Genomic DNA, 138987 nt, shown 5'->3' with positions numbered 1-138987 from the left:
CCTTAGAAAGAAAATGGCCATGAATCTCATTCTTCTTGCCCTTTTCTAACCGAATTTCTCTCACCATCTCTTATTTCAGTTGAAGTAATCCCCAGCTAGCATTGGGTGTTGACAGGGGGCAGGTTACTATGATCTTTAGTAGAAAGAAAAAAAGGCACTTGGTAACCAAATAGCTGCAGCGTATAGCATGGACTGTTATCTTCTTTGAAATTTGATATTACCGACTGATTGATTGAATGAGTCCATCCACTTCATAGGTTTAATGGAAGTAATTGTGTTGTAAAGCAAGTGCGTTTTGCGCCACACCAATCGCATCGCATTGCTGGTTGTATAGCTGAACTTGATGGGGATAAGAGAATATTATACAGTATTTTTGAATGCTTTGGCTATCAGTTTTTCTGTAGGTCCTGGATTCCTGAGAGGGTCTGAGAGAGAATGCTCATTGTATGGGAATGAATGAAGTACTCTTATCAAAGTCTTGCGAACGTTTTTGTCCCTCTGAAATCGAAAGCTGTTCTTGAGGTCTGTGCTGTTAGATTCACTTAATTGGCAGTGTCTACACGTTGCGTAAAAAAGCACTTCTTCACAATGTATCATGAGTAAGATCAGATGTTCAGTGTGTCCTTGGTATGATATTGCAGAGAAGGGGAAAAGTCGGTCATTGAGCAAAACTGTAAGCATTGAGCAAAACAATTGACTCTGCATTATCAGTATGCTGAATTATCAAAACCTAATAAGATCGTTCTTACAAACACACTTCAGTAATGATTATTGAGTATTGTGCAGAGACTGAACGGCTATTCCTTGCAAGCATGCGATATGGAACCGAAAGCTAAACTCCGCCCCTGATGTTCTGGATAATGAGTGCTGGGATCTGTGTAATTTAACTAAACGTAATGTTTTTTTTCCGTATAGTAATTGCCCTTTTCCATGTATTTGTGTAGTTAACCTCTGCGACTACACATTGCTAAATACTTTTTTTAAATTCTGTATTAAGTCGAAGGAATCGGTTCTTGCAATTTGTAATCTATGAAAGGTCAAATTTACAGCTGATCTAACTTAAGATCACTCTGAATGACATTCCCTGAGTGTGAGGCAACATATTGATAAGCAGTATTATCCAGTTCTGAATAGGCCCTTGGTATCTCCAGCACTGTCCAGTCTTGAGAGCGTGTTTGGTAACTGTTGTTTTTCCAAATTATTTACTCTGTTAGATAGTTAGGACATTTTTGCATGGCTGCTTTATATAAAAACATCAGCCAATGTCTTACCTTTCTAGATGTCAGATTTAAATGGTTCTTTCTTCAATAAATAAATCCTTTATTCAATACAAAATATGTTTCATGGATATTGGTATGGTTTTAAAAATAGCCCTTCAATTGCTTTTTCAGATTATTAGAAATAGTGTAGTTAATGAAATTGCCATAGCCAAACAATGTGAATCAAAAGAAATCAAATCGACCTATCTATCCTCTTTCTATTGTGAAGTGACTTTGGCTTGTGAGGTTTTGTTGAGGCTCAGCTGCATTGTTTGTTGTATTAAGAGCATAAAGGTATTCCCAGTATTCATATTGGAATGTACAACTCCAATATCTGAGATGATTTTATCGTGGTACTGCCACTCTTTATGGTCTATGAAGTCTTGGGGGAGGGGCACACTCTAGGCAGCTTGTAGAAGGTAATCAGTTTGACATGCCTCATGCTTGTTTTGACCTGCTCTGTGTGCACTTGTGTAAAGTTTTACTCCTATAAAGTAGAGAGATCAGGTACATTTGTATTGCATTGGTTAAACGTAGCACCTAAAGAGACACGTTCAGACCTAAAACATACCACAGCTCTTGGCTGGTGAACAGGGGTGATGTAGACCTTTAAAAAATAAACTTGTTTATCTTTACATAGCTCCAGGTAGCTGATGTTAATCTGAAATAATTGTAGGTGCCTGTGAAAATAAAAGTCCTAATGAAAAAGCTTAATAATTATACTGTACAGTTCTTGTGAAGAGAAAGCGTTTAAGAAAGCTTCTGGAATGTGAACTCCTAGAAATGTAAACAATAGACCCACTTAAAGGACAAAGCGTGTCCTTATCTAAGCAGGACACCTTCAGAAATTTTGTTTTAAGAAAAGTGGAAAGGCTAGACCTGAGTGAGTGAAGTAATCTTCTACACAGTAGAGTCTGCTTGTAAAGTTATGTTTAATCAATACAGCAGATTCTCTTTAGAACCCCACTCCATCCCCCACCCCCTGTATTCTGCTGTTTTATGAACTGCAGTCTTTTTGCGTCAGACGTCAGAGGAATTGCACCTAAACTTGTCTGAACACAAATAGCTTTGGTTTCACCATCTGTTTGGAGTGAGACCTGTCTATTTAATGCTTATGAGCCAGCTCCTGATTGCTGCTGGCTTTGGAACAGCCAGACAGACTCAGGGCGATATTTAGGATGGTTGCTGTCATAGAGTTGACACCCTACTTCAAAACAGAGACTCTGTCTGACTTCTTTTTAAGTCGTATACGTAACATATGGTGTAAGAAATCATTGGGAGTAAACCTCAAATTAACTCAGAACTAATTGTTGGAAAGCATTTAATTGATTTACACTCACCTAAAGGATTATTAGGAACACCATTCTAATACTGTGTTTGACCCCCTTTCACCTTCAGAACTGCCTTAATTCTACGTGGCATTGATTCAACAAGGTGCTGAAAGCATTCTTTAGAAATGTTGGCCCATATTGATAGGATAGCATCTTGCAGTTGATGGAGATTTGTGGGATGCACATCCAGGGCATGAAGCTCCCGTTCCACCACATCCCAAAGATGCTCTATTGGGTTGAGATCTGGTGACTGTGGGGGCCATTTCAGTACAGTGAACTCATTGTCATGTTCAAGAAACCAATTTGAAATGATTTGAGCTTTGTGACAAGGTGCATTATCCTGCTGGAAGTAGCCATCAGAGGATGGGTACATGGTGGTCATAAAGGGATGGACATGGTCAGAAACAATGCTCAGGTAGGCCGTATGGCATTTAAACGATGCCCAATTGGCACTAAGGGGCCTAAAGTGTGCCAAGAAAACATCCCATACACCATTACACCACCACCACCAGCCTGCACAATGGTAACAAGGCATGATGGATCCATGTTCTCATTCTGTTTACGCCAAATTCTGACTCTACCATCTGAATGTCTCAACAGAAATCGAGACTCATCAGACCAGGAAACATTCTTCCAGTCTTTAACTGTCCAATTTTTGTGAGCTTGTGCAAATTGTAGCCTCTTTTTCCTATTTGTAGTGGAGATGAGTGGTACCCGGTGGGGTCTTCTGCTGTTGTAGCCCATCCGCCTCAAGGTTGTGCGTGTTGTGGCTTCACAAATGCTTTGCTGCATACCTCGGTTGTAACGAGTGGTTATTAAAGTCAAAGTTGCTCTTCTATCAGCTTGAATCAGTTGGCCCATTCTCCTCTGACCTCTAGCATCAACAAGGCATTTTCGCCCACAGGACTGCCGCATACTGGATATTTTTCCCTTTTCACACCATTCTTTGTAAACCCTAGAAATGGTTGTGCGTGAAAGTCCCAGTAACTGAGCAGATTGTGAAATACTCAGACCAGCCCGTCTGGCACCAACAACCATGCCACTCTCAAAATTGCTTAAATCACCTTTCTTTCCCATTCTGACATTCATTTTGGAGTTCAGGAGATTGTCTTGACCAGGACCACACCCCTAAATTCATTGAAGCAACTGCCATGTGATTGGATGATTAGATAATTGCATTAATGAGAAATTGAACAGGTGTTCCTAATAATCCTTTAGGTGAGTGTATTCAGCAGTGCCATATTTTCAACTGTGAAAATAATTATGTCCGAACTATATCAAGGTTCTGTACAGATTCTATGAAAATGATAATGTAAACTGAGAACTCTATCTAGGAGTTTATTAATCCTTCTTGTAAAGCAAACAAGCCCTTGGCTTGCACAATCATTCCCATAGCATTTTAATTTACACGTACCACGCAAGACTGTGACCATCAATAGGGGGATAACTAAATGATGTGTGTGTACGGTGCACAGAAACTTGATACAGTTTCAAACCTCCGGTGGGACACATCGAAAATGTGGCTACCTCGGGAAGTGACGTTTCGAGCTATCGGTGGCTACAGAATGATCTAGTGTCTCGAGTCTTCTCCAAAATGTCTAGGAAAATGTATTATAAAGTACAAATTCTCTAAGTCTCTTCAAGATGAGAGACTGACTGGATCACCACTGGTCTTTGTGAGAGCCATTGACATGTCCGAAGCACCAAACTGTCCAATCAACTGTATTGAAAAAATGCCAACTCAGGGTGACTGGACTCTCACCCAAATATGGAGAAATCTGGGCTGAACTGTCCCTTTAACATACAAATCAGCTTAGCATACACATCCCACAACACATGGCACTGTCTCTTCATGGTCTCCAATTCCAGAAAGGAAGAAAGGAAACAAATAGTACTCTATAGAAGAATGACTAGAAGGAACTCTTTTCCACCTCATGTAACCCAAGTTAACCGTATAATCTGAAAAAACCCTGAACAAAACTCACCCACAACCCAAAAGGGACTGTGAAGAGACACACATAATCTAGCACACACTTTACAGACACACCACACCTTACTATTTCTTTAAGATATGCTGTTCCTTTAAATGTGTATATGTGTATGCCTTTAATTTGAGGTATTACATTATAGCTATGTGAAGTCTACATGTTAATGTTTTTAATGTGTTCACATTTGAACAACTTTCTGTCTGATTTCCCTTCCGTTATTTGACCCAGAAAGAATTGGAGTTGCCACAGTATAAAACCATGCTTCACTGTAAGCAGTCACTTATCTCCTCTCATTTTGAAATAGGAAATAGGAGTCTTGTTTAAAACCAGCAAACACACCTTTTTCTCTAAAGGCGGGTAAAAAACAGGAAGTGGTAGATTTTTTAAAACACCTCTTCAAAACACCTTTGCCCGCTAACACAAATCCTGCCATCTATGCCCAGAAACAGGTTTACTCAGAATTTTGAAAACAGGCACAAGAACTAAAATGGGTGAAACCCCCTGGATGCTCTTGGAGAAATACAGTATATATCTATTCAATTGGCACAGAGCCCAAGTTTAAGCCACACGAGCGGTTGAGAAACATAGTTTTATATTGTCTACGAGAAGGGTGTTTTTTTTCTTTCTGCATGTCCATGATAAATGCAACACTGCTTCAATTTCCTTTGTTCCTAACGGCTGAATTGTGGTTTGCTGTGCGCAATAGCAATATTTAGTCAGATCCTGGACATTGTAGGGACACATAATTCAAACAGACCTGCTACTCTTTTGAATTGTGCATGTAGGTCTAGCCTTTTTAACGTTATCTTGAATGTCTGTGCTTAACCAAATACTTCAGTTCTTTATAATGTTCTTCAGAAGATAACAGTTCTGATCATCAATGTCTAATTAGGGACTGGCGATTTAGCATATAATTCAATAGCTCCCCTTCAGTCTGATTGCTCCTCCTTCAGTGCAAATTTTTCAATGGGGAGCAAGAGAGCTCTTTGCAGCACCTATTCTTGACAGAAGGCACAGAATGGGATCACCACAGGCTGCCTTTTAATGTCTGAGACATCCATATGGCTTCAGTAGCTTTTAGAGAAGGAAGGCCCCATCCAACGATTTGACAGGTTAGCACTGCCCTGATCATCCTAGATAAGAGAAACAATGGTCCAGATGGCCACTAGATAATATCCATAGACAGTCTGAGGAGATTTTGAATTGGTGCATTGTTACACTTACTAAAAAAGACATATTTCAGATATAAAACATCTAAAACATCTGGCTCATAATTACCAACATTTTTACATTGAATTAACTTCAGATGTGGTAGGTCAAAAAATGATGTACATAATAATCATATAAACAACAACATACCTAATCATAACAGATTCAAATGCACGGAAGGCATATACAAGGTATTGTCAGTAACCAAACAATGTTCTATTAAAATACTATCCTTTCTTTTTTTTCTATGATATGAAGATATCAATACATGTAAGAGCTGTTGTGATTGTGGTACTAAAATAGTTATCTTTCAAGAGATGAGACCAGAGTATGTACCCATATTGGAAAACAGATTGTTTGACACTCAGCCATCTAAGTATATGCAGGTAGCATAAAAATATGAATATGTAAAATACACTCACCTATAGGATTATTAGGAACACCTGTTCAATTTCTCATTAATGCAATTTTCTAATCAACCAATCACATGGCAGTTGCTTCAATGCATTTATGGGTGTGGTCCTGGTCAAGACAATCTCCTGAACTCCAAACTGAATGTCAGAATGGGAAAGAAAGGTGATTTAAGCAATTTTGAGAGTGGCATGGTTGTTGGTGCCAGACGGGCCGGTCTGAGTATTTCACAATCTGCTCAGTTACTGGGACTTTCACGCACAACCATTTCTAGGGTTTACAAAGAATGGTGTGAAAAGGGAAAAACATCCAGTATGCGGCAGTCCTGTGGGTGAAAATGCCTTGTTGATGCTAGAGGTCAGAGGAGAATGGGCCGACTGATTCAAGCTGATAGAAGAGCAACTTTGACTGTAATAACCACTCGTTACAACCGAGGTATGCAGCAAAGCATTTGTGAAGCCACAACACGCACAACCTTGAGGCGGATGGGCTACAACAGCAGAAGACCCCACCGGGTACCACTCATCTCCACTACAAATAGGAAAAAGAGGCTACAATTTGCACAAGCTCACAAAAATTGGACAGTTAAAGACTGGAAGAATGTTTCCTGGTCTGATGAGTCTCGATTTCTGTTGAGACATTCAGATGGTAGAGTCAGAATTTGGCGTAAACAGAATGAGAACATGGATCCATCATGCCTTGTTACCACTGTGCAGGCTGGTAGTGGTGGTGTAATGGTGTGGGGGATGTTTTCTTGGCACACTTTAGGCTCCTTAGTGCCAATTGGGCATCGTTTAAATGCCATACGGCCTACCTGAGCATTGTTTCTGACCATGTCCATCCCTTTATGACCACCATGTACCCATCCTCTGATGGCTACTTCCAGCAGGATAATGCACCTTGTCACAAAGCTCAAATCATTTCAAATTGGTTTCTTGAACATGACAATGAGTTCACTGTACTGAAATGGCCCCCACAGTCACCAGATCTCAAACCAATAGAGCATCTTTGGGATGTGGTGGAACGGGAGCTTCGTGCCCTGGATGTGCATCCCACAAATCTCCATCAACTGCAAGATGCTATCCTATCAATATGGGCCAACATTTCTAAAGAATGCTTTCAGCACCTTGTTGAATCAATGGCACGTAGAATTAAGGCGAAAGGGGGTCAAACACAGTATTAGTATGGTGTTCCTAATAATACTTTAGATGAGTGTAAATATTTAACCAGATATTTAAAAAATTATTACAAAAAGATACGGGGTCAAATGTATTGTCTCTCCTGTTTTCAATCACTTAACTCCTTACCAGGACTACAACACTAAGGCATTTTTTAACACTTTCAAGTGTTCACTTTCCTTGGAGAACACTTCAAGATGGTTATTACTCCATACAGGAGCCTTGATATCCTTTTCTGCCCTTACAGACTGCCCTTTTATTTTTTTTCAAATGATAGATTTTCTGTGGGATTAACTGAAGTGGCCTTTACAAATTGTTTGCTGCAAGTTGATTTAGGTTTATGAAGCTTCTTTGTTTATTTGAATTAGTTATTTGGATTACCGAAAATCCACTTGTGGCCAAGTGTCAGCAACTCCTTGCAGAGGCAACCAGCTATTTCACAAAAATGACCTGGTACTTAGTAAAGTTCATGATGCCGTTGACCTTAACAAGGGCCCCAGGATGAGTGGAGTCAAAATAGCCCTATAATATCAAAGATCCACCACTATTTGTTTCTGTAGGTATGAAATAAGATCTGGCTATGCTTTTTTCCCCCAACACCAAACCCACAACTAGCTTGCATGGACTAAGAGCTCTGTTTTACTTTCATCTGACAGTACCATTACTTTGAGTAATAAATAGCATTTGTATTGACTTTTTTACCATAGCCGAATGACAGAAAGACGGCTTTATGTCCATGCACACATGTATCAGGTATGTATCTGGTTTAAATGGTAATCCTTCAGTTAGTACTAAAAATATTAATATATTTTAATATATTTTATTGCTTGTATTTTGGATAAAAAATCAAAAGCACCTTTAAAACCTCAGAATAATATGAATGGATTACCACACCATAAACCGCCTACAAGAGATACTCATTAGCAGTCTAAATGTAAGGTAGGTTGTTTTTTAACATCCTCTTTGCAAAAACACTTAAAGTCACATAAAATGTATTACCTCTGGCTCTTGCTTTTAGGCCTGATTTATAGCACCACTCAACCATCAGACTGACCCTATTATCTACTTAACTCTGATGGAAATACAATATATGATAATTTCTGTCAAGTCAGGATCTTTACAATAAGTAGACAGCTGAAATATACTATATCATTTCATGAGTCCATATCAAGAAGAACATGTCCCCAAATGCTAGATGGGAACCAAGTACAGATAAATGGTCCCACCAGAGGGGTACCTTTTATTACTCTAGAGCCTTGAAGTCTGAGAAATGATGCAAGGGGTCCTTTTTGCCTGAGGCTAGCACAAAACAAATAGTTGTTTCATTTTCATTTTCCCTGTGTCTCTAGGATAGGATAGGAACATAGAAAGTAATACAGGGACCTGTTAACGAGGTTTGTTATTGCTCAATTTCACAGTCAGTAAGTTATAAATGGGCTCCAAGTGAAACCGTGCTCCTAATTATAGAGCCCTCAGCTGTCTGGTGATTCAAAGGAGTGAGTGTAAATGTGGTCGCCAGTTAGGGTTTGTGTTGAGGTTGGAATAGGAATCAAAGCAGTTCCTCACATGGATTTGGTTTGAACCTTCCTTAATTGAAAGGATTTTGTGATGTGACGGTGGGAGCTTCAGGGAGATTCGGTGGACGATTAAGGTGGGCAAAGTTCAAACGAACAGAAATGCACAGAGATGGGATACATCCCTTTTTTGTTGTACTTTGGAGAAAATAAATTCTGATTAAGAGAGTTTCCCATGAGAATGATCATGTTGGTGGATTTGAAAGCAGAGTAAACAGTCCTCCATCCCCCAGTGGTAGAGTTTCCTCCTTGTGTATTCTCTGTGGACAGATCCGCAGGATCTCCCTCTGGGCCTGAGGGCTTTGTATTCTGCGGGCTTTTGGTTTATTTTCCCAGAGTTTGAGGTACAATTGAATTCTTTTCTTTCTAAAGTCCGCTGAAGACTTAAGATCCCTCTGCTGATATGGAGTGTTTCTTATTCTTGCTCCCCTGAATCCTGAAAGGGTTGTTTTTGTCTACATACAGACCTGTAGGAAAATAATATATTTGGGGTTACTGCTCATTTATCTGCATCCTGGCTACCTTGTTGATTATCTATTAGCTAGGTTAGGCCATTTCAAACAGGAGGTCAACTGTACTTTATGCTTGTTGAGCATCACAACTCTATGTGAAGCACACAAAGCTAATTGGTCAGAACACTTTGGTGTGGTTATTGGTTTTATGAGGTGTAGTTTGTGGAAAGCTTTGCTCGCTCAATAAGTATTATTGGCAATGCTCATGTGAATTGTATTTCTAAAGTAAGTCTATTTTGGCTCAATATATTCGAATCAGAATGACCTTTTGACATTCACACAGAAAATGTTAATTGGTAGTGTTGCTAGTGTTTTCTCTGCCTAATTAGACAGGAGTTAGACAATAGTTTTTACTGCAAGAGCTATTGGCCAGATTCAAACCCATGCTGCATAGAACTGCTTAGCCCGGCTAGATCACCAACAAAATGTTAAAAAGTTAACATACATTTCTTAACATATAATGTCCAATAGGAATGTACATAGACATTGCATGTGAGGGATTTTTTTTGAGTTTTGTCAGATTTAAACTATATTTCAATCTGAAGATGAACAAGGCTTTTCACAGAACATGTAAGCATTCACAGATAAACTGATCGCATCGACTGATTATCATCTGTCAAGGACCCGGATACTTGAATGTTTGCTGAGGGCTATAGGCGTCTAGGGCAGTGACTAATTTGCAGACCACAGGCTTATCAACAGTGTTAGCAGTAGACACTGGTCTATCAGCTTTATCTGCATTGCTCTAGGAGGTTGGCCCTTCAGTTTGGCCCTTCAGTTATCTTTCCCTAATTTGTCCACACTGGTCATGTGTTTACTTTGGTCCTGTAACAAGATAGGAATGGTCATTATATTATACAGTAATATAGCTATGACATGCAGTTTACTGTGAAGGAGTATCTTTTGCACAGTAGGAATGTTATGTATCACAAAATACTGCCAAAACATGTATGATTCTGTTATGAGGCAATTATCTAAAAAGATTGTGGCAGGCCAAGAATTGCACATTGTCCATAGATACAGCCACTTGTATTCTGTTGTTTTCTTCTGATTTATTTATAATCTCACACATATTTCTACAAAAGGTGATTGTTCTAGATGGGCTGCCTGCAGACTTCCATTTCCTCAGTAAAATCACTGGCCACTCATCATTCAATCATTGTTCACCTTTATTACAGAGGGCACAGATGTCTTCTTTCACTCTTCCTTCAAATCAAATCAATGTCTGATCCATCACGGAGGCCCATGGCCTCAGGGGATAGTTCCCAATCAATCTGCAGGGTGTTGTTTTGCAGGAAGGTGTCCGTCTAAAAGCTAGCTGCTTATATCTGGGACTGAGGCATGTGTGTCTGTTGGATTCAGACGCTAATTGAATTATAAGGGTTGCTCGCTCCCTTGAGACATTTCCATCTGGTTTTCAATGTATCTGTCAAGATTAGGTGACTTTAAGATCCATATATCAAAACAGTCTTCTGTGTCTTAATAGTGACGCTTCTCAGTGCATATGAAGGGTAGTAGAAGGTATTAATAAATGATGATTGCCATGGTGATGTTTTAGTTTATGTATTCCAAACAACAGTGTTGCTTTTGTCTTCTCCAGTGACCTCAAACGCCCCAGAATCAAGTATGTGTATCAGTCTTACTCACCTAACATTGTCACTGCTCCTTGAAAGAACTCCAAAAAGAGTTACTCAACTACAGAACTTTCCACCTTTACATTCTCCCCTAGACTACTGTCTCGGTTTCCAAATCATTTTTTTTTAAGCATGACTCATTAGAAATACTTCTTATACACAGGCAGCCTTCCTTACTGGCAAATACATTTTTTGTCTTTTTATTAAATCACATCTTTTCTCAGGCCAATTAACAGGACTGTGTTGGCATATTAGCAAGTTTATTACAATAAATCACATCATGAAATAAAAATCTATAAATGATCCGTTATATATTCCTAGGTCTCAGACAACATTTCTACTTTACAACTTCTGGTGGTACAGTTTGGTCGTTCATGAGTTCATCCAAACCAAAAGTCCATCAGGGTTTCAGAGATCATCCATAAATCCCATCCAGGACGAACACGTCCATTGAAAATGTCAACCAATAGAGACAAACAAATGTATTGTGTGTAGCATGCGATTCGGTGGGGGCATCAACCAGTGACTACCCTTTTATGCTACTTGCATTGCTATTTAGCGCTGGCCCGAACAAGCACATGTAGGGGGAGTTATGCGTCAAGATGGGGGCAGACATGCATTTATTTTTTTAAATCTTTTCCAATGTTCCCTTCACAATACCACCAACCAGTCAACACCTGTTAGCTCAACCACGGTGGTGTGCCACTGCCAGAAAACCTGAACTCTGACTGAACCTGTCCGGTTTGTTGTTGTTGTCTGTCGGCTTCATCATCTCAGATGCACCACAACTCTGCTTTGACTTCCCGTCTGGCTGTCTGTCTGCTGAATGACACATCCTCTAATAAATGAGCCATTCGCCGTGAGCCAAAGGGGCTGCATGTGAAATTAATAGGTTGACAGATTGATGAGTCTCTATAACAAGGACTCATCTGCCCTCGCTGTTAAACTTCCCTGAACTTGATTTGCATGAGAGGCAGAAGAACGAGTAGGACAACGTGCGTGCTCTTGTTTTGCACACCGCCAAGCTGACGCCACTGTCAAAACATTGTTCCTCATTTATTGCTGGAGACCATTTAGAATGAAAGGATCCCTCTTATCTGGCTAATCTCAGTAGGTTGCATTAAGGTCACAAATTATCAAGGAAACACTAGGAAGCTTGACCTTAAAAGACTACTACAGTGGAACTAATCATGTTGAAAGGAATGGTTTCACTTTTGGCAAATTACCTAAACCAACCAACCTCTATATTAACGGCGTTAAGCTTAGACAGAGACAATGTTTAAATATTTAATGCCTCTGAGTCCCCCTCATTAGAGCATACCAGTAATTTGGTCAATGTACATTTGCAGCACCCTCTTTAGGGCAGATGGCCTCTTCTCTTTGTTGAGGTGGGGGAGAAGGGGCCATGAAGTGTGCCTGGTCAGTAGTCAATGGCTAGTGCTCAACTCCACAGGCTACAGACACAAAGGCCAGAGGGATTAAGGCGGTGACAGCAACTGGCCACTGTGAAAGCCTACAAGTGGAGCCCAGTCAGGGTGCTTTGTGGCTTTGGAACAATGCAGGACGACACATCTGGAGCCGGGCCATACCCAGCTCAATGTGGCAACCCACCTACTGGGAAGCTTTTCACTGTTAGCTATTAATTGGGCAGAAAACTGGCGTTTCCAAATGGTTCAGGGAAATAAGTAATCTTTCATCACCTGAAATGAGCACTGAAAATGATTTATACATCGTTGAAAATGGACATAGCTCCAGGGAGTAAAAAAGACACTCAGAAAATAGTGTACAAGTATTCATTTTGGGCCTATCAGCTGACGCACGGCTCTGTGAGGGTTAGGGGAAGTTTACCCCGGCTGACCCCTTCAGAGGTTATTTGTTTGTTCACTGCATGTCACGTCATTAGAGGAACTAACAAGCTAGGTGGCTAACCCTAGCCCTAACCTAAATAAGCACATGACGTGACCCACAAATAACGTAATTAGAAGATTTGCAAATGTTAAGAACCATTAACTCATGGTAGTCCATCCATCCATGGCCTGAAAGGTTTTATGATTGAGTTATCAAAAACAGTGGATTTCAAAGCACCTCAGTCATTCAAAGACAATATTGCCATCTAATTTATAAAGTACACATATACCGCCAGGCCTCTGATTTTGCATTTAAAGTAATATAGGTTGTTAGGTTAACACCAATCCCAGTGAAGTCAGGCCCATTAAGTCTTGACAATAAGATCCACTGCAGTTTACACTGATATCTTCATTAAAAATGAAAATGCTATTTTTTTAATTTCAGAGATAATGATTTGATGCAGTTTCTGGGTTGTATTTCCTTATTAAAACAGTTAGGTGTCAAACCTGTCATTTTGGCTTCAGCTGAAGTGATCAGATGTCCCTATACATTCTAGTTTCGTTGTATTTGTTAGTAACCAAGGTTGTGAGCCTCCCTCTTAGGTCACTCTAGAGTAGGGCATATGACACAGTGACCATAAATCTCTGCCCCCATGACCCCTTGTCACTCTCTAATGCTTGTGATTGGATAACAAAGACAGATCAGGGTTAGCATTGGTTGTTTAGACTACAGTGATCCATTTACTCTGCTGGTTAAGAACTTTTTGTTAGAGTCACCCAAACATCCAAGCAACATTAGCAATACGAGTTAGTAGACAATCCAATTCTGTGGGAAATGTTGTGTTTTTGTTTTATCTATGAATCCACATACTTTGCGCTTTTTGAAGAGCTGTGCCAAATACTCAGAGAGACAGACTTAAAGGGGAATTTCCCTGTTTTAAACCATGATTGCTTTTTATTTAACATTACAATCTTTAGCTAACTTGAACTATCACCAGCTGAGAATCACTGGAAATAATCAGGGCATGTGAGCATGTTTTAAAAAATAATCTTGAAATCAACTCAATATTTGCTGTGATGCAGTGAACTGATGTGGTGGACTGACAGAAATAAAAATATACATGCTCACAGCTCCTAGTAACATTTATCCAAACAGTAGTTAGCTGGCTGATTAAATCAAATTGAAACATGGATGACTACTTTCAGGGTAAGGAACCATCTACCATCAAACTGACAAAAAGTTAAATTCCCCTTTAAAATCTTTTAGGGAAGACTACAGAGAACCAAAGTATCATAGTATTTTATGACATCTCAGTATCAGTATTAAAAATACTGTAAAATACTGTTAGTGCACACAAAAGCCTCCAGATGGTGATCAGCATGGTTTCTGCTTTGTTTTTTAAATCTCTATTTAATATATTGATAAGATATAACAATAACTGAATAATTAATTAGAATTCATTAGAATTCTGGAATTGTGCACCAAAAATCTCACCACACAAAGATGAGAATATTAGACAGTTGTCCTAACTGTAAACATGTTTCCTTAGCAGTGCTCTATTCCTCAAATTGGGCTCACGCTTCAAGGGAATCACAATGTTCTGAAAAGATCAGGAACTGGCAGCCAAGTGAAACAAAATCCCTGGTAATGTCCCCAGATTAAAGAACCCAAAACATAAAAAAAACACATGACAGCTAGCTAGCCAATGCGAACCAATCTAAATATATTTTACTTATCATTCAGTTAGGAATCGATATACTTTACCGAACCATGAATTACTATGAAGTACGAACTTGAATGTCTTGAAATGCTACCTAATTACATCATATTAGTGGAGATTTGGGTCCCAGTTTGTAAAATCCAAAGTGAAATGTAAGGAGCTCAAGCCCTGATGAAGGGGATCGAAGGCGGGGTCAAAGGAGCATTACACCCGGGAGTTAATGGACCCAGGGATCAATGAAGGCTACCACACCACACGGTACCTGCATGTTCTCTCCCACACCCACCCCTCCAGTTATTCTGTCCAGGGACTCCATGCTTTCTCCTGTTTCCTTGTGATGAATAATGGGACCCCTGCCCCTCTTATTTTATCCTCCTCTTCCCCCATAAATCAGGTGAGGAATAGCACTGCCATGGAGCTTCACTTATACCCTGCAGCCATAACAGGGGCTCTGCACTCTTGTGACACAGAGTATTCCCGTGTGTATGGGATGTATGGATCCCAGGGTAGAGGCTAAAAAAAGGAACAAAAGATGTCTTGTAATGTTGTGCCCAAGTGGCCCAAGGCTAATTAGTATGGGAAAAAAATTGACATTTTTCATTCATACAAGTGTATGTCAGGCCTTGGGATGCAACTCAATCAAAGCAATGAACAATGCCTTGACACGAACAAATGAATAAAATGTTCTCTTACAAACAACTTTATTAGTCTGTGCTTTTTATTCGTCAGTGAACAACACTTTGAGTCATTCAACAAGGTCCACTGAGTAAACAAGAGGTGATGAACCAGTGTGTGAATGGCAGAGAAGACGCTGTGGAATGATTTCATGATGACACTTCAACCGACTGAAAAAGGTGACACAGTCTGCTAAGCAAACCACTTCCTGAATTTGGTAGAACATATTGTACAGATTCGCCAGTTTGTATTTTGTTTTCCCCCGATAAGAGAGCACTTTTTGTCTCACTATATATGATGCTTCACTGCAGCTTTGTGACGTAGACAACATGAAACTATACACAACATAGGCTTCTATAGCATTCCTTTCAATTGGCATGTGTGGTGGCTAGGGTGAAGTCCCAATGAGCTTGTCAATGCAAATAAACAAATGTTTTGTAATGACTTGAGATTTTATGTGTTTCCAGATATACGCCTATCTAAGCTAAGCAATGCATTCCAAAATGCCAGAAAAAACTGGTGTATCAATACAAAAAATATATAGGCCATATTACAAATGCTTGTAACTTAATACAAAAAAAATCAACAAAAATCATTATATATATATACAGAAATCAACATCCCGGTTAATGTTTTACTTGGCGTAAGAGCCATCTAGTGGAAAGAATGATGTCATTACACAATGAGCGTTTTATCTTCTCTTCAGATATCTGGTTGTTTTCAGTCTAATGAATCTTTTCACAGCTGAAAGGGTAAACAAAACATTTTTGTGACACTTGGTAAATGTCTTTCAGAAACACAGAAAAACATTTTCATTTCCAAATAAGTGACATTATTAGGTTACCAACAGACATATTGGTATAAGGGTGTTGAAGCAGAATATTAGACGTCAGTCAAATAAATGTTGGTATTGAATAGCAGATTAAACTCAACTATCTGCTATTTGTATGAAAAAGCCAAACAGTAACTCAATAAATACGAAACATGCATACATAGTGAAGAGGTTTAGTTGTTGGTTGTCCAAACATTGTTGGTGCCAGACGAAGGGGTTCCAACATCTCAGAAACAGGTAACCTGGCATTTCATGCATTAGTCTCTAGAGTAGGGTTATTCAAATCTCACCCGAGGTCCAGAGCCTGCTGGTTTCATGTTCTACCGTGTTATTAATTGCTCCCACCTGGTGTCCCAGGCCAAAATATGTCCCTTATTTGGTTAAAAAAAAAATTCCCTTATTAGGTTAAAAAAAAAAAAGGGAATTTAGAATTTTGCAGGGGCATTCGAATCATAGTGTACAAATGTGAAATAAATCACATGAATCTATGGTGCTATATAAATGTGAATGCTGCTGGTAGTGGTATATTGGGGGAGGCAAGGGTATCTGGGTACACACTGGGCCCATTATTAGCAGATGAGCACCATTTGAATGCCACAGTGCACCTAAACATTGATGCTGACTATGTTCATCCCTTTATGGCCACAGTCTGCTGTCCACACAAGCTGATCTGAAGAGAGTCTACACGGGCTGATCTGAAGAGAGTCTACACAAGCTGATCTGAAGAGAGTCTACACGGGCTGATCTGAAGAGAGTCTACACAAGCTGATCTGAAGAGAGTCTACACGGGCTGATCTGAAGAGAGTCTACACGGGCTGATCTGAAGAGAGTCTACACGGGCTGATCTGAAGAGAGTCTACACAAGCTGATCTGAAGAGAGTCTACACAAGTTGATCTGAAGAGAGACTACACAAGTTGATCTGAAGAGAGTCTACACAAGCTGATCTGAAGAGAGTCTACACGGGCTGATCTGAAGAGAGTCTACACAAGCTGATCTGAAGAGAGTCTACACAAGCTGATCTGAAGAGAGTCTACACAAGTTGATCTGAAGAGAGTCTACACAAGCTGATCTGAAGAGAGTCTACACAAGCTGATCTGAAGAGAGTCTACACAAGCTGATCTGAAGAGAGTCTACACAAGTTGATCTGAAGAGAGTCTACACAAGCTGATCTGAAGAGAGACTACACAAGTTGATCTGAAGAGAGTCTACACAAGCTGATCTGAAGAGAGTCTACACGGGCTGATCTGAAGAGAGTCTACACGGGCTGATCTGAAGAGAGTCTACACGGGCTGATCTGAAGAGAGTCTACACAAGCTGTTCTGGAGAGAGTCTACACAAGCTGTTCTGGAGACAAAAGGGGTTTCTACCCAGTGATATACATCAATCAGCCATAACATTATGACCACCTGCCTAATATTGTGTAGGTCCCCCTTTTCCGCCATAACAGGCCTGACCTGTCGAGGCATGGACTCCACTAGACCTCTGAAGGTGTGCGGTGGTATCTGGCACTAAGACCTTAGCAGCAGATCCTTTAAGTCCTGTAAGTTGCGAGGTGGGGCCTCCATGGAGGTGGGGGCTCTATTGTCCAGAACATCCCACAGATGCTCGGTTGGATTGAGATTTGGGGAATTTGTAGGCCAATTCAACACCTTGAACTCGTTGTGTTATTCAAACCATTCCTGAACCAGTTTGGTGGCAGGGCGCATTATCCTGCTGAAAGAGGCCAATGCCATCAGGGAATACTGTTGCCATGAAAGGGTACACCTGGTCTGCAACAATGCTTAGGTAGGTGATACGTGTCAAAGTAACATCCACATGAATGGCAGGACCCAAGGTTTCCCAGCAGAACATTGCCAAAAGCATCACACAGCCTTCACCGGCTTGCCTACTTCCCATAGTGCATCCTGGTGCCATGTGTTCTCCAGGTAAGTGACACACACACACCTGGCCATCCACGTGATGTAAAAGGAAACATGATTCGTCAGACCAGGCCACCATCTTCCATTGCTTTGTGGTCCAGTTCTGATGCTCACGTGCCCATTGTTGACACTTTCAGCAGTGGACAGGGGTCAGCATGGGCACCCTGACTGATCTGTGGCTACGCAGCCCCATACACAACTAACTGCGATTGCATACATGGTACAGCCTTCGCTCCCCTCATACATCAATGAGACCTGGACGCCCATGACCCTGTCAACAGATAACTGCTTTTCCTTCCTTGGACCACTTTTGATAGGTACTGACCACTGAAGACCGGGGACACTCCACAAGGGCTGCAGTTTTGGAGATGCTCTGACCCAGTCGTCTAGCCATCACAATTTGTCTCCTTGTCAAAGTCACTCAGATCCTTACGCTAGCCTAATTTTTCCTGCTTCTAACACATCAACCTTGAGGACAGAATGTTCACTTGCTGTCTAATATATCCCACCCACTGACATGTGCCATGATAACAAGATTATCAATGTTAGTCACTTCATCTGGCAGTGATCATAAGGTTATGGCTGATCGGTATATGTACCTAATAAAGTGGTCACTGAATGTATCTTTATTGTCTGGAAATCCTGATTAAGGACTATAAGTGAAACACTATGCTAAATTTAGGATCCATGCTGATTGCAGAACATTCTTTTCCAACCTATGAGTGTTTGATATACTCTTGGTTGTATGTCCTTGATTTCTTGTATCCTATCTCCTTGCCCCTGTCTCACAAACTCTGGATTGGATGATTGAGGATTGGATTAAATTACAGGGCAAGGACCTTAATCTGACCATCTCATCCATTGGGTTTTGAGCAGAAGGCCAAGAGAGAGTACTGTACACAGGGAATCAAGGAAATTAAATTAAAACTCCACCCTTGGGCCTTCATTTGCACGTTCATGCACCTCTGCTATATGCACAAGTATCTTATAGCTCAGGGAGTGAAAATTATCAAGGGCGTAGGGGCTTATCAGATTCCCCAGTGGCCCCTTTGAGTTAAAGCATAACGATGCAACTGCCACGAGAACTGGATTCCCATACAGAATCACATAGTTTTTTAGCCTATCCAATTTGAAACAAAAGTATGGATGCCAAATTACAGTATGACACATACATTTCTTTAGGCTTCTATAAACAAAACAAAAAAACTCCTTAATGAAATGTTCCATTGTTAATGAGGTTTATTTTTTCTAAAACAGTCCAGAGGGATTTGTACAACTGAATCATGCTTGTTTTATTTGTTAAAAGTGGACCATGAACTGCATCAAAGTCACTAGTGTAAGAAATTGATACATTTCTTAAACCCTTAGCAACTATGTGGAAGTCACCCTCTAAGTGGCATCAGCAACGTGTGACCATGGAGGGCAGGACCCCCTACAGTGTAGGGCATAGGGGCTGGATTAGGTTCCAAAGTCAGTTTCCTTGTCTTTTTTGCTGTAGTTTCATCTGATGACTTCAGAGGGCAGGCTAACACAGATATAAATGTATAACGTGTTAGTGCCAAACATTATCCATGACCATGACAATTCAGAGAAGGGTCTACTTTTTTTCCACCACCACTTTGTTTAGACCAACATTATCTAAAGAGTATTAACAGTTCAGTCCAAAAAAATTCTGACAGATCATAGGTGAAGGATCCGTAGATGGAACATACAGTAGCAAGTAACTTATAGTGGGGCACTGAGGAATGGGTAGACCTCTTTTATCTGTGCCAGGATAAGATTATATGACCTTTTAAGGGCTCATCATTCATCAACATATTCACACAATCAGATTACCAAATACTGTTGGGAACAGGTGGGCTGTGGACTGAGTCTTTAGGCGGAATCCATCTACTGACCCTCAACTTATTATCTATCTCTTTCAAAGCTAGGATAGTTGGTTGAGTATGACACTTAAAATGCCTGGATTGTGGGATCAAATCCATAAGTGGCCAGTACCAAAAAAGTATAAAATTGTTTCACACAAAACCTTTGTTTGTCTGGATAAGAGCACATGCCGAATTACTTTATTGTAAATTAGTAAAGCTCATGTCCAGTATATAATTTTTTTATTCAGCAGTGAACTTCGTTACACTCAAAAGTTACTTTAACTTTTATTTTACTGTTCTAAAGATTTTAAATACGTTTTTAAGATTGTGTTATGTTACTAGCATAAATGACAAGAAGACTGCAAGGAATGTTTTAAGCTAATGTTTCAAATATGTTTTCTAAAAGATTGTTACAATGAGAAGTGTGGAGACAGATAAGTGTACAATAAGAGGAAAAAACTACAGTCCAAAAATTCTCCAGTGGCACTTATTATAAATTGTGTTTGGAATCTTGCAAAACATAGATAGGCACGACAACAATAAGCTGTTTGATTTTGAACATACTCGCAGTTGAATTGCAGCCTTCCCAACTAACACTAGTTTTACATATGTTCATGATGTCACAAACACAAAAGTTTTATCAACATGGGATTTTTTTTAGTTTTTCATCTAGGCAGTAATTGTTGTGTCATAAAAACATTACATAATATCACAACAAATAAACAATAATATAATTAAAGTAAAAAGTATTTGCCAAATATGGTTTTTATTTGAACAGCAAATCAGAAACTTACAAAGACAAATTGTAATTTATTTAGTGCATTCAATTACAGTGTATACAGTAAAAAATTGTCCTGTAGTTTGAGATAAGGCCTCCAGGGCCATACTAAAGCAAACAGTAATGTATAAGACTGTGGTATTCAAATGTCTGCCAATCCCATCAAAAACATCACAGAGAGGTGCTTACTACAGTGCCTTTGGAAAGTGTTCACACCCCTTCATGTTATCCACATTTTGTTGTGTTACAGATTACATTAAGAATTGATTACATTTTTGCTATCAATCCACAATCCCCCATAATGACAAACCAAAAACCTAGTTAATAAACGTTTATTGTACATTATATTTCCCATGTACATAAGTATTCTTCCTAGAGGTGGCCATTTGCCCAAACTTACGAAGTGGGCAAGAAGGTCAACAAGACAGGGTTACTGTGCTTGTAGATTGTGAAAATACTCTCCCTTTCTCCCTCTCCCTTTCTCCCTCTCCTGAGCTCCCTTTTTCTCCCTCTCTCTGTCTTTCTAGCCTTTTCTATCATTCTTTCTAGGGCATTTTAGGCCATCAACCTTTTCGCTGCCTACCTCTTTGATTAATGTGTAGATCAAGGTTTTCTTCATTATTATCTTTTAATAACTAATATTGCCTTGTTTCTGAGAACCAGGGGGGGGAAATGTTATTGCATATTTTAATTTTAATTTGGAATTATAACAACAGCTTATAAATGTGTTAATTGGTTAATATAGTACGTCCTCTGTTGAGGACGTCAGGATCCAGAACTTCAGAAATGTTGCCCATTTTAAAAGGATGTATAAAACAATTGTTAAGTAGCATTTCATTGCTACTGTGTTTGGATGAAATTTCATTTTTGACATAAATACCTAGCACAGCTAATAAAAAACATTCATAACATCCATTCTGCAACACCTCTACCCCACTGTATTTGTTCCATGTAATTTCACTTTAGACACTAAAAGCATCAGGTAACATGGCAGGTAAAACTCTTCATTTCTCATAACATCCATTTTAATATCCCTATTTAACAGTATACGTTTCCCCCTTAACTAGTAACATTGTAATAAACAATGAATTTTACAAATGGATCGTTGTAACTTTTAGCCTTTGACTGTGTATGTGCTTCCATGTGTCCATTAGTGTGATAGTTAGACCATTTCAAGAATGATACTCCAGAAAGCAGTTGTTTGTTTTATTAATGCAGAGGAACACATTTGACAAATCTGATGTATGTTTTCCCTGTACATCCATATCTTCTGCATTTTGATGTACTGGCTGCATCAACCATATCGGTCAGATGCCATACATCCTGATACTACCTCTGCCTCTGGAAATTCCTCATCTGAGTCACCCTTGGAGTCACCCTTACAATTTTCCTTTTTAAATAGGATGCAATAGTTGACATTCAAATGCTTTAGCAGCACAAAACTTATTTTTGTCTTAAGTACATTTGATCATTGTTGATCTGTGTACTTTGCCCTTCTTTTTTTTTTTTACTAATTTGTGGTTTGTACTAAGTCAACACATGGAGTTGTTTTAAAATGGAGATGCCCAAGATCATTTAACAATTGAATATGGAGTTTCCAAAAAGATATATACATTCAAAACTATTGGATAATACAGAAAAATTTACCTTTACTGCAACTGCAAGAAAAATTTAATATACCTAAACAGTTGGTCAATTTAAAAAACAATGTTTGAAGTGCTTATCTGACAAGGTAAAAGCATGTTTTCAGAGATTTGAGCCAATTTATTGAAAATGAAAGACTTAAGTATCTCATGTACTTACTGTATCTCATGTAATACTGTATAATACCAGAACATAGAGATTTCAAATGGGATAGGACAATACACACATTATTTGACAGTTATTAGGGAATTGTGTATAGTGTGCATCAGGAACGTGGCTAGGCCTGTTGTAGGGGGGCCTCAGCCCTAATAATCATCAGGAACACAGTTGCAAAACTGTGCGTGTTTCACAGATTCATGTTTGTTTGAGTTTGAAGTTAACGTATTGCAACATATTCTGTTCAGAGGAAAGGAGATCCGGTTGTTACATTTTTCTTTTTTAAATTATGATTAAAAAAATTATGACTTTATTCCAAGATGAACGGGCTAATGACAAAATCTGTTTTTGAAATGATTCAGAGAAATCTCGCTAAGAAGCTTTTGTAAGTTTGTCCACTGACAAAGAAATTATCAGTCTATAATTTTAATGGTAGGTTTATTTGAACAGTGAGAAAGAATAACAACAAATAAATCCAGAAAAACACATCAAAAATTGTAGGCAGCTGGGACCATAGTCACCAAGAAAACAATTGGTAACACACTACGACGTGAAGCACATGTACAGGCCCGTCTGAAATTTGCCAATGAACATCTGAATGATTCAGAGAAGAACTGGGTGAAAATACATGATGAAAATATTCCCCAGGATCTCCACCAAGAGATTGTATAGAAAAGGTGAATTGACAGTCTTCTTTCAATGATTCAGGCATGCCTATAACTCGTACCTTATTGTATCTGGAGTGGCCGCCCAAATCCAAAGCTTTAGTCAGGTCACTTGGATCTGTCATATCCTTGCATGGTCTCTTATATTTTGGCTACATGGATGTCACACAACTTTCCCATTCAGAATCCCAGGTGAAAACATGCATTTCTGCATGATTAACAGACCTGTTGACCCACCACCACAAGTTCCACCTCAACAATGTCTGAAATATACTTATAGTTGGACAACGCCCAGTTTGATTCTGCAAACATCATGGTGATGATTCTCTCCTGCAGGTTCAGGCTCTTAACAATCCAGTTGGAACTTGCATCCACTACCCTATCTTCAGGCAATATGTATGGAAATCATTTTTGGTACAGTAAGCTAGTTATGGTGTCATAGTATTGGTGTTAATTGTATCTCCATTCTCTTACGAAATAGCATTCATATATCCTTATAAATGCACTAGACGCCAACAGTAATTATGTTACGTAGCAATAAAGATGTGAAAACTACCCAGTGTGATTATATTTTATTTGTACAGTCAATGTGTTCGATGCCCCAACTAATAACTAAATACACCCCTGTAAACATTATGAATGAGCCACGGAAGGCGGGTCGAGGGAGGTGGCAATCCTTTAGGACAGCCCAACAACAGGACGAACAACATCATAAATCGAGTCGCTTGAAACGTGCAGTACAAGAGAAAAAAGGAAAAACTGCTCTGAATAACGTTCACATGACTTGTGTTCCTTGGATATTTATCAGACACCGCACCGAGTCCAAAGACACAGGTAGGCTTTCACAAACTAACTCTTCGGTCGTCAAAACGTATTTATCTGCATTCTCTCCAAAATGAAAGTAGGTAACAGCATTATAAAGCTGCTGTATAATTGGAATTGAACGTTGGACATACATGGCAGACGCTCACTAGTACACGAGGAAGCGCGACATTGCTGTTTTTGGTGTTGGAACAAGTTACATTATTAGAATTGTTATGTAAAATGGTAATAGAAACTCGAGTATACACTTTATAGTTTTATCATGTTTTTAAATATGACTGCCTGATAATAATTACTGTCAAATATGTGTAAATAATTTGGCTATTTTAATTAATTTGGGCTGTTGGCAATGTTCCGCAGCATGAGCCAATGGAAACAAATTCAACAGCTCGAGATCAAATACCTAGAGCAGGTGGACTACCTTTACGATGACAACTTCCCTATGGACATTCGGCAGGTGCTCTCCAGCTGGATTGAGAGTCAAGACTGGTGAGTTTGTGTGTGTTCGCTTGTTTGTGCAAGTGTGTTTCACCCATGTATTTGGTGTAAAACCACTGTCATAATAATAGGCACATCACGTTTCCGGAAAACATGTTCAGGAACTGAAATCCAGCACGTGGCTAACATTGAAAGGGTTTACATAAAGCATTTAATATAGCCGTGACATCTATATAAAATCAAATGGTATTTGTCACATGCTTCCTTAAGAATAGCGTGTGTATATTATAATAACACAATAATATATGCACATTATTCAGTGTCTTTATATGAACATTTGCAATATTTACACAGTTGCTGGAGTGCTGCATTAATTCGTCGTTTTAATTTACTTAACATGAAACTCATGTAGAGCATATAAGCCTATGTGCTTTCAAACGAGAGTGGGTGGGAAAAAATCTTCTTAGTTGACTTCTCAGACAATATTCACTTTCAAAAAGTTATATGTATTACTCGTCAGTGTTTGATTGAGCACCGGACCTTTTAAATCAGATACATGCTAAGCGAACGGGTGTGTGCCTTTTCAGGGATACTGCCGCAAACCATGAGTCCATGGCAACAGTTCTCCTCAACAATCTCCTATCTCAATTGGAAAGGCAATGTTCTCAGGAACAGAACTTCCTGCAAAGACACAACCTGAAGATCATCAACCAGCAGTTACAGGTGCCACAATAATCTCAGTTAAAATAGCCTACCATACACCAAACATGGTTAAAACCACACTGAATGTTGCGTAATTGCCGAACAGCCTGGATATTCAACATTGAAAACATCAAACATGCTGACACGCAACTTCCCGTAAATGTGTGTGTGTGTGTGTGTGTATTTATGTGTGTGTGGTGGGGTGTTGTTTAGTCTGTAGGCTATAGGGAACTGAAAGACCTGTTTATTAGTATGTTTAGCTTGGATGCGTGTAGATGCTCTTTGTGGATATTTGTGAGCATATTTTCACTTGTGATAATAGTTTTATGTCATTTTTTCATGAGGTCTCAGGCCAGTAAATGCTCTTCATTAATAGGAAATAGGTTATTTCGCAATATATTTGTGTTACTCTAACGGATATAGGAAAGACATACCTCAGCAGAAATGTGTGGTTTCCTCACCTCCATTTTGTGTGTGTCTTAGAGGAAATAGAATCATAAGTGAACATAGATAATTTTGGCTTTAGGTGGTGCTTAGTGACGTGAGGTTGTTATTCTTTAGGTGTGTTAAAAAATATTTTTTTCAAGCAATATTTTGTGCTGAGTCTACTTTGAACAAGAATCTTTGAGTTCCAATGTTTTTAACATCAGTCATTTTAAAATCAGTCATGGAAATGCATTTCTGCGAGGATTGCATTTTCATGGTGTTTAATTGACCCTGGCCTTTTATAAAATAAGGATGGCACTGAATGATAATAACATTCAACAAACTATGAAAAAGTGCAAATAGATGATTACTTAGTAACGGAAATGTTGATTGCAGGGCTTAATCGAAAGTTTGGAAAGATAGTGAGATTCTCTGAGGGGATTTCACTTGATCCGTTAACTACATTCAAAGGATGGTAGATTGTGGTTTTGCCGTCTTTCGGCATACAGTAGGACATATTGTTCAGCCTAACGAATGCTGTTTATTTGTGCTGCAGTCATCACTGAGATGGTATTAAAGAGCATTGCGTGGGTTTTCAGGATAGCACACTCAAATCTGTAGACATGACTATGACTAGAAGAGAAATAAGGTTTCCTATGATTACGTCAGAAATGTCCCTTATTACAGAGGAATTTACACTACAATTGTTTATTTAGATGAACAAGACTTGATTCCAGATTTGTGTTGGAGATACATTTTTCATGGTGTAAACAGATGAAAAACAGGAAACATGGGACACTTTTTTGACTGATACTCTCAGTAGCTACTGAGGTCTAAAGACAACGTAATGCTCAATGTATATTTAACTGGAATGATGGATGACGTACAAAGTCTGAGTCTGTAGCCAAAGTCCTAGCCATCTCCACAAAGAGAATCAGAAAAAAAAAGATTAAAAACTCAACAAAACATTTCTTCTATTAGCGTCAACAGCACTTGTTTGACCATGGTAGCATGTTATTTACCAGGTAAACTGCATTGTCGGTGGGTTTATACGCCTTCCAGGTGAGTGGTTTGGCCAAAGCACTGCAAGTGTATGTAGTGTATTTTTAACCTTATGTCTCAGCAAGAGTAACTTGTTGCTAGTTTGAATCCAAAACATTTTTTGTTGTGTATGGGGAGTGGTTGAGTAAAAATGACAACACAGTGAAGTTCAGATTCTTCAAGAAAGTACAGTGTCTCACAAAACTTCCACTTTCCAACATTCTAAGGTGACAGTAGCACAGACATAAGCCACCCTGTCTCTGCACATAATTTTTGCTTTGAAGCACCTCATTTAGAAACATACACTTTGTAAATTTATTTTAATTCACGTTTATTTTTTAAAAGTTGACCAATTACAAATATACTGTAAAAGTTATTTGGACAGTAACACTTTTGTTTTCCTGGCTGTAGCCCAACATTTGGATTTGAAAGACAAAGTGCGGGTTGATAGTTGTCATTTGAGTATTTACTACGTTCTGTCTTTAATCCTCACATTTTAAGGTGTCAAAATATTTGGACAGATTAAAATTTTGTGAATGTACACTACTGTTCAAAAGTTTAGGATCACTTAGACATTTCCTCATTTTCCATGAAAAACATAAAATGAGTTTGAATCGGAAATATAGCTAAATGAATGGGAAATATAGTAATTGGCAAGGTTAGAAATTAAGGTTGTTTATTGAAATGTGTCCTTAAAACATTGCTTTCGTCAAAGAATCTTCCATTTGCAGAAATTAGAGCCCTGCAGGCCATTGGCATTATAGTTGTCAATATGTTGAGGTAATCTGAAGAGATTTCACCACATGCTTCCTGAAGCACCTCCCGCAAATTGGATTGGCTTGATTGGCACTTTTTACATACCATCTGTCAATCTGCTCCCACAACAGCTCAATTGGGTTGAGACCCGGTGGCTGTGCTGGTCACTCCGTTATAGACAGAATACCTGCTGACTGCTTCTTCCCTCATTAGTTTTTGCATAGCTTGGAGCTGTGCTTTGGGTCATTGTATTGTTGTGGAAGGAAATTGGCTCCAATCAAACAAAGGCCACCTTCCTTCTTCAAGATCCCTTTTACCCTTTACAAATCTCCCATTTTGCCACCACCAAAGTACCCCCAGACCATAACATTGCCTCCAACATGTTTGACAGATAGCATCAAGCACTCCTCCAGCATTTTTAATTTGGTCTGCATCTCACAACTGTTCTTCTTTGTTATCCAAACACCTCAAACTATCCATAACACTTTTTTCCAATCTTCCACTTTCCACTGTCTGTGTTCTTTTGCCATCTTAATCTTTTCTTTTTGTTGGCCAGTCTGAGATGGGGCTTTTTCTTGCAACTCTGCCTAGTAGGCCAGCATCCCAAAAATTGCCTGTTTACTGTTGAAGTTGAGGATGTTGTTTTGCAAATACTATTTAATGAAACTGGATGTAATCAAACCCACAATTGCTGATGCTCCAGAACTAATCTAAAGAATTTCAGTTTTATTGCTTCTTTAATCAGCACAACAGTTTTCAGCTGTGCTAATATATTTCTAAAAGGGCTTTCTAATGATCAATTAGCCTTTTAAAATTATTAACATGGATTAGCAAACACAACGTGCCATTGGCACACTGGACTGATGGTTGCTGTTCCTGAAAACATTGCCTGTCCTCTCTATACCTGTGTAGATATTCAATTAAAATCAGCCGTTTCCAGCTAATGGCAATTTACAACATCAGTATTTCTGATCAATTTGATGTTATTTTTATGGACAAAAATATGCTTTTCTTTCAAAAACAAGGGCATTTCTAAATGACCCCAAACTCTGTATTGTATGTGTATCAGAACGCATGCATTTGTCTGTGGTTTCATATAGTATATCCATGTTCTTTTTTCAGCTGAAGTACAAAGCCAGTCCTCTGCACATGGCCGGGGTCATCGCCACCTGTCTCAGGGAGGAGCGTCGTATTATCTCTACTGCCAGCATTCAGGAACAGGTGTGTGTTACTAAGCATTGCACAATCAGGAAACTCCTGTGGTTTTCTTTTTGACTGTATTCTTTCAAATTCCTTAGGCACTCACAGGTAGTGTATAAAAGAAAGGAAAGCTGTGTGTGCAACATCCAGGTCTAACAATACCTATGGAATCCACAGTAAAACCTGACAAATCATTTCCCACATGAGTAAAGTCTGACTGTAGGGTTTAGGTTACATATTCATGTCTTGTGGTTTACTTCACCTGGATGTGTTCTTGACAGGGCCCATTGGAGAAGTCCATGCAGAATCCAGTGGCCTTTGAGAGACAAAAGAATTTGGATAACAGGGTGGCTGTGATCAGGAGTAGAGTGCAGATGATGGACCAGGCGGTTAAACATCTGGAGGACATGCAAGACGACTTTGACTTCCGCTACAAAACTCTTCAGTCTCGTGGTTAGTCATAGGTCAAACTATGATCCATATTCAGCCCCTACTCCTACGAAGTTCCTAGATGTTTTCATAACTGTAAATCATTATGTATATTCAACTAATTACAAATGTAGCTGTAGTTATTGGATAAATATTGATAACACCTAAAGCAGGTAGGTAAAGTGCACCAAGATTACCAGAAATTGAATCAGCACATCTGTGACCCAGTCAAAAAGAAAACTATATCACAAGCTTCACAATCCTGGAATTTGGCCAACATACCATTAGCTCTGGAAATATTTGGACGCTGACACAATTTCCATACTTTTTGCTCTATGTGGTGCCACCACAATGGATTTGAAATGAAACAACCAAGATGCAATTGAAGTGCAGACTTTCAGCTTTAATTCAACTGGTTGAACAAAATTATCATATGAAATATTTAGAAATTGCAACCATTTTCATACAGAGTCCCCTTATTTCAGGGCCTCAAATGTAAGTGGACAAATTAACACAATCATAAATAAAATGTTCATTTTTAATACTTTGTCAAGAATCCTTTGCAGGCAATGACTGTTTGAAGTCTGGTACACATGGACATCACGTGTGGCCATAAGCCTATTGGCCGGTTGAATTCGGGCCTTTTATAGAGTGTGTGGACATGTCCTAAACAAATGATTGACAGGAATTTAAAAAAAAATTAATTGACCTCAATCAAAAAGGCTTACAGCACCTGGTATTCCCAGGCGGTCTCCCATCCAAGTACTAACCGGGCCCGACCCTGCTTAGCTTACAAACGCTAGGTTTCCTCCTTTGTGATTCTTTGCCCGGGCAGCTGCCTTCAGTTGTTGTTTTTTCGTCGGTCTTTCTGCCTTAAGTTTTGTCTTCAGGCAAGTGAAATGCATGCTCGATCAGTTTGAGATCAGGTGATTGACTCAGCCAGTGCATAACATTCCACTTCTTTGCCTTAAAAAACTCCTTTTGCAGTATGTTTTGTGTCACTGTCCATCTGTAAAGTGAAGTGCCGTCCAATCAACTCCGCTGAATTTGGCTAAATCTGAGCAGACAGTACATCGGGGAGAACAAGTATTTGTTACACTGCCGATTTTGCAGGTTTTCCTACTTACAAAGCATGTAGAGGTCTGTAATATTTATCATAGGTACACTTCAACTGTGAGAGTTGAATAAAAATCCAGAAAATCTCATTGTATGATTTTTAATTAAATAATCCATTTAATTTTATTGCATGACATAAGCCTGCGCATGTCCATGTCCCTCATCCTTTTTAGGTCCTTGTTATTTGTCTATTGTTAAGTATTACCATTCTTTAGTCCATCACCTTTACAATCCCATTGTGTCTTTGTATAAACTCATCATTGCCTTGAATTACTAACCACCATGCATCTCCACTATGGTTCCTCAAACAACAAAACAGTCACCCAGTATGTTTTATTCCTTAAGAGTGAAGGGTGATCTAGAGTGCCCTACAGAATTATTGTTTAAAATAGGTTAGAAAAATTTCTTGTTCACTTTATTTTTTTAAATATACTTTCCAGAAGAAACCCTCTACTGTCTTGTTGGCAAGAATGGGGTGTCTTATTGTAGTTTTGGTGAATTCAGTTCAGCCAATGTCTGCAATTCTCCAACTGTGATCCTTAGACAATTGTGTGGGAGCGGAGTACACTTAGGTGCTCTTCCTTACAGGTTCATCACAGCTTTAGTTGCTTTAAACCTCATAATTATTGCACTAATATTGGAGATGGGTATTTTCAAGCATGTAGACCTTTTATATAGCCTAATTTAAGGGACTGAGAACTTGCAAGACTAATTAGGGAGGTTATAAGGAAACAAGACAAATATGAAGAGACTAAGGACACAAGTGAAATCAATGAAAATATGAAGGGATGAGAAACTGAACATAGAAACAGAATAACCACAATGTGAACACAACAAACATAGAAATATAGCAACCGGCAGGGCACAGGCCGTGCCAGGCTGTTTCATGTTTTTCTCTACTATGGTGCTATATTTGTTTGTGTCCCTCAGATCCGGCAGACAGGAACACCGACGTGATGAAACAGGAAGTGACTCGACTGCAGGAGATGCTCAACAACCTGGACTTTAAAAGGAAGGTGTGTGAACATGGTTACATACACTCACCTATAGGATTATTAGGAACACCTGTTCAATTTCTCATTAATGCAATTTTCTAATCAACCAATCACATGGCAGTTGCTTCAATGCATTTATGGGTGTGGTCCTGGTCAAGACAATCTCCTGAACTCCAAACTGAATGTCAGAATGGGAAGGAAAGGTGATTTAAGCAATTTTGAGCGTGGCATGGTTGTTGGTGCCAGACGGGCTGGTCTGAGTATTTCACAATCTGCTCAGTTACTGGGATTTTCACGCACAACCATTTCTAGGATTTACAAAGAATGGTGTGAAAAGGGAAAAACATACAGTATGCGGCAGTCCTGTGGGCGAAAATGCCTTGTTGATGCTAGAGGTCAGAGGAGAATGGGCCGACTGATTCAAGCTGATAGAAGAGCAACTTTGACTGTAATAACCACTCGTTACAACCGAGGTATGCAGCAAAGCATTTGTGAAGCCACAACCCGCACAACCTTGAGGCGGATGGGCTACAACAGCAGAAGACCCCACCGGGTACCACTCATCTCCACTACAAATAGGAAAAAGAGGCTACAATTTGCACGAGCTCACCAAAATTGGACAGTTAAAGACTGGAAGAATGTTGCCTGGTCTGATGAGTCTCGATTTCTGTTGAGACATTCAGATGGTAGAGTCAGACTTTGGCGTAAACAGAATGTTACCACTGTGCAGGCTGGTGGTGGTGGTGTAATGGTGTGGGGGATGTTTTCTTGGCACACTTTAGGCTCCTTAGTGCCAATTGGGCATCGTTTAAATGCCATACGGCCTACCTGAGCATTGTTTCTGACCATGTCCATCCCTTTATGACCACCATGTACCCATCCTCTGATGGCTACTTCCAGCAGGATAATGCACCATGTCACAAAGCTCGAATCATTTCAAATTGGTTTCTTGAACATGACAATGAGTTCACTGTACTGAAATGGCCCTCACAGTCACCAGATCTCAACCCAATAGAGCATCTTTGGGATGTGGTGGAACGGGAGCTTCGTGCCCTGGATGTGCATCCCACAAATCTCCATCAACTGCAAGATGCTATCCTATCAATATGGGCCAACATTTCTAAAGAATGCTTTCAGCACCTTGTTGAATCAATGCCACGTAGAATTAAGGCAGTTCTGAAGGCGAAAGGGGGTCAAACACAGTATTAGTATGGTGTTCCTAATAATCCTTTAGGTGTGTGTATATTTGATAAGCCAGCTACCAACTATTTATATCACTTGAACAACAGCTGTTACTTCATTCTACGTGTGCCATGTAAACAGAAGCCTCAATCTGAGCTGCTTTATCAGTGGGTTATCTAACTAGAGCCATGTTTTCTGCCCTGTGATTTATAACCCCTAGGTACATTTGCAGTCGCAAATCTAAAACTTTAGTTTGTTTGTTTATTTTGAAGCCGCCATTACTTATCCTGGGGAAACCAGAAAAACATGAATAACTAAAGAGACCACAGGTGAAGAGAACCCTGGTGGTATGCCTTGTGGGGTATGTTTAAGTATCTGAGCTTTATGTTATCTGATAATGTTGACAATTAGGATGGTTCATTACCGTGATCTTTTTCATAAAAACCCCGATCAGAAGCCTGACATACGAATTAGTAGTACAAGTGGAGTACCCTAACCTATAGGCGCGCTGACCGTGAGTACTTAACTTGTTCTCTGAAAATGCCATGATTGGACGGCTTAGTGCTCACAAAGGGTGCTTTATGATTGTTTATGTTTCATTAATGTCATTTTTTTTACTTTTACATTGACAAGTAATTTTGCACACTTCTGAGGTTTGCCATTTATCCTTTACCTATTCACTGAACTGATTGACAACAATAAAAGTATATATTAATATTCACTGTGAAAATGGGCTAGTTGAAACCTTTTCTTTTTTTGTGATGAACAATAGGATGATAAATGATTAAATGATACTTGCATCAGTCAGTGCATATAGTACATATTCATAGTCAACTAAGCCCCACAGGATCAACATTGAAAGTTTTTTTTCCTGCTTCACAGGACAGTCTGTCTAAGATGAGGGACGTGATAAAGGAGATTGATGCTCTGGTAGTCTCCCAGCTCAACCCAGAGCTAATGGAGTGGAAACGCAAGCAGCAGATTAACTGTATAGGCGGTCCGATGCTCACTGGATTGGAACAACTCCAGAACTGGTAACACATACTATAGATGCACAAACATATTGTTATCCACTGATGACTACCTTGCTCGAAAGCAACAACTTCTTGAAATGTAATCTGAACTGTAATTTTAAGACCAAGAAAATATATTTTAAAAAATAGCTTCTGAAGTTTCATAATTATTTTCCGGCTGTTTTTACACAGACAACAACAGCACATACAGTACACATGCATGCACACAAGAACTCAGCTATTCCTTTTTCTTTAAAGGTCATACTTTTTTTAAAGCAATTTATTTTATCATACATTGTACTACACATAACATAGACTTATTCAGAAGAACACAATAAAACCAACATAACTTAACGTCCAAGTTTAAATCCTTTTAAGTTATGCAAATCTCTCCTTCTAAGGTTTACTCTGACAGCCCAAAGCCTGTTCCAGATGAAACGTCAACTGGACAAAATGGGGGAGCTTATCCTGAAGGTGACCTATGAGAGCGACCCCATCCCCCTGCAGAGACCGCAGATGGAAGAGCAGGTTAAATACCTACTCTACCACCTCATCAGAAGGTAGGCTATACAACACCATCTACCACATACAAAAAGGTGGTTACTTACAGAAAACCACACAACTGTAGTAAAACCCCTTAAACCAATCAAGATCTTTTTACCTACACAGATAATATTATTCTGAGAAACTCTATAATATTGGAGCTACTTTCCTTAGAATTGTATGTTGGATATCCCTTTTTGCTGGCTTGCATATTTATGTGGCCCCGTATAGCTCCCCTGCAAGAGCATGGTACAGGGTTGTGGGCTAGATTCCCATAGGGACAAATACAAAACATGTAAGAAAATATATACACTCACTGCTATAAGTCACTGTTAAAGAGCATCTTTGAAATGAAAAGGAAATATGTGTCAGGTCCTTTGGAATCCAGCCACAATGAGGAAATTCAACAACTTTAAATTACCTAGTGCAACCTTGCATTGAGAATGACTGCCAGTGTAGGGATGATTGAATATTTTGAAAATCTAAATCAAACTTAAACAGCCATATAGGAAACTTTTGTAAATGTCCAAATAATAACATGTTGGATTCCCCTAGATTAATGAATTAAAATGTACATACAGAAAAATGAACTTGCATACATACAACTCACTGTGAGCAAACAGCAAACGCATTTGTTAAATGTCTTGGCCTTCTAGGTTTTACCCAACTGACTTCTGATAATTGGTGCAGTTAGCCTTTTTTTGTACAGTGTACACAATGATTGTCCAGAACATAAAGAATAAATGAAAAGGAATTGGACATCTTGTTGACTGTGAAATGGATTGGAGACTGTTAAGGTTCCTTAATGCAAATCTACTGTAGATGAACTGCTTTTTACGCTATTATACATCATTGTCAACTGTGGTGTGATGTTCACAGCTCCTTTGTGGTGGAAAAGCAGCCTTGTATGCCAACCCACCCCCAGAAGCCTCTCATTATCAAGACTGGAGTGCAGTTCACCACCAAAGTCAGGTATTAGTACTAAGATTCAACATTCACACACACACAGTTTTGTAGAGTTTATGTACATCCTAAATGTATTTCTGTCTCTACCCTTCTGCCTAGATTGCTAGTTAAACTCCCAGAAGTGGATTATCAACTGAAAGTGAAGACAATATTTGACAAGTGAGTTTTAGACATCCACAAAAGCATTTCAATCTCTGTCTCGAATCGGTTAAACTTTTGAGTGAACAAGTAGACACTTTTTGGAAGCCCTATTGCTTTTATTGACTTTCATAAGCAAGGTAACACTACATTGCTCTGTAATCTTGCTGTGTTTTATATTCTCTTCCATGTGTATAGGGACCTTCCCCCTGGCAGAGTGTAAGTACCAATCAATGTGGGCTTTTCTGTGGGATTTCCTGTTATTGTTATTTAGGCCAATATCAAAGCATTTCAAGTGGCATGTGGGTGGGAGTGAGGGAGAAATAGGACCAATATGAGAAGCCATGTTGTATTTTCCCTCCGATGACACCGTATACAATAAACCCCCTTTTCACTGACTGGAATTGTATTTTAAGTTGCTTCCACCTTTTCTTTACTTTATCATGCATGGTAAAGTCAGACGAGTAACTATGGCTTTGCCCCCATACTTTCCATTCAGAAATCGTCAGTTTTTCATCCTGACTACTAACACCAAAGTAATGGACGTGGAGGAATCATCCAATGGCTGTCTATCTGTGGAATTCAGACACTTGGTAACCTCTTAACTCACTGACCCTATGCTCACTAACACAATAACCTTTTAATAATAACTAAACCTCAGTCTGTTAATTCACAGGTTTGTTTAAACATTTTAGTGGTTGGCTCCATGTAATGGTGGTTACAAGGGGGCTTACTGAAAGATGTTGGACAGTGTATTTCAATGTTGGACAGCGTATTTCTTATGTACATTAATATCTGTTTTGTAATGGATATTTATTATTAATTACTATGAGTCTTCTTCAGCAGCTGAAAGAGAAGAAATATGTGAATGGAACCAAGGTGAACGAGGTGAGGGATTTGACAGTTAAATAATCCTTTCTGTTTTCATGTGAATGACGGATATAAAGAACTCTGCGATTGCTACATGTTTATTTTACACACATTTAAAGCAAGAAGACAGTACAAGCTCATAGGCATAAAAATATCCCCCACCTTTCCTTCACAGCATTCCCCGACGTGTGTTAAAGCTTGACCTTTAGAAAAGTTTCACCTTTAAAAACTTGACCTATCGCCGTTGTTAATCTTTAGAATTTCTTTGAGAAACTACAGACTGACGAATAGATGAATTCTGCTCAAATAGAGATTGTTTGATTAGATGTAATTAAATACTAAGAGGCTAACAATTTTTTTTAAATTATAATCTTTATAATAATATGTTTTTGATTAGGGGTAAATCTTTGGTTTTAGTTTGGTAATATATTTTATTTTAAGAACAAACCACAAAAGCGTCACCTTCCTAAAAAAAACAAGCATTTGCTTTCTTAAAACAGTAGAGGGCAACATGTTCAAGCATTTATCATAATTTTTCTCTCAATTTTAAGTTTTTCATATAAAAAACATCTGCAGGATAGGCAAACAAAATGAGTGAATCAAATGGCACTCAGGAAAAGAAAAAGCAAGAATTACACCTAGCAAGAATTACAAATACACCTCCCAAATAGAATGCTCCCTTGCCCCAAACTTGGCCCCCAGTGAGTCCCCCCCCCACATCATGCAGTCAAACAGACTTTTTGCCCCCCCCCACAAAATGTTGAGTGTTTTTTTTAGTATTTTTACAGATGGCACCATAATATCTCTTTCTTGTACAACAATAACATGTACTTCTTTTGAATAAGATATACAACAGAGATGTACTTTTCAATAACTTGTATTATATTATTCTAACTTCTTGTTAACTTGGCCCCCAAAAAACTCACATTACGTACAGATTACCTAATTCCTTCTTTGTATATAGTTCCCTTGGGGTTTTCCCATTCCTGTTATGAAATAATGCTATTTATTGCAAGATACGTGTTATGCAAAAAAAAAAAAAGGGTTAAGACAAAAAAACATTTTAGTAAAATATGTGTGTTGTGCTGGTCCCAGGGTCCTCTCTCCGTGACGGAGGAGCTCCACTCCCTCAGCTTCGAAGCCCAGTTCAACATACTGGGCATCAATATTGACCTGGAGGTCAGTCATTTTAGATACATTTACTCCCATATCCTTTAGATGACACACAAACCTATATTTTCTTACAATGCTTCACACACACTTCCTGGCAAACACGGTCAGAATGTATGGCATTGTATACTGTGTGTGTGTAAATGTATTTGTGTATGTGTCTATCTCTCTCTGCAGACATGCTCCTTTCCTCTTGTCGTGATATCCAATGTCAGCCAACTGCCTGGAGGATGGGCCTCTGTAATGTGGTACAATCTGCTAACGGATGAACCCAAGGTGTGATGGAAACAAGCCCTCACACGCGTACACATTTGCGGGCCCCATTCTTTTTTCCAGTTGTTTTACACTACCATCTTTTTAGTTGTTCTTGTTCAACCCTCTTACACTCTAGAACTTGGGCTTCTTTGCCAATCCCCCGCGAGCCAGTTGGGGCCAGCTCTCTGAGGTATTGAGTTGGCAGTTCTCCACCTTCGCTGGACGGGGCCTCAACAGAGAGCAGCTGCACATGTTGGGAGAGAAGCTATTGGGTATGGGGGCTCAGTGGATTACTTTTCATGAGAGTATTGGAACATTATTGCCATACAAACACCAGTTATTTAGACAGGTGATGAGGAAGAACACTCTCGCTAAAGTATTTTCCAAGTATTCCAAATTTGGAGGACGTTGGGGGAAAAGGAATAGTGGGAATGTTGAGTCTTGTTTTCTCAATGTCTGTGTGAAGTAATGTCATCTAGTTAGTTGATTAGTACCTTGTGACAATGGCTGATGGAAAAAGGGCTTTATAAATACATTTGATTGATTCAATTTGATTAATAAGTCTGCCTTCTGTAGGTCACCAAGCTTCCCACAGTGAATCTCAGGTGTCCTGGTCAAAGTTCTGCAAGGTTGGTCTTTAGTATGCGCTTCTGGCAGCATTTTCCTTCTTGGAATTGGACACACATGCACGCGCATGCACACGCACACACACACACTATATGTATTCATGTAAATCCTATATTTTGTCCCATTCGTTTGTATTTTTACAGGAAAACATACCTGGGAAGCCTTTCAGTTTCTGGATGTGGTTGGATTCCATCCTAGAGCTCATCAAGAAGCACCTGCTTCCCATCTGGAACGACAAGTGAGAGACTTAGGCCTGTACAGAAACAGCCCATATAAACTAGCACCTACAGCCAAGCCTATTCCCCACCCCCTAGATCTGAACACATTGGATACCTGCAAGCAATATCACTCCTGACAGATCTACTCAAGTGCCTAGGCAGGAGGATCTAGGACAGGGATAATTACTGTTTCCCTGCACCCCATTACAGACACTATTTGGTTTATTAGTTCAAGTTCACGTCATTTTGTTTAAATCAGGAAATTGCATCATTATGTTCAGGACCATTTGAATGGGTTTGAAGACTAAAGTGTAACAGGTGGTGTTTATCTTGTTCAGCTGCATCATGGGATTTGTAAGTAAGGAAACCGAGAGATCCCTGCTGAAGGATAGGGAGCCTGGGACCTTCCTGCTACGCTTCAGTGAGAGCCATCTTGGCGGGATCACGTTCACGTGGGTGGAGCAGTCAGAAAATGGTGAGGCCTTGCTTGTCTGTCTGATTATTTTACATAGGCTATATAGAACTTTCGCCTCTGCTCTTGAGCCAAAATTTATTTCATACAGAGACTTTTTCTAAACTTTGATGTAAACAATCTGCAAATATCTAACTCTGATTGGTTGTTTGGTTTTGTTTGTGTTAGCAGGAGAAGCCAAGTTAATCTCGGTGGAGCCATACACAAAATCCCGTCTCAGTGCCCTCCCATTCGCTGACATCATCCGTGACTACAAGGTTTTCGCAAATGGGGAAGCCCCGGAGAACCCCCTCAAGTTCCTCTACCCTGACATTCCCAAAAATGAGGCCTTTGGCCGGCATTACAACAGTCAGCAGAGCAAAGGCAAGATGTAACTGACAATAATAGAGTTGATCAACAGTTCCTAACCTGTTTAATACAGTAGGTCACCAAATCACTGTCAGAATCTCTTGAAGACCACCATCCATTCACAGATGTTTTTAACTGAAACTATTTTGCAGCTCAGATGTATTCTGCAGCTTCCATTTTTGTCATTAAAAGTAAAAGATAAAATCCCTAATAAACATATGTGGCAAAATGCATCAAATTAGACCATTAATACTTCCAACAGTTAAATAGGCCTATACCCAGCGACACAAAGAAGGGTTGATATTGTCAATAATTTGAGTGGTGGTTTATGAAAATGCTCATAATATTTTTTGGTTTATCTTCTTGTAGTCTTTCCATACATACCATCTATGCTGATCCCCATCTCTACTTTGCAGTGAGTATCACAGTTTGTATCAGTTACTGTCCGTGCACACCAGATGTTGAATCCTTCTAAGATGTGTGTCTTAAACGGACCCTTTCTAGTCTTTATTAGGCTGTGTTAGGCATCCGTTTCTATAGTCCAAACCATTGCCATGGCTTGGAAATGATACCATCTTATACCATCTTACTTTCTCTCTACTGCCGCCAGTGCCACACCTCCCCCCTGCTCCTCCCCAGAGCCTCCCATGTCCCCTGGGATGTTTGATATGCTCACCCAGCACCTTAGCCCCTTGGAGATTGAGACTGCTGTGAGTACAGTAAACCTAAACAGACACACTGCAGCTAGCCAAGATCCATACTGTAGACCTATCTACCAGGTTTTGGGGCAATAACATTTGATTTTGTTTTCATTCTGAAACTAAAGCAAACCCCAATTAAACATTTTGTAATTAAAAAACATTAGGATAATTGTAATTGCCATTTTAGTGTACTTCCTGGATGTACTGGAAATGAAATGTACCCCAACCCTGCTATCTACCATAGTACTAGTCAACTATATAATTTCAGAGACACAGTTGGCTCTCTCAGCTGGTAGGTGTCTCACAATTACAATAATGCTACAGTATACCAAAAGTATGCCATGATAAAAAGGAATTTCTACCTGTAGAATGCATCGCAATGGTATGAGTTGGCTGTATTGGGATACACTACAGCATGGCACTGAAACACATATGAACTAGGTTCAAAGCCTTAGCTGACTGAGCCTTTGCTCTGTTCTTTGTATTTAAAAAGCCTATTTAAATGATGTGCCTTTGTACTATTACAACTAGGGCCATAAGTCATTGTTAAATAAATCAGGTGCCAGGAAAACTCTTCGTTGTTCTCTTTTGAAATTGGACCGAACCGTCTGGAACTCCCTTTGTCTTTTTGATGCATTGTCTGACAAATATTTTCATTTTTTACAGATGAGTTCTCCATACTCTGAGTAGCACAAGATGACCTGCAGAATATGCAAAGTATCTCATTTCTCCTACAGTGTCAACTAAGGGTCCTCTAAACAGAAGAAATCTCTGATTACAATACACAGCTTTGACATGAATAGAAATGTATTATATAATGTAATAAGCTTAATGTAGACATTACAACTCGTACTGTATCATAAATTGGCATCTTAATTGTGACATGCTAACATCCAGACTGTTGCTTTCTGTTTGTGTCTAAGCACAAGTAATGTTAGTTTTGACATTAGACTATATTGTCTTAAGCCCCAATATCAAGAACCAAGTTTTGTATAAAGAATAAATGTTTATTATCACATTGTTGTATTTTCATTTGCCAATTCAACATTTCCACACAGTACCTTTCTCCATTATTAAAGTAATCTTAAGAGTATTTTACTAGTGAACTAAAGAAGTCTAGATTGAGTCTCTAAGCCTGCATGGTGAAATCTGTCTCCCTAAGGAATTTGTTTTCAGGTTTTTAATTCTGTATTTCTGTAGGCAGTCATGATTATGATCCATGGTCAACGAACACCCTGACATGTAAGATGTTGCACAGATCAATTAAGCACTTTATTTGTTTTGTCCTATTTGGAACTTATGTTGAATTAATCGTTAAACATTAAGTCCTCCCTGTTTCCAAAAAGGTTGGGAGGCTGTGAGGTTCTGTTTTCCGTTTTTGCCGTTGTCTCTGAATGTTCCCCGTTCTGTTTGGTTTTCGTCCTTTGTTCTTGATTGTAGCTTGTACTACTGTCGTTATTTTTTTTCACCTGTCTTGTTATCTCCTTATTTAGCCTGTCCCATTCAGCCCTTGTCGAGTCATTGAGAGTGTTTCAGCCTGCCTTATCTTCCTGTTGTTTTGTTGTTTTTTCGCCTGCCCTCGTCTTGTCATTAAACCCTCATTGTTCGTTGACTTCGCGCCTGGCGTCCTATGTTCCCTAATTGTGACAGACGCTGCGTAGAATGCAAATACAAGCCGAATCAGTATACTTGACTGAAAATACCCTGCTCAAAAAAGTTAAGGGAACACTTATATCACACATCGGATCTCGATGACCGAAATATATATAAAAGATCAGAATCGTTACTGTACTTGGTGCAATTCATTGAGAGCAAAATTATGTAACAATGGTCAATGGAAAACAAAATCGCCAACCGATTGAGGGCTGGATTCAGACTCACCCCGATAATCATAGTATAACTGGTATCACAGTTTCATCTTGCTTGAAATTCATCATGACAACTCATGAAGTGGATCAGTAGGGCAATGGCGGAGTGTAGCTTTCTCTCCTACAGGTGCTAACCTTAGCATACTCCTGATGAGTGGCGGATGGTGCCCTGGGGGATCTCCTCCCAGACCTGGAGAGCATGTGTCGCTACACGGTGTTGTCGGATGCACTGATACATAACATTCCAGAGGTTCTCAATTGTATTCAGGTCTGGGGAACTTGAGGGCCAGTCAATGTCACCAATGCCTTTGTCATCCAGGAACTGTCTACACACTCTGGACACATGAGCCCTGGCATTGTCCTGCACCAGGAGGAAACCAGGGCCCACTGCACCAGCACAAGGTCTGACAATAGGTCTGAGGATTCCATCCCGATACCTAACAGCAGTCGGGGCACTGTTGGCTTGCATGTGGAGGTCTTTGCGACCCTGCAAAGATATGCCTCCCAAGACTAACACTGACCCACTGCCAAACCGGTCATGCTGGATGATGTTGCAGGCAGCACAATGTTCACAATGGCGTCTCCAGACTCTTTCACGTCTGTCACGTGATCAGGGTGAACCTGCTCTCATCTTTGAAGAGAACAGGGTGCCAATGACAGATGTGGCAATTCTGGTGTTCTCTGGCAAATGCCAATCAAGCTGCATTGTGCTGGGCTGTAAGCACAGGTCCCACTAAAGGACATCGGACCCTCATGCCTGGGCAGAAACATGCAAACATTTTGTAGGGCTCTGGCAGTGCTCCTCCTGTTCCTCCTTGCACAAAGGAGCAGATACAAGTCCTGCTGCTGGGTTGATGCCCTTCTACGGCCCTGTCCAGCTCTCCTTGTGTAATGGCCCGTCTCCAGGAATCTCCTCCATGCTCTTGAGACTGTACTAGGAGATAAAGCAAACCTTCTAACATAAACTGGAGAAGAATCATTCAGGAAGGATATGGAGAGAGCAATTGTCTGTGGGCCACCAACCATTCCTTTGTAGGGGTTGTTTTGCTGTTGCTTCTCCAGTGCCCCTGTTGTCACTTTCATTTGTGTTCCCTTAATTTCTTTGAGCAGTGTAGTACAAAGACAACATATCAATTGTTGAAACCTAGAAATGTTATTGATTTTGGAAAAACAATTTGATTCCAGCAACACGTCTCAAAAAAGTTGTGACGGGCTTGTTTACCACTGTGTTGCATCACCTCTTTTAACAACACTCAGTAAGCATTTGGGAACTGAGGTAACCAACTGCTGTAGTGTTGAAGGTGAAATGTTTTCCCATTCTTGCTTGTTATAGGATTTCAGTTACTCAACATGTTGGGGTCTCTCCTTGGTCATATTTTTCAATTCATAATGCGCTAAATGTTTTCAATGCATGACTGGTCTGTCCCATTGCAGTGATGTCCACTACAGAATTGTGTCTGTTTTAAATGCAGTACCTCCTGAGGGCCCGAAGATCACGGCCATCCAATATTGGTTAATGACCTTGTCTCTTGCTTACTGAGATTTCTCCAGATCGGCTGAATCTTTTAATGGTATTATATACTGTAGGTGATTAGATCCCCAAACAACTTTGCAATTTTACATTGAGAAACATTATTCTTAAATTGCAGCAAAATTTGCCTATGCAGTCTTTCACAGAGTGCTGAACTCCTCCACATCCTCACTTCAGACAGATCCATCCTCAATAGAATGATCTTTTAATTCCCAATCTTGTTACTGACCGGTTGCTAACTGACCTAATCATTTCTGTGATATTCCACCAGGTTTAGTTTTTTAGCATTACACAACTTTTCCAGTATTTTGTAGCCTCTGTCTGAACTTTTCTGAAACTGTTGCTGGCATCAGGGACATCACTAGAAAATCATGGATGGAGGGGCTAAGCCACGTTTTGGGGGTTCTGGCCATACTCCCCAAAACATATTTTCATCATGTATTTTTATAGTAATACAGAAGAAGTAAAAAAAAAAGTGGGCCCCTCGTTTGAACGAGTTAGCCAAAAAAATAAAGTAGCCTAGGCAAAAAAAAAAGTTAATTACTTTTTTTCAATTATTTTTTTCATAATTTTTTTTTTACTAAGTTGTTCGAACGAAATACTAAGACGTTAAGTCAGTACAGTGAGCAATCGGCTTAATAGTAGCACGTTGGCATAAGTTGAGGACGCATCAAGTGTGCCATGACATTTTTCTCAAATTATATAACATTGTATGTAATACAAAACAGGATTGTCCAATAAATATTCAATCCTGGCAACATTACAAGGAATACAAGTTGTAGTCTTGTTTAAGTGCTTAAGTTGAACTTCCTGCATTGTAAAAAGAGAACGAGTTGTTCACTAGTTGTGACCAATAGCAGCTAGTATACTAATTCACAGCCTAACAACCCTCCTATTCAAAACGAACGTACCGCCGCTCTTATATAAACTGAGCTCACGTCTCTATAAAACAAATATTTTTTGGACCTTGATCGAAGAACCGGGACTAATATGGAAACACCGGGACAAACATTACTGAATCAAATAGGACGGTTATTTTACCCGGAGCCATTATGTATAACAATTGGAGTCTATCCATGTATTCTTTCGTATTTTTTCTATGTTTGTAGTCAAAGTAGCCCATCCATCATCACCAGATAATAGGCTGGTCTATGCAGATTAATAACCACTGTATTAGCCTAACACAAATCCCTATAAAAAATTTTTTGTAATGGCCATTTGATTGTTTTGTAGGCTAGTTCACAATAATCAGGAATGAACAGTGTCACTTGTGTACATGATAAACACGTTACTGTTAGGCCATCTATATGCATTTGCAAGGCTATAATTCGTCTTTTCTTTTCCAATAAATGTTTTTTTATTTAAATTACTTAGCAGAACTGAGCTTAGGCTAGGACTGGGCTATGGCGAATATTACATAACTGCCTGATCGCAATTATAAACGATAACGATCTTCTTGCACAATATTTTGATTCCAAAATCATGTTTCCAATCTGAATAAGGAATTTTAGTCAATTGTTAGATACGTCTCAACAAATAACACACAAATTATGTCCTTTCCACAGGAGGTCTACTTTTTGTGCTCTGCGCAAAGTTATGGGCTCTGATCATTTACTGAAACTCGTTTGATTTTTAATTTCAGTATGTATAAACCTAGAAGGCCTATATAATTGTTTTGCAATGCACCCTAATGTAGCCTAATTGGATTATTATTGGACACTTTTCAGTTGCTTATTTGTCGCATAAACTCCGATGAAACGAGAATAACAATCAGAGTGTCTAAAATATGTTTGGCTAAAATTGTCAGTCAAATTAAGTCATTTCCAACCATATTTTCTAATTAGATAATGCCCATTAAAATGTATGAATAGCATATAAATACATGTTGTCCCACTGCATATTACGTTTTGTTTAGTCACGCCACCAAACACTCAGTAAGGTCTTACTGTAAGAGCGAGCGGAGGCTCGCTTTTTTCTAAGCAACATAACATATAGGTCACACAATATTAGGCTATTTAATATGCTTTTAATCTATTTATTTATTTATTTGGCATATTGCCCACCGGACATTTTGGCCGTTGATATTTTGATTTGCAGGACAACAACACATGATACCGCTGTCATTTGCAGGCTAACGTAAACCCTGACACACACACATTCACATGCACACACACGCATTCTGACTAATCGATATTACCAAAACGTTGCGCCATCTGGTGGCAAAATAAGACATTTATTTGCGCCACCTGGTGACAGATTAAGAGGCTTACAGCTTTAAATAATAAAAAATGGCGAATAGTGGGTCTGGCAGAAACTCGGGCAGATTATCTTTAAATTCGCTTGTAATATCCACCAGAACTGTTTTATTTTAAGCTTCCTATTACGTACCTACATATGGTAATAGCCAGCGAAGTTTTTGTCTGTGCTGAACCTCAGGCATAATGTGTTCAGACTGTTACGGGTGTAGCCCGCGTCTCTAACCACTACGCTATTTAGAGAGGAGTCAGTCACTCAGGGACGGACTGATGTACTCACTCATTCATTAAGATATATTTTCTCTTCTAGGACGGCTCCGTTTACGCGGTCCGGCAAAAATGTTTTAACCTACATACATTTATACAAAAAATGTCGGTGGGCTAGCTGAAAGGTTATATGGATTAGCAAAACGCACTGTTGCTTTCCAGTGCTATTACATTTTGAACTTGAGAGGATTTACTTCTCCGACCACTAGAAACGTGATTTAGGTTCAAAGCATCAAACTCAACCGAACATGCTGCCAAATTAACACGATTCAATAGAATTTATATACAATTTGTAAGGAGTTTACAAAAAAAAATCACGTAGACAATATATTGACTGATATATTGATTTATTTAGGGGGGCTAATTCATATTTGGCTGGCATAAAATACAAAGTGGGCATATATTTTTCTAGAAACAATGAAAGTCTAGTTTCAACATTTGATATGTTGTCTTTGTACTATTTTCTATTGAATATGGGTTTAAATGAATGGCACAACATTACGTTTTGTTTTAATCTACATTTTATACAGCGTCCCACCTTTTTTGGAAACGGGGTTATAGTAAGGACTCATTTTCAGTTAAATGTTGCAATCTAAAGATTTATGGCAAACCAATAATTTTTTGGTCGTGGTCTTTGGAATGAGAACATTTCCTTTTTCAATTTCCTTTTTTTCAAGATTATTTCCTGAATAACGCAATTGTAGAATTGATTGGACGTACCCACTTTTGCATCATTCTCAGCATCAACCTACTACAGTGTTGTTTGTATTAACATCTTTACTAAAATTGTAGTGAAATATTTGTATATATATTGTATATATATTGTATATGTGGACTGTACATTATTATGTTACTGCATGTTTTGTTTTCCCTAAAAGGCGTAGAGGTTACATGTATGTTACCCCCGGCAGTGTTTGTGTCTAGTTTATAACAACCACTGGCTCAAAACAGCTGTTGAGCAGTTAAATAACTGCCTATACCCACGTTTCTGGCACAAATGTGCACATACTTGAATTCAATTTAAATCTCGACATTCCAGCGTATGAATATTGTCATGTGGGTATACTACGGTAGGTTAACATTAGAAAATACTAAATATAATAATATAAGCCCAATAAGCACACTTAGGATGTACGTGGCGGGTAGGTTCCTGAAATATTATGACTAGGAATTGTAACAGTTTCGTTTTTGTCGCACTGTGGAGCATGCTTTCTCTTTCTCCGAAACCACGTGGTTTCTACACGGCCGTTCCATCCTAGTCGCTCCCTCCCGATGCGGACAGAGAACCTGAAGCGTTGTTTCCAAATAAACATTACAAATCATGCACAATCATAACAACGTTCCAACATCATTTAAATAGTCTGTTTAAGGGCCTGAAAATAAAACTTTCGCGTTTCTATGATTATTGACTTTTCTCATAATTCAGGCACTGATTTGCCCCTGGCTACTTCATTACGATATTCATTTAAAGCTTAATTATTCAGTCCTATGTTAAGTTTCTATTTACAATCAAATAACATATTTATTCTATGTTAAGTTTCGGAGGTTGTACAACCGAAAAAAAAAGCGCATTGGATTTTCATTGGTTCTTCACTGTGAACTGTGTGCCAAAGCTTTGCCATGATAGGTTATATAGAATATGGGACGTGCTGTTAGAACAGCTGTTGAAATGAAAGCCTCTGCAGAATTGCTGAAACAGAACCTGCATGTCCGTATTTTATGTTATCTGAGGCACTTGGCTGGTGTAGTGGAGGGACCTTTTCCATCTATCTTGATTTAGACTTTGCAGATCCTTCTTAACGTCAATTAAGGTAAGTGCATCATCGTTTCTCTATTAAACTCACCTGTTCGTCAGTACACCAGTACGTTAGTCTATACTGCAATCAATACATTTACAATTGTGCATGCAAATAAAAAAGTAATGAATACATGTCAAAGAAAAGAGACCTATAAGTATCCTTCGCCGATTTTTCCGTGTTGATTGTAAAGGAAAAAAAGAGTCTTACAACCCTGTTTTCTCAATACTTTGTTTTGAGACATTATTATAGTGAAGTGTTATAGGAGCTCTTATACACAATTACTTAAAGGACAGCAGGCAGTTATAGCATCTGAACAGTAACCAAAAAGATGTTAGATAAAATCCCTTAGCTGACAAGGTGAAAAATGTGTAGCTCTGTCCTTAATCCTTAAGCAGTTAATCCTAATTGCTCATGGCACCTCTCCATTTCAGAGGGATTGGCAAAAATACAGAAACAAACTGTTGGACACACATTACCTTTATATGAGTTGCCTTGCTCTAGGGGACAAAGACAGATTTTGGTGTATTTTAGGTTTACAGCTAAGGGTTTTGAATCATCAAACATTTCGTTACTGACCATACGCTCTTGACCACTAGGTGATATGCCACCCGTAACATGATGCTGCCAACACAGTATATGACAATGCAAAACTGCTTGCTTGATGATAGATAGCATGGCTCTGGTTGCCTACAATAGGTCCGTGATGATCTTCATGTTCTGGAGTGCTGGCAGTGTTCCTCAGGAGGGCGTTCTCTAACGTCTCCTGAAGCAGGTTTAAAAAAAATTGTATACCTGGATTTTATCGCACTCCACTCTCCCCATTCTCTACACTAGTGTCAGAATTGGGATGCCAGCTGTGAGAGATTCAGAATGTATTGACTAGATGTACAGGTTGCTTAAAAATATGTGAACCCTTGTGCAATTATATATTTATTTTGTAGTGTTTTGTAGTTTAGTGTAATCTTTTTTTTTATCCGACATAGGTCAATTTGGTGTCATCCATAGAGGTGAAGGGAAAACACCCCATGCAAAGAAGAAATTAGATAATCTCACAAAGATTAAAGCTCCACTGTGAAGCAAATAATTTACAATTCAAGAGCATTTAACTTGACTGCAACACGGCCTAGAAATGGATGCCCTTCCAAAATATCCGCAAGAGCCACATAAATAAGAATTAATCAGGTAAATGCCAACCCAAACATAATATCTGGAATTTGGCAGATCTCCCTTGTTGTTAGAATTTGTCTGACCCAGAACGCAGAGAAGATACACTGACCACGTAAGGTAGGTTCTAAAGGTTTTAATGCAGAAACAGGGTACTCAGAGAGTACTTTGTAGGCAGGGTCAGGGCTGGGAAACTCCTGGCAGGTCCGAAGCTGGAGGAGAGCTGACGGCGAAGAGTCCGAGTGGTTACTGGATACGAGGTGAACAGGTGGAGAGGAGTGTACTGATGGTGTTCGAAGGTGGAGGCAAAGGCTGGGTGGTGAGGCTGGAAGCTAGTAGGCGCAGGAGAGGAAGCAGCAGGTCACATGGGGTAGTAGATAACGAACTGGCGCCGAAGAGGTGATCAGCCCGGGTTTAAATATTGCTGGAGTGAATCATGTGGATGAGCTGCAGCTGCGAAGATTGGCTGTGCAGTGAAGACTTTGCCACGCCCCTTGACCTACTGAACACACCTCCAGCACTCCAGATGGAAAAATACAAACAAACAGGGACCGAACCACCCGACTCAGGGTGGAGGGGGAGCTACCCATAACACACACTGCTAGAAAGAAGCCTCGACTGTAAAATAAGAACCAAACTGCTCATCTAAACGTGGCCAGATACCACTTGGACAAACCTGAAGGTTTTTGGAAGTCCATTCTTTGGACAGACAATACCAAAATTTACCCTTTTGATCATAATCAAAACTGCTATGTTTGGCAAAAACCCAACATTGCCTCCCACCCAAAAAAATTCTGAACCTCCTAGCTTGGTGGTGGAAATGTCAATGTCTGGGGCTGCTTTTCCTCCACTGGACCTGATCAACTGCACATCATCAATCATGAATTCTAAGGTATATTGGGAGATTCTTGAACATCAGGAAATCAATTAGAAGTTGAAAATGGGTCTTCCAACAAGACATCAACCATAAACAATCAAGCAAACATACCAAAGAAAGACACAGGAACGAACATTTGTGTTGAATCCAATTGAGGTGCGTTGGCAGGATCTGAAGTGTGCAGTACATTTCAGACACCCATCCATCCATCCATCCATCCATCTTCTTCCGTTTATCCGGGGGCCGGGTCGCGGGGGCAGCAGTCTAAGCAGAGATGCCCAGACTTCCCTCTCCCTAGACACTTCCTCCAGGTCTTCCGGGGGGACACCGAGGTGTTCCCAGGCCATCGCAGGCTGGCCGGGGTATCCTAGGTCTTCCCCAGGGTTTCCTCCCGGTGGGACGGGCCCGGAACATCTTCCCCGGAAGGTGTTCAGGAGGCATCTGGAACAGATGCCCAAGCCACCTCAGATTTCAGACACCCATCAAAACTCATTCAATTGGGTATAAGGAGGACTGGACAAAGATTCCTAAAAAATATGTCAAAGACTGATTATTGTCTATAGGAGAGATTTCAGTCAAATCAATCAAATTTATTCATAAAGCCCTTTTAACATCAGCAGCTGTCACAAAGTGCTTTTACAAAACACCCAGCCTGAAACCCCAGGGAGCAAGCAACAACATTGTGGAAGCATTGTGGCTAGGAAAAGCTCCCTAAGAGAGGCCGAAATTTAGGAAGAAACCTAGAGAGGAACCAGGCTTGGAGGGGTGACCAGTCCTCTTCTGGCTGTGCCGGGTGAACATTTTAAGAGTACCAGTTGTAATAAATAATGAATGCATTCGGGCTGTGTCCAGAGTCTCTAAAACCTAATCCAGGTCAGAATTATGACCAGATGGAAAAGGACAGGGACAACCGGGGGTCAGCAGAGTGGCAGCTGGAATCATTTGGTATTGTCTTGAACTGCAACACAGCCAGGGGGACTTTGGCCATGGGCAGCAATTAATCTTTAGAGACTGTACTCGGGAGGTGTGGGCCAAGACCTCATGTCCTCCTTAGTTTAAATAGAATAGGAAACAAGGAACATTTTGTTCATTGTGCATTCCTACTGCCCCCGACACAATAATATAGCAGCTTAAAACCTTGGGGCTGAGACAGGGGGGTCAAATGACACTGTGGCCCTATCTGGGGAGGCCTTGGACAGGGCCCAACAGGCAGGTTTCCTCCAAGTTATTGCTGCCAATGGAGCTGTTACAAGCTATTGAATGAAGTTGTTCAAATATTTTCACACACATGAAATCTGAGTTTTTGTAGAGTAAACCACATCTGTTAAATAAACAAAAAATATATATCATAGTTGTCTGCTTGTGTCCTTTATTTGGAATGTTTTTAATTACAAATTGGGGTTAAAATATAATTTTATGTGTTTATTTTAATATTTTATTAAAAAATATATATAATCCCTGTAGGGTTCACATACTTTCAAGCAGCACTGCAGTGGCGGAGCTTAGCTTTCTCTCCTGTGGGTGTGAACATTAGCCGCAGAGGCCCCTACCTCTCTGCCACAAAACAGATATAGGCAGATAATAAAAATATTTAATACTTCCCAAAAATGTTTCATGTACCATGATGAACAGGCACTTGTTATTAAGCTATAACAAAACCTACACACAGTTACAAAACTTCGCTGCTAGTTGATGTTCGACCTGGATCAGAACTGTATTTCCCCCTGCACTTGAAGCTGCGATGCTGCTCTCGTCTTTGTAATGTCAGATCTATCCATCTTGTCATGCTTCTGCTGCTTAACAACTTTACTAAAGATGTTTCTCAAAGGTACATCTCATTATATTACATTTTTATAATGTATTGCCTTTCTTTCATCCAAGTGGCCAGTCTGGTCTCAGGGGACTGTACAGAATACTTTATGTAAATCTTTTACAGCCGAATTCGTAAGATATATTAAGTTAGTTAAAGTAACAATAGAGTAAGAATCCAGAAAAAAATGGCACACTGTGTTTCAAACTGGTGACCTTCCATGTCATAGTTTCATGCTCTACCCACTGCTTCAAACAGTAATGGCAGGTGGTGGTGTTACAACATCAATATGTTATAACCCTATAATATATGTTTCTAACCCATACCTTAACCCTAACCTAAACCCCAGTGCTGTGATGCCTAACCTTATCCCAAACCCTAGCCTTAACCCCAATGCTGTGAAACCTAACCCTAACCTAACCTTTTTTGTTTTCTAACCTTACCCCAAACCTTAAAATGAAACCTCAACCCCAGTACTATGGTACCTAACGTTAATCTAACTATAATGTTAAAATGCATTTATTACATATTGTAGTGACCTTGGTAAGGCCATAACTTTCTGAACAGGTAGCAACTTGCCTCATCTCTTTGCTTTATGTAGCCGTTAGCACTGATGCAAAAAACCTTCTTATTATAAAGTTTTCTGAATGACATTATTCTGTTAATGTATAACAAAATGTATAACACAATTTTCATCAGTCTAGTGGATAATAATTTCACAAACTCCTTCATCACGTGTGTTACAGAAACGTATTTAACAACAGCCAACTATAGGTTAACTACATCCAAAAACAAAAAAAAGATTCACTCAGAAGTGTGTTTTAAGCATTTTTACTGAAAAAAGTGATTTTGAGAGTGGAAAACAGAAAAAAAAATTAAAAAAATTCCCACTCCCTCTTTTCCCTATGTTGGGATGAGAAATGTGATGTGGAATGCTTTGGTCAGTCATGTGACGGGGCTGGGGTTAGGCAACGAAAGCGAGACATAACTACATATTTGGAGAGGCTGGTATAGTAATCTTATCTGAGGTGATGTTTGTAGTCCGATTTAGGGAGTTAGTCCTATATGGTTTGTAGGGTCTAATAAACTAACACAACCATAGTGGTTTTTCAGTTTTAATGAATATAATCTGCTTCAATCAGTCAGCTTGTGATAGTGGTTGTAATTGGTTGAAAGGAGTGACAGGACACTGAGATAAAACCATCCCTGTTCAATCAGTGCAGGAAATACTGTTAGGACTTTATAAGGACATATTTCACTGTTTCCCAAAATTGGACTGGCTGCTGACTTTTACCGAGCCAATTGATTGGGACTTCACTTTATTTGGATAGTCAATCTGTAGATACCTCATCCTATCACTAACCTTAACTCTTTCCCAAACCCTTACCTTAACAGTTATTATTATAAACCTAACCCTAACCTAAACCTTAGCAAGCGTCTACTTTGTTTTTGTTAGTTCAAATATCAGTATGATTATCTGTAGAACATCTACAGATGGTAATTTTGACTCTCCGAATAGAGTGGTTCTGGTATACTGTATTACAATTTAAGTTTCATTGTCATGCTTTTTTAGAAAAATAAAAACTGAGATTTCTCAGTCTGGTTCAACATCATAATGCTTCCATGATGCTTGTTAGATCACATTTGTACACAGCACACATCTGTCTTTAGTTTCCGCAATTGTATTAAATATGAATAAATATTTTGTCAACAATGCAATGAACCAATGTACTAATAATCTATTCAAGTAATTTTGAAATAGTTAATTTTGTCTAGTTATGCTCATTTTAGTGTGTCACTTCTCACCACTAGAGAGCAATTTTACTGGGGTTATGGGTCAAGTGGTGGGTCAGGTGTAAAAGTTCACAGGTAAACAGGTAGTTGACATGCATGGGAAATTCACCTTTTTTTAACACTATTCGCCAAATAAATACCATCTTCACCACCATGGTAATGCAGCAAAAATCTTTTTTTTTACTTTTGGTGTTATGCTTGTAGGCAAAACATTATAAACATTCAAATAGAACAACATAGTTTTTTTCTCAATAATGCTGCATAATATCTTTTGTTTAGTTCTTTCAATTTTCATCAGATAAATGTACTCATTTAAAGGAGTCATATGTACACTCATGAGCCAAAACATTATGACCACCTGCTCAATATGCGGTTGGTCCTCTGCGTGCTGCCAAAACAGCACCAACCCTCTGAGGCATGGACTCCACTAGACCTCTGAAGGTGTACTGTGGTATCTGGCCCCAAAACATTAACAGCAGATCTTTCAAGTTACCTCCTAGCAAGTCCTGTAAGTAATAAGGTGGAGCCGCCATGGATTGGACACCCGCTTCACCCGTGTGTGGTCATAATGTTTTTGTTCATCAGTGTAAGATTTTTAATGCATCACTAGCATAACTATATGCATATGTTCCCAGAACACATCTGCAGTTGCATATTTAAAAATAAAATGCTCACAAAATGATTAAAAGTGCCTGAGATATTGCCCATTTATACTTTTGTCACTGGCCATCTATCAGTTTGCATTAACATGTAGTTTCCTGATACTCACTTTAGATACATGTAATCCTATCCTTCATACACTAAACTAGCTGGGACTAGCTAACATTCCAGTCTCATTCGGTAAGGATCTTGTTATTGCTTAGGTTCAGTCTTGCAAATGTTAAAGACAGGGTTCTACACAGTGCCCCTTTAACCATAGGTACAAGTGCTCAGCCCAGTGGCTTCATTGGACATCCCGGATTTCAGCCCCTGGGGCCTCATGCAGTAGCATCCAGCTGCAGCCCTGTAGACTCGGCTGGCTAAAACTGGCTAAAACATGCAATAGCATCCAGCTGCAGCCCCACAGATTTGGCTGGCTAAAACTGGCTAAAACATCCAATAGCATCCAGCTGCAGCCCCACCGACTCGGCTGGCTAAAACTGGCTAAAACCTGCAATAGCATCCAGCTGCAGCCCCACAGATTTGGCTGGCTAAAACTGGCTAAAACATCCAATAGCATCCAGCTGCAGCCCCACCGACTCGGCTGGCTAAAACTGGCTAAAACCTGCAATAGCATCCAGCGGCAGCCCTGCAGACTCGGCTGGCTAAAACTCGGCTGACTAAAAGAGATACTTTCCGTTTCGTCCTTTTCGTTTTGTCAATCCCTGACCCACTCCTTGCTGTTTCGAATTGTTGTCACTTGGGTGACATTAGTAATGCTTGGACAATTCCACCGTTGTTTACTTCGCTTCATTATTTGAAGACTGGGGTCTGTTGGTTAAGAAGTCCAAAGGCCAGCTGCAGAGAGAGGGGCTGATCCCCAGTTGTTTGTTTGGATCGAAATTCAGTCGCAACGCAACGCAACCACGTCTCTCTGCCCCCTACTGGCCAACTACAGGCACAATGGCAATTCTAAATGTGCAAAGAGGCAAATTGAATGTACAAGGTGCATGTGTGACTGAAATGCAGGGATAGCACCTTGATGATGGTGTTGGAACTGTGTACAGGAACACAGTCATGGGTGAAGAGTACAGGAGGGGGCTCAGCACACAGCCTTGTGGAACACCAGTGTTCAGGATCAGGGTGGAGGAGGTGAAGTTGTCTAACCTGACAGACTAGGCTCCCCTCTTTCTGTTGGTTAGCTGCAGAAAGAGGGGCTGATCCCCTGGTCATGGAGTTTGTTGACCAGCTTAGAAGGGATGACCATGTTGAATGCTGAGCTATGAATAGCATTCTCACATAAGTGTTGGTTTTGTCCAGGTGGGTCAAGACAGAGTGTAGAGCCGCGGAAATGGTGTCCTCTGTAGAATTGTTCAATTGGCAGGCAAACTAGTAGGGATCCCGTGTTGGGGGGAGGCAGGACTTAAGGTGGGCCAGAACTAGTCTTTGGAAGCACTTCATGATCGTGGGAGTGAGTGCAATCGGTCGGAGGTCATTCAGACTAGACGCTGTCGACTGCTTCGGCACTGGCAATGGTTGCTGTCTTGAAGATTGTTGGGACATCCGCCTGGGCCAGTGACATGCTTAAGATGTCGGTAAAGCATGTCAGTAAAGCACATGATCTGAGCACACACCCTGGGACGCCATTGGGACCAGCAACTTTTGCGTGCATTCACCCTGGTCAGTGCAGACAAAACATCTGCGTTGGATAGCCTGAGGGTGGATGTCTTGGAGGAGTTCTGCTTTAATGGCTGGCTCTTTGTTGTCCCTGACAAAGCGTGCGTAGAACCTGTTTAACTCATTGGTGAAGGAGATGTCGCTGGCTGTGGGGGTAGGGTTATGATCCAGTTCCCATGAATGAATGTGTGCTGACATTAACACAGCTTGTTTATTTCTAAGAAATGCACGCAGTATGATTTTCAAAGCGTCCATCTTGTCTTGATATGAGAGTCGTGTCTGGCTGAGCCCAACCCAATTTTCCCCCTAGTAAGAAAGTTACTGTTGCTAGCCCTAACTCATTATGTAGCATCATAACCAGAGCCATTACATTGCGCTAATTAGGTGTCTGGCTTAAATATATCTACTACACATAATTTATTATTTTTCATTACTGGTTATCTTCTTACCTCCAAACAGTGACTGACATTTCTTGCTCCTGTAGATGGCCCAGTGGACACAGCTGCAACAGCTGGACTCTAGATATCTGGAGCAGGTGGACCAGCTCTATGATGATACTTTCCCTATGGAGATCCGCCAGTACCTAAGCACTTGGATTGAGGGCCATGATTGGTGAGTAATCAGCTGTGAGGGCCAGCCTATCAACGTGTCTATAGTTTGCACATTAAGCGTGTGTACAGTCAACCCAACAAGTATTGGCACCCTTCATGAAATTGGGCTATAGTGAATGCAAATAATGAACAACACAAAGAAACAGTGTCACATTGTGTGCTCAAACTTAAGGCGAGCCATATGCTTTTATATACAGCTCGCCCTTATGTTTGAGCCCAAAATATGACTTATTGTTTCTGTCATTTACACTTTTGCTCAGTTTCATGAAGGGCGCCAATACTCAAGTTCATTGTAGATGGGTTTGAAGGCTGTGGTGGAATCTTTGTATTGCAATGCGCTGTTGTTTTGCTTTCAAATGAATATGTGGGCACTGGAAAGATAATTTCTGGGAAAGTAAGTGCAATATGAAAACTGAAAGTAAAAGCATCTGATATAAAAAAGGCATGTTTGATTGAGATATTTGTCGTGGGTAGTGCAACGCTGCAAGTTAAATGGTTTATTCAGTTCACAAATTCACTGCAGTAGGCTGGTCCAGCCACCTAAGCCACTACCTGTGGTGCATACGATATACTGCAGTAGCGTGGCATAGAATCCAGCCCACTGTTCTTAAAGCAAAAACTCTTTCGTTTTCCTCAACTTACCTTTCACTATTTTCCTGTCAAATAAAGCAATACCTTTCCCAAAATAATAGAAACTACAGAAGAAAACAGCATTTCCTTGACCTGGTTGCCATATTTAGATGAAAATATTTCTAAGTCCTGTTTTGGTTGACCTGTGCAGGGAGACGGTGGTCACCAGTGATTCACTGGCAACGGTCCGTTTCCACGAACTCCTGGCACAGTTGGATGACCAGTACAGCCGTTTCGCCTTGGAGAACAACTTACTGTTGCAACACAATATTCGCAGGATTAAACGAAACCTGCAGGTAAGCACGTTTGCCATGTTAATGCTCCATGTTAACGCTCCATGTTTTTGGAATGGGATGTCCAACAAGCTCATATAGGTATGATGGTCAGGTGTCCACATACCTTTGGCACTATAGTGTATGTTTAGCGTGAACACTCATTGTGGTCTATTGCTATTCAGTGCCACTGGGAAGTATTTACACCCTTACACTTTCTCCACATTGTAATGGACTTGTTTGTTGATTAAACACAATAGCCCATAATTACAAAACCAAATACGGATTAAGAAATGAATGCCACTTACACTGATGAGCCAAAACATTATGACCACTCACAAGAGGACATGTCAAGGTCTGGGTAGATTAGATGGTAAACAATCAGTCCTTGTAGTCAACGTGCTGGATGCAGGAGAAATGGGCAGGATTAAAACCCAAGTGACTGACAAGTGCCAAATTGTTATGGCCTGTCAACTGGGTCAGAGCATCTCTGAAACATCGCTTTCAATTTAAAAAAATGCGTGACTGTCTTTCAAGGAACAGTTCCAGGAATACCCTTTAAACATGGCCATGACTATCTGTAACTGTCTTAAAGAGGAGAAGAAGATCCTGGCCTCAATCATCAAAAAAGAGGTGAGATGTTGATCTTGTCTTTTGCAAAAGGTAACTTTGGGAACTATGTCTATTGTCTATGAAATATTATTTTATGTTCAATCCTTGCTGCAGCAGAGGTAGCATTTGAGTGTCAGTGTGAATGAAGAGTTAAATAATCATATTGTCTAAAATTGTTTATCTCAGGACAAAATGGACTCGGCACCAAACAAGGTAGTATTTGAGAAACAGAAGGAGCTGGACAACAAAGTCAAAAACCTGAGGAACCAAATTCAGGTCCGTTAATTTGGACAATACCATGTGATATGTAGTTTCATCATCATACAAGATCCTGTGATGTAAAGATATCATAAAAATCCAGTTGAACCACCTGAGTTGGTTGAATTTATCTATTAATGTCCATATAAATATATATTGTGACTCTCTTTCTCATCAGAATGCAGAACAGGAGATAAAGGCACTGGAGGACCTACAAGACGAGCACGACTTTAAGAAGAAGACCCTACAGAGCCGAGGTATTGTAGTTCTGAGTGTCCTTCCAATTATCATTTTAGTGTAGTGCCCTAGTAAAACTGTGTCTGTCCATCATCTTGCCAATAGGGATAGTGTTTGCATTTGTTATTGGGATAAATTCCTCGACAAGTGAAATACACGTCTACCAGATCTTAAGGGGTTAGCTTTTCTTCTTGGTAAGACCATTAGTATGCTAGCTCAAATATGTAATTTGCTAACTACAGTATATTTCTTTTTTGGTTGTACATCACTGGGAATGTTTTGCAAGTACACACCACCAGTTCCTGCCTCCATTTGGAGCCCAGCCCCTCTGCATTGTTTTTTTATTTAATTTAATTATGAAAACAACATTACTTAGTGAAGTCCCTCACACAGACTTTAGCAAATCAACAACAACAAAATGCATAATATAATTTTATTGTGCTTGTGCAAATTTTTCTCAACGATAAGACAAACATTCTCATGGACCCCTCTGATTGGCTGCCGTAGGGGCCGCACAGCTTCTCTGCTTCTGTTCTCTGCCACAAGGCCAACTTTTAACACAAGGTGTTCCAAGCTTATATGTGCTGTTCACAATAGCCTGAAAATGAGGTCTTTATTCTTGACAGTAGAACAAGAGGTGAATGGGATCACGCAGTCACCAAAGTTACAGAAAGAGATCCGTGAAGAAGAAATGGTTATCAGGGCGATGTTCATCAAACTCAACATTACCAGAAAGGTGTGTGTCCGTGCATATATGTGTACACTATGGTTAGCTTGTGGTACTGAGTAAGGCAGTGGTTCCCGACCAGGAGTGCAAGGACCAATACCGTAACCAAAAAGGTTAAGAGCAAGTAAAGTGTTGTATATTATGGGATTGTGTGGTTGTCCCACCTAGCTGTTTTACAACGAATGCACTAAACTGTAAGTCAGTCTAGATAAGAGCATCTGCTTGGTGAGGTAACTGAAATGTGGAGAACGACAGTGTGTTTCTCCCAACCTGTAGATAGTGGTACAACAAATCGCAGAAGTCCTGAGCTGGGCTGGGGAGATCCAGGACACCCTAGTGCTCGTGGAGATGCCTGAGTTGAAGCGCCGACAGCAGATCGCCTGTATCGGAGGTCCACCTAACGCCTGCCTAGATCAGCTACAAATCTGGTTAGCCTTGTGTACTGTCCTTAACCAGCTGCTGCATCTAACCCAAAATCTACCCCTACCCCAGACCATGTTCAGATACTCTCAAGCCTAACCATTAACCTTGTGTATATGTGTGTGAAGGTTCACTGCGGTGGCAGAGGGGTTACAGCAGGTCCGCCAGCAGCTGAAAAAGCTTCAGGAGCTGGAACAGAAGTATACATATGAAAACGACCCCATCACTCAGTTTAAAAGCACTCTGGAGGAACGTGCTCTCACCCTGTTTAAGAACCTCATTGTCAAGTAAGACCTGCTCTGTCACCTGTGCCAATGTACTTGTAAAGATCACAGCTTAAAGGAAAACTCATGGAAAACTCAAGACCCCAAATCATCAAATAAATGTTTCTGGGAAGACAACTGGTCAATGAGTTCTGTAGTTTGAAAGCTAGGCATGTTTCCCAATTTTATCTTTAGAGGCAAAATTTGGAAGTGATTATGTTTTTTAACACAACAAGCTACCGGGAGGAGTGAAGTTGACTTACTGAACTCTGAATGTTGTTTTTGACTTTACATACTGTAAATAGCCATTTGGTACAATTTCATCACATGCCACATAGAAGAGATGAATAGTATGAACTCAGATAATTAACATTGTAAGCATTGTGAAATACAGCTCCGGGAAAAATTAAGAGACCTTTTTCTTTCCTTTCCAAAAAAGTTGAAAATAAAGTTTTGAGTGAGGAACAGAAGCATTCAATTTGCAGTGGTCACTTAATTTTAACCCTTCTGTTCTTCAGAAGGGTTAAAATTGAAGTTTATTTATGGATTGATCAGGGTAACCGGAAAGGAGAGCATTGCAGTAATCTAATCTAGAAGTAACAAAAGCATGGATTCGTTTTTCTGCATACATTTTTGCAATGTTCCGAAATTGAAAATAAGCAACTCTTGAGATATATTTAATATGTTCATCAAAGGAGAGGTCAGGGTCGAGGGTAACGCCAAAGCAACAGTTCTCTGTCCTAATATCTGAAACGCATGCTTCCAAAGTAGCAAATTTTGGGGCTTCTCCATGCTTCATCTAAATATATAACTGTATCATAACAGTGAAAATGTATTTAGTGATTCTGGATTACATCACACAGAGGCAGCAGATATAGTGAGAAAAAATAATTGGCCCAAAACCGAGCCTTGAGGAACACCAAAACATACCTTTGATTTTCAACTTCATTTAATATGCCCATTAAACAGATTGATACACACTGCCAACTGTGAAATGGACAGATATCAAAACCTGTTGCAGGCTAAAGGCTATTTGTTGACAGCGTCTTTAGTGGCCAAGAGAACAATTATTATTCATACTCTTATTCATACAACCAAGAATATCCAAAACCTAAAACAACCAACAAATATATATTTGGGCATGAAGGGCACACAAGCCTTGTAGGATGCAGGATAATGATCATAGTATATTTCTGCCCAAACTATTGTTAACTATGTGATAAATATTTGGGAGGACGTCTCCTAAGTAGTCAGTAAATAAAATGCCTGTCTTAGGCCTGCTTTTAAAGCTGCCTGTTTTATCTGCAACTCCAATAAAAACTTGACCCAACTTCGCTCACTGAACTTTGGCAACACTAAAAGCTCAATAACCGTACATGTCAAGACAAGTTCAACTATCATAACAAGTTGCTGCTAGAGAATAGAGATGTTTATTCTCTTGCTGTCTTTCTTCAAAATCACAGAGGCAAATTCTGATTTTGCATGGCATCCCTCCTCAGAGTTTTACAAGATCTATTATGGAAAATTACTTCTTCCTTATAGTTTGCAATGCAACAGATAGCTAGCATGAACAATACCTGCATACACACAATACACCATTCAACTGCTACCTATGTACACATGCTCAGGGAAATTCCACGTGTCACTAACCCAGTAGAAATCCCAGACACTAGTGCCACCATTCTGACTAAACTTTTCAGAGAATAATGTGACATTAATAAAATTCCAATGATTGGTCCGGGGGTAACAACATATTTCCTGTTGGTAACATATGTAGCAGGGTTGATTAGGCACAACTCAATCACATGGTAGTTAACCATGCCTGAGATGTGATGATTATGCAGCATTCACACTAGTGATAACAAGTGTTTTTTGTATTTCTTTCCCTGTCTCTCTTTTAGTTCTTTTGTGGTGGAGAGACAGCCCTGTATGCCCACTCATCCCCAACGACCTCTGGTGCTGAAGACTGGTGTGCAGTTCACGGTCAAAATCAGGTGGGGTACTAAAGTTTAACATTACAGACACAGTGTTCAATTTTCTATTGCTAGTAGCGAGCAGAAGAGGATATTTCCAGAAGAGGATATTTTGGTCATCCTTGATGCCTAAAACTCATCCGTCTGCTGGTATTCATGATAGTAAATAGTGCTGGTATAATTATAATTGTTTTATGCAATACTGTCCCTAGGCTCCTGGTGAAGCTCCAGGAGTTCAACTACCAGCTCAAAGTCAAATCAGTTTTTGATAAGTAAGTAAGAATGATAAATACATACTGAAGCAATATGCAAACACACACATGTAAATATTTGGCTATGGGAAATTAGTCATAACATACAAAATGATTTTGGCTACATTGTAGTTGACATTGAGGACTGTGCTTTAACAACTTACCTATTTGACTTACATTACATTAATATAGTCTCTATTGAAATGTTGAAGGGTTCAGTGACTAATGTTTTGTCTTTCTTTAGGGATGTCTCTGAGAGAAACACAGGGAAATGGTATGCAATTTTTTGGTATCAATCAGTTTTTTACTTAAACCTAATCTAACCTAGTAGTAGTGGTTACATTTCCTCTGAATTACAATCATTTTCCAGGTTCCGTAAATTTAACATCTTGGGAACCAACACCAAGGTTATGAACATGGAAGAGTCCAGTGGAAGCTTAGCAGCAGAATTCAGACACCTGGTATGAACTGGCAGCTGTGTGTTAATTGTAACAGTATCACATATTCTTCATATTATATTTACCCTAGCCACTGAAAGAGCTTTTTGACAGTTGGAGGATGTTTGCACTCTTGCCTTGGGGTCAGGGTTGGAATCTCCCAAACAATAGCTGTAACAATAAATCATGCACTGTTCAAAACAGTTTATATCAAAGTTAGAAGTTGTGTTCCTTTTCTTATTGTTCTTTGATGATCTAATTCAATGCAACTATTTATTCCCCAGCAACTAAAGGAACAGAGAGTTACTGGGAACCGGTCAAATGAGGTAATCTTTGTGATCTTTGTGATCTATGACACTCATGTAATGTCGTAGCGATACATGTTCTGTTGTCAAATTGATATAAGTCTGTCCTCTTAGGCTCCCCTCATAGTGACTGAGGAGCTCCACTCCATCAGCTTTGAGACACAGCTTTCTCAGCCTGGACTCGAAGTCAAACTAGAAGTGAGAACAACAATAAATAATCTGAACAATGTTCAAAAAACACTATGGCATTGCATATTTATCATACACACTGTGGAATCCAACTGATTTTACTTTTTATGTCTGACGTATGTGTGCCTAGACAATGTCCCTACCCATTGTGGTCATCTCCAACATTTCCCAACTGCCCTGTGCCTGGGCCTCTGTGATGTGGTATAACATGCTAACATGTGAACCCAAGGTAGGCTACAGCCACTCTATCCAAACCTCCTCATTTGAAAACCTCACTTCAAATATTCAGGTGCACAGCTCTTCCTGTAGTTATTCAGATTGTCCCCTCAGAGATCTAACTGTGGTTCTCTTACTCCTGGTCTCCAGGTCTTTGTTTCAACCCAGCTAACGTTCTTTATTTCTCTGTCTCCCCAGAATAATCAGCTAACCCCCTCCATCCTTCTCTCTCCCCAGAATCTGTTATTCTTCCTGAACCCTCCTCCGGTCACCTGGGGCCAGTTGTCAGAGGTGCTGAGTTGGCAGTTCTCCTCCGTAACCAAGCGAGGTCTCAACGAGGAGCAGTTGAGGATGCTGGGAGACAAGCTCTTGGGTGAGTCTAAAAGACAAGTTCTTACCAAGCTTTTTTTACCTCAGCAATCCCATATATGATATTTAGGTGTGTATGTAACATTGCACAGTTTGCTTTGATTTACTGAACACACTAAAACATTCAGAAAGAGCTTATGACACCTGTCACATAATGCTCATAAGAGTGTAAGCAAATGTCATTCCAGTCACATGAACTAATAATACTAAGACATTCCTGTGACAGGTCAAGAAGCAGCGGGAAACCCTGATGGGCTCATCCCCTGGACCAAATTCTGCAAGGTGAGCATCATAATGTATGTTTGGTGTTTTAACCAGCCCCTTTGTGTTTATCAAGTGGGTATTGAGTGTTTCTTGATTTGAGCAGAATGAGAAGACTCTTCCCTTCTGGCTGTGGATCGAGGGAATCCTGGAGCTGATCAAGAAACACCTGCTGTTTCTCTGGAATGATGGGTAAGAGTTTTCAGTCATCATTGCCCCACTAGAACCCTATAGTGCCTGACCACCTCACCAACACACATTACTTCAGTATGTTTCTGGGAAGGCCAGATCTACAATCACATTTGTAAAAAACTACTAAATTGTGTTATAATACCCTAAATCTCTCTGGGACACAGGTTAATCATGGGCTTCGTCAGTAAGGGCAAAGAAAAGGCCCTGCTGAAGGACAAGGAGCCTGGCACTTTCCTACTGCGTTTCAGCGAAAGTAGCCGGGAGGGAGCCATTACCTTTACCTGGGTGGAGCGCTCCAATAACAGTATGTTAGTGTGTGTCTGGTGGTTTGTAGCTATTCTGGAAAATTAGACTAAAACAATTCGAAAATATATTGTATGACAGACACAGACTCTGTATCTGTCTCATTCTGTATGAGATTATTTTATCACAGTCGGAATGTTGGAATGTTATTTACAGTTTTTCTGTAAACATACAGACATCCATTTCCACTCGGTTGAGCCCTACACTAAGAAAGAGCTAGTTGCTGTCACCTTCCCTGACATCCTCCGCAACTACAAGGTGATGGCTGCTGAGAACATCCCAGAAAACCCTCTGCTGTACCTCTACCCCAACATCCCCAAAGACAGAGCCTTCCAACAATACTACAGCCACCCCACAGAAGGTAACTAACACCCTACTACAGCCACCCCACAGAAGGTAACTAACACCCTACTACAGCCACCCCACAGAAGGTAACTAACACCCTACTACAGCCACCCCACAGAAGGTAACTAATACCCTACTACAGCCACCCCACAGAAGGTAACTAACACCCTACTACAGCCACCCCACAGAAGGTAACTAACACCCTACTACAGCCACCCCACAGAAGATAACTAATACTCTACTATACCCTCTGCACAGACGGTAACTTACAGGTGTAATGTATTTACATTGGAGAAGGAGTAGTTGCTGACTGTGCCAGCAACATTGCACCCTGCATACAACAGGTGGCTTGCCTTAAATGCTAGCATTCTTGGTTGTGATGGCTCCCTGTATGATGTAGTAAAATATAATTAGAGGGCCTGTAGAGGGCATCCCCCCTGGTTTTGAGACACTATCCCAATTATACAGGGCACTGAAGGTACATTGCCCTGTGAAGGGTTCTCAGATATGACGTTAAACAATGACCTGACTATCTGTGATTACTAAAGGTCATAGGGCACTTATTGTAAGACATTTGACATTTTAGTAATTTAGCAGATACTCACATCTAGAGTGATTTACAGTAACTGCATACATTTTAAAAGAGCTAGGTGAAACAAATAGAGTTTGTAAGTAGATAATGCTCAATTAATTGGTTATTGGCAAAAGTCAGTGCTGGGAAAAAGGCCATAGAAATAAACATATAAGTTGACAAAGGACAACAGACAGAGGTGGTGGCAGTGAAACTACTTTAAGTACTCTGTGAAAAGGCAAGTTTTCTGGTGTTTTTTGAAGATAGCTCATACTGATATCCTAGCCTCCAAAGGAAGCAGGTTCCACCATCGAAGTACCTGAAGAGTTTGGTTTCCTAGCTGAATTTCCACTCTTGACTGCATAACATCATAGCCCTTTAATTATCCATCCTTCCAGTTGACATGCTGCTTTCATCTCCTTCCGCTGTTAAAATAGATGTACAAAATCACTAATGACTGTAGATTGCCCTAGATAAGTAGCAGTTCAATTCATGAAATAACATTTTGTTATGAATTGTGTAGAGGACTTCAGTTTATGACCTTTAGACTTATATAACCTTTCACCTTCCAGCTTCTGAGCCAATGGAGTTGGATAATGGTTCTGAGGCTGGCTACATTAAAACAGAGCTCATCTCTGTGTCTGAAGTGTAAGTGTCCACTGTTTCTTTATACACTTTCATTGGTTGTAAATACAATAGAACACATGCACAGCCTAAATTAGGCATCAATGAAAGGTCAAGTAAAGGTGTAAAGAAAAGAAAAAATCCAGTCAATGCTTAATAACCCTTTACTGTTGGTCACGATTTGAGTTATGAGTATTTCATTTTTCATTCGTTGTTAGAGGCCACAATCAGCCATAAACACTTTAATGCGTCTTTATATTGTTCCTACCTCAAATGTGCATTTGTTTCCCTTCAGCCATCCCTCCAGACTCCAGGATAATATAATGCCGATGAGTCCCGAAGTGTTTGGAGAGCTGACCCGGATTATAAACCCTGCTGAGATTGACTCTGTGGTAGGTGTCAGCCAAACTGTTGTAGCCACACACAGACTAGACACAGTGTGGTAGGTTACAGCCAGTCAGCACCAAATCCACCCTTAGTAAAACTGGCACATTCTCTCTCACCATTGACAACACTGTAGTTTCTCCTTCCCCCTGTGCTCGCAACCTTGGGGTCATCCTTGACTCCACCCTCTGTTTCGAGCAACACATTAAACATACTGTCAAATCATCTTTCTTTCATCTTCGTAACATTGCAAAACTCAAATCCTCCCTCCCCCCACCTGCAGCTGAAACTCTGATTCATGCATTCATCTCCTCCCGTCTTGACTATTGTAACTCCCTCTTGTCCGGCATCAACTCCTCATACCTCCATAAGCTCCAAATGGTTCAAAACTCTGCTGCGAGGCTTCTTACTCATTCAAAGTCCTGGCAGCACATCACCCCCATCCTCTGTGAGCTTCACTGGCTCCCTGTCAAACAGCGCATTGAATACAAAATACTCCTCCTGACTTACAAAGCCCTCCACAAACTTGCTCCCCCCTACCTCTCGGACCTTCTTCAACACTATCAACCTTCACGCTCACTCCGCTCTTGTACAGCAGGCCACCTCATCATCCCCAGATCCAAGCTACGGAGCTTTGGTGATAGGGCATTTTCCAGGGTTGCTCCCCGGCTCTGGAACTCACTGCCACAATCCATCCTTGACTCTGACTCTCTTAACACCTTCCGACTACGCCTTAAGCCATTTCTGTTTAAACAAGCCTTCCCATAGCCCCTTTGTTGTTGTATATTTTATTTCTCAGTGTTCTTTGTTTTGCTTGTTTTTGTAAAGCGTCTTTGGGTCATTGAAAAGCGCTATATAAATCCCATGTATTATTATTATTATTATTATTTAATACAGAGTGGGCGTTCCTTTACTGAGACGTTACTGACAACTATATGTTACAGAGCCTGGAGAGATATTTTTTATCCAGTAATTACATCATATGTTATAGCTATCTGCCAGTCAATGACATGGTTGATGATGTGGTTGGTTGATGCATGCAGTGTCTGAGCAGGGGAACTAGACCATTCAATGCATTTTTTTAAAACTACACTTGAGTTTGGTAGGTTATAGGCAGACAGTGCCAGTTAAACATAAAGTAGAAACAGAACATACTGTATGGAACAGGATTCAATCAGATTAGCAACATGCTAACATGTCAGAGGTGTAAAATTGTTGAGCACTTGCTTGTATGGTAGTCACAAAGTAACACCCGTCCCACTTCCATTACATGTTCAGAATAAGAAAGTTAAGGTTGTTTTGAAAATCACGTTACAAAATAATAATTATTTACAAAAGCCTAAATTAGATGCACTGGTGACATTGCATTATTGCTAATGTGTTTCATGGAGTGCTTGACAACTCTAACACTGTTCCATCTTGAGATAGCCTCTTGGTTAAAAAAGACAGGTTACCAATTGAACGGTGCAAATCAGCACATGCATTATACAATGTGACATGCTCAATGCAATCACAAAATTGCAGCATTCCATGAAGAGATGAAAAATGTCAGGTGATCATGTGACCAAGTACACCTAAAAACAAAAAAGAAACATAGAAGACTTTAGGACTATGTGGACAACACAGAATGGGCATTTTGTTTAGCTGATGCTGGCTTTAGGCCGAGGAAGGCAGCTACACTGGACAACATATTTGTGTTAAGAATAGGTGAGTGAATCCAGTGTCTTTATTTGATCTGACTGCTTCCATGGTGAAGAATATCAGATATTCCCACTGTTGCAGTAAAAAGACCATTGTGTTTCAAACCATTATTTTCCCTGATGTGGGTATTTCTTCTGTTGTCATTTCCCTCTCAGATGTGCACTGCCTACCCAAACTAAGCTGATGTCACCAGGGCAGCATCTGGGAAAACAACTTATGTTAGCTTCTCCAGCTGAATACTGATGATGAAGGCCAACGAAACCAATGATTACACGTTGAAATATTCTTCAAATATTTACTATACACGTACATTGTTGAAACTGTTCACATACATTGTTGTATGTTGTCATTTAATATTATTGCATGATATACATGAGATTTTGGGGCTTTGAGTCCAGCTGTTAGTTACATAATTCACTGTGAATTTTGGTACAGAGAGACATTTTGGAATTGCAAATGTAGTGGGCGAGGAAAGTCTAAACATTTTGCAAGTAAGTTTTCTTCTTAACTAAGTATCTACCATTTTTTGCCCACCTTTTGTGAATACCACAAATTGTATACACTGTTACTGTACTGTACTGTAATATAATATACATGCATGAGATTGTGGGCTTTTAAGTCTGTGTCTGTGTGAGTTCGGGCAGGGGGGAATCATTTTGTAGGAAAAGGCTTAAATGGTGATTTGTTTTGAAAAAGGCTTAGATGATGTAAACAGATCTGATCAAAAACTTCAAAGGTTAAATTATTTATTTAGAATATATAAGAAACCTACAATTGAACCATATGGCTGTATGAGAAGAGAAACACACATGCTTGAAAAGCATTTATCTAACACTATTCATTAATCTAACTGATAAATAATTAACAGTGAACTTCAAGAGTGAAACTTTAGACTGGTCTGCTATTACTGGTGACTCCTCCCAAGTGGTTTATTAAGTTTAAATAGAGATTGTAAGCATAAATAACATACTTAAAGTATATACGTAACATATTTAAAGTGTATTTAAAATATATATTTATTTCTGTTTTTAATAGAAGTACAAATATAGTTTACTTAATTTGCTCTTGAAGTTGTCCATTAGTATTCTTCATAAAAGTACATTTTATTTTAGTATATTTAAAATCCTACTACAATGGACTGATAAAATAGTATACTTTTTGTAAATAACTAAAATTGTAAAATTATAGTGTGATTGGTTGTCATTAAACCTTAAGTGTACTTTAATATATTCCTAGAAAATGTACTTGATTGTTATTAAATTGTAAGTGTTCTGTACTTGATTGTCATGTAACTAAATATGTATTTCCCAGTAAATTGTACTTAAAGGAGCTGTATTACTTTTACTAGCATAAACACAAGCATGAATGAACAGTAGACCAGACGAAAGTTTTCAATATATTTTTTTACTAAATTGTTCGGATTGCCTAAGATATTCCCTATTTAAACATTATTGTCAGTCCATGTATCAGTTTGCACTGGCTTTTAGTCGCTTCATGCTCTCGTTAGACACTGAACCAACCCTAAACCATCTTGGACTTGTTAATACTATTCTGGTCTTTTAGGTAAGGAAAGTAGAGGAGGAAGATGTACTCACTTTCAATAAGTAGTTATTACTCAATCACTAACTCTTGTAGATTGTACTTGTTTAGAATGAGTGAAATGTATAGACTAAATTAGTTAGTTAAATTTGTTTACCAATTTTAGTGTATTTACAGGCTAGCTAGCTGCTGCATTGTTATTGCTTGAAAGGCAAGAGCTTCAGTTGCTTTTACTGCTTATAACATGAAAAAACAACAAGCAAGAAGCATCTTTTCCACCCTATTATGAGGTAAGACTTTTTCAATATTTTCATTTGTGCTATCATCACAGAAATGTATGAGGCTATCGGGCATGTCCTCAAGGAGAACATTTGCCTTTTGGGAAAAATGGGATGAAATCTACAGAAAGTTGGTTGGAAATGAAACAATCCCCCTGAGAGTAGACCTGATGCCATTATATCCAGGTAAGATATTGAATTCCTAAAGTGACTGCACATATGATGTCAATTACATCAATATAGATGTTGTAACTGATCTGGTCAAAACTAAACTCAGTTACTACAGACCCAATGCCAAATAAACTCCTACATGTAGTACCTCACTATATTCCATTGTAATTATATTATACCAATCAAATCATCTCAGACCTCCCCCAGAGCATAAGGTGTAAGGGTTGATTTAGGACTAGGCCATAGATGGAGGATCTTTGGATGAGTCTTTTAAGATGTGCTAGAGAAAGCAGTTAGCACTGAGAAGGCTTGTGTGGCCCTAAACAACCTTTGTGCCACAGAATCTACAGGGACAGAATCGTTGACACATTACATCCACCACAGATTTGTCAACCCCTGCACACTTGATGGGGACCCGTGGCTAGGAGAGTGGACACAGCTGTTAAAGCTACTTTTAGAATAAATAGATTAGCTAACTGCTGACTCAATGTCTGCTTTCTGTAATTAATTTGACAGAATGTGGATTTTTGTTATTCCAATTTTGATCTTGTTAATCTTATATTTCATGAAGGCCTATATCTTGTGACTGTTCTGTCTTATTTACTGTGTTTTGCATGTTTTGATTGCAGAATCACATAAACCACATCCGCAATTCATTAAAGATACCTGAACGTAGGCTAAACCATGTATTGGCCCGGATGAACTACAACAATAGAATGTAAAAGTAAACATGGATGATCCCTTGTCGGATCCTGTGTGTGATTTGGATAGGTAAGTTCAGGGATACAGGTCGGCTCAGTTATGGGCTACATTTCAGATCCGATAAAAGACCTCTAAGATGAGGCAACCATCTTGGCTTCCAGAATATATTTTGTAATTATAGTTATTCAGTGGATTGTGAGATGTGGCAAGTGTTAAGCATTGGTAATGAAAGAGTTTCCGTTCCCTCTTCACAGCGGCCTGAAGTTCTGCGATTCTCTTGCGCAAAAACGGCTCACTGATTCACAAGAATCTTTTAAATTCAAAAGAATTTGCGAATCGTTCATGATTCGCACATCACTACAAAACAGCACAAAACTGATTTTCGCTTAGACTGGTAACTGCCGGGATCAGGTTGTTGTGCTAGGCTACAGTATCCCCATACTTATAGAACTCGTGGACATTCCAGCGTTGGAATCCAGTTTTGTCTTGGAAGAATATTACGGTAGGTTAACATAAGAAAATTCTCTAAATAAAGAGTAGGGCCAATAGGTAAAGTCATTTGTTCTTGTCAAATTTCTGAAATAAACTTGGAGTTGGAGAAATGTCGTTTTAGGAATGGTACTGTATTTCCGCTTTCCATAGATGAGTGTACTTCTGAAAAAGTGTGTGGTCTCTTACAAATTTGGCGAGCCGTTTAAACATATATTCAGTCAGTATTTGATATAAAGTAATATACATATTTAAAAAAATCAGTTTAAGAGATATGTGAAATTATGAACCGAGATTTTATGTTTGATATTCGGAGTTTGATCGTCAATACCTCTTCCAAAAAGAATCGTACAAAGACGACAGTGAGAACAAAGTTTTAATTTTAACTTTTACTTTAGCAGAGCCCAAAATTTTGCTAAACGGTGTCGAATGTTGGTTTAGTAGTTTAGGGACCATCGTAAAAGTGCAATACCGCTGACTGAATGTGATAAAAAAAATGGTTTACATTTTGTGTCAACTTAATAATACCTACCCCTGTAAATGAAAACCATAGGTACTGACAATTTGGGGTTATGAAACAAACCTATAATTTTCTACATATATTTTTGTTGTTAAAGCTTATATATTACATTTGTTTAATAGATTCCTATAGAGATGACATATGCATCTAAAACCATTTGTATTTTGATCATTGACCTTAAGATTTCCCCTTTTACATTTCGGTCATTATATGAGAATTTACTCTTATGTCAATTCTAGAGATCTACAAATAAATGTGTTTTGTTCCATTACCTCTTTTACATTTTTTATTACATGCATTATTACTTTTCTATTACCTAATTCACGTGAACTTTTTTAATAGCTTCCAATCAAGATGACATGTACCTCTAAAACCACTTACATTTTGTTCACTGACCTTCCTAGTCAAGAGTACGCCCCTTAGAACAGTGAATTTACAGGAATTTATCGTTCAAAATGACTACTTTTTAATAGCTCACTAGCCATATGAGTTACAGATCAACAAACAAGTGTGATGTATATTCGGTTACTCTCTTCTAAAAGGTACACCTCTTGTTTTTTCCTAATTTATCAACTGTGTTTCATTTAAAAATTACATGCATTTTACAACTCTATTAACAAATTAACATGAATATTTTTAATAGCTTCCTATCCAGATTATATGGACCTCTAAAATCACTTCCATTTTGGTCACTGACCTTCCATATCCCATAGATCTGCCAATTTCAATTTTGTTTATTTATCTGAATTCATCCTTATATACAATCCTTTTTTAATAGCTCACTATTAAAGACGTATGCAGTCCCATGTAATCCCTTTTTATATAATATTCAAACTGTGCATTGGATGCGTAGACATTCGGCTATTCATGAGATCAGGCATGTGCACAGGTAGACCCCAGCTGGGGGGCTTGAGCCCCTACCCCCTAGGGCTGTCACAATATCAGATTTGCACTTCAACTTTATCAATTGTATTTTTGTTTCTCTTTTTTGGCCAAATACGAATGTATGGCGGGGGAGAGGGTCTGTAACCATAACTGTATAATACAAAAATAAAGGTGTACAAAAAGAACAATTACACTTAATGGATAGTGAAAAGGCAACCAGATGAACTGATAGACAAGATCCGCAAGGCCTAACACCGAGAGGAGTTTTCGGAAAAATTCAGTTTCGCCTAGTGAATATGATATTATTGTATGTGTATTATTAAAAAAAATCAGTGTCAGGGAAAATAACAGAATTCAGCCTTTTAAAAGGAATTAAACATTATCCAAACATTTATTGACCTTGACTTGAATGTTAACTATCAAGTTTGCCTAGGCCTCTCTTGCAGAATAATATCATGACTATTTCAATCAATCCATGGGTGGTTGGCAGAGTCTACCATCAAGTGACTGCTACTGAAACATGCTAAGCGATAGCCTCTTGTTAGGTATAACCTTGCATTTAAGCCTAATGACACCCAACAATAAAAATACTTCTTGGGATACAATGAAGCCATTTATTCATTTTACAGTCTTTTACATCTTCATCAAATATGAAAATCATTTTAAAAGTGACTCTATATCCCTTTCCATGGCTGTGGTAGTTATTCATATCAGTGATTTGATCACAGCGGAATTAAGCACAGGTTTTGCAAAAGATAACATTGCAGACTAATAACTGGCACAAGACATGATAGAGCCTAACATTTCCTAAACAAAAAAAACTCTGCTCATGTCTTTTTTAATAGACCACGCCATATAGCCGGAGCAGCTGAAGAACCTGAAGGCAAACTCTTCTGAGCCGGGGAAGCTGTCTGAGCTCATTATGAAAACAAGTTGTGTTTCTTTGCTTTGACAATAAATAAACTTCAGGCTTCACACTCTGTTTTTCTCTGTGGCCCATGCTTTGCTTGTTAAAATATTATTTTTTATTACTGGTTGTCTTCTAACCTCCATATGCTGAGGTGCTGTTGGAAAGGAAAACACTAAGTGCCATATCCTTTTCCCTGCTTCATAGATGGCCCAGTGGAAACAGTTGCAAAAGTTGGACTCCTGGTGCCTGGAGCAGTTGGACCAGCTGTATGATGATACTTTCCCTATGGAGATCCGCCAGTACCTAAGCACTTGGATCGAGAGCCATGATTGGTGAGTAATCAGCAGTGAGGGACAGACTATCAAGGTGGCTATAGTTTGTTGTACATTCAGAGTGTTTAGATGGGTTTGATGACTGTGGTGAAATCATTGCATGATTCAATGTGATGTGGTATGGCTTGCTAATTCATCTAGCCGTGAAGATACTTGCTGGGAAAGGGAGTGCCGACTCCTTTAATAGGAAAAAAGAAAGTAAATATAACAGATTTATCAAGGTCATGAGGGATTTTCAAATCAGAATTAATGTTTTTGGGGCTAAAAGTGGTTCAGCTGCCTAAGCAGGTGACTCTTGTGCACATCTAAACCTGCAGCATAGGTTGTAATATGTCCCACTGCACTTTCAGCAGTCTCCTCTGTCTCCTGTCTTTCACTACTGTCACAAAAGATCTAGCATCTTACAAAAGATTTTGCACCATGTCATCTATGCAGCACTCCATCAATCAGGCCTTTATGGCAGAGTGGCTAGATGGAAGCCTGAGTAAATGGTGTCTGAAGAAGCATGAGGAAAAACCAAAATGGAGCTTTTAGGCGTATGTCATGTGGTATGTCTGATGAAAACAAGGTACCACTCTTTGCCTGTCTAATACCATCCCTACAGTGAAGCATTGTGTTGGGATCACCATGCTGGGGGATGGGGATGCTTCTCAACGGCAGGGACTGGGAGACTGGTCAGGATTGAGGGAAGGATAAACGGAGCAAACATAAAGTGAATAGAACTCTGGAGTGGCTTCAGGAACGGTTTGTGAATATTCTTCAGTGGCCCAGCCATAGAATGGACTTGAACCCCATTTAACATCTTTGGGGAGACCTGTAGATTGCAGTTCAACAATGCTGCCCATCCATTCTGACAGAGCTTGAGAGGATCTGCAAGAAAGAATGGGAGAGACTGCCCAAATCCTGGTGTGCAAAGCAAGAAAACTCAAAGCTGTGATCACATGCTGTCTTAGTTGTTTCTACAAAGTGCTGAATAAAGGGTCTGAATACTTATGTAGATGAGATGGTAGTTTTCTATATTTGATAAAAAAAGGTTTCACTGAATCTGTTTTGGTTGACCTCTGCAGGGAGACAGTGGCCACCAGCGATTCCCTGGCAACGGTCCGTTTCCATGACCTCCTGGCACAGTTGGATGACCAGTACAGCCGTTTCGCCTTGGAGAACAACTTACTGTTGCAACTCAATATTCGCAGGATTAAACGAAAGCTGCAGGTAAGACGATTTGCTTATTTAGTCAGAAGTTGTTTTCAAAAAATGCTTTTGAGATGTACGATCGTGTGGCCAATCAGCATCAAGGACAATGTTTCAAGCGCAAGTATCCCCACACCCACAAGTGCAGTTTTCAAATGGTCAAATGTTCTGTTCCCTTATTTGCCAAATGAAATATATCCTTCATGTTCAAAAACATACAGCATGTGGTAGTTCATCTGTTAAACTGATGCGAGAGAGCAATAGTCATTGTAAAAATAGGGACAGCAGAGAGTAGCAAGCAGGCCTAGATGGTATAAGAGCTGCTTCTAGCAACCAACATGGGGGAATTAGTGCGGTTTCGGCTTAACATTGTAGATTCAAAATGAACTGTTGTTTAACTAAATATTACATTACAAGATAATACCTAATGAACAAAGCAATTACCTAGGCATGCATCAGAGAGGTAGGCAGAGAACACATGCATGACCTTCTGTCCACAATCCAAATCAATGAGAGGGATTGGGCAAAAAAGGGGAAGAGGGAGTATACTACATTAAAACAACACTAAAAACACCTGTACCCTAATACTGACTTCCGTTGCATTTAATTGATTTGAGGGGCATTCATTTCTTCTCATGGTATGCTATTAATAGAACCCATAAAAAGATCTGACCAAATTCTATTTGAATATACGAAAGTACAAATTTGGATTTAATTTCAGATTTTTACCAGCTAAGATAAAATATCCTTATTGTGTCTAAAGTGGAAGTGCCTGTGTAATATTAGGACAGCATGTGGAAAGAACTGTGGTCCTTGGAATGTTTTATTTTTTATTTTTATTTTTTTAAACTGTCTATCCAGGATAAATTCCAGGAAAAACCTTTAAAAATGGCCATGATTATCTGTAACTGTCTAAAAGAGGAAAAGAAAATCCTGGCATCAATCATCAAAAATGTGGTGAGACATTGATCATGTCTTTTGCTAAATGCTTTTTGTAACTGTTGTTTTGAATATTATTTTATGTTCGGTCATTGTTGCAGCAGAAGTAGCATTTCTGTGACAGTGTGAATGGAGACTTATATCATCATATTGTCTGCAAATATTTTTCTAAGGACAACATGGACTCTACACCAAATAAGGTAGTGTTCAAGAAACAGAAGGAGCTGGACAAAAACGTTAAAAACCTGAGGAATCTAATTCAGGTGTGTTCATTAGGACAAAACCATGTGATATGTGGTTTTATTGTCATATAAGCTCATATGATTTTGGCAATTTTCATGTCATCCTGTAAGATAAGTTGCCTGATAAAACATCTGGGGTGGTTGAAGAAAGTATGTTTTTTTTAAAGAAATATTAGAAAGGTCAATGAAGGAAATTAGTATAACTTTCTTTCTCTTCAGAATGCAGAGCAGGAGATGAAGACACTTGAGGACCTTCAGGATAAACACGACTTTAAGAACCTGCAGAGACGAGGTACTGTATATCCTAATCTTTTTCCATACACTGGAACACAAGAATGTCCAATGTGAATGTGCTGAAAAACATTGGTTACTCCTAATGTACAAAAAATGAGTTACCAGGCTGAAGGAGCCTAAGTTTGCCGGGAAATTACAGATCTTTCTTTGCTATTGTATTTTGAAGGCCTAAGTCTTCATCATTTGCGAATCTATGTGCTTGTCAGTAGAACAAGAAGGGAATGTGATAACACATTCACTACCAGAACAGGAAGAGATCTGGGATGAGATGATAATCAGGGAGCTTTTCGGAGAACTCAAAGATACCAGAGAGGTATGTGTGCATGTACATGCTATTGTCTACCCTGTATGGTGGCTAATGGTGTTGTGTAAGGTATGCATAATACTACTGGCTTCTGTGATTGTCCCATCTATCTTAAGTTGAATGCTGTAGTGCAAGTCGGTCAGGATCTGAGCGACTAAAAAACAACAGAAAAAAATCTTGCTTTTTTTCTCCTGACCTGAAGAGGGTAGTGCATCAGATTGCAGACGTCCTGAGCTTGGCTGGGGAGATCCAGGACACACTAGTGCTTGAGGAGATGCCTGAGTTGAAGCGCCGACAGCAGATTGCCTGTATCGGAGGTCCACCTGACGCCTGCCTAGATCAGCTACAAATCTGGTTAGCCTTGTGTCCTGTCCTTAACCAGCTGCTGCATCTAACCCAAAATCTACCCCTACCCCAGACCATGTTCAGATACTCTCAAGCCTAACCATTAACCTTGTGTATGTGTGTGTGAAGGTTCACTGCGGTGGCAGAGGGGTTACAGCAGATCCGCCAGCAGCTGAAAAAGCTTCAGGAGCTGGAACAGAAGTATACATATGAAAACGACCCCATCACTCAGTTTAAAAGCACTCTGGAGGAACGTTCTCTCACCCTGTTTAAGAACCTCATTGTCAAGTAAGACCTGCTCTGTCACCTGTGCCAATGTACTTGCCGGGCCGTAGCTAACTTGGGGAAAGGTGGAGATGATTCACCAGGTCCATGGCGTGTCAGGGCCCACTGATCATAGTAATGTTAATGATGTCTATAAGTGAGGGGGCCCAGGCATTTATCTTTTCAGGGGGCCATGGCCCTGCTTGTAGGGATCACTGCTTGTAGGGATCACTTCTTGTATCAGAGCATTGAACAGAAGTGTAAAAAATTTAAAACATCCCACAAGACAAAAATGTGTTCCCAGAAGAAATGGGAGTAACATAGGAGTGAGATTACCGTTTAATGATTGAAAGAATGTGTCTCTCTTTTAGTTCTTTTGTGGTGGAGAGACAGCCCTGTATGGCCACTCATCCCCAACGACCTCTGGTGCTGAAGACTGGTGTGCAGTTCACGGTCAAAATCAGGTGGGGTACTAAAGTTTAACATTACAGACAGTGTTCAATTTTCTATTGCTAGTAGCGAGCAGAAGAGGATATTTTCAGAAGAGGATATTTTGGTCATCCTTGATGCCTAAAACTCATCCGTCTGCTGGTATTCATGATAGTAAATAGTGCTGGTATAATTATAACTGTTTTATGCAATACTGTCCCTAGGCTCCTGGTGAAGCTCCAGGAGTTCAACTACAAGCTCAAAGTCAAATCAGTTTTTGATAAGTAAGTAAGAATGATAAATACATACTGAAGCAATATGCAAACACATGCATGTAAACATTGGGCTATGGGAAATTAGTCATAACATACAAAAATGATTGGCTACATTGTAGTTGACATTGAGGACTGTGCTTTAACAACTTAACTATTTGACTTACATTACATTAATATAGTCTCTCAATTGAAATGCTGAAGGGTTCAGTGACTAATGTTTTGTCTTTCTTTAGGGATGTCTCTGAGAGAAACACAGGGAAATGGTATGCAATTTCTTGGTATCGATCAGTTTTTTACTTAAACCTAATCTAACCTAGTAGTAGTGGTTACATTTCCTCTGAATTACAATCATTTTCCAGGTTCCGTAAATTTAACATCTTGGGAACCAACACCAAGGTTATGAACATGGAAGAGTCCAGTGGAAGCTTAGCAGCAGAATTCAGACACCTGGTATGAACTGGCAGCTGTGTGTTAATTGTAACAGTATCACATATTCTTCATATTATATTTACCCTAGCCACTGAAAGAGCTTTTTGACAGTTGGAGGATGTTTGCACTCTTGCCTTGGGGTCAGGGTTGGAATCTCCCAAACAATAGCTGTAACAATAAATCATGCACTGTTCAAAACAGTTTATATCAAAGTGAGAAGTTGTGTTCCTTTTCCTATTGTTCTTTGATGATCTAATTCAATGCAACTATTTATTCCCCAGAAACTAAAGGAACAGAGAGGTAATGGGAACCGGTCAAATGAGGTAAAAAAATGTGTCCAAGATATGTGTGATCTATAACACTCATGTAATGTCATAGCGGTACATGTTCTGTTGTCAAATTTTTGCCAAGTCTTTCCTAAAGTCTGTCCTCTTAGGCTCCCCTCATAGTGACTGAGGAGCTCCACTCCATCAGCTTTGAGACACAGCTTTCTCAGCCCGGATTCAAAGTCCAACTAGAGGTGAGAACAAAAACAAATTATCTGAACAACGTTAAAGAAACACAGTATAAAACAATGGCATTGCATATTTATCATACACACTGAGGAATCTAACTGATTTTACTTTTTATGTCTGACGTGTGTGTGCCTAGACAATGTCCCTACCCATTGTGGTCATCTCCCACATTTCCCAACTGCCCTGTGCCTGGGCCTCTGTGATGTGGTATAACATGCTGACATGTGAACCCAAGGTAGGCTACAGCCACTCTATCCAAACCTCCTCATTTGAAAACCTCACTTCAAATATTCAGGTGCACAGCTCTTCCTGTAGTTATTCAGATTGTTCCCTCAGAGATCTAACTGTGGTTCTCTTAAATGACTCCAACTCCTGGTTTCCAGGTCTTTGTTTCAACCCAGCTAACGCTCTTCATTTCTTTGTCTCCCCAGAATAATCAGCTAACCCCCTCCATCCTTCTCTCTCCCCAGAATCTGTTATTCTTCCTGAACCCTCCTCCGGTCACCTGGGGCCAGTTGTCAGAGGTGCTGAGTTGGCAATTCTCCTCCGTAACCAAGCGAGGTCTCAACGAGGAGCAGTTGAGGATGCTGGGAGACAAGCTCTTGGGTGAGTCTAAAAGACAAGTTCTTACCAAGCTTTTTTTACCTCAGCAATCCCATATATGATATTTAGGTGTGTATGTAACATTGCACAGTTTGCTTTGATTTACTGAACACACTAAAACATTCAGAAAGAGCTTATGACACCTGTCACATAATGCTCATAAGAGTGTAAGCAAATGTCATTCCAGTCACATGAACTAATAATGCTAAGACATTCCTGTGACAGGTCAAGAAGCAGCGGGAAACCCTGATGGGCTCATCCCCTGGACCAAATTCTGCAAGGTGAGCATCATAATGTATGTTTGGTGTTTTAACCAGCCCCTTTGTGTTTATCAAGTGGGTATTGAGTGTTTCTTGATTTGAGCAGAATGAGAAGACTCTTCCCTTCTGGCTGTGGATCGAGGGAATCCTGGAGCTGATCAAGAAACACCTGCTGTTTCTCTGGAATGATGGGTAAGAGTTTTCAGTCATCATTGCCCCACTAGAACCCTATAGTGCCTGACCACCTCACCAACACACATTACTTCAGTATGTTTCGGGGAAGGCCAGATTGTAACAACTTGTCAAGGTGTAGTGTTGGAGGGAACCAGGCACAGGCAGTACTCTCGTTCGTGGGATTTATTAAAACAACAAACAAACCAAACACGAACGGAAAAACAATACTAATGACTGAATGAAATTATAGTGCGCAACATGCGTCTTAACAATTAACATTCAAACAGTACATTCAATAACACTCACCAATTAAATGCACGCGCACACAGCAACAATGACAGCAACAGCAACAATGATCCACAATGTGGGGAGCAGAGGGGAAACATATATACACATACAAACGAGCTAGATTGGGACCTGGTGTGGAAGATGGGAAACATGTGACAGTCCGGGATGTGTTCGTGAGAATATGGGAACTTGTGGAAATATGGCACGGTGGCGCTGCTGCTCACCGCACCATGACACAGATCTACAATCACATTTGTAAAAAACTACTAAATTGTGTTATAATACCCTAAATCTCTCTGGGACACAGGTTAATCATGGGCTTCGTCAGTAAGGGCAAAGAAAAGGCCCTGCTGAAGGACAAGGAGCCTGGCACTTTCCTACTGCGTTTCAGCGAAAGTAGCCGGGAGGGAGCCATTACCTTTACCTGGGTGGAGCGCTCCAATAACAGTATGTTAGTGTGTGTCTGGTGGTTTGTAGCTATTCTGGAAAATTAGACTAAAAATAAAACAATTAGTGTGTCTGTGTGTCTGTTTTCTTTCTTATGAGTCTGAAAACATACTCTTTTATCACAATATATTGTTCATGGACATTAATGTACTGTATTTCTGTGTAATTAAAGACGTCCAATGCCACTCGGTTGTGCCATACACTAAGAAGCACCTCTCCGTTGTCACCTTCCCTGACATCCTCCGCAACTACAAGGTGATGGCTCCTGAGAACATCCCGGAAAACCCTCTGCTGTACCTCTACCCCGACATCCCCAAAGACAGAGCCTTCCAACAATACTACAGCCACCCCACAGAAGGTAACTAACACCAGTGGGGAACCATCAGGACCCTCTACACCCTCAGAGAGGGCCTAAGGATAGAAACAAATCTGTATATATTTCTATCTATTATAACTCAGAATTTCTTTTCAGTGATTATCTGATTATCTTTTTTTTCTTAATTGTAATGATCTTCCTATAGATTTTTTTCAGTTTCTGTTGGGGAAAAAAGGGTTAATAGTCTAGCTAGGCTCAACGCTCATTGGCTAGGCCCTCAGGCTTTGAATAGAAAGCACCAGGCAACGTCATTGACATTGAATTCAATTTGAGCAGCATTTTGAAATGACCAAAGAAGCTACCAATCACAAATTGTAATAGGTGACACAATTAATCATATGATGCCTCAAGGCTCTCTAGACCAGTAATACGTCATCCAGAGTAGGCTCTGGAAAACAATCCTCCATCCCATGTAGACTACAACTGCATAAAAAAAAAAACCGGCCGGATTAATAATGCTTGTTGTGCTGTTGATTTTCTGTGTAGTTGGTTGTACCAACAATAGAACAAAAATCTTTGATCTCCAATTAGTTCCCCTGCCATGTCCTAAGAAAGACCCTGATAGAAGGGCTTCATGGGTCCAAGCCATAGGAAGGGAAGACAATGCCAGGAAGCAATGGGACCCTGCATCTCCACACACTTATGTTTTAGTTAAGAGCCCAAGGTAGCGCTTTGTCTGATTAACAGTTATATATGCTATGGCCAGATAGCTATCTATAAATACTTTCCCTGTGTTTAGGTAACTAAATGCCCATCGCTACATAAGGCTAACATGTAAATGCTAATCTTAGCTAACTTCGATATAGGGTTTCAAATAAATTACACACTTCATCCGGATTTACATACCCTCCATTCTCCCTCACCGAAGACAGACCCTTTCCTGAAGACAGGCCCTTTCCCGAAGACAGACCCTTTCCCGAAGACAGACCCTTTCCTGAAGACAGACCCTTTCCCGAAGACAGACCCTTTCCCGAAGACAGACCCTTTCCTGAAGACAGACCCTTTCCCGAAGACAGATCCTTTCCCGAAGACAGACCCTTTCCCAAAGACAGACCCTTTCCCGAAGACAGACCCTTTCCCGAAGACAGGCCCTTTCCAAAAGACAGACCCTTTCCCAAAGACAGACCCTTTCCCAAAGACAGACCCTTTCCCAAAGACAGATCCTTTCCCAAAGACAGACCCATTTTTGCACAGGTATAATCATACCTATACAAAAATATGTATTTCCAGCACCCTTTATACCCTGCTCATTGCACTATTGTCTCATCAGTCTTAATATGTTATTGTTTTGGTTTATTATGTGTATTTATGTGTACTGTAGATTGTCTCATCAGTCTTACTATGTTATTGTTTTGGTTTATTATGTGTATTTATGTGTACTGTATATTGCAGTTGGTGACTCTTGTTGAGTGTCCTTTGTTTAGGTTTTTTAAGAGTAAGCACATCATGAGCCTATAAAATCATATAGTGGTATAGTCAAATTCCTTGTATGTGTATACATACCTGGCGAATAAAGCTGGTTCTGATACTGATTTCTGTTTCAAGAAAAGTCAGACATAGCTAGCTAGATCAGTTGTCAGAGTGCTATTACTAGCATGCATACTATTTGTAGAGCAGGAATGAACAGTAAACCAGTTCACTGGTAATTTGCTAACTTGGAAAATTCAGTAAGGTAGAAATAGATGTTCGGGAAGGCCATAGAGTGGGGTTATTGCACCAGTTTGATGCTGGGAGACTGAAGGGACATAATATTTTCTACATATCTTGTGCGTTCTCTGGCAGGCCTGGTGGACATATATTGACTTGGCATAAAGTATTTTGGTTCATTCATAAACTAATTTAATTCTGCTGGTTGTCTTTTAGTATTGTTTTGCACTGCTATTTTACATGAATGTCAATGGCTAGTGTTGTTTGTTTTCGCCCCTAAAAAAGGGGCGGGAATATGTTGCGAGCCAAAGTTTCTGGATGTGCTGGTCTGACGTAGAGGGCCTAGGTACACCGCACGTCACTAATTCAGAGCCAATAGCGAGCCTTATCTTGGGATCTTCTGTTGTGAAGCTTACTTGGCAATAAAACTCTTTGATTGATCATTTTCTCATTCTGATTGTCATTTTCTCATTCTTTGGCATCAACATTTTACTGAATATGGGCATTTATATCTGCAGTCTTTCTTTCAAAGAAAGCTATTCAATCAATTTTCAATGTGTTTTTCTCAACAGCTGCTGAACCAATGGAGTTGGATAGTGCTGATTTGACGGGTTACATTCTGCAAGGTTTCGTCTCTGTGTCTGAAGTGTATGTGTGATTCATGTCATTAAAATACCTTCTGTTTTATAAAGGCTTTTATTTTTTAATTCAGAATAAATTAGGGTAGGGAAGGGTCAAATTAAAGTGTAATTAAATATTACATTTACAGTAAATCCTAAATAACTCCTTTGTTTTTGCCTAGATTGGTGTTGTATCTACTACATTATTGTTATGCACTTCCCCATCAGAATTCCTGATAGTATAACAATTTATTGAGTTCTGTTTCCCTTCAGCCATCCCTCCAGACTCCAGGATAATATAATGCCGATGAGTCCCGAAGTGTTTGGAGAGCTGTCCCGGATTATAAACCCTGCTGAGATTGACTCTGTGGTAGGTGTCAGCCAAACTGTTGTAGCCACACACAGACTAGACACAGTGTGGTAGGTTACAGCCAGTCAGCACCAGTAATACAGAGTGGGCGTTCCTTTACTGAGACGTTACTGACAACTATATGTTACAGAGCCTGGAGAGATTATTTTTTATCTGCTAATCACATCATATGTTATAGCTATCTGCCAGTCAATGACATGGTTGATGATGTGGCGTGCAAACATTGGTTGATGCATGCAGCATCTTAGCAGGGGAACATGACAAGTGTGTGGTAGGTGTCATGTGTGTGGTAGGTGTCTGGCTTTAACTGTAGGCTAAAGCCAGACTGTACCAGCTGAACACAGTAGAAGCACAGCACCTTTGACAGGATTCAATCAGATCAAGCACAAACCGCCTAAAGTGTTAGAAGTGTACTGTAACTGCTACAATGAGCAATGCTTATGTGGTTGTCACAAAGCAATACCTATCCCACGTATTAGTGGCTCAAACGTTTTGAACACTGTCTCCTATACACTTCTTTTGGCTGGGACTCCGACTTCTAGAAGGGCCAAGTCATTTGGTTGATGTTTATATTTAGTGCTTTTATGAGGAAACCTCATAACTATCTCATCACAAACATTCATTGGAATAACAACAGTTATTAGATAGCACAAGCCTTGCTAGTGCTAGAGATGGTGTGGGCCTACATTGAATTAGGCAAAACGGATTTTGAGTACTACTCATGGAATGTTAAACTTAAATTAGCAGCATTGGTTCCTATAAGGCATGTCTGCTAAAATACCTTTTCCCTGTGAACTGTGATTTTGTGTGTGTGCTTCCTTTCCATGTGTTTTTGTATGTTTTTTAGTTGGTTCGATACAAGTCTGAACTGTAAAAGAGACCATGGTCTCAGCTTGATTTCCCTGTATGTAAGACAAAAAAACACAACTAGAACTAGAAAGCGTTGGCTGTATTGAAAATGTATGAACAAAATAATTGTTATTTAAGCCTTATGGACATGCACCAATTGCATTGGATTATTACAAAGGTGAGTCATGGGGCTGCTTCTTTGAAATCTCAACTGTGGTTCTAGGATGAAATTACAACAATTCAGTCCCAATTAAGTGGTACAAATAGGCACTTATATTTCTACAAGGTGACTGTGGCACTGTGTAACAAAGCAGAACATGGGGCAGGATTTAGGATCAAGTAGACAACTCGAACTAGGCAGTTTCTTTAGCTGTGTCTGTCTTCTGGCATAAGTAACTGACTTCATATGAAACTAGAGTTTTTAATGCTAGTGCTAAACTGATGTGTATACCAGCTCTTTCATGTTTGCTATGTTTGTATGAAGATAGGTTCACTATCGTAAGTCAATTAAAGGAACAAAGAATGTGTTTGCATTGTAATACTTGTGAATCTGTTTTATTTCTTTAGAGACTTGATGTTGTTGGTTACCTATTTAATAAATCTCTGGAGAACAATTTTTCTTTGTTAGTAGGTATTTGAATTCAAGCATCTCATGTTTACTATATTCAAGATTAGGGTAGGGACATCCCAAGGACCACAGATATTATAATATTATATTCTCTGATGTGGGTATATCTTGTGTATCTCATGTTTCAGATGAGAACCCCTTTCCCAAACTAACCTGATGTCACCAGGCAGCATCTGGGAAAACCACAAAGGCCAACAAAAACTACAATTACTGAATTTACTATGTACATACATTGTGAAAACTGTATACATACAGTTCATTATCATAGTTTTTTGTCATTTAATATATATGATTTTTGTAGTGTAGTTCAGTGGTGACTGGGTACTGTTTTATGAATGCATATGTAATGGATAGAAAATGATGGTGTGCTGGTAACTGTTCTTCACTTTGTTAATGGATCTGTTTCATTACTTTTAGGAGTGGACTTGCAGATACAGATTAAGCATCGTCTTTGTTCGTGAAATAGTTAAAGTTAAATGGTTAAAGCTGATGTATGTCAGAACATCTGTTGCCTTGTTTGTATACCTATCCAAGGCCTTTGATACAGTTTGATTATACATTCGATTTTAAAGAACAAACTAATAAAACCCATACTCTTTAGAGTGCCAGTCCTTTCGGAAGTTAGGAGCCCTTGCTATGAGTGTTCAGAATAAAAACCCACTGATGCAGATTCAATAACATTGGACTATTTTGTTCTTATTATACTTCTAAAACTATTCACATCAGCTTCTTGAGTATTTGAGTATTGAGTATTTTATTTTTATAGCCTTCGTAAGCTGGTTGACCAAAAATGAAAGTGAAACATTGTGGGGCCAAATATCTTACAGCTTGCCAAAAATAACTAAATATCTTACAGCTTGCCAAAGTGGTCCCTTCATTTTAACCCTTCTGTTCCTCACTCAAAACTTTCCTTTTCAACTTTTTTGGAAAGAAAGAAACAGGTGCAGTGGTCTTTTCATTTTCTCCGGAGCTGTGTATTTTAAAAGCCTATGTCAATAGTTTCCTTAATTGCTTCTGAATTTACTCTAAAGAATTTTTGAAATGCAACACCTACACTGGGACATTTTTTATAGTTTTAACAAGTATGTTGAAACAAAGAATTTAGTGCCCCTAAATGACCAGCACCACAGCATGCTGCATATGCATGTTTTTGAAAGTAGCAATGGTGGACATGGTGGTCTAATTATTGAATGTCAGTTTTTCTGACGGTTGGGGCAGGACTACTCAAAGACGTTCACAGACTTGCCCCAAAGCCACTCTAGTGCTGTCTTGGCTGTGCACTTCTGGTCATTGTCATGCAGAAAGATTAATCTTCACCCCAGTCTGAGATCCTGGATACTCTGGATCAAGTTTTCTTTGTATTTTCTCCATTCATCCTGCCCTAAATCCTGACCAGTCTCTCAGTTCAGGCCACCGAGAAGCATCCCCATACCATGATGATCCCATCATAATGCTTCAACATAAGGATGATATTAGCCTTGTTTTAGCCAAATATAGCATTGCCTTTTAGGCTTAATAAAATTATTTCTGTAATGCTCTCAGGTGAAATGTCATTTTTCTCAGGTATAGCATATTTCTAGCCACTCAACCATAAAGGCCTGATTAACTGAATGCTGCAGAGTGGCCATTATGTTTTCTGTCACCTCTCGGAAGAGTCCAAACTTTCCTGGGAACTTGAAATGCTTTACTAATTATTTTATAACCTTCCCCAGATCTATGCGACGAGTGGTCAGACTTCTAAGGAGAGTTCTGTGGACATTGTATGTCAGATAACTAGACTTCAACCACTTGAATGTCAGGAAGTAGAAGCTCTCACACATGCATGAAAAGCATTTCTTTATTTAAGCTTGTTTATTAAAATAAATAGATTTATATTCACTCCACTGCTAGGAGAGGTTGCACACTTGTACAGCTCTGAACAAAAAATGTCATCAAGTAAGCCTTACAATAAGATCAAAAAAGGATATCCATATAAAGCCATACATTCAGAACAGTCTTCAGTTGGAAATTTTGACTGGTCCTCGATAACTGTTAACAAATGACTTGAACCATCTCCATGTGCTCTACAGGGATTTAAACTCAAACCTCCCGTGTTCCACAGACTGTGTTAGCCCACTTAGCAAAACCTAGGCAGCTAACACAAGTTATCATATCTTAGGCATGGTTATGCTATACCAAACTACCTCAATTACAAAAGGCATGGTTATAGCAATGACCAAACCAATATTATAATACCTATTCCTGTTGCCATGTCTATGATGAGGTTTGGTAGATTAAGGTGTGTTTCTACCAGATTATTAGGGGTGTGGTGTATGAGGTTGAATTTCTGTGTTCTAATCTTTTTGTAATCCTTTATGTTCTTCGATGTATCTTCGATGTATCTTCATAGACACTGTCCCCATCTCAGAAACAAAGATCTTTATTGCTGCTGCAAAATGCTAACATTCTGTTAGAGATAAAATATAGTAGTAGAGATAGAAATGCAATTTAAAGAAAGGACAGTTCTAGAATTTCCAACCGACATTCCAACACCTGTGTGTCCATTTAAAAAGGCTGATTATAGCATTGTGCATGATTATTTTCTGTTTTGCCAATTAAACTGCTCTAATGCTACATATTTTCTCCAATACCCACCAATGATGTTTATTTATCATTTGATCGTTTTAGAGTTTTGATTAATGCTGTTATAAAAGGCCCAGTGAAGCTGTTTAAATCCCAATAGATAATTATTTCTGGGTAATAAGTCCCACATAATCCCACAACAACAGGTTCATGTGGTTGTCAGTCTTTTCAAACAGCTCTCACCATAAAAGGGCATTCATATTTTTTTAAACATCATTCCAAGTATTTTTACAACTTCATACTGTCAAAATAATAAACAAATGTTTCTTTCACTTTGACAATTGTTATAAAAGAATATTTCAGTTTTACTTTCTTACCCAGTGCAACCAGCAATAAAAATGAATACAAAATATGTAGTAAATTGATGTTTTTGGTATTACTCATAATACTGTACTTCATTCCTCAACATTCATATTGGAGAGCATGTTGGGCTAATCATAAAAAGTACTTCACAAAATCAACCGTTTTGGTATATGCCAGTAAGACATTCTGCAATGCTACTATACATATTCAAGTAGCAAAGCAAAACTTACAAATAAAATGTATAATTTGCTACTTCCCAACGACTGACTACACTTTTAAATTCAAATCAGATCCTGGTCAAAGGCACACGCTTGTTCATGAAAGACAAACAAGACATCTAGTATGAATGTCAAATACCATATGTTTCTAGGTAAGTTTATGCAAACATGTTAAACTGGTTCCCTGTTTCCTACTAACAAACCAGTACTTCTGATGGTGGCAAACTCAAATGATCTTTTCCCACCACTGTCTTGCTCTTCTCTTTCTAATATAATATGAACTGGACCAAACATGCAGTCGTCACTTTTATAAGCACAGAATGATCTTGCTACATTCCAATTGTTTGTCACTAGGGCTCTGCATGGAGGGATAAATTATGTTTCTAAATACACGGTTCTAAAAATATAGTTAATAGATTGGTTTGATAGTCAGCTGTATGGCAGCACAATGACACCAGAGTAGTGTTTTATTACAGGGCCACAGACACAGCTCTGTTCGGGTCAGCCGATCCAGTTTCAGGTACATTCTTTCTACAGCAGAACCACATGTGCTCAGTGTACAGTATTGAGTTAATGGGAAGTATGGATCCATTATAAATGGGGAAATAATCAGAGAAAAAGAACAACAGACATACAAATACCCACAAAAAATGTGCTCATCCTAAACAAAGCAAAGTATGAAGTAACATGACATTGAAATGAAAGCTTAAGTGCATAGAGTTCCTATCCAGTGGTGTTGATAAGTCGTGATGTGTTTGATCAGGACTAGAGGAAGTAATGTGTTTGATACAGTTAGGCATCCTATACTTGTTTATATGTGACTAAGTACGCGACAGGAACATATACAGTTGGAATTCTACTTATTGTAGCTTGTTATGTAGTTAGAAGTGGTGTGTTTTTTTACATATCCATCTAGGCGTTAACCAAGCCATGTGGCTAGACAGGTAGTTATATTAGTGCCAATATGAATAGAATTTCAATAGAGTGTCTGGTTTTTACAAAGACTATTAGACATTGTGGCCCTTCAAGGAAAACACCAAACTGCTATTACATTAAATAAGATTAAGCGTTGTTCTTTGATATCATGAAATCTACTTTTAACAGTACATAAATATACAATTTATATGTAAAAGCATATGTATATTAACATAATTCTATACGCAGTACACTATTGTCACACTGTTTCAATTTGGTTATACACTTTTTGGGCTCTCACAAACCACACAGGCTTAGTGAGAGAAAAGAAAGTGGAAGTCAAAAACAAGCAACACCGTCACAAAAGGAGAAAAGTGCACAATGGGAGTATAGAAAAAAAATAAGAACACATCCAACGAGACACACAGTTTAAAAAAAACAACACAGTTATCATACAAAGTCGACAAAAGTCACTCCAAAAGCATGTATCTCAGCAGCAGTCTAGGGAATAGAGATTATATAAAAGCGGTGAGGCGCCACCTACTGGCTTGGATGTGCACACTACAACATGCCATCCAAGTTCTCCTCAACAGTCTCTTTGCTCTTCTTAGGGGCCTCTTGTGGGTTATACTTGTTATGATAGTCCTGGAGGATGGTGACCACATCGTGATGGCCAAAGTGCAAGGCCTCTTCCATTGGAGTGTTGCCCCACCTACAGAGAAGATGTTGAGGGTGACAGGTTGAGGGTTGACCGGCTCACAAGACATTAATTCTATGCCAGTTATTAGATTCAATTTAAATATAGCCCTCATAATCAAATAATCCAAAACACACAACCAAGACAGACATTTTCTGTGGGCTTACCTATCTTTGGGATCAGGGTTCACCTTGCATGCCTCCAAGAGAAAACGCACCACTTCTGCATGTCCTGAAAGTGGAACATTAGATGGCGTTACAGGAAACAAACACATACTGTACTCCCACACACTTTCTCAGCTGCCGCAAGAAATGACACGTACCTTCAGCTGCCGCCACATGTAGAGCTGTTCTGGAGTCATAGTCTCTCTGCTCCATGTCCATAGAAGATAGAGCAAACCTGCAAACGCACACGCATGGACACACACACACACACACACAAACACAGACACAGTCAGCAGTGTGACAAAATTAAAAATGTGAGCCAGAGATATACAACGGAAAAGATGAACAAATATTTAGGATTTTTTTTATAAATTAGTGGCACAATGAAGACAACCGCAACAGGACTTCAGGGCTATACCATACCATAGTTTTGGGGGACCAAAAATCACGGCAAGGATATAAGAAAAGGACCTTGTGGAACAATTCTTTTTCAGGTCTTAGGGGTAACAAAATGTAACAGCTATGTTTAGTGCTACGTTTGGAATTAGGTTCAATAGTTAGGGTTTTAGGGGTTAAAGGGCAAAAGGTTTGGATTAAGATTATGTCAACGGTTGAGAGAGAAGTTTTATTTTATGGTTCCAATTCGGGGATTGTGCTCAATGTTAGGGTTATGAGTTAGGAATAAAGGGGATTGTTTTGGGCCTAATGATATTTGACTGAGAATATTGTTTTGATCCCCACCAACCCAATAAGACGCGTGTGTATGAGAAAGTACGCAGAGCTGCATCCCGTACCTCCTCAGGGCAGAGACATCCCCGGTGTAGGCGGCAAACAGGAGGTTGATGACCGACTTGACCTGCAAGAGAAAGATGAAAGCAGTTTGTGGAACCAGGGAAACACACAGTCAGGAGGTGTGTTAGGAGAGGCGCCCTTTCACAGCCCTTCTCTAGTTAAAAGACAAGCAGTGTGTGCCAAAGCAGTCAATTAATCTGGTCTTCGGGATACCAGTATACTCAAAAACCCAAGGTAAAAAGAAAGTTAGTTTAATTTTGTGGGATATTGGAAACGTTTTTGAGTAAAACCAGCAGGCTTTATGCATTAGGATAGCCCTATGACTTGGCCAGTGGTGTCTAATTGACTATTGGATCTTATGTCTAAGCAGCAACTCTCATAACCCAGTAGCAGTTAAGAAATGTCAGTAAACAGGTGACATACTATGCTGAATATGCCTTATATAAAAGAATGTTAACTAAGACACAGAGCAAGAGTCTACCTATTGACCTAAAGGATTAGAATGAGGTTTTGGCAATCATGTATGTTATCTATGTAGCCAGATACCTAGGATATCATCCCAAAGTATGCTAGCTATGCTGGTAGACTTCCATACATTGCACTTGTTAGCAATGGCAGGGGAACCTACCTATAACTTCCTTATTTCTGCAGATAAATTATCCAAAAATGATCCATGAGCTATTTGTTCAAGCACAGAAATGTTTCATCAACAAAACCTCGCACTATCCTCTCTAGAAGAGCCAAAATGTACACAAACAAATGCTACTGCTAGGATTTATTCTAATCCAACATTAAAATGGTATGCAGTGTCTCTATGCACATCCCACTCAGACACACTTAGGATTCTGAAAAGTGAAAGCATAGCTTTGAGCTGGGTCATCTTGGTATTAGTTGTATGACCATTTTACAGTGTCTAATACCAGTACAAAAAAAGCTACTGCATAAATAATGAAATGCACTTTTTTTTTATTCATCCCTAGTTGTCAAAATATAAAAATATACCACTCTGTTAAGGTGATACATCTGGGAGTAAATTAGGTGTTAGGTGTGAGCTATAGGAGTTATAAAAAGCTGCTAGACTCCTATCACAACCAAACCTGTGACCCAAGTCCTTTGAGCTGAAAGCTACTCAGCTATGGTCAATAAATAAACCCAATAAAATTTTTCATTGAAGGCTTTGGGTCTGCAGTAATCTCTATTCAAATTCAATAAATAAACCACTAGAGGGTGGGGAAACACTACTGAAGGCAGAGTGACATTTCATATACTGGGTTTTTAATTGCCCCGGTAACTACTTTTTCTGGACATTCACTCAGCTGGACCAGAGGTTAGATCAACACTTTGATCTGACCATTAGGTTAAATTCAGGTTTGATCTGACTATTTGCCAGAGTAGCCAGAGTAGGTTAGAGAATGAACACATGCTGAAAACGTGACTCACATCTGCATAAATCTGGATCCATTTGTCTGGAAGACTAAAGATCTAGTGAAAGCCTGATCTACGGCAGTTTTGTTTTCTATTTCAGTGGCGGTAATGTGGATACAGCTTTAAATCTTAAAAGACTAACGTTGTGAAACATTATATGTATTGGAATTAGATGCTTTAGACACTTAATTATGCTAAATTGAACTATAAATAAAAAGCATAATAATACAATATGATTCACAACAAAGCATTCAATTAATGTATTTACCAGTTAACAACAATAGTTATCTACAACCTGTGTAGAATAAATTTCCCTAGGAACAGTGCAGTATTTCACAAATTAATTTTGATGAGACTTGACAATATTTTTCCATTCAGTACCAACTGCATTGAACCGAATATAAAGGAGCTCCACATCACAATAGAACACCAATCACAAATAAATGAAGCAGGGCAAAACATGTAAGCCGCATAGAGAAGTGAATTAAGCAGAATATAGTAGACATTTAGCACACAACCCAGTAGCATAAATTTCCACAGGGGACCAGGTCGGAAATGTATGCACTCACAACTGTAAATCTCTCTGTATACGGACATCAGCAAAACAACTACAATGTAAATAATAATTTGTTGCATCAGAAACTAACATATACAAAACTGTAGCAGTAGCACAAATGGAAATGACTAGCAGCAGAAAGCAAACCAGAGAGGTCTGGTAGGACATCTGGGCACTCGGACCTACAGCTCCAAACCATCGGGACTGTATCCAATGGGCTGTATTCAGAAGAGCACAACACTGCAGATCTTATAGACATTAAAGCACAATAAGTCAGATCCACTATTTTATAGTGGATTTTCATTTAATTCAATGAAGATCCAGTAGCAGAAGAAAAGAGGCAACGACTGTTTCTCATAGCAGGCAAGCATCCACTAGGTGTGGTGAACTAATGGCAGAAAGAAAAGCAGCAACCTTTTTCAACACACAGACATAATCTCATCTGCAAACACTTGGATATAAGCACACATGGAAACACAATGTGTGGAGAATATCTGAGCCCCTCTGTTCGTATGGTTCAACAGTGGTATTTCAGACTGGGATTCTTTTAAACAATAAGAAGCCAATGATGGGCCAGGGTCACTTGGACATGCCCTGTTTGAGAATTGTGCCAATAAGGGAATCAGAACATCAATGACATCTGACAAAAATGTCCTTCACCACAGAAATGGAATCACTCATTTGATTCTTTTCCAAGGGCAGTGACTACGTCTCCCCTGCAAAGGTATTCTAATGTGTGTTTAAATCCAGTTGGACCAACGTCAGCCTAGATCACTGTAGGTACGTGTACACTTCAGCACAAAAGAAGCAAAGCCCAGAATGCCAAGGGCAGTCCAGCACAGTTCAAAAGTTCAGCAATGTATCCTATTAAAACACAACATATTTACTTACAAATGAATTCATTCACTTTTAAAATGAGTGGATACCAAACAATGCAAAATAACATTCTACTAAATAATACTTCTGTGAATTTGTGGAGTGCGCTGGATGTTCCTTGACCGGGTGACAACGTATACACAATACAGCAACCATACCACAGTATACAGACAGACATGGTACAGAAAGGAACACAGTTGCCAGCAAAGAGAGCACAGATGGAAAGGTTTAATTATGAGTGCAAACTGTTATCCAGACTTTCTGTTGGACGAATACTCATCCCTTCCTCTTTGTTTTGTAAACTGTATCCGTCAAGCTGCAATTAATATTCCTAAAATGAATCAGGTTCAAAACACTGTGGCAAGAGACAGTGCGAGAATACAGATCAAGTTCAATGTGTCTCTTCTGGGTTCAATTCATTTTGATTTCTGCGGAAAAAACAAGATCACACCTCAGCACAGGGTGAGCAGAATGGTATAACCAGGCTACAGACACTAGTGATTTCAATGTTGTTGTTTTTTGAGAAATTACCAGGTATTTGAAAATGTATGGTAAAATAGTAATTATATATTATACAAATAAAAATCACAGATGTTAAAACCACTATTGGCCCCATTCAAGTTCTAACCAGAAATGTAGTTACCATTTTTGAAGTATATACCAGATAATTTTTTTCATTAAGGAGTACCAAGTAAAAACCAGTAAAAACAATGTCAGAAAATAGGTGCATTATCACTAAATCAATTTTTTGTCAAGAAAAGTTAAGGCTTGAACTTAGTTTCAATTGTGGTCATTTGAGTGTAGAACAGCTACAGTATGGCTACAAAGAGGTATTCATTGGTAAGAGTGCTTTATTGGATTATTACATGGGGAAGCAAGGCAACACGATTTGAATAAGCACTTCACCTGTCATTTCATTACACCGGTAACATTACAACTACTAAAGCTCTTTTCTTTCATTTTAAATCCTCACTTCTATATAGATAGCCATGAAGCTAAGTATTGCTTTCTCCAATAAAGTTCTAAAAGAAAAATACCAGTTTTACATTCAAACCATGAGGCAGTGTCTTTACTAGGAGGAGTTAACAACGCCCTTTATGTCCAAGACATCACAATAAGTTTGAGTTTCAGTAATAAATCAAATTTAAATTTGATCCAGTTCAGATCTAAAAGATCAGTTTTGATATTAAATGCTACACATTCCCAGGATGTTAGCACTGTAGGCTGCCTGCGTGTTTAGTGTGTATTAGACTTGGAGGGCTATAGTTGTTTTCTCCAAGGCACAGATATAAAACAAAAACAGAAAAAAACACATGCAAGGAGGACTAAAATTATTTTAAAATTTGGGATTCAAATGGATTTATTAAATCATACAAAAACATGCATGCCAGATTAGGGACAATTTGTATATAAAAGAAAAGAAAAAGTTAAAGAATGACATTATGGGAAACATTACATACAACTTTGTGTGAAATCATAACATTTTAACAAAAATAACACTGGTATTGCATTCAAAAACCCATGTTGTGTCTAATTTGAATGGGGTTATAAGTCACATTTCGCAGTAGAGAAGAAGGGTCAGATTCCCTTAAAGTGTTCAAGTAAACCCTGTAACGTCCTCCTGAAAGCAGTAGTGAGTGAACTGGTCTATAGATGAGGCATGTGAATTGTGCTGCCTTCCAGCCACTGCATTTTTCATATTGGATCAACATGGGCCAGATGGTAGAAAACATACTTCAAAATTATTAGGACAATAGTAGTAGCAGCAGAAACAACATTTAAGAAAAATTTCAATTCAGGTACAACTGAATTTAATCGATTTAACAGGGTTGATAATTTGGTCATTTAGCATTAGCAATCAGGTTAACTTTAGCAGCTAGGTTAGGCTAACTGTAGCTAGCTTTCCTCCACAGTGACAAAGGCTGTTGAATGCTTTTTAAACACTGATTGACAATATCTGATAGGCCTACATTTAAAAACAAAATATTCAGCAAATAGTAGTTCTAGTTCAAAAACAAAAATTCAGTTAAAGTCAAAGCATATAGACATGACAAAAAAAAAATCACAAAAAGATCTTTGGAGAATGTTAAAAGAAGCCAACAGCTAAATAAAAATTGTATTGGACAGTGAGGAGGTTAAGCCAGTCAATTCAGGAAGTTAACAAAAATTCCAATAGAATCAATTCCAATTCATTCACATTAAAAACATCAAAAAGAGGCGTCAATTGCTTGCCAACAAAGCGAAAAGCAGAAGCTATTTCTTTTAAAAGGATTTCCATTCATGCCTATTCAATTGAAATCACTTCCGGAATTGACTTTAATTCAACCCCGACCCTGGTAAGTAGCCCAGGCACATGGACCCACAAGGGCACGTTAAATACCAAGTCACAGGTAACAGAGCTGATACCCGTTCAACAGTTCAGTTTCAAGCATGATTGGATAAAAACACTGAGAGAAAAAACAAAAGGCCCTATTGCACAGCAGTCGGACACCTAAAGACCTTGGCTGCCATGGAAACCTAGCCTATCGATGTGGCCTGATGGCATTTCAAGAGACAACATGGAAACTTTGCGAAATAATTTGATTCCCTAGCCGGTCTGAGCTGCTGTTGAGTGTCGTCCAGCTTTTCTCAAACAAGACAACAAGTGCCTCTCTCGCGAACACAACCAAACAGCTCCATGAGCACACACATTGTTTAAGGCAGACAATACCATAACCATACCATCACTATGGCATAACCATGGATACAGTACATCTGGAAATAAGATATGATGCACATTTAAGCTATAAAAATAACAGAACTGTTGTCTTTGACATCATGGATCACTGACCATCATTCAGAGTAACAATATGAATTATACATCCTCTGTAACAATGTGTGGTGTGATCACAACAGTATACTTATTTATGACCCAATTGACAGTATATTGTACAACATTTATAACCTTTATAGCCATGATATGCTTTCTGACATCCAGATGGGTTCTAGTGGGCTAAAGGGCTGTCTATCTATCAGTCAGTCAGAGACAGCCAGTGTTGATTTCCCCTTAGCCTGCGTCACAGCCTAGATCACAGGTGTCAAACCGGTTCCACGGAGGGCCGAGTGTCTGCAGGTTTTTGCTCTCTCCTTGTACTTGATTGGTTAATTAGGTCACTGATTGGTTAGTTTCTACCCTCACCTGGTTGTGTAGGTATGAACTAGGAACCAATTTATAGGAAAAACCAAAAACCTGCAGACACTCGGCCCTCCGTGGAACCGGTTTGACACCCCTGGCCTAGATCAATACAGTACACACACCCACACACGCACGCACGCAGACCATTCATTACAACCAAACGCACACAGAAAGCCTTGCACACACAGGCATGACCTTTCACATCCTTTGGTAAAAAGCTTTGCCCCACTCAACAGCAGTTTAGAACTGGCTCATGTGAGATGCTGCCACTGACAACGTTGCTGGTAAGTGTCTGGTTTGGAGGTCACAATGGTCCGATCGCTATGAGTCTTCATGTCACGGATTACAATATCCTCATCATTATAATGTCATGGGTTTGCAATTTTTTTTCAAAGCAATGAGATACATTCTGTTTCTAGTTGTCTAAGCCCTTTCACATCACAAAACGTCATTATCCTCCAATATTCTCCCTAGCTTTGGTTAACTAAAACATTACACTGCATGTTTGACAGAGACTTCTAGCCTGAAAGCCTCAGTCCAAAAAAGCACACGGATAAAAACGTACAGGAAGTCAGTTAGGATCACTCCTTGCCAGCACATAATGTGACATTGCATCATATTTCACAATCTGCCAAACAAAAGAACTCATAGAAATAAATAATCCTCTTGATAATTTATATAAATATATGAAGTCATATATGAGCATAGAAAGGGGAGACGAGGAGAAGTAGGTGGGGAGGAGAGTCGGGTTCCTAGTTGCGCTCCCCAACATTCTCCATCCTATAGACTACAGTGGTGGAGCTGTCCTCGTGGCACTCGCTGGGCACCACCTTTCTCCACAGAGAGTCTTTAAGAGCTAGCTCTTGCTGAAGGCTCTCGTAATCCATGGGTCCAAAGGTAAGCTGCTGTTTTAAGCAACACGGGATAACAGATTAGTTAAGTTCTGACCTGCACATGCCACGAGGGCGGCGGCTCTAGGTGTGTGTGTGCGTTAATTAAATTCCTAATTCCACACAATTAGATGTAGAATGTACATTTAACTAACATTTCGATAATATCCAAATCAATTAACTTACAGCCCTGTTTCCAAATAAGTTGGGACGCAGCACAAAATGCAATGTTTTGTAAAAATACATGCCCATTTTGAATATGATGCCGGCAACACGTTTAAAATTTTTTTGGATGGGCATGTTCACCACTGTGTTGGATCACCTGTTATTTTAACTATACGCTGTAAGCTTTGGAAACCTGAGGACGCCAATTGCTGTTGTTTTGAAAGTGACATGTTTTCCCATTCTTGCTTGATATAGGATTTTTGCTGCTCAACAGTTCGGGGTCTCCTTTGTTGTATTTTTCGGTTCCTAATGCGCTAAATTATTTCAATGGGTGACAACATTGTGCCAGTTTAGCACCCAGACTCATCTCCTACGGATCCAAGCTGTTGTGATAAGTGCACAATGTGGTTTGTCTTGCTGAAATAAACAGGCCTTGCCTGAAAAAGACTGTATTGTTCAGTATTAATAGGGCCTTCACAGACGACCTTCACCCATGCCATGTGCACCAATGCACCCCCATTCAATTACAGATGCTGTCTTTTGAACTGTGCGCTGATAACAAGCCAGAGGCTCCCTCTCCTCTTTAGTCCGAAGGACGCAGCTTCCATGATTCCCAAAAATAATATCAACATTTGCTTCATCAGACGATTTTCCACTTCACCTCAGTCCAACTGTAAATGAGCTCGGACCCAGAGAAGGCGGCGGCAGTTCTGGATCTTGTTTATGTATGGTTTCTTCTTTGCATGGTAGAGTATTAACTTGCACTTGAGGATGCAGCGACATACTGTGTTCATAGGCAGTGGTTTTCGGAAGTGTTCCTGAGCCCATGCAGTGATTTCCACTACAGAATAGTGTCTGTTTTTAATGCAGTTCTGTCTGCAGGCCCGAATATCATGGCCATTCAATATGAGTTTCCTGCCATGTCCCTTGTATACAGAGATTTTTTCCGCATTAACGTTGAGAAACAGTATTCTTAAATTGTTGCACTATTTGCCCACCCAGTCTTTCAGAGTGGTGAAACCCTCCCCATCCTCACATCTGAAAGACCCATCCTCTCTGGAATGATATTTCAATACCCAATCATGTGACTGACTTGTTGCCAACTGACTTAATTAGCTGTGATATTCCACCAGGTTTAGTTTATTTTTTTAGCATTACACAACTGTTCTAGTCTTTTGTTGCCTCTGTCCCAACTTTTTTTGAAACGTGTTGCTGGCATCAAGTTCAAAGTGGGCATATATTTTTCAAGAAACAATAAAATGTCTCAGTTTTAACACTTAATATGTTGTCTTGGTACTATTTCCTATATAAAATATAGGGTTTAAATGATTTGCACATCATTGCATTCTGTTTTATTTACATTTTATGCAGTGTCTCAAATCCAGCTTCTTTTTACATCTCCCAGTTAATGGAACTAATGCAATCATACTGTAGTACAAACACTTTGCTGGAGGATTCAAAATAAATAATAAATACTTATTATTATAATAACATAATTTCTATATTTCGGGTTAATTTGTGGAAATGCTTCCAACCCTGGATGTGTGTGTGTTGGATTTGTGATGACAGAAAAACCATTTGCATCTAAACAGGCACAGAATAAAAAAACTGAATAAAAATTCAACAACTGTCTCCAAAGACACTAATGAAGATAAAGTACATTTTGCCAACTAAATGTGACAATACCAGAACCATGACAATAACTGAAATAGTCAATATATTTAAATATAGCTATATTTTTTTGCAACAACCCATTGATACTCAGCTACAGCCAAGCTGTATTCATCGGGCAGAGAGTTGTGTGTCTGAGTGCCTGTGGAAAGGTGTGTTAAGGGAAGGGATAGAATAGCACAGGCTGGTCTCAGGGGAATACGTAAGTCTGTACACATAAATCTTTGTAGAATTCATAACATACATAACATTAGTTCGAACTTGCATCCATTACGTTTCTTTTTTTTAAATATATTTAGCTTTATATAAAATTAAGAGACCACTGCACCTTTTTCTTTACCTTCCAAAAAAAGTCAAAAAGTTTCGACTTTCCTTTTCGACTTTTTTAGAAAGGAAAGAAAAAGGTGCAGGGGTCTCTTAATTTTTTCTGGAGCTGTATGTTGCATTGTTACGGTGCAGTCCGCCCGCTAGGAGCAGCGGTGAGCACATTTAAAGCTAAATATATAAAAAAAAAGAAACGTAATGGATGCAAGTTCGAACTAATGAAGTGGCAATTTTAGCTGTTGGTGTATTCTAACTTTACCCCAAACCTTAACCCCAGTACTGTACTGGCTTAACTTAAACTTAACCCATGTACATTCAATTTAAGTATCAACATATCATACTGATAGTACATTTGTAAGGTACTATATGAGATGTTTTAATAGCATTCGTAACATGATTTATACATTTGTAACATTTCATGTTTGAGTAGCTCATTGCATTGTACCCTAATGTAATATATTACACAAATACAGCTGTCACAGATTTACATACACTACATTACATATTGCCCTGAGCCCAATTTGGGCAGCATGTACTCACCCTCTGGTCGCCTCCCTCCCTGCGTGGATCATGCTTCTTGGCAAAGTGCCTCAGGTTGTCGTAGTTGTGAAAGTTGAAGAGAGAAACTAGGTCCTATAAATTAGAGGGAGGTTGATAGTCAGAAGGTGGGAGGTTGAGGCAAAAAGACAAAAGAACTCTTGGAATAAAAATCAAACCTCAGATATACATGAGTAAAGGATGGGTTTCAATTCCAAATCAGCTAGGATTTCTGAAGACGCTGAGGCCAACTGCTGTCACTCGAGCAAAATTATGGAACTAGACTAAGACAGGGACCAATTTACGGTCAAGGGCGCTGGGACATAACTGTCATAATGAAATAATTTGTACAGCCCCTGAGTGGGGCAGGGGTCTGAGTAACTACCCCTCAATAGTGGTATTTACTCCATCAATGGTGACAGGAAGTAAAATCCTGGTCGCGGCACACACTACAATTAAGCCCAAAAAGGGAATTTACTTTTTCTTTTTTTTTTCAACTTGTTGACATTTACAAAATCAATATATTTGTAACTTTTCGATTGATAAAAACCATCACATGCTGGTCAGATATTTCCCGTCAACTGCACCAACAACAGGTCACATGAGTAGCTACAGGTCAAGAACACTGCATACTTGGACAACATGTTGACATAAATTCCTGGCATTGTTTACCATCACATCTAAATTGCCCCCTCACCACTCTGTCATTAGGAGGTAGGAGGGCTAACAGCTAGAACAAATAGCGGTCTCTGTACCTGTATACTGTCTGGGCCATAGTAAGAAAGGATAACTAGTTCACTGTGATATCACAAGTATACATCTACACGCAGTTTGTTAAGTTCAGGACTTTTGTTATCCTACATAAATGCTACTATTATTGTAAAACGCTGTGACAAGCTTAGTTAGAGGAAGCAGAAACTAGCATTGGTCTTTGACTTCTGATTGTCTTTGAGTAGCATTACTTTATTGATCCCAACTTGGGAAATAATAGTATGTGTCTGCGTAATACTAAGTCCTGCGGCACAATGAGTTTTACATCAGGAAAATGTACGTTTGAATTGAAGCAAACCCCGCAATGCAGCAAAGCAGATAAATCAGACAGTGACCTATTAATAAATAATGCATAGCTGGGAGCTGGAAAACAACTGGGTGGGAGAGGGGAGAGGTAGCAAACATCTATTTTGGGGCTTGGTGATGCACTAAATCAGATCTAGGAGACTGTGTGGCCTAAGAACACAAATCTCAATAGCTTCAGAAGCAGCTCAGCTAGCTCTTTCTTTGTGGTGGCCGTATTCTTACACAATGGTGGAGCGGTCTAAATATTGATGGAGAGGTCTCTCCAGTCACCACCTGCCATAGCCCAGGGTGCTGTAGGGCAGGGCTGCCCAACCCTGTTCCTGGTGATCTTCTGTCCTATAGGTTCTCATCAACCCCATTTGTGACAAACCGGTTAAGTTTTCATCCAGCTAATTATTAGAATCAGGTGTTGCTAAATTAAAAAATTTGCAAAAACCTACAGGACAGGTGAAGCGGGAAGGCTGTGGATAACCAGATGCTGCTATGTAGAGTGCATGAGAGGGGGACAGCGTGAGGGAGTGGCAAGATGTATGTGGGAGGTGTGAATTGTGCTGCGTGGATTTGTGCTGGCCAGTGTGTGTCCGTACCGTGCAGAACTGGATGCCTCTGACGCTGTTGCCAAGCTTGTCCAGGGGTGGAGACCAGCACATGATGCCCATGACGTTGGGCACCACCAGCAGAATGCCCCCTGACACGCCAGACTTGGCTGGCAAGCCCACCTAGACATGAAAAGACACGGACAGGTTACCCATGACCCTGAGGCCAACAGTGCCTGCATTTAACATTGAAGTGACCATGAGCAAGATTTTACATTCCGATTGAATTCCTTTATTTTCACGTTACAATATTCGTTTTAGTCTCAAAACGATAATTTGATCTTAATGCAGACTGATGTAGGCACAATGCCAAGCAGGATCAATGCATGTAAAAGTACCATGAACAACACATGAAACAACATGAATAATGCAAAGACACACTATACAGACACTATACAGATGGATTTATTGCTCAGCGTGTGCATTGATTTATCCCAGCTCACTACATAAATGTATTTAGTATTTAATGAAGGGATGTGGGATGAAACTGTCAATTGTACTTTTTTTTAATTTATGGGACGGACTTTTAAATAAGTTGGTGGCAGTGAGTATGGCATTGTGAACTGCAGTACAGGAAGCAGGTCAAAGGCCTTTTTCGATATTATTACATTTATGTTGTAGGGTGGACATACATTTATGTTGTAGGGTGGACATACATTTATGTTGTAGGGTGGACATACATTTATGTTGTAGGGTGGACATACATTTATGTTGTAGGGTGGACATACATTTATGTTGTAGGGTGGACATACATTTATGTTGTAGGGTGGACACTAGAATGTTCAGTGAAGGCCCACTTGTGTACATGATAGTGTTGTTGGGATAAAGGAAACGCAACACCATTAATTACAGAGAATAGGGTAAGTCCAAGAATCAAACCTTAATAAACTACCACAGATACTGCAAATGGTTTAGACAGCCGCCCAGAGAAATCAATTCTTTTTTTTACCTTAAGTTTGTGAGTGTATTAATTAGGAAGAGTTGGTTGATGGAATCAAAGGCTTTAGTCAAACCAATAAGACCAGTGGCACAGTACTGCTTGTTGTCTTCAGCAGACACGGCTCTAAGAGGGCTAGCATGAGGCAGGAGCACAAAAATATAAATTCTATTGAATATACTTCAATTTCACATTCAATAAATGAACCCAAAAATATCTATTTAAAATTGTAACCATTTAGTTATAATACTAAACAACCTTTGAACAACAAGGATTTTTTTATACCTGTATAGAAAATACCACAGGTTTCTGCCAATGAGCATTCAGGATACAAACCACACAATTTATGACAATATATTTAGCTTATCTTATCAACTAATCTACTATTCAAACATTATAACTATACTGAACTGTATCAGCCCCTATTCACCTTAAGTCTACATTTAAAACATCTATCACCACCATAGAAATATTTACAGAAAGCTGAAGCAAAAGCATTTGGGGTAGGCTTACTTCTAATATAAAATTTCTAAAGAAAAACCTTAGAAATTATTGTTTCAGCCACTGACCTAAAAAGCATGTACACCTTAGAAGTGTTTATATCAGCTCACACAAAATGTTGTTGTCCAATAGCTGTTATGTCGAAATCAGCTTAACATTTCTACAAAATACATTTTGCAGTGACATTATTTCAAAGGAAGGCAACAGCAAAATGTTTTTCCTTTTACTGTTTGCAATTGAGAAATGATTCCTATCATTCCTTTGATTCAATTCACAGCGAGTGCACTGAGGTCCAGCAACTGGAATGACGAAGCAAATGATTCCATCAGTCAAATAATCCTTCAGCAGAATTGTTTCATTTGATTTAATTATTGTTTTAGCTTTTGATTTTTGTGGGAACTGTGAAGCGGGGCATCCGTAATTCAGACAACTGCCTAAATGTTTAAATAATTGTCTGCTTGGTGTATGGCAGTGTTGTGTTGTATAGGACTCACGTGGAAGGCGAACTGTCCAGAGAAGTCATACATGCCGCAGGAGTGCATGAGGCTAAGCGTGTCACGCACTGCCTCTGGGCTTAGCACACGCTCGCCTGTGATTGGGCAGAAGCCGCCATTGGCTAAGGTGGCTGCCATGACGCTGGCACTCTCGCAGGTCACCTCAATGGAGCACAGCTGGAGGGACACAGACAGTTCCAACTCAAATGCAAGATCAAGCCAAGCAGTCACCATACCATACCATACCATCTTCTTCCGCTTCATCCGGGGCCGGGTCGCGGGGGCAGCAGTCTAAGCAGGGATGCCCAGACCTCCCTCTCCCCAGACACTTCCTCCAGCTCTTCCGGGGGGACACCGAGGCGTTCCCAGGCCAGCCGGGAGACATAGTCCCTCCAGCGTGTCCTAGGTCTTCCCCGGGGTCTCCTCCCGGTGGGACCAGGAAGGCATTCCGGAGGCATCCGAAAAAGATGCCCAAGCCACCTCAGCTGACCCCTCTCGATGTGGAGGAGCAGTGGCTCTACTCTGAGCTCCTCCCGGGTGACAGAGCTTCTCACCCTATCTCTAAGGGATCGCCCGGCCACCCTGCGGAGAAAGCTCATTTCGGCCGCCTGTATCCGGGATCTTGTCCTTTCGGTCATGACCCAAAGCTCATGACCATAGGTGAGAGTAGGAACGTAGATTGACTGGTAAATCGAGAGCTTCGCCTTGCGGCTCAGCTCTTTCTTCACCACGACAGACAGATACATCGACTGCATTACTGCAGAAGCTGCACCGATCCGTCTGTCAATCTCCCGTTCCATCCTTCCCTCACTCGTGAACAAGACCCCTAGATACTTAAACTCCTCCACTTGAGGCAGGCACTCTCCACCAACCTGAAGTGGGCAAGCCACCCTTTTCCGACTGAGGACCATGGCCTCGGATTTGGAGGTACTGATTTTCATCCCCACCGCTTCACACTCGGCTGCAAACCGTCCCAGCGCATGCTGAAGGTCCTGGTTAGAAGGGGCCAACACGACAACATCATCTGCAAAGAGCAGAGACGAAATTGTGTGGTCCCCAAACCTGACACCCTCCGGCCCCTGGCTGCGCCTAGAAATTCTGTCCATAAAAATTACGAACAGAACCGGTGACAAAGGGCAGCCCTGCCGGAGTCCAACATGCACTGGGAACAAGTCTGACTTACTGCCGGCAATGCGGACCAAGCTCCTGCTTCGGTTGTACAGGGACCTGACAGCCCTTAGCAAAGGACCCAGGACCCCATATTCCCCAAGGACCCTCCACAAGATGCCGCGAGGGACACAGTCAAATGCCTTCTCCAAATCCACAAAACACATGTGGATTGGTTGGGCAAACTCCCATGAACCCTCCAACACCCCGTAGAGGGTATAGAGCTGGTCCAGTGTTCCACGGCCCGGACGAAAACCACACTGTTCCTCCTGAATCCGAGGTTCTACTATCGGCCGTATTCTCCTCTCCAGAACCCTGGCATAGACTTTCCCGGGGAGGCTGAGAAGTGTGATCCCCCTATAGTTGGAACACACCCTCCGGTCCCCCTTCTTAAAAAGAGGGACCACCACCCCGGTCTGCCATCTCAGAGGCACTGTCCCCGACCGCCACGCGATGTTGCACAGGCGTGTCAACCAAGACAGCCCCACAACATCCAGAGACTTGAGGTACTCAGGGCGGATCTCATCCACCCCCGGTGCCTTGCCACCGAGGAGTTTCTTGACCACCTCAGTGACTTCAGCCCGGGTGATGGACGAGTCCACCTCTGAGCCCTCATCCTCTGCTTCCTCAATGGAAGAAGTGACAGCGGGATTGAGGAGATCCTCGAAGTACTCCTTCCACCGCCCGACGACATCCTCAGTTGAGGTCAACAGCTGCCCACCTCTACTGTAAACAGCGTTGGTAGGGCACTGTTTCCATCTCCTGAGGCGCCGGATGGTTTGCCAGAATCTCTTCGAGGCCAGCCGATAGTCCTTCTCCATGGCCTCACCGAACTCCTCCCAGGCCCGAGTTTTTGCTTCCACAACCACCCGGGCTGCAGCCCGCTTGGCCTGTCGGTACCTGTCAGCTGCGTCAGGAGTCCCACAAGCCAACCAGGCCTGATAGGACTCCTTCTTCCGCTTGACGGCATCCCTTACTTCCGGTGTCCACCACCGGGTTCGGGGATTGCCGCCTCGACAGGCACCGGAGACCTTACGGCCACAGCTCCGAGCGGCCGCTTCGACAATGGCGGTGGAGAACATGGTCCACACGGACTCAATATCTCCAGCCTCCCTCGGGATCCAGTCGAAGCTCTGCCGGAGGTGGGAGTTAAAGATCTCTCTGACAGGAGACTCGGCCAGACGTTCCCAGCAGACCCTTACAGTACGCTTGGGCCTGCCGAGTCTGTCCAGCTTCCTCCCCCGCCATCGGATCCAACTCACCACCAGGTGGTGATCAGTTGACAGCTCCGCCCCTCTCTTCACCCGAGTGTCCAAGACATACGACCGCAGGTCAGATGAGACGACAACAAAGTCGATCATCGACCTGCGGCCTAGGGTGTCCTGGTGCCACGTGCACTGATGGACACCCTTATGCTTGAACATGGTGTTCGTTATGGACAAACTGTGACTAGCTCAGAAGTCCAATAACTGAACACCACTCGGATTCAGATCAGGGGGGCCGTTCCTCCCAATCACACCCCTCCAGGTGTCACTGTCGTTGCCCACGTGGGCGTTGAAGTCCCCCAGTAGTCTCCAAGCAGTCACAGTCACAGAAATAACTAAATGCCGAACACACACCACAATCAAAGTAAACATAAATTCAGACTAGAGAGTATCTGCTTCCACTATTTCCTCCAGGTTATTGTTGTCAGGCTGTACATACCTGGAAGTAGAAATCCAGAATGGACGTCATATCTGTCCCCTCAGGAAAACACTGTGACAGAGAGTGAGAGAGAATGGAAGGATGACTTAACACATGTCAATATACAATAAATAAGTGATCTAACTAGTGCTGAGAGACAAAGCAAGAGAGGGGATAGTGACAAAGTGAGAGAGATGGCTTGAGTGTAAAGTATGATTAAGGAAAGATATAGTAGCTCTTAGGTCAAGAACTAGGCAGCTATTTTGTAGTAAAGTAAAGCAATCTGGTGACTTGTGGAATAGAAACAGTACACAGTAGTGACTGTGAAAGGAAGGAGAACAGAGATTAGAAAGAGGAGAGTTAAAGACAGCTTTACATCATCACAGTTCTGACCTTCTTTTCTTTCAGGTAGTAGCCAATAGCGAAATTCCGATCCCCAGACTCCCGCTCTGACTGGAATCTGGGTCACAGAGAACACACAGTCAGTGTTCACATTGGTTCACACTGCCCCAATGTGAATAGGTTCACATTAGCCTACATTGATTCACTTCTATAAAAACAACTTCTATTACATTAGAAACTTTGCCTTTACTTATTAACAGTGTGCCGACAGTCTAAACAAGCAAGCCTTATGAGTCTAGAAAATAGAAGGTGGACATTTGAAATGGCATTATAATTCCTTATACACTGTAGTAATGTAAACCTGACTCTGTATAGGTGCACAAATGTATGATAAAGTGTGCCATTTTGGAAGGAACCAGGGATGGTTCGTAGCTGAACACCTCTCCACTTACGTGGCGTTGCTGAAGCCTACGTATTCATTTCCTGCCATCTTATTTAGGAAGTTCATGACCTGCAAATGAAACAATCACGATATGTCTTGCAAACCCATACAGCAGAAACCTAGCTAAATTAGTTAACAGAGAATTAGTAACATGCATTTTGAGACATCGACTATATATTTTAAACAGCCAACAAACTACGTAAAACACCACTAAGATATCCAACAAAATGTATCATCAAAACCTTCCATACTACCCTAAAACATCTACCCCAATAGAGCTACTCTAAACTATCCAAACAACACCAAAATACCCTAAACAGCATAAAGAAACTCTAAAAAACAGAATTAGACTTAAATGTACTCACATAGTCAAATTTGGCAGCATTGCTCGCACCCTGCTGAAAAGCAATGGAAAACGTATTAAGTCAAGTTTGTTGGAAAGAAAATGGTCGCATCAGAATGAAAGCAGCAAGAAAATAGGTATAAATCATGGCTTACATAGTATTCATACTGAAATACACAAGGACTACACAAATGATCAGTTTGATGCAATATAAAGTTAACTGAGTCTGACTTGTGTTAAATAGTTACAGAGCAAGAGAGAAGTAAGACAAATGTACAGAGTCAATAGACACAGACCGTTAATGAAGTGGGACTTTAGTTGGAATTAAACAAAAGAAATACAAGGAATATTTGAATGTAATACTTTGAAATGTGTCTGATTTGTTTTTTGTGCATTACCCAAAAATAACAGTTATAGTTTGTACAAGATGTATCCATGTACCCTACACCCCCCAAGGACTTTTGCTCTTTAACATTTAAATCATTTCGGAAAATTCTTTCATCTAGAGTGACTTACGGTAATGAATGCACATTTCACATTTTATCTGAACTAAAACTGATTTCACTGAGATTTACTGATCAACACAACATATTATGCAAAGTCAGTGTTGAATAGATAAATTAAAGAATTCCATTATCTTAGATTTGATACACCAAGAAGGTCCTGGATTCTGGAAAAGCAAAAACCAGGGTTGGGACAAATATCCCAGACTTTGAACAGGAGGCACACTAATAGTTAAATCTATTATAAGATGTTTTAGAAAATATGGCACAACCAAGACTCTGCCTACAGCAGACAATCTGTCGATGGTTAGGCCCTGGGCCAGGAGGGTGTGCTCAGAAACGCCACCAGGTAGCCAATGATAACTCTGAAGCAACTACAGCCAGGATGGGAGAAACTGTCTGAGAACTGGGCTGTTCTGTATGTAAGATTGCTGAAAATCTGCTACATTAGAAAACTATCAGGACTGAGGGCGAGGTGGATGAGCACAAACACAGGACAACCCTGGAGGAAAACCTGAATCAGTCTGCAGAAGACCTTGGACTGGGGGGCGGAGGTCCGCCGTTTAACATGACCATGATCCTAAACACACAGCCAAGGCTACATTAAAGTACAGTGCCCTAGAAGGCCCAAACCTCAATATAATTGACAATCTGCGATAAGACTTGGCAGGTAGCTGTTAACAATTGTGCCTATCCAACTTGAGAGCTTGAGCAATTTTGACACAACTTAACAAAAAGGCTTATATACAGCTCTGGACAAAATTAAGAGACCACTGCACCTTTTTCTTTCCTTTTCAAAAGTTGAAAAGGAAGGTTTTGAGTGAGGAACAGAAGGGTTAACATTAAGAGACCACTGCAAATTGAACACTTTCCTTTTCAACTTTTTTGAAAAGTGGTCTCTTTTTTTCCCGAAGCTGTATATGGTTCTTTATATATGGTATCAAAGAGAGAATATTACTGCAAATTTTTTTTAATTCAAATTCTAATAATAAAATGCTAAAAAGTCCTTGGGGGGTGAATTCTAATTAAATGTTGTGTGTGTGTGTGTGTGTGTGTTGTAGGCTACAGAGTGTGGGCCAGCATATTCTTTGAACAGCTCTCGGGATCAGACGGGCTCATTAGCATAGTGTTGACAGCCCGGGAGACTGAACAGAAGAGCATGAAGCAGAAAAAAGGCAAAGGAAAGTAAAGGACAACAAAAGGAGTACAGGGTGTCAAGGAGAAAGGGAGGGAGTGAAGGAACAAGGAAGGTAAGGAAGGAGCGAGGGAGGACGAGGAAGAGGTCAAAGGTGGAAAAAGATCTATTGAGATATATTTTACATAAATATGTTATTGACTTTCACCAGCATTGCTAGATATGGCAGAAAGGGGCGTGAATAGTATATGTATATGCATATTGACTATTAAACCACTTCTTACACTGTATAACTAGAGAGAAATATCATAGTTATATTATTTCTAGATGGCATTAAAAAAATATTTAACGCATGTATTAGTACACAAAGCCAAGTTAAACGAAAACATCTGTGACATTGAAAAAGAAGCTAGATGGAGCTATTGTATTAGCTTTTCTAGGCGTATTCAATGAGACGTGGTGGAAGGAGAAAATGGAAAAGGAAGAAAAATGACCAACGTCATTTACCAACGACCTGGCAGCAGTGGTCTTAAAACCCCACAGATCTTATGTCTGGAAAATATTCAACAAGACACACAAGAAAAAGCCTTCAACTCCATAGTTAAAAAGTAAGGGTGTGGTCCAGCTAGCCGTGTAGCAAATCAATCGGCTTCTCCACATCAACACAGACGTACGTGTGAACTCAAGGAAATGTACGGTCATTGACCCAAGGCGAGGCTATGCAACACCATGGAAATCATGTGGCAAAACCTGGCAAAAACCTATACCTTTCAATACCTGTGACGTGTGTAAGTGCATGTGCCCTTGAGCAAGACACTTAACCCTAATGGCTCCTGTAAGTGGATTTGGATCAGCTAAATGAGTGCAAGGTGTGTGTGCGCCCAGTATGGTATGCATGCTTTTGTGCTGAAGTATGTGAAGGGGCAGTCTATTTTGGGTATATTTATGTTGTACACTGATTAATGTATACTGACAGTTGCTTGGTAGACCTACATAGGAGACACCATCATCCACAGCAGATTCCTGTCCATCACTCACACAACTTTTCTGCCACCAAACCATGAAGTCTCCATGAACATGATGCATAATATATACCGAAAACGATCAGAAAGAGTGGTTGTACTAAAAGACACTAAAAGCTAGTTCCCGATATTAGAGGAAAAATATTTATTCATTACTGGGCTAATAAAAGCAGAAATTTGCATCCCTAATCTGTATGCTTTCTTTTTAAAGTGTTACCTGTATTTTGGAAGATGAATGTATGATATTGTGTATTGATTTTAGCAATTCTGTATAAGTCTTGTGATTGGGCCAAAAACCAAGCCAGGATATAGTGTGTGGTAATTGGATTTTAGTGTCTATATATACACTGAAGTGCTAGAAAAACAGGTACAGACGAGCCCATACAAAATACAAGGCAATGCCAACTATGCTCGTCATTGTCTGCATCTGCCAGTGCATATATAAATCGATAGACATCTGTAGAAGCATCTGGAGCTGTTTCCACTGAGAGAACGGCAAGTCGTTGGAGCTCATGAGATGGGTCACAGCCTTTCGGAGGAAGACAAATTACCATTTCAAAAGGTGCACCATGAATACAATAACTCTGACAAAACATCTAACTTATGTCAGCAGTGTGACCATAAAAAGACTGTGCCGGCTGGCAAGAATCGTCTCACGCAAAAGGCATGCAACACTGCCTCAAATAACATCTGCATTCAATGCTGGTCCCTCAACAAACATCAGCGTGAGGACTGTGCAACGTTCCCTCCGGCATATGGGCTTTAGGACCCGACGCCCAACTCGAGTACCCCTGATGAATATTCGAGACACAGCTATGTGCCTCGCCTGGGCTCGGGAACACCGCCACTGGACACTTAATGACTGGAAAGGAGTAGCCTGGTCTGACGAGTCACGCTTCCAACTGTTTCAGGCAGATGGAAGAATCTGTGTGTGGAGAAAACCCCATGAAGCGAAGGATCCCGCATGTTAACCGGGTATTGTACAGGCTGGTGGTGGCTCCGTAATGGTATGGGGTTGGTTTAGCTGGCATTCAATGTGGCCCCTGGTACGTCTACATACGTCTCTGACAGGTGAACGCTGTGTGTGCATCCTTTCTGATGAGTTACACCCGTTCATGTCCTGCGTTCGTTCTGATGGGTTTGGCCTCTTCCAACAGGACAATGCACACATGCCACATTATGGTTAGAGGAACACTCATCTGAGGTTGGGGTTTTGCCATTCCCACCTACAGTAAGTCACCAGATCTCAATGTTATCAAACACATCTGGGATGCCCTGCAATGCTCTGTGGAACACAGGAATCCTATACCTCGGAATACGACAGAATTGTGGACCGCTCTGCAGGAAGTATGGTGTTCATTGCCTACAGAAGACATCCGCAAGCTGGTGGAATCCATGCCCCGTGGTATTTCTGTGCTCCTCTGAGAGGCCTCCCGAGTATTAGACTGGTGTACCAGTTTTTCTGGCACTTCAGTGTGTATATAAAGACACTGTCTGCATGTCTGGGAAGACATCTTCCTACCTGACATTCTCTGTATTTGTCTTAACCATGCTATTATCTACAGATGCAAAGAAAGCGTGTCCTGGTGGGGATTACCACAGGTCCGACACGCCAAGGGGATCGCCTGGCAGGCAACCTTAAGCCTCTCTGTAAAGTCATTTTTACCTACACACAATAATGACAACAAACTGGGTTAAACCCCTTGAGAAACGGACCATTGAAAACATTATCGGAAACGTACTATCTGTTAGATATGGTGGAAGAGCTTGTCACTAAACAAATATCAACACTTACATAGACTGAACGAGGCAAGAGTACCTTCACTTGAGGTCACTGGTATAAATTAAGAGTAAAGAAACACAAGGGGATTCTTACCTTTATCAATGAGGTGCAAACGATAGCTCCTGCATTCACCATGGGGTTGTGGGGTTTATCTGGAAGAGAAAACACAACATAAAACAAACAGCTGTTAGAAGATATAACACAAATCAGTATCACACTGTTCTAAAGTGGGAATGAGTCCTGGAACAGCATAATTGATTGAGATTTTGACAATCGATGCACTTGCTATAAAGACCGTTGGATTGCAAGGCATTCTTTGATAAATGACATAAAGGAATCAATCCGTGTCCAATCCAGACCAGTGTCAACACTTGACATCGGCTAATAATCTAGCAGACCTTTCCTGAAATCTTATATAATTGAATAGTACTGCAAATGTGGCAAAAGTCACAGAGAAAAGACAAGTCTGCAAACAGTACTGTTAATGTTATTCAAACAAGACAGAGACTTTCTCTCAGACAACTTAGATACTAACAACATTTGTCAGGGTTAGGGTGAAATGAATGGCATGAAAATGGAATAATCGGAGTTCTGCTCAATGTCATAACGACAAGGCCGTGTGGAAACGTAAGATGGCTGCACAGCTCTGCAACCCGGGACCCTAAGCCTCATCCCAGCGCCATGACAACCGTGTGGAGACTTCACCTCTTTGATCGCATCAGTGAGGTTTAATCATCGTACACAACAAATATGAAACTTACATCCTGCATGTTCCTCCAAGGGAATGCAATGACATGGATCAAACAGCCAGGGGATGTTAAAGACCAGGACCCCAGGCTGTAACGTCTCCATGAGTGGGAGTGCTGATTATGGGGTTTCAGTGACTTCAGTGACATATGGGGTTTCAGTGATTTCTACTGTACATAAATTCCGTGAAATTAATTTTGTTAGAGTTGTCAACAACAACAATAAAAACATCAGTCAAATTAAAGCCATGTGGTGGCCTTCATTAGGCAAGAGATGGGAAAAGACGTCTTGAAATTAAGAAGTTAACAGATTAACCTAATTTTGGTTTCATGCGTTTGCTCTGATTTACCAGCACGGGCATGTCCTCTTTGTTGGGGTGAGGAGGGCAGTGTTGTGTATCCTCCACTCGGTAGTCAAACCTGGTCCGATGTGTTGAGGGAAGGAAGGTCACATTTACTCTGACTACGAGAAGGTCAGGGTGTAGGAATATTACAGACTACTGGTATTCTGAGGGGCAGCGAGAATCTGAGGTGGAAAAGCAAGCAGGGGGACATAATGAGATCAGACCCCCTACTGAGCACAGGGGAGGATATAGTCTCTGAGCCTGGATCATTAAACGTATCATATCGCTATGGCAACAGAAGCCTTGGAGAGACCAAAAGGCCACTTAGAAATAGTCTTGGGAGGTTGAGTGTCGTAGGGTGCAGATTTGGAGGCTCAAGGATGAATTGACTCATTTGAATGTTTTCTTTTTTTTTTTTATGGCGTCTTCCCACTAATTTGTTTCTGCGATGACAGCAGGATGGTTGTGTCATTGGCTGGAGAGCTCTTTGACAGCTGTGTCGTCCATAACAGTGATGGATGGATGATGAGGTTTGAAGCATCGACCTGTAGCAAGGGCGACTAGGGATAGAAACATCACTAGTGGCCTCTTCTTAAGGTGCATTTAGAGATAGGGGAATGAATCTAACAGAGACATATGGCTGAAGAGCTTGAAGAACTGAAGGTGGCCACGTTGATCTATGACCTATCTCATACTGCTTGGAAAAAAATAAGAACAATATTTAGATGTATGAACATCGGTGAAAACATTTCCCAATCCACTTCAACACAAACTACGGAGGAATTTAATTGACCTGTTGTTACATTTGATAAAGGGGGAATAAAATATGCCGAATCATTGTAATCAGGATTCAAATTTGCTCTTGGATCAAAGCAGTGATCTGAAGAGCATTCCCATTTTTATCATTTTAATATAAATACATGAGCAGGATCATTAGTGAGATTTCTTTTTGGATGTTTGTCCCTCCTAGCTCACCATCCTCATCCAGGAAGAGCTTGTTAAATCTCAGGCCGCTGGGCTCCTTCCCAATGAATCGGTGCACATACTCGGTGCCATGGTCATGTACGGCGATGGCGTATTTCAGCGGCTTCACACACGACTGCAGACAGAAGGGGACTTTGGTGTCGCCTACCGTGTGTCTGTTGAAATACAAAACCAGTGACAAGTACAGTGAGTAATCACAGTTTATTATTATCTTCGTGACCCCCTACTCATCAGAGACAATTTCATTTGTGAATGACATCATGCCATTACTGTCAGATCATAACTCAAGCAGTTCTGATAGGGCAATAATAAAGATTCCACAAGAACCATTGCCGAACGGTCATTAATATATATTTCAATGCAGATATAAGCGTCAACACTGCTAAGAACTGCTGTGTGCATGCAGGAACAATAAAGCTCAGCAGGTTGACTGAAAACAAAGTTGTGTTGAATATCTGGTGAGAATGAAGACTATCAAACTTCATAATGAGGATATAAAACATGACATTAAACTGTATACTCAAACTTCATAATGAGGATATAAAACATGACATTAAACTGTATACTCAAACTTTATAATGAGGATGTGAAGGGATGAAAAAAGGAAAAGATACAAGGAAGCAAGGTAGGACGCTGTTACAGGAGAGTCAGTATATCAACGTCTCTCACGATGACCAGACACCATCATTTAAGTGACATTCTCCAAAAAGATCGGGAGAGGGGAGACAGAGACAAAATAGACTGAGGATCAGGAGAGGGTGGAAGAAAAATAACTGAAAAATAACTGCCCCCTCTCCAGTAAGAAGGTTTACTGTAGATCATTCTCTCAAAACTTAAGTGTTATGAAACATTATGGAAACATAACACCTCGTTCTGTTATCTTTATAACTTCCATCATAAAGTGGAGAAATAGAATAGTTTACAGGGACATCAACACAACCTAAGATTACAGAGGAAAAACACTGAATGGATATTACCCACTAGGATGTTCATTTACAATCTGTTTTATCTAAAGAGTTCGCCGGAATGAAGCAGTGGACACCACATTCTAACTGTTACCCCATGCCCAGGTGGGAGGTAGACTTCCATGTTTGGCTTCTACCAGAATATATTTAATTGGCCCCTATCCTTCTACAGAAAGCCCTGTGATAGCATATCACTGGGTTTATTTACCAGTGTTAAATAAGAAAAGCAATGAAAGTTCCAGTGTTGGCAACTGTTGGTCTTAAAGATAATAACAACAGCCCGGGTTCAATCACCTAATAACGGCTACATGGGTACACATTGGCAAGGCGAAGCGCAGGTCTTACCTCTGTCCGTCCACGGTACACAAAGAAACGGCCCACAGTTCCGGGCTGAATTTGGCAAGCTGGGGAATGTAATCTGCAACCTGAGGACAGAGAAATCGTTCAATAATCAATATTAATATAAAGACTGTGAAATTACATGTACAAGCATACAGATGAGCACACTAAAAAAAAACACACACACAAGATCTACCAAGCAAGATACAACACAGGAAGTGGGAGGCAGGAGGAAGAAGAGACGAATGGTGTCCAACCAACTCCACCAGGAAGGGTTTATTACCAACCTGGCCTTCGTTCAGTTTTTTGGCACTCTCATAGAGCTCGTCAATGTGGGAGGTGAAAGACTGGAAGTCAGGAATGACAAACTTCTTGCGGAATGCCTGGGTGAGCAGGACTATGTTGCTCTGGACACACCTGAAGGCAGGACGGACAAAAGGGTTATGAGGACATGAGTCCCTTAGCAGCATTCAGGAGAAACCACATCTTGTACTTTACCCCTTATCAACAAAACATCCTACTACAGGCGGCAAGAAAAAAAAAGCCAGTGCATACGGCTTAAAATAAACATGAAATTACTCTTAAGTATTCCCAAACATTCTTAGTATCAAATATAATACTATGGTCTCATGGCTGTTTAAATGAAAAGGAATATTTTGGGATTTTGGCACTTGTATCTGTGTCCAGGTCTCTGTACTGAATGCTGGAACACAACCGCTCAAAAGTTGTATTGGAAATCCTTCAAAACGTACAGTTTTTATCCACATGTTCATCTGACATTAGGAAAGTAGGAAATGAGCTTCCATGCCAAATCCTGAACTATCCCTATCACAAAAACAAACAAAGCTTACTTAACTGGGTGTAGTTTATGTAAGCATTGTGTAACAGCTTTGGTAGTTGTAGTAGTTGTAGCTACTTGAACTTCTATAAAGATGCTTATCTCAACACAGTAAATGGTCTACTAAAAAAGATGTCAAAGCACTTTTGGCCAGCGGTTTGCAACTCTAGTACTCCAGTGCCCCAACAGTATACATTTGTATTGTAGCCCCAGACAAGCACCGCTGATTCTGCTTGCCAAATACTTAACATATTGAATTGAGTATGGTAGTCTGTGACTGGGAACTAATGTTGTTGGCAAAACAGGGCCGTGTTTAGGCTAATTGTTTGGGGGGAAAAAAGTGCTACTTTGAGTTTACATAAAAATAATATTGTAAGCCCTGAGACGTCTACATCTCTATGCAGTCCCCGAAGAACCAATACACCCTGGTGTATCCCATCCATCTGCTGTAATAATTTACATACATGATCCTCAGGGTGCTACAGACTACTTGGTCATCAAGGGTCAGTAGGCAGGCTGTAGTTACATAAATGTTCTAGGGACAAACTATTTCTGGGAGGGTGGGACATAACTACAGGAAAACAAGTCTGGGTGGTCTCTAGGGAACCACCCAAAAAGAACAACTGTTGATGCACGCATGGGCACAGATTAAAAGAGGAAGACTGGCACATTCAATATGACAGATAACCCCTTAACCTCGCTGCTACAAAGCTGTCCCTCACCTCCCCTTTTGACGTCTATCCACCAGCAGCTGATGGGACTAAAGAGAATAACGATTAACACAGTGGCCTGCCAGCACTGACCAGGCCAGTCAGCTACCATGGACACACGCATGGACACACACATGGACACGCACACACAGTGGTATGCTGTACAGACACAAAGTAGCCTGCACAAGTGGGTCAGTTCCCACAACAAAAAGGGGGTCCATTTTATGGCAACATCTTGCGTGACACATATTGCAATTTCTGCAACGCTGCTAGTGGCGGCCACGTCTGCTGAGCCTGACTTTATTTTACGAGTTTCAAAAAGTGTAGGAGAGGTGGAAGGGGAGAAATACAGCCTTCATCACGTGTTGCTAAGTGATTTCTCTTTGCCACTAGAGCGTTCAAAGAAGACATTGGTTGGCCGTTAATGTCAACCGGTAGGCCTGGTGTGTGAGTGCGTGCATTTGTGTGTAAGTAAGTATATTTGTCTTTAAGATAGGGACAGGTGGGTGTATGTGTGTGTGAGACCATGTGTGTCTATATGCACAGCAACACAAGTGGGTCTGTCTGTGTGTGTGCGTACATGTTTTACTACCCATGTGGAACAGTAAACCACCTTAACAAGGAAGGTAAAACAGGATGAAAGAAATTTACCATGTCACCTTGTGGAAATTGTCCCTTTACAGCAATAAGTTAAATTTTTGGAAATGGCTATTGGTTGGAGGTTATATTTAGAGATACAAGTTAGGTTAGGTTTTAGGTTAGGGATAGAAGTTAAAGAAAGGTTTAAGGTAAGGTTTTTGTGGTAAATCATCAGTTACAGAAAACATGATTTTGAATATAAATAATGTCCCCACAACGATAATAAACTTAAAATGTGTTCCCTGATCTCCTCCAATAGTCTTCTTTAGCTGCCTAGGGAGATTTAGCATAGGGCCTTAACCAAGTCGGAGTTCCTACTGAACTGTTTAACCTAGGCTTAAACCTATCAGCTGGGTACACAGCTAAATGAACAGCATTCGGTAGTTTACAGTTGAACTTGTGCCTCTGGGAGACTTAGAGCTAGTTAATAATTTTACCGGTTGGCTACACACGTCCTGGGTCATGGCTTAACCTGAGCACCAACCTTCTGCCTTAACTTCACAACAACACAACATCCTATTAGCTCTGATGTGGTCTGCACGGTTTAACCTGTACTGGAAGGATTCTGTTGACAATGACAGATTCATAGTGCATTATAAGACAAATTCAACACTACTGTTGTCTGCTCCTTGGGGTTTAAGGCCGGGTGTCTCTGTAAAGCACTTTGTGACAACTGCTGTTGTAAAAAGGGCTTTATAAATAAATTTGATTGATTGATTGATTGACAAATGTGAGGATTTATAACAAAACAAGGCTTATATTCAGACCCATTTGTGGCCTAAAGGCAATAAACGCATTCACACAGCATTAGTCAGAGGTCTCACAATATCTTTGAGATACATTCTAAACATTTAGATTAGCTCTAAATACAGGTGGCTACGAAATGAGATACAATGCTTGGATGATGGAACATTTAGACTTTTTTTCACTACGTTTCTTTGTGCCCATGACATTTGGCTGTAAGTAGGGTCACTGGGTTGACTGTAGCGAGGCACAGGCAGACATGTCCTGAATAATGGATGCCATATTAACTCAGGGGAACAGATTGCCTGAATAATTAATGAACTGGAGCTGTTATGAGGAAAACACGCAGAAATTGTCCCCAACAGGAGCCAAACACCCTGTCCACAGTGACAAAAACGTCATCCATCGTCATCCCTCAGTAGGGCATGTCGCACTACTGAAGTGAGGTAAACATTACCAGCCTGGACTCTACAGGCTGGGTTACTCCAACATAGTTGATGTGACAGAAAAAACGTCTAAAGCCAGCTTGGTTGGGGTGGGCACAATACTGTGAAACATCTTATGCATAGCCTACACTGGCACAGCAACAGCATACGTTCATCCAGCTCTCTGATCCATATATCACTGATGCCATTGAGCATCTCTGACTCGCTGTGGCTAACAAGACTTACTTCTTGAAGAGGTGTCTGTCCAGCATGACTCCATCCGAGGTGTTCTTCAGGGTGACTTTGAGAGTGTCCATGCATTCCTTCAGCCGGGGGTCTCCAGTGCGTAGACCTGTGGCCTTCAGTGCCTGCAGACAAGGGGAAGACCATTTCAGAATATCTTGGTTAGACTAGGGGGGGACCTCCACGGACTCGACTCAAACTCTGGGTTAACCAAATTTTCAAGAGGCATGGGTGGAGGTAAGAAGATAGTTAAAGTTCTCAAAAATACAGTATGTAGCCAGAATCTGTCTGTGCCATACTTTTTTGTCACTTATTGTTATGCCAAACAGAAATGGAGTTGCCAAAATCACTACCAAGTCAGGGACTCAATCCAAGATATGCACCATTTTATTTACCTTGAAAGCATTACTACTATGAACTTTGGTGTAGTATTTCTCAAGTTGAAAACTCTGCATTTTGACTTGTCTTGTGTAGACAAATCCTGAGCAAATTCTGGGCAGGTTTCTCACGGTTTGTGCTTTTGGTAGATAGTAATCAGTACAGCTCTTCATCTTGTATTAGTGGAGAAAATAGACTTCAAAACAACCCAAACCTATTGCACAGTCTCACAAGACTGTTTTCAATGACACTGACTTTATGACCAAAGTTATACTATTCAAAATTTGTAATCAATTTAAACAAAATAATACATATCCCACTAATATTGATATCACAGAGGCTGATTTCAAGTCTTTTTTGCAGTTAGCCTTTAAGATCCCTGATAAAGGTCAAGACCAATTAAGCGTACAGTACAGGCCAAAAGTTTGGACACACCTTCTCATTCAATGCGTTTCCTTTATTTTCATGACTATTTACATTGTAGATTTTCACTGAAGGATGTGGAATTATGTACTTAACAAAAAAGTGTGAAATAACTGAAAACATGTCTTTTATTCTAGTTTCTTCAAAGTAGCCACCCTTTGCTCTGATTACTGCTTTGCACACTCTTGGCATTCTCTTGATGAGCTTCAAGAGGTAGTCACCTGAAATGGTTTTCCAACAGTCTTGAAGGAGTTCACAGAGATGCTTAGCACTTGTTGGCCCTTTTGCCTTCAATCTGCGGTCCAGCTCAGCCCAAACCATCTCGATTGGGGTCAGGTCCGGTGACTGTGGAGGCCTGGTCATCTGGCGCAGCACTCCATCACTCTCCTTCTTGGTCAAATAGCCCTTACACAGCCTGGAGGTGTGTTTGGGGTCATTGTTCTGTTTGAAAAATAAATGATGGTCCAACTAAACGCAAACCGGATGGGATGGCATGTCGCTGCAGGATGCTGTGGTAGCCATGCTAGTTCAGTATGCTTTCAATTTTGAATAAATCCCCAAGTGTCACCAGCAAAGCACCCCCACACCATCACACCTCATCCTCCATGCTTCACGTGGGAACCAGGCATGTAGAATCCATCCGTTCACCTTTTCTGCGTCGCACAAAGACACAGCGGTTGGAACCAAAGATCTCAAATTTGGACTAATCAGACCAAAGCACAGATTTCCACTGGTCGAATGTCCATTCCTTGTGTTTCTTGGCCCAAACAAATCTCTTCTGCTTGTTGCCTCTCCTTAGCAGTGGTTTCCTAGCAGCTACTTGAACATGAAGGCCTGATTCGCGCAGTCTCCTCTTAACAGTTGTTCTAGAGATGGGTCTGCTGCTAGACTCTGTGTGGCATTCAGCTGGTCTCTAATCTGAGCTGCTGTTAACCTGCGATTTCTGAGGTTGGTGACTCGGATGAACTTATCCTCAGCAGCAGAGGTGACTCTTGGTCTTCTTTTCCTGGGGTGGTCCTCATGTGAGCCAGTTTCGTTGTAGTGCTTGATGGTTTTTGCGACTGCACTTGGGGACACATTCAAAGTTTTTGCAATATTCCGGACTGACTGACCTTCATTTGTTAAAGTAATGATGGCCACTCGTTTCTCTTTACTTAGCTGATTGGTTCTTGCCATAATATGAATTCTAACAGTTGTCCAATAGGGCTGTCGGCTGTGTATCAACCTGACTTCTGCACAACACAACTGATGGTCCCAACCCCATTAATAAGGGAAAAAATTCCACTAATTAACCCTGCCAAGGCACACCTGTGAAGGGAAAACCATTTCAGGTGACGACCTCATGAAGCTCATTGAGAGAACACCAAGGGTTGCTATCAAAAAAGCAAAGGGTGGCTACTTTGAGGAATCTAAAATATAAGACATGTTTTCAGTTATTTCACACTTTTTTGTTTAGTACATAATTCTATGTGTTCATTCATAGTTCTGATGCCTTCAGTGAGAATCTACAATGTAAATAGTCATGAAAATAAAGGAAACGCATTGAATGAGAAGGTGTGTCCAAACTTTTGGCCTGTACTGTATGTCAGTTTGAATTCTCTGACAAATTACTGTGTATGAGAAACTGTACGACATCTCCTGTTCTGTCAAACCACAACAGTGTGCAAGGTTGGGCACTTGCCCAACACAGTGTGTGAAAAGGGATTCAGGAGTACATAGGCCGATAAGATAAGCTGGAGTAAGAAAGGAAGCTGTGTGTGTGCACATGTCACAACAGAGAATCAACGCAGCACGGCTAACATAATGAGGTATTTTGGCACACATCCATTTCCAAAGAAATCGAACTGAGTTTATATTAATATTAGCCCATTTCTTACAGTTAAATAAATAAAAGCAGAACATAAAGATTTAGGATTAATGAAAAATGAAATAAGATGGAAAATAGATTTCACACACAACAAACAACAAAATCCTGATTATTCCCTCTAAAGGGATTTAGTTCCCCCGAGACAGGTAACAGCAGCAAAACTGATGCTATTCTTTATGAAATCAATTCCCTATGATAATGTACATGACAGGGATATGATGTCTGATGGCTGTACGTATCACTACGTGGTGAAAAGGTATGTTGCATGATCAGTGTAACTATGTTGTTAACGTTACCACAGTAGTGATGAAGTGCGATTGTGTTGCTGAGAATATCAAATAATGATGATGAAAATATTTTAATGTGATATAGGTAATGGTTATGACGATAATGATGATATCAATGAAGCTGATGGATGTTAAAAGCCATCTAATGGTCCTAAAAGGTGAATCTAATAACATAAAATGGGTATGGATGTTGGTGGGTGTATGACTCACTGTGAGAAACTTGTGGACAGGGATTTTTTCCTGGCCCTCTGCTATGGTGTAGAAGAGAAGGTCCTCCAGACTAGGCAGGATGCCGGCCTTCCTTTTTCTATAGGGGGAGGAACACACAGGAATGCAAGGTGTGAGAGATCAGCATGTTAAAAAATACAGGCAAACCCCTGTTAGTCCTGGGCCTTACATTAAAAATAACAAAGTGTGTGGCAGCCATAATATGGCCAAAATGGCTGCCTTTTTAAAGAAGAAACAAAAATAACTATACTCCTAAACTCCTGAAAAATTGTGCATGTCTTTTAATTAATTGAGGGGAATCCAGTCCTTGACTGAGGGAGCACTGCTTACCCTGGACTACTTCATCACATTGTTATCCAGAGGGAAAAAAGGGAAAACATCAGATTTATACAGAAACAGAGAGCAATAGTTTTTCTTATTTGTCCTCAAATATTTCAGTGATTTGAGGCAGGGAATGTTTTTGTACAGTGAGCCAAAAGCCTATCAGTGAGTCCTACTGCCTAGTGCATTCCACAGATGAACGGTAGCATACATATCATATTTCTTGAAAATGTAATCAACTTTTTTAAAACAAGGCCAGGGATTCATAAGTAACTGAAATGGGAAAAGGTATTGTGGTAAGAATAGACCAATATAGCACAATGTTTAACATCTTGTTAAAAATGGATGAAGAATGAATGGAGTAAATACATGGAAATACCGCAACAGAAGCTGATAAGAAAGCGTTGCAGGGAATTCACCTTTCAGCAGGACAATGATCCCAAGGAGAAAAGCAATATTAGGGTGGCAGAAGAACAGAATGTTGACTTTTCAAGTGTGGCCCAGTCAATGTCCTGATGTCAATCCCACTAAGAAGCACTGGCAATATTGGAAAATTTGAAACAGTTTCGTGCAAACAAACTGAACAATCTGCCAAGGAGAATCAAATCTGCCAAGAAGATTTACCAAAACAACTCCAGCACTGTGTACAAAGCTGGTACATACCACAAAATGTTAATGGGTCAGGGTTAAATACTGATTTTTTTCCCCCGAACTTAAAACCAATTTCACCATACAATATTTGATTTTGAGATTTTTAAATAAATATCTCAAATTACCATTTTTAATTCAATGATATCAGAGGTTTGAAACCTGGTTCAAAACATGCATTCCTTCAGCCAGGGGTCTTAAAGGGATTATCTAGGGATTATCTATCCTGTTGGCATTCCACTTCTGTTATCACATTAGACGTGGCTTGTCCATGCCACCAGTTGCAGAGCAGAGTGGAAGCTGCCAATGCCATGGCATTCTGCCACCTGTATCTCAGCAACTGACAGTAAATGGCAGTGGCATGGTTACCAAGGGCGATTGAAGCGTCTGACACTGCTACGTCACCCATTCAAAACAGAGAGTGTGCCAGCCAAGGATATCTGGCCTCTAAAGTCATTACTGTCATTACAGTTTACATTATGCATGACTGTAGTTTCTGTGTGATGGAGAATCATTAGCTTGTTTTCCGTGTGGTGGTTGGGTGGTATTAAAAAGGTTTTTGATTATTTGACCCTTGGGTATGCAAAGGATTGAGGAATTCTGGGAAATAAATAACAATTGTCACAGACAAAAGGAGACAGGGAACTCTGGGTGGGAAGTGGAAAAAGGACAAGGAAGAAAAATGACATCTACCCGTTAGACAAAAAGTATTATACTTACACATATATTTAAAGCAAGCAGGATGGTTGGGAGAGAAGAAAAAAACATGCAAAAACAAAGTGAAGACAAGAGATACACAGAACAATTCTAATTCGCAGCACTTGCACAATGAATTAAGATACCTTAATCTTTCAGAATTCTTTCATTATTGACAAGTTCAGGGATTGTTTTTGTAGGAATTCAATAAAAAAGTCCTAAAATTGTAGCAGGTATTCCTTTTATATTTTGTTTTTCAAATACTGGGTCAATGTTCATACATTAATAAATTAATAACAACAAGGTGGAAGAATGGTACTACCACTAAAAACATTATGTCCAGGCCTACCAGCCACAAGAACTCATTTCCAATGGGAGGCTAGTGAATTCTAGCGGCAGAATCTAATCCTCGTTCAAGCATGTCTCTGTTAGAAAAACAATTACACTGAGGTAACACAATTCACTCACTACTTCTCAAAACTGCAATATTTAGATACTTTGGCAAAGGTAAAAAATCTACAAAAGTTTCATTCTGTTCATAACATACTCTATTATTGGGAAAAGAATGAGACAGAAGAAAATGTATTGGCATCAGATGTTTTCATCCGTGAGAAAATCAGCAGAATGTCAGCCCATTTCCATCTCGCTCCATGGGCTTCCATTGTCCAAGCACTAGGTTTCCTCTAGTCATTGGAAGCAGAAATACCCCAATGCTTCATATTTATCCCTATCAATCTGTGCCTGCGCTGTACATACATAATCTCTCAATAATGTTATGAAGAGTCATATTAGTACTGAATCGTGAAGTTCCATTTGTGTTGCGCTATTGGTTTGACATCAGCCATAAATCATCCTCCATCCTCCTTAGAAAACAAGAGACTAAGAAAGAAGAGAGAAAGATAGAACAAAGAGAATTGTGAGACAACAGAGCAAGAGCAGGGCAAGAGAGAGTTAGAATGAGTAGTACAAGTGTGCTGTGAGTGCTACACTTAATTAAATTCCCTACTCTTACAACTCTGGGCTCAGCTATCTGGGGAGACTGAAGACATGCTCCTCTCTGTAGGTCAAAGTATCTGACTAAATTAGACATACACACCTGTCCCACTGTCTCACACCAAGTTCAAAATACAAACCTAACCCAACATCCAGTAGTACACACAGACAAACATCCAGTAGTACACACAGACAAACATCCAGTGGTACACACAGACAAACATCCAGTGGTACACACAGACAAACATCCCGCTGAGCTGAAACACCCGCAGCATTTGTTCTTCAGTCCGTTTGGGGACCAGAAAAATTACTCCCATTCACCCCTATCCCCTAAATCTAACCTTGACTCTAACCCTAACCTCAATAACCTAATATATACCTAAACTCAACCTATCCCTAATGCCTAACGCCTGATGGCTAAAATGACCGGCAATCCTAGCACTAACCCCAATTGTAAGAGAGCTCTTCTCCTTGTGAAGCCCAGCTAAGAAACCTTACGAGGACCAAACTGTCTGGTTCTGTCAGGATCCCACACACGCGCACATGCACACGCATGCACACATGCGGTCCACATGCTTGCTGAGATGTGAGTTTGCCAGTGCCTTACATTCCGGCGTCAGTATGCAGAAGCTACACAGGATTCCTGTCCATCCCCCCACCTTCCAATGGATTAATAAAGACAACATTCTGGTCTAGTTCACACGCCACTAACCACACCACAGAGACGGCTCAGCTCACATCCAACAGCTACAAACTACGGGGCAGAAACTCACTGACTGTTGGATCATCTAGAACAGAACCCCTTCAGAGCTCTTAGAGCAGTGGGACTTGAAAACCACCATTAGAAGTAGGTAAACAGGTACAGTGAAGGTACGGATTTGGTTCATAAGGGATTGTAACTGAAAACAATGACATGGAAGTCTGACTAAAACATGCAGAGCTGGAATTTCAGATGGATGGATTTCTTCTCACTAGCAGACAAAAACTGTCCAAGTCATCATTGTTTTCACAATACGTCAGCCTACCAGACTGACAGATTCATGCTGGCTGAACTCACAACGGTTTTGTTACAGTCAACCCAGGTTCTCTCTAGTTTTGGTTGATTTCAACCTGAATTCATATTTAAATTCCTAACCAATCCAGTATCAATCTGAACAGTTGCCCAGGGGTTGGCTCTTCGCACCATTTGATGTCATCTTAAGAATAGTGCAACTCAACTGTTCTTTGCACCTCAGCACTTAATAGCCCAGAGACAGCATCACCAATGAAAGCAGCCACTGTCATCCAGACCATCGGATCACTGAGTCACAAAGACACATCTCATCTCATCTTCACCCGCTTATCCGGTATCGGGTCGCGGGGGCAGCAGCTCCAGCAGGGGACCCCAAACTTCCCTTTCCCGAGCCACATTTGCCAGCTCTAACTGGGGGATCCCGAGGCGTTCCCAGGCCAGTGTCGAAATATAATCTCTCCACCTAGTCCTGGGCCTACCCCGAGGTCTCCTCCCAGGTGGACGTGCCTGGAACACCTCCCTAGGGAGACGTCCTGGGGGCATCCTTACCAGATGCCCAAACCACCTCAACTGGCTCCTTTCGATGCAAAGGAGCAGCGGCTCTACTCCGAGTTCCTCACGGATGGCTGAGCTTCTCACCCTAAGGGAGAAGCCAGCCACCCTTCTGAGAAAACCCATTTCAGCCGCTTGTACTCGCGATCTAGTTCTTTCGGTCATGACCCAGCCTTCATGACCATAGGTGAGGGTAGGAACGAAAATTTACCGGTATATTGAGAGCTTTGCCTTCTGGCTCAGCTCTCTTTTCGTCACAACGGTGCGGTAAAGCGAATGCAATACCGCCCCCGCTGCTCCGATTCTCTGGCCAATCTCCCCCGCTCCATTGTCCCCTCACTCGCGAACAAGACCCCGAGATACTTTAACTCCTTTACTTGGGGTAACGCCTCATTCCCTACCCGGAGGAGGCACTCCATCGGTTTCCTGCTGAGAACCATGGCCTCAGATTTAGAGGTGCTAATCCTCATCCCAACCCGCTTCACACTCAGCTGTGAACCGATCCAGTGAGTGCTGAAGGTCATAGACCGATGACGCCATCAGGACCACATCATCCGCAAAAAGCAGCGATAAGATCCCCAGCCCATCGAACTGCAACCCCTCCCCACCCCGACTACGCCTCGATATCCTGTCCATGAAAGTTACAAACAGGATTGGTGACAAAGCGCAGCCCTGGCGGAGGCCAACCCCCACCTGGAATGAGTCCGACTTACTACCGAGAACCCGAACACAGCTCTCACTTTGGACATACAGGGATTGGATAGCCCTCAGAAGGGACCTCCTCACCCCATACTCCTGCAGCACCTCCTACAGTATCTCCCAGGGGACCCGGTCATACGCCTTGGACCGGTTGTACTCCTAGTTGCGTAGCAGCAGAAGCAACGATGCCAGAGCACTGTGCAGCATATTCCTGCTCAAATCGGCGGACCATCGAAAGCAGGGCTCGGTGGATTACTTTTCACAAGTAAGATTTAACATTACCGTACTATTGGTTGTATTTTGTGACTAGAATATAACCAGAGAGTTGAGAAGGAGCAAGGTTCTTTGATATTACTGTACTGCACCAGCCGGTGTTCACCCAGCTATGAACTGAGACTTGATTAGTCATATTCCATAACACTGGCTTAGATTACAACTGACACAAGAATACTATTGTAGAAATAAAACAAATATTACTGGTATAACATTGGCCAGCTAATTTTACACAAGTGGCACAGACTGTATCATATATAGTCGTATATATAAATAAAAGACAGTATCATCAGTGTTGGGCAATACTAGCTTAGCTAGTAACTTAGTATTTTGGTGGTAGCTTCTCTATTTCCAGAGTCAAGGAAATTTTCAGTAGTAGTAACTCCTTTATTTACAAAGTAGCTTGGCCACACAAGCTACACTTTTCTTGTCAGGTGAAATTAGCGCAACTTAAAGTAGCTTCGTATGTAGTGAACTAGCCTACTGCTCCTAACTGTTTCAGTTTTGTTTGTCTGAATTGTTTTGTATTCAGTGTTTTTCAGGTCCTAGATGCTTCTAAATGGTATGTATTACACAACATCAACTTTATGCAGGTGTCAGAAAGATTGGTATGTATGTTGATATGATCTTGTTTAAATGTTTTTCAATATGCAGTTTTGTTTTGGTTGGCATTATCTTGTATTCAGTGTGTTTTTCAGGTCCTAGATGTTTCTAAATGGTATGTATGGTATAAATGGTATTACACAACATCAAGTACATGGAGGTGTCAAAACGGTAGGTATTGCATGTGTTGTTTTCAAGTTATCCCAGTTCTACAATTACATTGTTACAAGTTAATGTTCCTTTGTGTACAAGTATACTGTATAAGTTAAACAAGAAACTGATCCCATTCCTAAAAACATGGATGCAAACTAATTATATATCTGCCCTGGTAGCTGTTTACCATTTTCATTCTCTGTGAGTATGCACCCCTGTGATGGGCACTTTACTGCTTTGTATTAACAAAATCACATGGGGCTTTCTTGGGGTGTCTTTTCGCCATGATCAGAGTAATAAAACTTTTTTCTTTTGCAGGTACTTGTCGGTCATCGGATTTGTCATCAATAACGACGTGTGATGCTGATGATTCCTGAACTGCTTGGAGCTCCTATTTAATTCAATCAGAGCATCAGGTAGGGTTGGTGTTCTTTTAATTACAATTAATTTGGAAAATTTACCTAATGAATAGCTTTATGTCTTGTGAGTAATGTATGTATTGTGTGCCTGTTTTCCATACGAGGCGGCTGGAATAACAATCCATCGGCACGCCAGTTCCAGGCCATCTTCCGCCGGCTGATGGTTTGGTGTGGTGTCTCACCTGGTGAGACAGGCAATGTGGCTGCCCAGGATAACACTGTCCCTGTCTGCTGTGGAGATGTCCTCTCCTGAAACTGCTGAAGAGCACCCATCTCCATTCGCCAACATTTGGCCCTTGTGTGTGACCACAGTTATCTCCCCACTCGGTTTGGTGGTCTGGTGGCAAATGCTCTGGTCTACATAGCAGGGTTTGTAGTCCGGCAGATTCTACGAAAACTGTCCTGTGATGTGTGCCGTGCGAGCTTGGTCAGAGATGCTGTACCATCTTCATTTGACAAGAGCTACCACCTTCTAACCATGAAAAACAATGGTGGCCTAGTTATTCCATCACAAGGCACAGTGAAGGCTTTTTTTATTTATTTTTTATTCTTTTAATCTTTGTAAATTAAGGTTGCTTTGTTCTTATTTTCTCTGTTTTGTAAAGTGTCTTTGAGCACTGTGTAAAGCGCTGTATAAATATAATGTTGTTTTTTTTTTATTATTATTTTAATAAGGTGCTGAGAGCTGCAGAGGGAGTGATTCACCAATGCAATCTCCTGAGGTGTTGACTGTCACACACATCGTCCGGGAGGAGATTGGAACGGAGGATGTGTTTTGCTTGGGGAACACATTGAGGAGACAGTTTGACATCGACAACCATCAGTCTGAAATGTTGTCATCGGTTGTGTCTGTGTTTCTCAAAATAAGTCCCGCACCACATTGCCAAACTCACCTCTCTTGAACTGCAGAAAGGGAGCACGAGGAAGAAGCTCTGCAAAACTGTCCTCTTTCAGGGGTTTTAGAGCGTGTGCGTGTGTTGTTCCGTGACAATTCAAGACTTTAATCCTAAATTCCGGCATCCCAAAACTAATTCTAAGCTTTATCTGTACCTGATTAATAGCAGCAAATACTGACAACCCAATTAGACAAGAAAAGGGTGTCGGAAGAAAGACAAAGTAGAGGTTATCAATGCCAATTTCTTTTAACACATTTCTTTTTAACAACAATACTGTCGGACCTCCTCTTGTTTTCTTGTTATCATATCATCCAACAAAGAATTCCACAGTTGGAAAAAAAATAAACCCAAAGAACCTAACGTTGAAAACCCCGCCTCAACGACTAAGTGCAAATGTTGAATCCTGGGTTACCGGGAAACGGGAAGTGTTTTGCTTTGGCTTTGACCAGCTAGCAGTCACTTGGAAGTAATCACATCCAAGCGTTGCCTTTGCATGACTGCTGCCTGCCTGACCCAACTTTTCCATACAAAGGAGGGGAAAAGGAAGGGAAAGCAGAAACACAGATACATACGGAGCCAGATGAACCTGAAGCATCTGGTAGTCACTTCCACTCACCGTGGCTAGAGGAAGCCCGGGGACTGGCAGAGGAACACTAAGAAACACTATGGAGCGAGACACAACTGGAACGAATTTCTGACCGTTTCTTCATCTATGGAACAATTAATCTCAATGCAGTTTTCCATTCATAAAAGTAGAATATGTATTTAGAAACCAGTAATAGCACACATACACATTAAAGAGCAGGCATCTTCAAAGAGGAATATGTGGGCTGGGGTCTGACTGCCTCGGTTCTGGCTTAATCAGCCCACATTAGAAACAACAGCTTGGTTTGATTAGAAAAGTAGGCTATTTGATAGGAAAGTGCTAGGGCAGATTATATGCAATTTCTCCAAGCAGGGGCGGTTTTATGGACCCTGGTTACACAAAGACACACATTTCGCTAAGTGCTGTTCTCCCATCTGTAGCATGTTGGAGGCAGGATGTGTTCACACCAGACTGGTATGCTTCACTTCCTTCCATGGTTCAGCCAGTCTCCTAGCACAGTACCCCAGGCCACTGATTACCATCCATCCACACACCTACACCTCTCTAGCAAACAACAGCAAATATTGGAAGTTGTCCATAAATGATTGACACTAATTGCAGAACAGAAACCTTTCATCTGGGTTAAGACACAAACTTCATCATTCGATTAATGATCGGCTTGCAACAACATCATTAGGTACCAGTAAATTATTAATACATGCAAAATATTATAACTAGTATTGACCTTGAGTTATCATATTTAACTTTCGGATTCTCTATGATCTAAATGAAAGGAACATTCTAAAAGGGGCACTCCAGTCACATGCAATCATTAGAAATGCCTATTCAGGTGAAAAGTCCCACTTCGCAAACCAATCATTGGTTTAAAACACAAAATAAAAGTGACAACCAATTCTAGTCTATTGAAACATTCGGGCACCTGCCAATCCAAACAACTTTCTGCACAACTGAACCTCATTTTGATTGGGACTGTTAGTAGGGGTGATACATCTCCGCCAGCATATGGTCCCCTCTTTTAAACCTTTTAAAATGACCAACACTGACTTTAACCTAAAAGCCTCTTTTATTTATCTGGTTCAGAGAATGATAACATTATGTAGAACCCACACCCTTGCTAATTTTCTATTTAGGGAGCATTGGATGGAGACGGTTTTAACAAGAGATGTTAGGTTAATATAATGCTGCCGTCAAGATTAGGTTACAGTGGATGGAAGGCCCGCTAATCGAACAGGCTTAAAAACTCTCCCATCTGAGGAGTGGGTTGCCTGGGCATGAGCTTGAGTGTTTGTTCTCAAGCAAACACTCAGGGAGTGGGAAAGAAAGGGGGAGATAGAAAATGAGGCCTGCGTGAGTGTGAGAACAGAGTATATAATTACAATTGCTGACGCTGTCAGTCTGCTGTAAAACACAGTCTGAGTCTGATAAAAGGTCTTCCACATGGCAAACACTTGCAGTAAAAATGCAGTGAAGACAAATGCACTCAGAATCAAAAATTGGGCAAGTCTAAAACTGGAGATGTGGATTTGCTTTCTAACGTGGCTACAGAAGGATGAGGGAGTCATGTAAACTAGTGCATGCACCAAACATCTACGGACAGTGTTACTTTCTCCTTGAGCTGGCCCAGCCAACTGCCACGTTTAGCAATATCAATAAACCTAAAACAGCCGCCACGAGGCCTTAATGCACACAATTATTATTGGACATGCAATTTACCCCACGGAAGACGTTAAGCATTATACCATTGTGTGGCTCAATTCAGACAGTCCAGTTGGGAGCATTTACTCGCTTAGATTATTTACTAACATTGTATGACATGTAAGTGAACAGCTCGTTGAAGGATCTCTCAAAGGCCACGCTCTTATTTTCTTCCCTCTGTCCTCTGGGGGGATTCTACTCCTCCTTCTCTCTTTCAGTGACGTGGGGCCCTTTCAGAGAATCCAAAAGCTGCACCACAGAAACCAAGCCGCGGCTCCACTGTGAATAACCATGCTCACCTGGCATCCAGTTTGCAGGCTGCCCGCCACGCCTCACAGCCGGGTCCATTCTTCAGCTGTCTTTGCCTCTGTTGTGTTGGATGACAAATGAACCCTCATCTTTCACGATCTGGCCTTTTGTTGTAAAACACTGGGCGATTGATCCGTCTGCGTAGTAGGCACGTGTTCGGGTACATGGATAGTTTTTAAGGATAGTTTTACGTGTATTTGTAAATGTTTTGGTCTGGGTTTATGTCGGACCACGTCGACAAACTAGAACTCCCTCATACTCTCTGTCAGAGGGTTTATTACCAGCGGCCATGCAGGGTGACTCAGGGCTAAAGGCTGACAGCTTCATCCCCTCATCATTAGTACTATAATAGCTTCCGGTCCTGTAGAATGAACCTGGCCTGCTCCTGCATAATCCCCGACTATAAATGGAACACTGGTCAGTGGTCACATGACTGCGGAAGGAAGTAATGGAAGCGCTTTGTGTAAACACAAACATATTCTTACGGATCATTCCAGAGTCAGCGTTTAAGCTGGCGGTCCAGTGACTAACTGCACAACTATCCAATGAGTCAGCTGGTGGGGGATGAAAGGAAAGGGAGGGAGAAGAAGAAATGAGAGGGGAAAAAAGGACGGAGCCTCAAAGTGCCAGCCTAGACTTCACACCCCGTCGCCTCTCACACAATAACGAGAAGTGTGCGGCCCAGTGTGTGTGGGTGTGTCATTGTGAAGGCCCGTTGTCCTACACGCTCCTTTCATCAGACAATGAGGCAGCAGTCCGCCAGTCAAATCCTCCCTCCGGCTAGCCCACAGCTTCCTGAGAGAACAGACACAGCGCTAATGACCTCCACTCACTGCACTACATGGAGGTCGGCCAAGCAATTCCAAACTGTACTTTCGAACATGGAAGTCTTCCACTAAGCTTCATATTATATTTTATTTCAGCCCTAAGGATGTTGGTGACCTACACACTTCAACAAGCTCCTGGCATTACTGTACCAATAGTTAACTGCCCAAGTGTGTTTACTGCATAGGTTAAAGGGATTGGTCAAAGAATGCATGTACTGACCATCTTTGTATCTCACGAGTTTAATGAAAATGTGTCTACATTATGTCTGTTCCAACTTCGGTATAAGTCAGGGGAGGGCACACTTTTTGGCTCAACGGCCACATCAGGATTTTGAAATTAAATGGAGGGCCACATTTGTTTTGTAATTTGTTAATCATAAATAATTTGCAGGCCAGTAACAGGCTATAATTCAAACATTTATACAGTAGGTCCATTATCATGTCTAAATAATTTAAATGTAGATTCAGATGTATAACAATGGGCTGGTGAGTTATGTTTTACTTCCACTCCAAACTATTTTATTACCTACCTTGGGCCGGGGGGAATAGCCTCACGGGCTGGTTTGGCCTGTGGGCCTTAGTATGCAGAACCCTGGTATAAGTGAATGTGAAAGTGTAGATAGCCCCAATCATTAAGTCTTTCTGTCCTATTATCCTGCAGTGCCAAAACTTACCAAGGCTGATAAGAAGAAATTACAGAGACCTCACTCTGGTACCAGAAACCATACTGGCAGAATTAATACAAACGTGGAAATGCACTTTACAAATATCTACTAAGCTGATAGGGAAAAGATACCATTAGATAAGAATTGCAAATTGTAGCTGACCAACCAGTCGAGGCAAACGGCAACAAGTCTATGGCATCCTGTTCGGCCTATGCAAGGCTGAAAGGAAGGCTACATTCTGCCAATAGATTTTGTATATTATGTACAAGACAGTTTAACTTGCGATCTGGTCATGCTGCCTATAGGCCAAATTCCAAACATGAGATTTGCCATCTTTACCCAGCTGCTACTGCTAGCCAATCAAAACCTCCCCATGCAACCACAACCATACACAAACTGTATCATCTAGCCTAATATGCTCTTTCTTTCTCAATGAGCCCATTTTGCTGTTGTGTGAATTCAATGTTCTGCTGACTACGAGGTGTTTGGAGACCTGCATCTATATGCCTGGCTTGAGATGCAGGGGATTTCATCCAAATCTGTGAAGACGTTTCTGCGGGTAAAGATGCAAATGTGTGGAGTAGAGTTGTGATTTGGATAAAACGGCCCCATTGAGGTCAGCGATTTTCTACTTGCAATCCAGATGAGGTGCTCATGTCGACACTGCCAGAGAGATGTCTGCCTGAATAGCAAGGAAGCATCCCTGAGACAGCCAACTTCTCAACCCCAGCAATGCTCAGAGAGGTGTGGTCGGGGGGGGGGGGGGGGGCACTAAAAACAAGTCTGTGGTCTGAACTGAGGTCATATTTCTAACAGCTAAAGTATTTCATGGTCCCAGTCATGGGAATGCTCTCTGGGGATCAACGAAGTTTGTTCATGTTCAACCCCAGAGAGAAAATGAAACTTGATCCAATAAAACATGAGAGCAAAAGGGGCAGTGAGGAGGGTGTTCAACTTTGTATTTCCACTACAAAACCCACACACAGCCCTTGAACTGTAATTACTTTAACAACTGATAAGAACACCACCCCCAAAACACTGCAGTGTGTGCTGTACACGTATGAGCGCACGTCTGTCTGTGTCATCTGACACTGCCAATCAATAGATCAGGGGACTTTAGCAACCCAGCCCCCTTAACAACAACAACATAACATGCTGCCCGTCTCTCAACCAACACACAGCCACCACTCCCCTTTTAACACACCCCCATGAAAAGAAGAGGCCAGCGAAACCCATGACACACACTGGCCTACAGACAGCCTGTTAGGAAAAATACTTTCTTAAAGCTCAATTCCTGAATGGTAACAAGAAAGGAAAGAAGCTTAGTCAAAAACACTAAAATATAACACAGACCTTAGAGGGTAACGTGGTTTTCCCCACCATTCTACCTTTAAGAATAGGCATGAACTTATAGCTACGGAAAAAATTAAGAGACCACTGCACCTTTTTCTTTCCTTTCCAAAAAATGGAAAAGGAAGGCTTTGAGTGAGGAACAGACGGGTTAAAATTAAGAGACCACTGCAAATTGAACACTTCTCTTCCTCCCTCAAAACATTCCTTTTTAACATTTTTGGAAAGGAAAGAAAAAGGTGCAGAGGTCTCTTACTTTATTCCGGAGCTGTATTTATGACCGCTATATAAACGGTCATGAAAGAACACCTTGCGCAAACATCCCCTCCTCACAATTATAACATAAAATGGGTCTACTAAACCAGTGGCCTGGACTACATTGTTTTTTGAGAGTCATGCTGGCGAAGCCATGCAAAATGATACATTGGGCCTAGCCTATCTTGATATCAAGTGTCACCGAAAAACTAAAGATAATTTGGAAGACAACCTTCTGTGGCTGTGTTAATGTTGACATTATTACAGTTAGCATTCCATAGCGGAGATGTTCACAAAGTGAAAGTCAACCTGGGAAAGGGGGCCCTAAATTGGTCAGAACTCAGCAGTTTTTCTGGTGCTCAAAAAGAGAATGGTATCAGGCCTTGTGGGTGTGCTTCATTGTGAGTTATGTTTTCTTCATCTTATCCTGGCAATTCATGTTTGTCAGTAGCAAGGTTTCCCACTCAAAATTAATCAAAGATGAATTAAGAAGTTTGCGATAACATTTAAAGTTTTAACTGATGAGTGGCACAACTGCACCTCTAGCTTGTTTTATGAGCAGTCTTTCAAGTTACTAAATTTAAATGACAACTAGTAATATACTGCAGACGGTATGAGGCTGTGGCTGCTGTGCTTGGGTCTAATTTCAGAGAACATGTCCACAACTTCAGCAAGCTATCTTAAAGCATGCACTACACATGCATGACAATTCTCCCAAAACATCACATCCTGTGTCAGTGGACACAATCAAAATGAATCCCTTCTTAATAATCCACTAGATTTAAGAATGAAACATCTTCCATTAATCTTGAAAAACTCCTACTAAAATCAATGTTTATCGAGCAGTAACAGGTCCACCATAATATCTGGCAACAATAAGCAGGAGAGATAGCTGGCTCTGGTCCAGCAGAGAACCCTGCTCTGATGAGTGCCAGGATAACAATTACATTTAACTCCTTTGCTCATGGACAGAACAACTTTTTTTGCCACAAGATCACTAGCTACTCTCTGTTTTCTCCCCCCACCACAAGGGGTTGAGCACCAAAACAAGACATCTCACGCACTCTAAATATAATGGGGGCGTGTCTATGTTGGTTGTTAATTGCTATATTTTTGATATTGGGTATCTTGGTTTCTCTTCCATCTATAGTGGGAAACGCCTCTTTGATTGATTACCGACAGATCTCTAATGTCAGATTCAAGGAAATTACCTTGATAGCAGCATGCAGTTAATGTCAAAATACACAACTGCCTAAATACCAGGCTGTTACCATGGTTACCGTGGATAGTTCGTCTCAAACATGTCAACGCCAGGGGATAATTCTCTATGCCACAATATTTAATACAATTACATTAAAAATATAGGTCACCGGTTGACAGTCCTGTTTACCCTATGGCCATTAGTAAGAGGGTATTAGTTATCAACGCAAAGTAGTAGTAACACAGTAATAACCCAACATTTTCACGACGGTCTGTACACAGTATGAATTGTCAAACTATAACCCAAAATAATCAACTACGTCCCGTCCATTTAACTGATCATATCCGCTGTTCAGTTTTGCTTGTGCATTGTTTGGGGTTTTATTTATAAATAATATTGCTGAAAGAGCAGTAGGTTATATTGCATGCACCAGAAACAACAAAGGTTGGTAGCCATGCCTGCATGTGGATTGGAGGAACTTAACAAATACCATGTGGCTGGTCTAATTTGGTGAGAGGCACTATTTGTCATTTTGGGTGAATCTGAACGTGACTGGAAATGCCTAAACACGTAAATGCTTTCAAATCGTACATACGTATATTCTTTCTTGCTTATGAATGTAGCATAACAATTGGGGAAACGTGCACTCCCTTGTGCTGCTTATCAGATCAGACCAAAACAAGCATGTAAAGCTTCGAAGTAGATACATTGTAGCCTACTTCAAAAGAAAGTTCGAGAATGTTTGGTATTATAAAATGAATGAGCGGATAAAGTTAACTGCAATACATTTTTAGCGGCAATGTATATTACATGTTTTTAAGTCTTAAAAGGTATTGGATAAGGTCGTTACTAGCTTAGCACTGGATCTTCACGACACGCCAAATTGTTAATTAGACAACACGTTTGTAAACAAAAGAAAGAGAAGGCGCTCATGTTGACATCACAGAAAGCACTATCCACTCATCGTTATAAGCTCGCGATGTTCTATGAATAGTAGACACGTGTTCATATGCTAATTTAGCCTATGACTCGTTCTAAAGTATGTCGCCGATGTGGAGCTATAGTTCACGCCACTCCACTCTAAACGTTTTCAACTTACTTTTCAGTTGCTGCTTCTTTGACAGTCTCATCTTTCTTCACCTGGTCGGGTAACAATACAGCGGTCAACGGTACAGCATTTTCGGTCACCGGTATCGCTGCACCTTCGGCTTTGGTACAGTAGGTCCGGATGCCAGTTGTGGTGTAAAGCAGCGGGCAGTGGACACCGGCATGGAGCACTTTCAATTTGGAGCTGACTTTGACATCAACAGAGGCGGTGCTGAAGCAGTAGTAGATCGGTAAAGACGTTTTATTTCTTGAGATACCTGCCAAGGAGCGCTTTAGGTTTGATTGAAAGAACTCTTTCAGCACTGTCGAAAACCGAAACTGTAACATTTCAATCCTTTCGAGAAAATGTAATAGAATTTCTACCTTATAATCTTAAAACACGAAATGGAAAAATAGGCAAGGCAAGTCAATGTACCACGTTACCTTTCAGCGGGCAATGACTCATACTGTAATGCAATGCCCGGGTATTGTAGCCTACGATGAAAACACTCCCTTCGCTCACTCACGCCCCTATTATCGTATTGGTGGAAATGTAATTAGGGCGGATGGGTCGCGATTTTTGGTTGGCTGTTCATGTGTTCTATCATAAATGTATCCTGCATCATTTCCTCCGTGGCATTGCATTCCTTTCTTTTGAGGTTTACTCCCCAGAATGTGTGAAACTGCGATCACAAAATTCATAGTAATAAACTTGTAAACTGTGTTAAAAGAAGGAAGACGAACGAATACGTTTTCCGGGATTTTTTTCAGTGTCTAGAAAATATTACAGAAGCCAATGTTATACTATGGTATGTGGTAACTTTAGTTGCTTATTTAAACGTACTATAAGAATATTTTTGAATAACTTTAATCAATAGCATACTATATTAATGGAAATATTGTCAAATCCTCATAATTGACATATTAAGTTTATGACCTTGTATTCTGTGGTTGATAGACAGTACCTAATGTGTTGTACATGGCCAATATATTAGCTGAGATCTGTTCTTAGGCACGATGCATTGGTGAGTGCCTGGACACAGCATTTAGCAGTCATATATTGGCCATATACCACAAAAAACACCCAAAATGCATTATTGCTATTATAAACTGTTAACAAACGTGATTAGAGCAGTAAAAAGTGGTGTAATGTCATAACCGTGGAATATGGCTGTAAGCCAATGAGCATTTAGGATTCAAACCACCAAGGATTCTAGCCATCCAACATAACACAGATTCTGCCAATGACTTTGAGTTTGTTCAGAACAGTCCCACAGGATAACTGCTGATCTATTACACAGGCTGGCCTTATGCTATGACGGCCAGGAAGCACCACTGGAAAACAGTAAGAGGTGCTCAATTAAGAAATTGGATTGCAGGCTCTTAAGGCAAAGCTTCTTATCTCTGAAGGGTGTAAAAGAGAAACGGGGAAAGA

The 138987-nt window shown here is 40.3% G+C and overlaps 4 protein-coding genes across 18 annotated transcripts; 3 read left to right on the top strand and 1 right to left on the bottom strand.

The window, feature by feature from the left end:
• The first annotated feature begins 23903 nt into the window (after positions 1–23903).
• Positions 23904–41242, top strand: stat4 (signal transducer and activator of transcription 4). 6 transcript variants are annotated; one of them, XM_010890773.5, is made up of 23 exons: positions 23904–24036; positions 24385–24513; positions 25050–25185; positions 28510–28608; positions 28869–29040; positions 31063–31148; positions 33192–33343; positions 33724–33882; positions 34745–34837; positions 34931–34990; positions 35168–35188; positions 35469–35562; positions 35813–35857; positions 36935–37018; positions 37187–37285; positions 37401–37536; positions 37841–37893; positions 38035–38129; positions 38448–38584; positions 38750–38944; positions 39299–39344; positions 39540–39639; positions 40297–40723. In XM_010890773.5, the coding sequence occupies exons 2-23, from the start codon at positions 24386–24388 to the stop codon at positions 40318–40320; spliced, it is 2214 nt and encodes a 737-aa protein (XP_010889075.1). In that variant the 5' UTR covers positions 23904–24036; position 24385; the 3' UTR covers positions 40321–40723. The 6 variants fall into 6 exon arrangements, with proteins under 6 accessions (XP_010889075.1, XP_012993400.1, XP_019910611.1 ...); XM_013137946.4 differs by lacking the exon at positions 23904–24036 and having other exon boundaries at positions 24386–24513; positions 39533–39639; positions 40297–41242; XM_020055052.1 differs by lacking the exon at positions 23904–24036 and having other exon boundaries at positions 24386–24513; positions 35816–35857; positions 38753–38944.
• A 5975-nt stretch (positions 41243–47217) lies between these two features.
• LOC105022492 (signal transducer and activator of transcription 1-alpha/beta) lies at positions 47218–68080 on the top strand. Of its 2 annotated transcripts, none has more exons than XM_013137824.4 (24): positions 47218–47362; positions 55796–55923; positions 56704–56848; positions 57362–57457; positions 57623–57712; positions 57873–57951; positions 58561–58667; positions 58935–59086; positions 59207–59365; positions 61243–61335; positions 61527–61586; positions 61810–61839; positions 61936–62026; positions 62287–62328; positions 62422–62505; positions 62627–62725; positions 62950–63085; positions 63308–63363; positions 63449–63534; positions 63699–63838; positions 64013–64198; positions 65326–65401; positions 65673–65769; positions 67618–68080. In XM_013137824.4, the coding sequence occupies exons 2-24, from the start codon at positions 55796–55798 to the stop codon at positions 67639–67641; spliced, it is 2256 nt and encodes a 751-aa protein (XP_012993278.2). In that variant the 5' UTR covers positions 47218–47362; the 3' UTR covers positions 67642–68080. The 2 variants fall into 2 exon arrangements, with proteins under 2 accessions (XP_012993278.2, XP_012993277.2); XM_013137823.4 differs by having other exon boundaries at positions 58558–58667.
• A 2324-nt stretch (positions 68081–70404) lies between these two features.
• On the top strand, positions 70405–85377 carry LOC105022417 (signal transducer and activator of transcription 1-alpha/beta-like). Of its 3 annotated transcripts, none has more exons than XM_013137825.4 (25): positions 70407–70654; positions 72892–72978; positions 73161–73288; positions 74356–74500; positions 75341–75436; positions 75592–75681; positions 75880–75952; positions 76161–76267; positions 76461–76612; positions 76733–76891; positions 77239–77331; positions 77521–77580; positions 77805–77834; positions 77931–78021; positions 78282–78323; positions 78437–78520; positions 78652–78750; positions 78986–79121; positions 79344–79399; positions 79485–79570; positions 80148–80287; positions 80460–80645; positions 82883–82958; positions 83204–83300; positions 84906–85377. In XM_013137825.4, the coding sequence occupies exons 3-25, from the start codon at positions 73161–73163 to the stop codon at positions 84927–84929; spliced, it is 2250 nt and encodes a 749-aa protein (XP_012993279.2). In that variant the 5' UTR covers positions 70407–70654; positions 72892–72978; the 3' UTR covers positions 84930–85377. The 3 variants fall into 3 exon arrangements, with proteins under 3 accessions (XP_012993280.2, XP_012993279.2, XP_012993281.2); XM_013137827.4 differs by having other exon boundaries at positions 70413–70654; positions 76164–76267; XM_013137826.4 differs by lacking the exon at positions 72892–72978 and having other exon boundaries at positions 70405–70654.
• Positions 85378–86598: 1221 nt separating this feature from the next.
• On the bottom strand, positions 86599–138035 carry LOC105022419 (glutaminase kidney isoform, mitochondrial). 7 transcript variants are annotated; one of them, XM_010890780.5, is made up of 18 exons: positions 137566–138034; positions 122275–122371; positions 119113–119234; positions 115798–115927; positions 115517–115596; positions 114198–114361; positions 112226–112284; positions 107712–107744; positions 107357–107415; positions 106956–107022; positions 106584–106634; positions 103713–103889; positions 101772–101903; positions 100111–100203; positions 90491–90552; positions 89855–89931; positions 89700–89763; positions 86599–89547 (listed from the first exon to the last, which is right to left on the bottom strand). In XM_010890780.5, exons 1-18 carry the CDS (start codon positions 137898–137900, stop codon positions 89397–89399), a joined length of 1953 nt encoding a protein of 650 aa, XP_010889082.1. In that variant the 5' UTR covers positions 137901–138034; the 3' UTR covers positions 86599–89396. The 7 variants fall into 7 exon arrangements, with proteins under 7 accessions (XP_010889082.1, XP_010889083.1, XP_010889084.1 ...); XM_010890781.5 differs by having other exon boundaries at positions 89397–89547; positions 107712–107741; XM_010890782.5 differs by having other exon boundaries at positions 89397–89547; positions 122275–122365; positions 137566–137900.
• Between the last annotated feature and the right edge of the window lie 952 nt (positions 138036–138987).

The sequence above is a fragment of the Esox lucius genome, chromosome 16 (genome assembly GCF_011004845.1).
Source record: "Esox lucius isolate fEsoLuc1 chromosome 16, fEsoLuc1.pri, whole genome shotgun sequence".
NCBI lineage: Eukaryota > Metazoa > Chordata > Actinopteri > Esociformes > Esocidae > Esox > Esox lucius.
Note: the sequence above shows the minus strand (reverse complement) of the source record. Positions and strands in the feature narration are given on the sequence as shown.

Bases quoted from the DNA above. Each gene is read 5' to 3' on its own strand.
- stat4 (XM_010890773.5), top strand. From the start codon at position 24,386: ATGAGCCAATGGAAACAAATTCAACAGCTCGAGATCAAATACCTAGAG. The intron at 37,019-37,186 runs GTCAGTCATTTT...CTCTCTCTGCAG, and splicing joins GCATCAATATTGACCTGGAG to ACATGCTCCTTTCCTCTTGT. The intron at 38,130-38,447 runs GTGAGAGACTTA...TATCTTGTTCAG, and splicing joins CTTCCCATCTGGAACGACAA to CTGCATCATGGGATTTGTAA.
- LOC105022492 (XM_013137823.4), top strand. From the start codon at position 55,796: ATGGCCCAGTGGACACAGCTGCAACAGCTGGACTCTAGATATCTGGAG. The intron at 56,849-57,361 runs GTAAGCACGTTT...CTGTCTTTCAAG, and splicing joins GGATTAAACGAAACCTGCAG to GAACAGTTCCAGGAATACCC. The intron at 57,713-57,872 runs GTCCGTTAATTT...CTTTCTCATCAG, and splicing joins ACCTGAGGAACCAAATTCAG to AATGCAGAACAGGAGATAAA.
- LOC105022417 (XM_013137826.4), top strand. From the start codon at position 73,161: ATGGCCCAGTGGAAACAGTTGCAAAAGTTGGACTCCTGGTGCCTGGAG. The intron at 77,332-77,520 runs GTGGGGTACTAA...TACTGTCCCTAG, and splicing joins CAGTTCACGGTCAAAATCAG to GCTCCTGGTGAAGCTCCAGG. The intron at 78,521-78,651 runs GTGAGAACAAAA...GTGTGTGCCTAG, and splicing joins GATTCAAAGTCCAACTAGAG to ACAATGTCCCTACCCATTGT.
- LOC105022419 (XM_010890780.5), bottom strand. From the start codon at position 137,900: ATGTTACAGTTTCGGTTTTCGACAGTGCTGAAAGAGTTCTTTCAATCA. The intron at 112,285-114,197 runs GTGAGCTAGGAG...TTTCTCTTCCAG, and splicing joins GCTCTTCCTGGATGAGGATG to ATAAACCCCACAACCCCATG. The intron at 89,764-89,854 runs GTACGTGTCATT...TTCCACTTTCAG, and splicing joins ACATGTGGCGGCAGCTGAAG to GACATGCAGAAGTGGTGCGT.